The sequence below is a fragment of the Epinephelus lanceolatus genome, chromosome 6, assembly GCF_041903045.1.
Source record: "Epinephelus lanceolatus isolate andai-2023 chromosome 6, ASM4190304v1, whole genome shotgun sequence".
Lineage (NCBI taxonomy): Eukaryota > Metazoa > Chordata > Actinopteri > Perciformes > Serranidae > Epinephelus > Epinephelus lanceolatus.
Window position 1 is genome coordinate 38197472 of NC_135739.1, and position 144179 is coordinate 38341650.

General features: G+C 41.2%; 5 protein-coding genes across 7 annotated transcripts; 4 read left to right on the plus strand and 1 right to left on the minus strand.

Moving 5' to 3' along the window:
* Window positions 1-204: 204 nt before the first annotated feature.
* On the plus strand, window positions 205-14740 carry naprt (nicotinate phosphoribosyltransferase). Its single transcript, XM_033620962.2, has 13 exons — window positions 205-614; window positions 3592-3719; window positions 3807-3889; window positions 4945-5075; window positions 5582-5697; window positions 6339-6535; window positions 8762-8902; window positions 9013-9097; window positions 9182-9262; window positions 9353-9455; window positions 13122-13279; window positions 14014-14121; window positions 14240-14740. Exons 1-13 carry the CDS (start codon window positions 368-370, stop codon window positions 14324-14326), a joined length of 1665 nt encoding a protein of 554 aa, XP_033476853.2. The 5' UTR covers window positions 205-367; the 3' UTR covers window positions 14327-14740.
* A 1423-nt stretch (window positions 14741-16163) lies between these two features.
* Window positions 16164-59054, plus strand: LOC117253479 (1-phosphatidylinositol 4,5-bisphosphate phosphodiesterase gamma-1-like). 2 transcript variants are annotated; one of them, XM_033620961.2, is made up of 32 exons: window positions 16164-18111; window positions 32641-32790; window positions 34850-34943; window positions 38157-38204; window positions 41650-41734; window positions 41896-41976; window positions 42900-42934; window positions 43343-43415; window positions 43498-43593; window positions 43683-43801; window positions 45024-45109; window positions 45213-45333; window positions 45722-45890; window positions 46231-46350; window positions 46433-46540; window positions 46655-46839; window positions 47372-47572; window positions 47684-47803; window positions 47938-48121; window positions 48740-48817; window positions 50030-50133; window positions 50230-50326; window positions 50414-50480; window positions 50572-50738; window positions 51031-51127; window positions 51213-51437; window positions 52742-52887; window positions 53033-53147; window positions 53268-53429; window positions 53661-53749; window positions 54283-54467; window positions 55988-59054. In XM_033620961.2, the coding sequence occupies exons 3-32, from the start codon at window positions 34873-34875 to the stop codon at window positions 56046-56048; spliced, it is 3495 nt and encodes a 1164-aa protein (XP_033476852.1). In that variant the 5' UTR covers window positions 16164-18111; window positions 32641-32790; window positions 34850-34872; the 3' UTR covers window positions 56049-59054. The 2 variants fall into 2 exon arrangements, with proteins under 2 accessions (XP_033476852.1, XP_033476851.1); XM_033620960.2 differs by lacking the exon at window positions 16164-18111 and adding an exon at window positions 20219-21525.
* Window positions 59055-74151: 15097 nt separating this feature from the next.
* On the minus strand, window positions 74152-89236 carry LOC117253721 (alanine aminotransferase 2-like). 2 transcript variants are annotated; one of them, XM_078169043.1, is made up of 11 exons: window positions 88954-89236; window positions 88471-88560; window positions 87934-88042; window positions 87685-87818; window positions 84648-84891; window positions 84479-84558; window positions 84236-84372; window positions 78481-78655; window positions 78159-78314; window positions 76814-76868; window positions 74152-76668 (listed from the first exon to the last, which is right to left on the minus strand). In XM_078169043.1, exons 1-11 carry the CDS (start codon window positions 89056-89058, stop codon window positions 76592-76594), a joined length of 1362 nt encoding a protein of 453 aa, XP_078025169.1. In that variant the 5' UTR covers window positions 89059-89236; the 3' UTR covers window positions 74152-76591. The 2 variants fall into 2 exon arrangements, with proteins under 2 accessions (XP_078025169.1, XP_033477253.2); XM_033621362.2 differs by having other exon boundaries at window positions 76756-76868.
* A 10499-nt stretch (window positions 89237-99735) lies between these two features.
* Window positions 99736-111753, plus strand: LOC117253565 (alanine aminotransferase 2-like). Its single transcript, XM_033621094.2, has 12 exons — window positions 99736-101241; window positions 103086-103175; window positions 103255-103363; window positions 103478-103614; window positions 104324-104567; window positions 104643-104710; window positions 104813-104949; window positions 106952-107117; window positions 108769-108924; window positions 109336-109448; window positions 109741-109901; window positions 111694-111753. The coding sequence occupies exons 1-11, from the start codon at window positions 101143-101145 to the stop codon at window positions 109829-109831; spliced, it is 1410 nt and encodes a 469-aa protein (XP_033476985.2). The 5' UTR covers window positions 99736-101142; the 3' UTR covers window positions 109832-109901; window positions 111694-111753.
* Window positions 111700-118250, plus strand: LOC117253566 (chymotrypsin-like elastase family member 3B). Its single transcript, XM_033621096.2, has 8 exons — window positions 111700-111753; window positions 112260-112348; window positions 114603-114700; window positions 114813-114938; window positions 115173-115309; window positions 115898-116040; window positions 116128-116280; window positions 118189-118250. The coding sequence occupies exons 1-8, from the start codon at window positions 111714-111716 to the stop codon at window positions 118204-118206; spliced, it is 804 nt and encodes a 267-aa protein (XP_033476987.1). The 5' UTR covers window positions 111700-111713; the 3' UTR covers window positions 118207-118250.
* Window positions 118251-144179: the final 25929 nt, after the last annotated feature.

Sequence of the window (144179 nt, forward strand, 5' to 3'; positions counted from 1 at the left end):
GAACAACCGTACCTGGAAAAGGTATTTATCATAAAGTTAATCTAAATTATAAATCTAAATTGAGTCACACCAATCTGTTCTGTAAAGGCACACGACCTAAACGGGATTCTTTTTTGTTTGTTTTGCTTCCTTTGAACACGTGATGGTCATAAAACGCTCAGTCAAAAAAGACATTGAATTATAAACAGCAAACCATCTAAAACTGGAACTGTAGCATAGGTTTCCATCAAACCTCTCCCTGCCTTCAGGATAACTACCTCTGTGCTCTGTTCCTGCCTCAGCAAGTGAAGTAGTCAGTGGGGCTTTGGAGAACTCCATGTCCCAGAGATCCCAGCATTAGTGACCCGGGAACCAGGACTTGAATAACATGGCAGCGCCGTCCAGCAACACATGCGGGGTTATGGAGCAGTCTATCCGGGAGCGGGTTCCCCCGCTGCTCACGGACCTGTACCAGTTCACCATGGCGTACGCGTACTGGCGGGCCGGGCGGCACCAGGAGCCCGCCGTGTTCGAGCTCTTCTTCAGGGACAATCCGTTCGGCGGCGGCTTCTCGCTGTTCGCCGGGCTGCACGACTGTCTGCTGTTCATGCGCAGCTTTCGTTTCACAGACGAAGGTGAGCAAGTCAATCTTGACTTTACTACCTAAGTATTACGATTTAAAAAACAGCAATTTAAGCTGTCAAAGCTAACAAAGTGACAGAGTTATTCCCCCCATCAGATAAGCAAGTCATTGGTTTCCTGCAAACTTATTTTACGCAAACCGCTGTGGTTGCGCAATACTCCGCTGTGCGACCCCGAGGGTGTCAGTGATAGCCTAGTTGGTGAATGCCGGTGGAGTGTTTCACTGAACTTTGACGTTTAGCTCTGAACTTCAGCACACAACCTGTAATCTCTTCGTGCTGAAAGGATCAGCGCATGAAGCAACACACTGCATACCAAGAAAGTTTACTGAAACACTGCTTGTTCTCTTGTTACTGCAGGATATTATTTGCTTTTGGCTCAAGCTTATCCAGATGCAATCTAAAGCCAGAAGGGGTGTAAAGTCATTGAAACTAGTTCCACATAAATTAACTCAACTCAACTCAACTTTATTTATTTATAAAGCGCTTTAAAACAACCACAGCTGAAACAAAGTGTTCTACATAGGTCATAAAAACAACAAAACAGCGAGATAATAAAAAAGCAGTTAAAACAAAAAACAATAAGTTTAAGTTTATTTACTTTATTAATCCCCCTGAGGAGAAATTCAATGTTTTCATTCTTGCTTGTCAATTACACACAGGTCCGAAAGACACACACAAAAACAGCAACAAATAAATACAAACAGAACGAGGTCTCATGCTGGGTTAAAAGCCAGTGAGTAAAAGTGGGTTTTAAGGTTGGTTTTAAAAACAGACAGTGAGGAGGCCTGTCTGATGTGCAAGGGTAGATTATTCCACATTTTTGGAGCAACAACGGAGAATGCACGGTCTCCTCTAAGCGTTAGCTTGGACCCCGGTGCCTCAAGGAGCAGCTGATCAGCTGACCTGAGGCAGAGAGGCAGGGCGGGGCGAGGCCATTTAAAGATTTAAAAACAAATAAAAGGATTTTAAAATGAACTCTAAAGTGCACAGGCAGCCAGTGGAGGGAGGCCAGGATGGGTGTAATGTGCTCTCTCATTTGTACTCCAGTTAGCAGACGAACGGCAGCGTTCTGGACTAACTGGAGACGTGCAAGGGAGGACTGGCTAACTCCAAAATAAAGTGCATTGCAGTAATCCAGCCAAGACATGATGAAGGCATGGATTACTGTTTTAAAGTGCTGATGTGCAAGAAGGCTTTACCTTTGCAAGCTGCCTGAGGTGAAAGAAACTCGACTTTACTACTGCACTAATTTGGCAGTCCAATTTAAAATCACTGTCCATCTTAAAACCCAAGTTAGTAACAGTAGACTTCGCATAAACTGCCAAAGGACCCAGATCAACAGGGGAGCAAACACAGGAGCCGCTGGGGCCAAACACCATCACCTGTTTTTTTTCCATTAAAATGTAAAAAGTTTTAAAATGCTACTTACACACTGATGCGTCAGTATTCAGTGGTAGAATGTAACCAAGCACATTTACTCAACTACTGTACTAACCGGTAAGTACATACGTTTATGCTACTTTATACTTCTAGACCAGGGGTGTCAAACTCATTTTAGTTCAGGGGCCACTTACAGCCCAATTTGATCTCAAGTGGGCCAGACCACGCAAATCACCACGTAATAACCTATAAGTATCAACCCCTTCAGATTTATCTTTCATTTTGAAAATGTTAATCCATTAACCAAACAAAAAAATATAATTATAATTATGTGCTGTATTCTGGTCAGAGTAGCAAAGTTTCTAAGGCAGTATTTCACATGAAGTCTGCTCACTGTCTAAATTGCTTCTGAAACCCCTCAGCCTTCACATGTGCATCAACATGGCAGCAAAGTCATCTGGAGGGCCAGCTTGTTCCCTTTGGCAGGCTGGTTCTGGCCCCAGTCCATATGTTGACACCCCTGTTCTTGACAGATTAGACAGTCTACTTCTAGACTTCTAGATTTATAATTTAAAAATATAGATTTGAATGTGTACGTGGTTGTGAGACTGATGTGATGAGCTTATGTGTCTGTGTGTGTTGGTGCATGTGTACACATTTATATGCTGCCAACCAGACTGCTCCAACAAAGTTTCGTTGTATAACACAATAACAAAAAGTATCTGTCTGTCTGTCTGTCCGTCTATCTATATATGTGTCTATCTTCTACTCCATTATATCTCAGAAGGAACTATTGTACTTTTTACTCCACTGCATTTACTTGACACTTACAGTTACTACTAGTTACTTTTTGAATTAAAAAAAATGATATGCTTATATGATATGATGCAGTACTACACAATTAATCCACCCAGAAGTACACACAGAAGTATCTAACACTGTACATAACTTCTGATACTTTAAAGTACATTCTGCTGATACTACTTTTGCAGTTTCACCTAAGTAACATTTTGAATTCAGGACTTTTACTTGTAATAGAGTATTTTTAGACTGTGATATTTATATGCTTACTTCTTCTGCAAAATTATTACTTTTGTTGCGATACTTTAAGTGCTTTTACTTAATTATGTTTTTGAACTTACACTTGTAATGGAGTATTTTTACATAACTGTATTGCTACTTTTCTTTAATATTTCTGGTGGCGTGTAGTAAAAAGTAAAATACTCAGGTAAATGAAAGTACCTAAATTGTACTTGTCTTAAAGTAATACAAGGTCAGGCCACACTTGTAATAACCACACTTACCCACGTTCAGTCTAAACTTCCTCTAAGTCACACCACTGAAGTCTGCTGGTAGCTGCAGGATTAGATTATCTTTACAGTAAGTTATTAGATTTAGCTCTATTATTGTAATTGTGTGTGTGTGTGTGTGTGTGTGTGTGTGTGTGTGTGGTGGTAAGAACATGTGAGGGCACATGGAGGGCACACATACTTGTATAAGAGCACATGTGTCGTAGGATGAAGTATGCCCTGTGTTGTAACTGACAGAGTTCCAGCTGTTGTGGTAACGTTGTGCTTTCTGGATCCAGATGTGGAGTTCCTGCGCTCTGTCCTGCCCCCAACCACCGACCCCGCCTTCTTCCAGTTCCTTCGAGGCCTGGACTGCTCCGGTGTCACGCTCCGCTCTGTCCCAGAGGGCACTGTGGTGTTTGCCAGGGTGAGCTGCAGGGTGGAAATGAAGGTCAAAGGTCAAACGTAGGGGTCAGAGGGAGTAACTTGTGATACATGTCTAACACATCTGCAGGTGCCTCTGATGGAGGTGGCAGGTCCGCTGGCTGTGGTTCAACTGCTGGAGACCAGTTTACTGTGTCTGGTCAACTATGCCAGGTAAGAACCAAAACAAAATCAAACACACTGTGGGGGTGGAAAAGGTCACAGAGGACAAGATGCACATATACACTCATGTCATTATTGAAGTCCCACATATGTGTACTGTGTGCATGTGTGTGTAATTATACAATTCAGCCATGCAGATGCACATGCTGCTCATGAGTTACTAGCAGCAAATAGGCGACTGCAAGTGCATGTGTGACTGAAACCGGCCAGCAATCTCATCAGACATTACTGTCTTTCAGAGGCCGTGGCATGCTCATTTTTTAAGCAAGCATGAAGGTAGTGGTTATTATGTGAAACAAGCCATACATCCTCTGAATGCACAGGCTCTCTAGTTTGTGGTTGTCAAGTTTTATAAAGCTGTGATTATCGTAGACATCACAGTTATTATACAGTCAGGTCAAGTAAAAAAAACTGGTCTCACTACAATGAAATAGCTTCTATTGGGGCTAACATCATCACACATCAATACAACTGGGCCCACTGAATCCACAAGAGTCTCAGCTTCCCAGTCATACCCAATTTAATCAACCCCAAGACTGTTTAAAGAATCCCACTATGCAGAGATATTCAAATACACCATTTTGTAATAGGTGAAAATAACACATTTATACTGCATGATTCATGGTTTTTGCCAAAAAAAAAGTGGGCGTGTCTTTAAAGGGGAGTCTGTACAGGGATCGTACAGTTCAAGGGACCCCCTCTGAAAATGACCATGCCAGTTTTTCCCTTGCCAAAATTTTGCCTAACTGTGGAGCGTTATTTAGCCCCCCTTTTGTTTGTCTGAATTGTCTAGTTTGTGACAAGTGATCAAAATGAGCCAGCACAGCCTCTTAAAGACAGTGTTGTTGAGAAAGCCGAGTTTGTCGGGAGATCATGCATATGTAGGATTTTTAGTATATAATTACATAAGTGTATGTATGTGCATCTTACACACACACACACATACCATACACACACACACACACACACACACACATACCATACACTGAGCTCCACCATGAGACATAAAGCAGTCTATTTCTGTTCTGTCTCCTGTCTGTGGTCAGTCTGGTGTGCAGTAATGCTGCCCGTTTCCGCCTGGCGGCCGGCCCCAGGAGAAAGCTGCTGGAGATGGGCCTCAGGAGGGCTCAGGGACCAGATGGAGGGCTCACCGCCTCACGATACACACACATTGGAGGTGAATGTTGTGTGGTCTATCAAACATTCATGTTGTGACACACAGTGTACAGCTCTTATCCACATTTGTGGTTGTATTAGCTACAAGTATCTTATCTTAACACAAATAGCCTGAGAGCCAACACAGGTGATTGGAACAGAGATGATATGTAGCAAATTATTTTTCAAAATTAACTTTATTCAGGTGTGTTGCCTCGGGCCTGAATGTGCTCTGAATTTGCCACTTGATAATTTTGGCACACACACGCTAATGAAACATTAGTAAATTACCGTGTCAATTTCAAATGTCTATCGCATTTTGTGTCTAATTATGTTCCATGTACACACATGTGAAAAGAAATGGTCACTGGGCATTAACCAAAACAGGTGAAGTCTAACCATCCTCTCCTCGCCTGTACTTCTCTCTCTCTCACTGCTGTATGTAGGGGCGTGCTCAGTGTGGGCACACTGATTGCACATGTACAGAGGCGTGGCCTTTGTTACACCCAGACTGAATCTGTCTTTCAGGTTTTGACCTCACCAGTAATGTTCAGGCTGGTTTCCTGTTTGGGGTCCCCGTCGCAGGGACCATGGCGCACTCATATGTCACTTCCTTTACCTCCCTGGAGGAGGTCAGGCCACAAGTGAGTATGTTGTTTCTGTTCCATTCATCCTTACAGGATCGCACAAAGACCATCATTATCCGAAGCACACGATAAGTTTGTGAATGGATCTCATTCATCACAGTGAAAATTTGACAATTTTTATGTCTTTATCTGTTATGTTGTTACGTAATTGTTGGAGAATGGGACAAACCAGTGCAGAGAGCTAGGTTCAGGCCCCAGCAGCAAGACTTCCTGTACAGCTGTGTGGTCCAATAAACCTAATTTACTGGCGGGAAGCCATTGAGGGATTACTTCATTGTGACTCCTAAAACTGATTGGTTAAATACAGTGCAAGTTGTGTAATATGCATACATCATTCAGTTTCATTTCAGTGATCATGTGGAAAAGAAGGGACTGCAGGCAGCATCAGTACTGCAGAATGCATATTGCTGACAGTGGAGTTAACAGTGACAAGGAATACAGTGCTGAGAAACTGCCTGATTCAGATTGGGGGGAAAAAGTGGGAACATGCTTATGTTAAGTACTGCACTTTCAGTTGGACTGTTTTTAAAACTGCACTGATGCATTCACAGACACTCTGACACCAGAGATTTTACTGCACAGATGGACACAATTCTTTCATATGTAATAATACAACCCTGTTTCAAATTTCCACTCAGACTCTTGCTGCAGTAAACGGGGACCCCAATCCAGTTGACTTAATTTCGTTGACGAAGGGCTGGTTGAGTCGTGTGTGTGAGCTTCTGGGAGCCGAGCCTGGGAAGATCCGCGAGGGCGAGCTGGCTTCTTTTTTGTCCTACGCCATCGCCTACCCCCAGAACTTCCTCCCTGTGATCGACAGCTACAGTGTTGGCTGGTAACTAGCGGTGTTACGTTTGATCAGGGCTTTTGTCGTGTGAATGATGACCAACAGTATCTCATTTTCTGTAGAATCACGATAATGTAAAAGACTCCAGTCATATAAACGCTTACATGATCCAACCGAACCCTACTTTTATGCTGTTCAGTCTTCCTGCCATTTCCCTGAAAATAGGCATATTATTTATTCACTTTCAAACTTCTTCAGTTATGTATACTGTACAGTATACTGTGTGTAAAATTACTAAGCGCATGTGCTTAATTATTGTACTTAAATACATTTTTGAGGCACTTTTTGTGACCTTTTACAGAGACAGAAGTGTGTAGTTGGGGCCGTTGTCATTTTGCGCATTTCAGAGTTTCACCATAGTGATTTTTTTCCCTCTAAATTTCTCATATGGTTTCTTTTCAAATAACTGTCCAAGGCCAAAAGAGGTCAAAGTATTCAATATTTTACCAAATAAGCAAAGATTAGAGAAAAGTCTAAAAATGTATAATAAATTATTATTATACATTATAATTATATTATTATCAGAACTTTTTCCCCTGCCATTAATCATCTCATCACCACTCAGATTTATTGGGAACCACTGGACTAAACTTTCTAACAGTGAAAAGCTGCTTTACATATTGATGCATCTGTATCAATCAGCGTTAATTTAATAATGTCATAAATTTAGATGATATTACACAAGTACTTTGATTTAAAGATCCAGTGTGTAGGATTTAGCAGGAGGTATTGGCAGAAATTGAGCATAGCGTTAGTTCAGGCAGGAAACGATGTCAAGCTCAGCTAATTGGTGGAAGGGAGTCAGCTGATAGATCACATGATTCCTCTCTATTCAGCCAATTGGCAAATCTCATTCAGGGCACCCTATTTAAACTGCTCTGGCCTGCCTACTGTTGCTGCTTCCAGTCCACTTTGCAACCTGACTCCACCCCAGCTCCTCCTTTTCATGCTGTGTCTGACTTATCAATGTCATTTCTGTCTTTCACTTCAGTTTGGTGCTTGCTCTGTTCTGTTCCTGGGGGGTCTTTGCTGCTGCTCTCCCTGCTTCAGGCTTTCCTTGAATGCACGTGGGCAGAGAGGTGTGCTCTTTCTGCCTTAGGCTTTCACTGTTTGTACATGGAAGGGCAGAAAGGTGTGCTCTCCCTATCTTCGGCTTTCCATGTAGGCACGTTAAAGGGCAGAGAGGTGTGCTCTCCCTGCCTTCTGCTCTCCACGTAGGCAGGTGAAAGGGCGGAGAGGTATGCTCTCTCCTCCTTAGGCTTTTTGCATAGGCTTAGGAAAGGCAGAGAGGCCGCAGAACAGAGCCATACCACCAAATAGAATACTGCAAATGGAAATAAAGTTTTCTTTGACAAAAATGGTCCTGACTGAAGTGGAATACAGTATTTACAGTTATGTTTCTTATAGTGTAAAATCACCTGATCGTTGTGTTTTCAGTAGCTTGGAATGATCTGTTTATATCCGCAAACCAAACACTGGTTCTGAAGAGGGCCCTTTCAGGTTTTTATGTTACCTTGAAGGCCACCATATGTTCTCTACACACTTGGAAAGGAAAGCTGTATTCAGTTGCTTGAAATCTGCAACCTCTTTGCTAGATGCCACTACATCCTACACACTGGTCCTTTAAGTAAAATTCCAAATGCAGAACTTTCAGTGACAGTGGTGTATCTTTTACAATGTGGTAGTGGTTCCTCTACTAAAGTGAACAATCAAAGTACTTCTTCCACCCCTGATGTTGCATCATTTATTTGAAAAGAAGATAATTATAACAACAGACCATGCTTAGTAATGATAATTAGTTAATAAATTTATAGATATCACATCAGTCCTCATTAGAAACAGTAGAAGTACAATGTGCTATTTTTACCAGCAGGTGTCACTAATGTGCACTGAGGTAATCGGGTTTGGAGTAATCAATCTGTCAGTGATATTATTTGGTGAAAAGCCTCAGTGCTATACTGGTAACTGCAACGATGCTCCCTGTGTTTTGTTATGTTACAGTGACAGACTGTCCTTCATCCAGGGCTGCAGCCTGCACCTAATGGATACCTTTATTACTGATTAATCTGTTGATCATGTTTCTTTTAATACAGAGCAGGAAATGTTTAAACAATGACTCGTACAGTATAATAATAGAAAATCATAATTTCTCAGAAACCAGTGTGACCTGTGTTTCATGCTCATATGATGATGTGTGTGCATGTGTGATTTCAGTAGTGGTCTGTTGAACTTCTGCGCTGTGGCCTTAGCACTGTGTGAACTGGGCTACAGGCCTGTAGGAATTCGTCTGGACAGCGGGGACCTCTGCAGGCAGTCAGTTGAAGTCCGCCGCGTCTTCAGACTCTGCAGCGAGCAGTGAGTGAGGTGCCATGCTGCATGTCTTTAAAGCCTACAGTGAGAATATATGTTGCTCCACCACAGGTCTGATTGTCTGTTGTTCTTTTTTGTGTGTTTCATCTCTACAGTTTCTCCGTCTCTGCCTTCGACTCACTGATCATTGTTGGGACCAACAACATCACAGAGCAAAGCATGGCTGAGCTCAACAAGAAGGTAGATTGTGTCTGAACATGTGAATTGTTGATGATGAACTTTTTAAAAAACTGTTCCCTGATGTTCTGTGCATTTATGTTTCAGGAGAATGAGATTGATGCAGTGGGTGTTGGAACACATCTGGTCACCTGCACACAACAACCCTCGCTGGGCTGTGTGTATAAGGTAATGTGTTAAACAAAAGGGCACCTAGCTGTCTCTCCAAATACCCTGAACTTACTTCTCCTATCATGTTTACTTTTGTATGTGTGTTAGCTGGTGGAGGTGAGGGGCAGCCCTAGGATGAAGATCAGTGAAGACCCACAGAAGAGTACTGTTCCAGGGAGGAAAGCTGTCTACAGGCTACTTGATGCTGAGGGTGAGAATCCATCTTCACTACCTCCTTTACCCCAGTTCAGACACACTTATTTCTCTCAATATATTCACCGTCTTACTGTACATTTGGCTCCTTTTTTTAAGCTGCACACATTGTCATCCCAATAGATCCTATGTCTGTAATGGGACTCATGCTCACAGGTTGTGGGTGATATGATGATATTCTATGAGATGATTGTGATAGCCATCCCTTTAATGTCTCTTGGTGTATTAGGCCATATTTTGCATTCTTGCAATTCAGTGAAGGGGACTGCTTTATGGCAGTATTCAATTTTTAATATGATCTTTGCATAGATGAGATACAGCACCTATATTTTTTCAGAAATTTATTTGTTAAAAATCATATATATCATATAATATATATCAGCGCTTGTGAAAAAAATAATGGAAACACAATAACAAAAAGCTCACTGGCTCAATGAAAAGGGTTTTTTACTGAATGGTGTCTTTTTTAGGACTTCTTAATTTGTAAATTTCAGCTCCACATTATCAGAGATGGCTCAACTTTCATCAGACTAACCCGTACTTAGGCTTAGCTTAAATGCTAACATTAGCATCATGTGCTGACAATAATTTTCTCACAATATAAGAAATGATCTAGAACTAGAATTACCAGCTCACAGTTGTATGCCTCCACACACCAGTCAAGTTGCAGTTACAGTTTACATTCATGTCTGTCCAGACTCATATGTAGCCATGACACAGACAATGCTTCAAATATGGCTTTTGCTGCAAAGAAGCTACAAATTCTAAAACATGGATGCTTCCCACACATCTTTATTCTGGCAGCACAGAAGATCTACACAATCAGCACAGTTTCAAGAACGACGCACAAGATTAGCGTCATCAATTTAGTATCTCACCAAATGTCTCCCCTTCTGTTCCTGAGTTATGACATTGAATGATGGCCAGGAAAGTGTTTTTACAGAACATTATGACATAACAGTGAAGCTGACCTTTGACCTTTTGGATTTAAAATGTCATCACTTCATCATTTTATTCTATTAGACATTTGTATGAAATTTTGTCATAATTGGTTATGGCCAAAATCATTTCTTGTGAGGTCACAGTGACACTGACCTTTGACTATCAATTCTAATTAGTTCATACTTTAGTCCAAGTGGACGGTTGTGCCAAATTTGAGGAAGTATCCTCAAAGCCTCCATGAGATATTGCATTGATGAGTCGGACACACGGTCAAGTTGATCTTGACCTTTAACCATTAAAGTTCTATCATTTTCATCATTGAAGTGGACGTTTGTGCCAAATCAAAAGAAATTCCATCAAGCCCCATTTACAATGAGACGGATGCAAGGTCACAGTGACCTTGATTTTGGCGGCCAAATTCTAATCATTGGATCTTTTAGTCCAATTGGACATTTGTGCCAAAACTGAAGAATTTCCTTCAAGGTGTTCATGAGATATCACGTTCACGATGGACAACTTGAAAACAAAATGTCTCAAGCCATGGCTATCACCATGAGGCAATGTAAAAACAACTGTTAATATCTATGGGTAAAATCAGCAGATGAGCTGTCTCACGTATATATATATATATATATATATATATATATATACAGTACAGGCCAAAAGTTTGGACACACCTTCTCATTCAATGCGTTTTCTTTATTTTCATGACTATTTACATTGTAGATTCTCACTGAAGGCATCAAAACTATGAATGAACACATGTGGAGTTATGTACTTAACAAAAAAAGGTGAAATAACTGAAAACATGTTTTATATTCTGGTTTCTTCAAAATAGCCACCCTTTGCTCTGATTACTGCTTTGCACACTCTTGGCATTCTCTCGATGAGCTTCAAAAGGTAGTCACCTGAAATGGTTTTCCAACAGTCTTGAAGGAGTTCCCAGAGGTGTTTAGCACTTGTTGGCCCCTTTGCCTTCACTCTGCGGTCCAGCTCACCCCAAACCATCTCGATTGGGTTCAGGTCCGGTGACTGTGGAGGCCAGGTCATCTGCCGCAGCACACCATCATTCTCCTTCTTGGTCAAATAGCCCTTACACAGCCTGGAGGTGTGTTTGGGGTCATTGTCCTGTTGAAAAATAAATGATCGTCCAACTAAACGCAAACCGGATGGGATGGCATGTCGCTACAGGATGCTGTGGTAGCCATGCTGGTTCAGTGTGCCTTCAGTTTTGAATAAATCCCCAACAGTGTCACCAGCAAAACACCCCCACACCATCACACCTCCATCTCCATGCTTCACAGTGGGAACCAGGCATGTGGAATCCATCCGTTCACCTTTTCTTCGTCTCACAAAGACACGGCGGTTGGAACCAAAGATCTCAAATTTGGACTCATCAGACCAAAGCACAGATTTCCACTGGTCTAATGTCCATTCCTTGTGTTTCTTGGCCCAAACAAATCTCTTCTGCTTGTTGCCTCTCCTTAGCAGTGGTTTCCTAGCAGCTATTTGACCATGAAGGCCTGATTGGCGCAGTCTCCTCTTAACAGTTGTTCTAGAGATGGGTCTGCTGCTAGAACTCTGTGTGGCATTCATCTGGTCTCTGATCTGAGCTGCTGTTAACTTGCCATTTCTGAGGCTGGTGACTCGGATGAACTTATCCTCAGAAGCAGAGGTGACTCTTGGTCTTCCTTTCCTGGGTCAGTCCTCATGTGTGCCAGTTTCGTTGTAGCACTTGATGGTTTTTGCGACTCCACTTGGGGACACATTTAAAGTTTTTGCAATTTTCCGGACTGACTGACCTTCATTTCTTAAAGTAATGATGGCCACTCGTTTTTCTTTAGTTAGCTGATTGGTTCTTGCCATAATATGAATTTTAACAGTTGTCCAATAGGGCTGTCGGCTGTGTATTAACCTGACTTCTGCACAACACAACTGATGGTCCCAACCCCATTGATAAAGCAAGAAATTCCACTAATTAACCCTGATAAGGCACACCTGTGAAATGGAAACCATTTCAGGTGACTACCTCTTGAAGCTCATCGAGAGAATGCTAAGAGTGTGCAAAGCAGTAATCAGAGCAAAGGGTGGCTATTTTGAAGAAACTAGAATATAAAACATGTTTTCAGTTATTTCACCTTTTTTTGTTAAGTACATAACTCCACATGTGTTCATTCATAGTTTTGATGCCTTCAGTGAGAATCTACAATGTAAATAGTTATGAAAATAAAGAAAACGCATTGAATGAGAAGGTGTGTCCAAACTTTTGGCCTGTACTGTATGTGTGGGTGTATATATATATATATATATATATGTATGTATGTGTATATATATATATATATATATATATATATATATATATATATATATATATATATATATATCCATATATATCCAAAGTGGATGCAATGTCTTGATTTACATTATATGAAAGCATTTTTAAAAACATTTTTAAAAACATATATATAAACATATATATATAATGTGGAGCTGAAATTTACAAGTTGAGAAGTCCTAAAAAAGACACCATTCAGTAAAAACCCCTTTTCATTGAGCCAGTGAGCTTTTTGTTATTGTGTTTCCATTATTTTTTTCACAAGCGCTGAGGCTGTAAGAATAGAAACGTTTGGTTTCCTGCTGTCTAATGAGCATTACAGCCTCACGAAGCTGCTTGTGTGGTTGTACACTTTTTCACAGCTTCCTGCTCTTCTCTCCCTTGCAGGCCATCCTTTTCTTGACCTGGTGTGTCTCTCTGTGGAGCCTCCTCCAGAGGCAGGAGCATCTCTGAGCTGTCACCCTCTGGGGTGTGATAACTCTTGTGTGTCAGTCGTTCCAGCTCAGGTCACCTGTCTACGTCTGGAAGTGTTTACCAAAGGACAGGTAAGGATGTATCGTGATTGCTCAAAGTTTCAGTAGACTTGTCACTGTTTGCTGTCGGGGTCGTTTCCTTTCCAACATTATCATATTTTTGGGTAATCATCTGAACAAAGTCTGGTGAATTCTACACCAGAAGTGGACTGGAAGTCTGTATAAAGTGTGCATTATCTCCCTTGTGGACTTGATATATTGGACAGCAGTAGACACTCTGGACTTCATAGAGAGGACACACCCATAAAGTCTGCAATTTGGATTCAGCCCCCATCTCTCCCTCCCTCTACACTTATACCATGAACCACATCTGAAAGCAGCTTGTTTCAAGATGTTGTATGGTGTTTTCAGAAAAGTATAGTGGGAAGTGCAGGAAAAATGCACATACACAGTGCTGTGTTTGGTAAAAAACAATCAAGGTGAAAGCACAAAAAGATAAATCTCCTCTGTGTGGTCCTTAAAGTACAAGAAATCACTCAGCATGCATGTTTTGTATGACATTTAGAGCAAACTGTATAAAGATTTTAATAACAAACAACATCTAAAATAACAATAAATCACAGATATTACAATAATAGCACTGACATCTATTGTACTGCTGTACAAACTATGAGGAATCATACTTAATGAAAACACAGATGTGTTCCTTCAGAAAGCACTGAAGACAATGATGAAACATGACAATATTGCAGGACTCCACTGTGTAGGAGTGAAGTCTTTATGAATGTGTCTCCCACTTTTTCTAGGTCACACACCCTCTGTGCAGCGCTGCAGAAACTAGAGCAAAGGTCCAGAGCTCCCTCCAGACTCTGCACCCTCGACACAAGAGGCTGCAGGAGCCAGACTCTTACACAGTGAGCTACACACACAATCAAATCTGCACAAGATACATAAATACAGAAAAAGTTCTCAGACACAGAAGCCAAATCTCAAGAACTACACTGTCTTTTCTTTGTCGTTCTCTCCCACCAGGTGGCGCTATCAGAGAAACTTCATAATCTGGTCACAGAGATTGGAAAAGGAAGCTCTAATAACAGCAACTTTCTTTTAGCCAACTAAATATGATCCTGGAAAACTGTTCTATTTTTATGTGTTTGTATTGACACTCTTTTCCAAAGTGCCTCACAGTGAAAGAAGTGCGTATGTTTGTAGAGCCTTTTACTAATGAAGCCTTACAGTGCTAATGCCATACTCTCCAAATACAGGAATACACTAAGGGGTTGTGTCTGGTGCCATTCAAAGCTGATGTCCATAAAACAGGGTTAAAATGAACAGAACTTGACTTTGTACTTTGAAAAGCACAGCGGGGACAGAGGGAAGCAAATGAAAAGGCAGCATCTGTCTAACTTGATGGACCTTTTTTTGCTGGAAATTGGTGGATAATGTAACAGTCAAACACAGTCAGTCACACTTTCCATGTTGAAAGATCCATGTGGACTTGGAAATAAGCTATTAAACGGCTCTTTGACCTTTCCTCCCTCTCTTTTCTTGGTTTAGATTACTTCTCTTAGATTGGACAATAGGTGATTTGATACAAAATGTAACACTAGACATAGTTAAAACTGGGTCTGTAATGTTTTCAATAGCTGTAAAAGGTTTATTTACATTAGTAATGAGTAGAAATGTCTTGACCTCAGAAACAGTAGTGTACAAAATAAAATGAAATCTTAACTCTAGATCCACTTAATAGCTTTTTCATTAATTTTACCACAGGAAAAAAGGTAGCAAGTAGACCTTGAGTCAAGATGTGTTGCCATACATCAGTATTGTCTGAATCTTGGGTTATGGTTAGGGTTACTAAAGAAACTACAGATTGACTCTTTGGTTTATATGTTAACATGAAGTAATAATTAACGGACACAGTATGCATCCCAAATGTGCAGTATTTGTCTTCTGTCTTTAATTTTCCAGACTCATCTTAATTTTTTTTATTTTCGCTGTCATGTCAAAATGTCTTAAAGCTGAATCAATCAGCAAAATAAGCTCTGATGAACTTACGGCGCACTCCTTGACCAGCAGCAAACGGCAGACAGACACAGTTAGAGACTGAGTAGTCTCTATATACAGACACATTCAGTGAATGTAGAGTCTGAAGGCAAACCCTGGAGATCTTGCCTCCGGAAGAAGAGCCCTGGTTTCCGGTTGTAGGCTGTTTGTAGTCCGCGTGATATTGACCGATCACGTTTGAGCCAGCTGCAGTTGTTGCCAGGTTAAACGGTCCGTGCAGTGAACTAACGAGGCGGAACATAATTGGCGTCACTGCAAACTCTGAATCCATCACAATGTTTCAGCATATTTACTTATATATAAACGGAAGTCGGAAATGGAAATTCGCCTCCTCCGCCCAAATCAAACCGGAATGCCAAAAAATCGGGGGTCTGCCCCCAGATGCTGTATTGCCGTCTGCCGGAAGTCAGACGCTGAATACAGCCGATGGGTTCCGAGAATGGAGACTGACTAACATAGTGGAGCACTTAGCAGCTAAAGAGTCAGATATTTTTCTCAGGAGCTGGTGGAGACCAAACTAAGAGCTAAAAGAGAGTCAATATTGGACCTGTATTCTTCAGGTTGACACAAAGACAGCTCTGATGGGATGTTAATATGGATCTGTGTTTGTCAGGGCATGTAAATAGTAAGTTGTATGCTAACACAAGAGACAGAACAACAGAATAGGTCAACACACATGTATGTGTTTTTCAGCTTGTTTGGGGTTTTTTGCCTCCTAGCAGGGGTGTGGTGCTGCTGCCACTCTGACACGTTTTTGCGTTAAGTGAGAAAATGGAATACTTCTGCATTTGACAGTTGAAACTCATCGTAATTTTTTAAGTGCTTGAAAATATATAATCATCACCAAAGTACGGAGTCCCTACAGTTTTATCTTGTGCCCACAGGTTAATTATCTGGTTTGAACAAGGTAATTATCTTGTGAGTACAAGTTACCATCTATAAAAAAGTAGCAAGTAGACCTCGTTATCTTGTAAGCTGTTATCTTGTTTGCACAGGATAAGTGGAGAAATTGAATGGTCAGAGTTATGTTGACATTTAAGATGTGTTGATTGATTTACAATATTAACTCGTGCATTTAGTGACATGCAAGAAAACATTCCATTTTAAAAGTTGCAGGTAGCTGCTGGCAGCACAGTGAATTATGCTTTTTTTCTATAGCTAGCTAACTATTAAACAAGTCAGCAAAACATCCTTTAATTTTATAGTTACAACGTACTAATGTAGGTACCTGCTACTGTGGGATCAGTGGTTAAATTACCTTTGAAATGAGCCACAAGTTAAAGGAACAGTGTGTAAGATTTAGGAGGATTTAGTGACATCTAGTGTTGAGAATTGCAGATTGCAACCAGCTAAAATATCTCCCTTTCAGAATTCCTTCAGTGTTCTTTGTTCAGGAGGCTTTTACCAAGAGCCAACTTATCAGCAGAGGTCTCTTCCTCTCCAAAACAAACTGACCAGCTAATTAAAACTGGTAGAAAATACTGAAAAGAGCAGTTTCACATTACAAATCAGTGTTTCTCCGACGCTGTTTGGCATGTCTAAAATGGGCGGCTTAGCCACCACATGCTATATGTGCGTACTTTTTTTTCTGATCCAGACATTCAGGAGGTTTTACATGTTTACATGTAGGTGAATTCCACAGAGGTCTCTTCTTCTCCAAAGCAAATGGTCCTGGTGATCAAATCCGGCAAAAATACTGAATAAAGCAGTTTCACATTACAAATTAGTGTTTTTCCAACACTGCTCATTGCAGATGGGCTTTTAACAACAGCAGCCGATGTGAAAACACGAATGGCCCCATCTGGAGCCAGTGTTTAGTGTGTCCATTGTGGGCTACTATAGAGACATGGCAGTGAACATGGAGTTCTTCATAAACGAGGACCCACTCCCTATGTAGATATAGACGGCTCATTCTAATCTAATATAACAAAAACAAAATGATTCTTATTTTCAGGTGATTATACACTAAAAAATATATACTTATTATGTTGTGTTCCATTCCTGCTAATATATGCACCAAAATCCTACACACTGGACCTTTAACAATGCACACGCATCCTTGGTGCATTGCAATACTTAAACAAATAGCACTGCACCCTGGCCCTGCCTCCAGTTGGTCAATATGTTTTTTTGTTTTGTTTGTTTTTCAGGTGTAGTTTACAGCTGGTGCTCGTATAAAATTGAAATTGTAATATATTGCGGGGATAAAAATCTAACTCACTGCAGCAGACAGATTATTATGCAGGCTGCCCAAAAGCAATCATTTTCACCAGGATTGCTCTACTTTTCTTCAAACGACAAAAAAAATCGGCCTTAAAAACAGCATAACTTCTACAGATGGTGTATTTGAATAAGTACCATGCTATCAACTTATTGCTCACGTCACAACCTGTTCCAAGAGCATTTCTTTGTCATTTAAAACTTGTTTGCAGTTAATTTGCAGGGTATATTTTGATTTTTAGGCAACTGCAGTAGACAAAACATCCTGATCGTGTGCAATTGTCCTGTGTGTGATATTTACTTTAGTCCTGTTTGTGTTTGACTTAGTTTGAACTCTGGCTCAGTGGTGTTCAATGATTGACTGAAAAGTTACTCCTCTTCATTCTCTCTCCACTCTCTGTCATGAAAACTCTTTTCTACAAATCTCTCCACCCTCTCTTCCTTCCAGCTCCGGGACATATGAGAAGTGTTTCCTTGAATTCTGATTGGCTGCCTGCTGTCCGGTGGAAGTAGTCATGTAGATACACCCAGCACACATATGGAGCTGATTAGACATGGAGAAGCTGTGATGTCATCCACGACTGCCTCATCTCACTGAGGTGGACAACACACTGAGGGTGAATCTCACACAGTTCACACTCAGAGGCATCAGATGATGTTTTCTGCTCAGGCACATCAATAAAGTTTCATTTATTAGGAGACACACTGTAACTGATATTCATCATCTGTGTTGGACGGAGTACTCCAAAGTTTTACTTGAGTGAAAGTAGCAGTAACAACAGGTAAACATATTCAGTCACAAGAAAATGTCTTGCTTTCCGGTATTTTACTTAAAAGTACAATTATAGATGTATTATTGGCAGAATTTATTTATCAAAAAGTACAAAAATACTTATTATGGCCCCTTATAAAGAGTTGTCTTACAGTGGCAGACTCAGGCTGGTATGTCTGAGGGGCAGGGCGATAAATAATAAAACAGCTCCAGTCTCCTGCAGTGGGGCACCAACATGGAGATAGTTTTCCAGCATGTAGAGAAGGCTATCACTGTGTCAGGCCCACCGGTGGTTCACAGTTAACATGTAAGCAGCATTTTGATGCTGTAGCTGGTGGAGGTGAAGCTAAGCATAACAACAGAAGGTAATTTATCAATTTTATTCACATCTGCAAAGTGACCTAGCTGTCAAAATAAATGTAGTGGAGTAAAAGGGACATTATTTATGATAAAAATAAAAGGGGCAAATAATAATTGATTATCATCTATCACAACAGATAGTGTGTAGACTAAACTGTCTGAAAATCATAACGAAGGACGCCCATGACAATTTCCCAAAGCACAAAACATATCAAATTCACAATGATACTAAAGTGATCAACTCTATTTTAACAATATCTTTTAATGGACTTTTTGCTGGATAATGACAAAAATGATTATCAGTTAAATTTTTCATCCATTAACTAATTAAGTAACGGTTTTGGTACCACAATATTTCCCTCTTACAGTTAGTGGTGTAGAAGTATAAAGTAGTTTCCAGGTTTAGTGAGAATTTAATGGCATGTAGCAGTGAGGTTGCAGAACTGAAACTTCACTCATGTGCTAAGTGTGTGGGAGAACTACCGCGGCCGATGCAAAAATGAGAAATATCCTTATGTACAGTCAGTGTCTGAGATGTCCATTCTGGGCTACGGTAGAAACAACGTGGCAGACTCAGTGGGAGAGGACTTGCTCCCTATGTAGAAATAAACAGCTCATTCTGAGACAACAAAAACATAATTCTTATTTCAAGGTGACTGTAAACTAATAAAAATGAATGATGAATATTTTTATACCTATTCTGCCAATAGTTCACCTTAAATCCTACACTCTGGACCTTTAAAATGCAAATATGCAAGTAAAGTACAACATAAAATTTCTACTTAAGCACAATCCTTGATTATACATGGCTAGTTACCTACTGTATCTCACCAGTCAAGACTTAAATTATTTTTAAATGATTATGTGGCAATATTCATGGAGACATTTCCTTCTCAGTGAAGTTAATAATTGAAAACTGTCTTCCTTAAGATTAATCTGTTACATTTGTAAGAGATTCACAAATTTGATAACAGATTTATGTAGGCTATTTATTAGTGTATTCTGGAATTATTGATACATTTGAAAAATATGTCATTTTTAAAAATATATTTCTTTTTCAGCTTCACTTTTTATTTTTTAGGACAAGTCATTGAGCTTTCTATTGTTTTTGTCAGTTTTTATTCAGTAGTTAACATTGTTTTATTATCTTTAATGTAAAAATATATCAAAAAATACGTTTGTTCGTGACTTTGTACACAGCAGTTTCACAAAAATGTCACTGTTGAGTTTAGTGTTTTTTAAAACGTATAATAATAATAATAATAATAATAATAATAATAATAATAATAGAATTATCTATTTATGTCTAACCTAACACAAAAAGGAAATCATGGTAGAAAAATCTGCCAACACTTAAACACTAAAGTGTGTTTGAAGTGTAAATGATTTGTTGCTGCAGCTGATTACTGTCTGACATGTTGTGACCTTTGTCGTTTGAACCCCACTTGACCTCTTGACCCCTCTCATCAGCCGCACAGTAGGCGTTTCCTCTCCTTCCAGCGTAGCTGCAGATCTCCTGGAGACCCGCGGAGGTCGCTCTGCTCTCTGCCTCCTCGCCTTCTCTGGCTCTCCGCTACCACTCTCCTTCCACTCCCCTCCCCTCATCCTCCCTCAGATATACTACAGCACAGAGGGAAAAAAATCTGATCAAGCTTTTCCGGTCTGCTAGCCCTAATTTCCTCTCAAGACCTCTGGCGTTGGCAGAGCCGAGCAGAGAGGGAGAGATCCTAGTCGAGGAACAGCGAGGAGAAACCGGGACAATTAGCGCGTCGCACCACAACCCCGCACGCCTCTGTACGGTTACTCCTGCGTAGGATAATGCACCATGTCCTCGGTGTAATGTGCCCGGGAAGGAGGAGTGTGTGAGGGGAGAGCAGAATGGTTCGGCGGATGGGAGCACGGCCGCTCCGTGCTCTCCCATCCGCGCGTCTCTCCGTCTCCGTGAAGCCGCCACATCGCGTCCGCCGATGCCCGTCCTCCTCTCCGCCGCCCAGCTGCACTCACTATTTGTCCGTCTCGTCATTACATAACTCGGCGTCTTTGTCGCTCGCACTGAATTAATTTTCCTAAAAGCCAGGAGTGGGATAGACACATCGTGTTTGCCGCCCCAGCAGCAGGAGCAGCAAGCGGCAGCAGCAGGCGGCGACGCGGCGGCGGCTCCCCGAGCTGGATTTAAAGCCGGACTGTGCTGCCTTTACTGTCGTAGACTGAAGGACCAGCAGGAGGACACATAAAGGGTGGAAACCTGAGTACAGCGGTGATGCGAGCTCACTCCGAGAGGATTTCACTGGTGTTCTGCCAGAAGCATCTGGAAAGGATAACACAGGGATACACTCCCCCTCCAGAGGACCAGAGGGTAATTCACATCTCAGACATTTCAGTGTTTCAGCTCTGAGTGTCTTTCAGCTAAAACCCTAATGTGAAGTTGGTTTAATCACACTGACACTTAAAACCTCTGCCTGCTCCGAGCAGCACAATTTAGGTTCATAAGATTCCCTCTTGGCACCAGTGGTTTGGACATGTTGGACAACTGGTGCACCCAGTAAGGGATTAAAGGACAAGCATCCTCACCAGACACCAGTACAGATTAGTAATCCTACAAGGTTCCCTCGTAGCTATGCAGTGAAGATGTGTGCAGCCAGGTTCAGTGGCTGCCTCAATGGCTGTGCCGATGAGGCCGCTGGTGGAGCCGCGGGGGCTGCTGGTCCGGTCACGGCCTCCAGGATGCTGGACTGGACAGAGGCCGGTCCCCGCATCCTCCACAGCCTGGAGATGGGGACGGTGATGACCATCTTCTACCAGAAGAAGTCCCAGAGGCCCGAGAGGAGAACCTTCCAGATAAGGCAGGACACACGGCAGATAGTGTGGAGCAGAAACCCTGACAAAATTGAAGGAGAGGGTGAGTGTTGATACAAAAGCATGGATGGATTACTGAGTGGGCCCACTGGGCACATCATCTGTCATGTTATTAACTACAGTACATACATGACATCCCTGATGTGTCTCGGTCACGTGCAGTGTATACACTTGTTTTTCCCTCTTCACATCACGTACATTGTGAGCCAGTCACAGATTCTGTATCAGAAGATGCTGGAATGTCAGCTGAGGCAGAAGCATCTTAGAACATGCTGACAAATACAGAACAGAACACCAGGGACAGTTTCTTCTTCTGCGTGTACAGCTTTTAAAGCGGTGGTTCCCAACCTTTTGTCTCAACGCAGTCCTGACTGGTCATTATGGGTTGGTGTAACCACATTCTTTCATTTGAATGATTTTTTTTTTAGGCCTGGAGATCTATAAGTATTTTTCAGTGTTTCACAAGGGAAAAAAGCAAATATCAGAGAAAACTCTCAGAGGTATCTGGTGACTTCAGGTTGGGAACCACTGTATTTAAGTGTCAGATAACCTAAGTTAACCTAACAGACACGTTTTCTCACTACGCCAAAGGTTTCAGTTTCACGTGCTGAGATTTTAAGTTTTAAAAGTTCTAAAATGTTAGCGATGTTAAGATATTCATCCTTAAACCTTCCCAGAAAAATAGAGGTAAATGGAATTTTGTTTGCGGTGTTGACAGGATTAATAAATTACATCAAGAAAAAGTAAACAGCACTATCTCTTAGTAGAAGCAGTCTTCTGGTGCCTTAAGATATCCACTGACCTTAATAATAACAACAGTTTTTCATTGGGACTATGTCTTCATTAGAAAATAGTTCCAATAAATGTGGAAGCAGACATTTCAGAGGTTTCGAACTCAAAATATCAATGCGTAAAATTAAAGTCATCTGCATTGCTAAACAGCATTAGGAGTCAGAGAGAAAATAATGTATTTTTGTCCTTTTGCTGAACTGATCCTTTAAAACATGCACACATGGGCTGAATATTGAACCTTTCACTACCGGGCCCCGAGTATCAAAACTGTGAAGTATCAAAAGTTGGCAGTGAAAATCTTGTCAGAGTTGTAATCTTGTCCCAGATCTTTGCTGCAAGAGTTTTAGACAACACTTAAAGGGGTAGTTTGCTAATTTTCAACCAGCTTTGTATCACAACAATGTGACAAGTATGTGTAAATGAACCAGTGCCTAGATCTTCCTGCTCATCTCTCAGCGAAACTCCGCTGGAGTTTTGCTGGCTCTCGGACTGTTGTTCAAACTACAGGCTGTACCTTGCGTTTTCATACTGCCCTTCACCCATGTATGCCCCCACAGACACAGAGTGTAGAAGTGGATCAAGAGACAGACCCGCCCCTCTTTCTTTTTCTCTCTCTCTCTCTCTCTCTCTCTCTCTCTCTCTCTCTCTCTCTCTCTCAAACTCAGACTAAACTCTGATCAAGCGATAAAACTAAGCAGTGCTGATCAAATATAAACCATGACTCTGTTACTGCACTGCCTATTTCATGCCTGAGACACATATTTTAGTGCCCTGTTTAGCTGTAATAGCGAGAGTTTGTGAACAGGTAGTGAGCGCCATACTGCTGAAAAAACTGACATCAAACAGTAAAACTAAGCAGCGCTGATCAAATATGAACCAAGACTCTGTTACTGTGTTGCCTATTTCTCACCTCAAATGTTTTTAGAAACATGTTTTAGCTTACCGTTTAACTGTAATACAGGATTGTTTGTTACCAGCTGGGTGCCATAATGTTAAACGGGCAAGTTTGCGTTACTACACCAACCAGTGGGAGTGTTTATTGGTCTGGTGCGGCGCTGTGCATTCTGGTAGTTGTAGGTTTACTACTTCTTGGGCAAACGCAAATGCCACATTCCCTTTTCCTTGTTTTCTCTGGTCATATAGCACCAATGTCAAAAGTATTTGTCTTTCTTCTGCATAGACAGCCCAGTTTTATGAACAGACTATCTGTCCAATTATGAAGTACTTCTGTAACAATTGAGAACTTCAGTTATTAAATGAAAGACAAAAACATTTTCTGGAAAAACCTGGTTGAATTTTTCAAAGTTGGAAAAAGTAAAGGAATCTGAGACTATGACATGTGGCTGAAAGCTGCAGAAAAGAGTTATTAAGTGGACCTTGATTCAAGGCTGTTTTGTCAAAATGCTGTTTCCAAGGTCAAGAATTAACTTGACTTAAAAAGATATAATTTTGGGGCTGAAACTCGGGTATCATCAGCATTAGTTTTGAAAAAATGTACGTGACCGATTAGAGAAGGAAAAAACCTCAGTGCCTAAAACCAAAACTTAGTGTTTTTATAGTTTTGCGCAACTAACCAACTTGCAGCTGAGGAGCTGTCATGGCCGCCTCAGTGGACAGAAGCATCACGACCCTGTGACCTCTGCTTCCTCCATATCGGCCTGCCAGTAACTCTCCAGACAGAGTAGCATGCTGCTGCCACATGGATCCTGAGTCCAGCCCCGAGCTTCCTGTCTGTCTGCCTGACACGCCACACGCCGCCTGACTGACTGACTGTATGACTGACTGACTGGCGGTGGGCTGAGGTGGCAGTGGCAGCCTGCTGGAGTGGAGTCAAGTGGCAGTGGTATACTTAAAGCGGCAGGCTGTTGTGCAGTTGAATTGGCCTGTTGGAGCACTGTTCTGCCTGTCTGGGTGTGGAGGCTATTGTCTGCGCCCTGGATTTTGTGGCCTGGGGGAGGATTTGTTACAGTGTCTGTTAGCACCGAGAAAACTTATGGCATTCACAATTGGCATGATAGAGTTTCCTTCTGTCTGCCATGTGTTATTGTAACGCTCAGACTTTATTCTAGCACCCTGTAAAAAGAAAAGAAAGAAGACTCTTCCCCTATGAGATAGGAATAGGTTACTGCTGTTTTGACATCATCTTGCTGAGGATGATCTTTTGCTGTAACTTAAGAAAATATAAAAATAGAAGAAACCATCTTCACCAATTGGGCAACATCTACATCAAAAACAAACAAAACACAAACAAATACAGCAGCACTGCAAGTCGAATGAAACAACTGAGTTGAAAGACAAAGAAGTTTCCTGGGGACACTAAAAACTGAAGAGCACGCCTGAACTCATGAGTTGGTGCCAGTTTTAAGATGAACTACATCGCCTTTATCTAATGCAAAGTCATTAACTGTGCATAATTCATTAGTTTATTTTAAATGGATGCTAAGAATCAGTAAAAGTCAAACATGTGTATAAAAAATATCTGCAGTAATATCTGCAGTACATCAAACAACCCAAATTTTTAAATTAAAATAAACATAACCTTTAACCCATATACCAACAAAATGGACACAAAGTCAACTTCAGTAACGCCATGAGCCACAAATCATGGCAACAACAATGTGCGGCACGCTTTTATATTTGCAGCATTTTCATTTATTTGCAGTGCATTTTTGTATGCTAAGGCATGTTTATGTTTTAGCAGCATGTCTTTGTATTTGTGGATCGTTTATTTATTTGCAACACGTTTCGTATTTGAAGCACGTTTTTATATTTGCAGTGTTTTTTTGTATTCTTAACATTTTTTTGCATTTGAAGCATGTTTTTGGATTTGTGGTGCATTTTTGTATATGAGTGTGTTTTTTGTATTTGCAGCGTGATTTTGTATTTGAGAGCATTTTTGTATTTACAGAGCAAATTTGTTTTTCTTTGCGCCGTGCTGCTTTATTTGCAGCATGTGTCTTCATCAGCAGCGCATTTCTGTTGTAGTGCGTTTTTGTATTTGCAGTGTAATTTTGTATTTGAAAGGGTTCTTGTATTTGCAGCAAATACCTGAATTTGCAGCATGTTTTTGTATTTGCAGTGCGTTTTTGTATTGTATTGTTTCTGAATGTGATGTCCAATTAAGGAAGATGTTTTCTTCATTTGCTAGTATTTTATCTACTTGCATGTGTTACAGTGTGCTGCGCTCTCAGGGCTTCCGCAGTTTTCTTTTCCATCTCCAGTAACCCCATCCCCCCCTCGTCATTCTACGAAAGCTCAGAGATTAATGGCAGCTGCACACATGTAGGTGTTGTTTCTGCTCGGGGAGCCTTGCCAATTATTTATCTATAATCATAAACCACATAAACAGCGCCTTCACTAATCCAAGGGACACCAACTACCAGTCTGAGCTTGCATGAAACCACGATGAACATCTCCACCGCTCAATCAGGCCAAATCTCCTGATCCCAGCATGGTGAAAGCACTGCTTTCATACGAACAAATACACATTTTCATAACCCACAAACGGCCCTTTACGAACGACCTCCCTCTGGACAAACCACCAGTACATTCCAGGAACTCAGTAGGTCTCTCCTTCACTTTATCTCCCACAGCTCTATCTCTCAGCTACCCACTTTTCTTCCCTCCTCCTTTCTCTATTTTCCTCCTCCAGCTGTCCTCTCCCAGTTTCCTTCCCCCACACTCCCACCTAAACACCCTTCTCATTTTCAAGATTTTCTCTGACCTCCCATTTCACTTTCTCGCTCTAGTTTCTTTCACTTTCATTCTAAATGTTAAGGTCATTCATTTTGTTCTCAGACATCTCACTCATATTTATCTGTCCCCTCACTCTGTCTCCTCTCACCTCCCCCTTCTGTCCTGCTTTTCCTTCCTTTGTTTTTGTTGCCTCGTACTTTTTTTTTCTACTGTTTGCTTTAAAATAAAGTTTCTCCCTCAGCTTTGCTGTTTTTCTTTGAGATGAGCGCTTTGGCAAACAGTGGAGGTATTAAATCCTGAGGCACAGGAAGTGCAGGGTTATCAGGGAGTGTCTCGCTTCCCGACTGGCTGGCTGCAGGAAAACAAAAGGTCCAGCATCTTCTGCAGGAAGCTGAGACATGGACCACAAACGAGGCGTTGGTTTGGTGATTTGCACCAATAGGAAATGATCTAAAGCGTGATTAGGACTGTATCAGTGTGTTTGCAACTTTAAGCAAATGCACTGATGCGGTCCTGTAAAGAATCACGCAAAAACTTCTTTTGGATGCAGATTCCTTTTGCCAAAATTTGCAGCCACCTTTGAGTTGACACTAATCCAATTAAGATTGTTACTTATTCAGAAAGTTTGAATTTAGTAAGTTTATTGAAAGGTTAATGACTTTAACTTTTCTGTTGTGCCTATAGGCTGTAAATTCAGAGTTCAGAGCAGGTCATTACAGATTGAATATTCAATCTTTTTTCCATGTTCAAACTTGGAATAAAAAGTGACAGCCCTTACCCAGGTTTAGGGTCAGTTCTTGTACTTGAAGCCCTCCATCGGCCTCTTTACTAACCCCTCTCCATTTATCTGCCTCTTTATTTGACCACTTTTCAATCAGCTTCCCATCTATCCATTCGCTCATCCATTTTATAACCCGCCCTGTAACTTATTTTTCATTCTCCCATCATTTGCTTCACTGCCATTTATAATCTCCAAGTAGACTTCTGCCATCTGGTAGGGAGTGATGTCACCAGCTGTACCAGGAACAGTTTGTTTCACTGGAAGTGCACTGCAATTATCCTCGGCTGGTGGTTTCAGGTCAGCAGTGCACACAACTTGTGGTGCGTTCAGGGACCTTTTATTCAGTACTAGCACTGAGAACTGACTGAAAAAAGAGACAGTAACTGTCCCACACCGGAGTGATTACAGTATGTTTTATTTCTAGGAGACTCTTCATAATGTCTTCTACTCTGATGTGTCTCCAGTTGGCTCACTGTGTCGATTCCCCTCAACTCTCCCTCCTGTTACGTTCATCAAACCTGATATCAAACCAGTTCCTTGCAGGAGTTTTTGTGTGTGTGTGTGTGTGTGTGTGTGTGTGTGTGTGTGTGTGTGTGTGTGTGTGTGTGTGTGTGTGTCTCTTTATCACAACCATGTTTATAGCCTGGACCAGGATTAAAGGCCACAGTGGGAGGAATCATGCCGTGTGTGTGTGTGTGTGTGTGTGTGTACTCTCCTTACCTATCGGTCTCTCTGTTGTGGAATGAGACATGCAGGGTGTGTGTCCAATGTCCAGACTAAATGGCAGGAAGTAATAATGGGAAAGACCAGAGAAAAACAAATAGCAGTTTTTGGGGTATTGTTGATGTCAGTTTTGGAGGAAAATGAGTCGACATCGAATGTAAAGCACTTTGTACTCAGATAACTTGTGATACCTGATTTTCAATACCAGTACTAGAACTTTATCAGGAAAATGTGTTCTACAAAGCCCAAGTTTTCTATTTAACACAACCTCTTGTATGCCTCAGAGTTCAACACAAATCTTTCATTAAAGAACCAAAGTTTAACACTACAGAAATGATCAAGCTCAGCTGACTTATCTCTGACAACACATCGGCCGCTGTGATTGTTAGTTAGTTGGATGGAGTTTGATGGAGTTAGATGCTGTGCCGCCTTTTTTCCCCAAAAGGGTCGTGGTCATATCGTCCACTAGAGGGATCTTTCTGATGCATTAAAGAATAAGGCTGGGGTTTTTATATTTTTTATTGTGAACAAATCCCATCTAAAGAACAGCAGCAACTATGTGCATGTCCATCCCTGAATACTTTCTGACTTCCTGTATGTGGCTCTCAGCCTCGAGCCCTTTGGTTCCTATTTAACACGTAAATCTTTAAAGGTATACTTCCACCGTTTAGGAACACAGCATTCAAATTTGTCTCTCCTTCCTACACTGCAACCCACTATTGTGGGAACACTTGAGCAAGCTAGGCCAATTCTGCATCACTCTTCATGCTCTCCTTCAGTGCTCACCTGTGACAGTGAACGCTAACCCCAGATTCAGTCTCGTTTTGGAACGGGCTTTGTCCATTTGTTGTTTTGCCTTGCTATGTAAGTTGTGTCAGCAGTTTTCATAGCTTCCTCTTGGATGCATGCTGGTATTAGCTGGTTGCTACCTTTTCATATATTCCTGACCCCCCCCCCTGCACTGTTAATGGCTGGGGGCTACACGCCATCGCACAAAGGTTGTAGTCTGTACGTGTCACAAACATAGCAAAACAAGAAGGAAAGTAGGAAAATCCCACTCAGTATACTTTCAACAACAGCTCACAAATAGCCTACGTTGTGTCATTTATGAAAGAAAGGCTCAGAAATCGTGTAAAACAGCTGCTCACTGTAGTGTCTCTCAAACAAACAGGAAATAGCCCATTTGTTAGGACTATGTCCAACAGCGGATTAATCTGCATTTGATGCTCTAGTGAGTATTTGTGGCAGTAGGATGGAGTATGTGGGATTCATCAAAAAAAAACGACTGTGCTTGTGGTCATTGTAATAAAGGAATATGTCACCCAGTGCAACATTGTGGCTCAGCGATGTATTTTTAATAGTTTTTAGGTTTTAAAAACAATATTTGTGGGTAGTAACTCATTGTTGGTTGTGTTTTTTAAACTGGGAATTTGTTTGTTGCAGAATTTCCTTTAAAAGTTTAAAACGGCACAGGACACCTGTGAGTAAGAGCTCAGATTCAAATATGCGTTCTTCTGCTGTGTCTAGCTCTGGGCCCTCCTTCCACTAAGTAATGGACACATTTCCATCTGAGGATAAAGGACTTCTCTCTTTATCTCATGCCAAACGTGCTCCTTGTCATCTCCACACGCAGGAGGCTCAGATAGGAACCAGATTTTCTCCTCTGGGCTGTTTGATTCAGGATTGTATACAACCTGCTGAGGATGGCTCGCTTTAGCCCGATAAAGACCAGCAACAGGCTGTGATTGTTCTGTCCTCTGTGTCCCCTGTTGTCTCCTTGTTGGGAGATCACTTTGTCCTAGTGGGAAGTTTTGATATCAAAAATCTCTATTCTCCTTTCTTTACTTTACTGTGTTTTATTTGGCTGAAGGAAAATAGCACCCAGGCTTACAGGAGTGACATTCACTTCAATTGTGTGTGTGTTTGCTGTAGTAGGTCTGTGTTTGGTGTGTGAATGCCAGAGCATCTATGAGCGTACGTTTATGTGTGTTTGCACAAGACATCTGCTAAGTCAATAAGCCGGGGTTTTCTTTGTGGGTGTGGCGACTGCTGCAAGTGTCAAAGTAGAGTCCAGAGTTTACATCAGACTCTGTGGTTGGTCGCCTGACTCGGCCACTCTGTTAACCCTTAGCTCTCAGTAACTGTTCATTTATGTTTTCATTACTTATTTAATGGAAAAATAAGTTGACAGACCCTGACACAAGGGTGGACTATAACCTTTTAAATGTTTTTACATTAAGTGGATCACCAAAAGAACATACTACATAATATATACAGTACAGGCCAAAAGTTTGGACACACCTTCTCATTCAATGCGTTTTCTTTATTTTCATGACTATTTACATTGTAGATTCTCACTGAAGGCATCAAAACTATGAATGAACACGTGTGGAGTTATGTACTTAACAAAAAAAGGTGAAATAACTGAAAACATGTTTTATATTCTAGTTTCTTCAAAATAGCCACCCTTTGCTCTGATTACTGCTTTGCACACTCTTGGCATTCTCTCGATGAGCTTCAAGAGGTAGTCACCTGAAATGGTTTTCCAACAGTCTTGAAGGAGTTCCCAGAGGTGTTTAGCACTTGTTGGCCCCTTTGCCTTCACTCTGCGGTCCAGCTCACCCCAAACCATCTCGATTGGGTTCAGGTCCGGTGACTGTGGAGGCCAGGTCATCTTCCGCAGCAGTCCATCACTCTCCTTCTTGGTCAAATAGCCCTTACACAGCCTGGAGGTGTGTTTGGGGTCATTGTCCTGTTGAAAAATAAATGATCGTCCAACTAAACGCAAACCGGATGGGATGGCATGTCGCTGCAGGATGCTGTGGTAGCCATGCTGGTTCAGTGTGCCTTCAATTTTGAATAAATCCCCAACAGTGTCACCAGCAAAACACCCCCACACCATCACACCTCCTCCTCCATGCTTCACAGTGGGAACCAGGCATGTGGAATCCATCCGTTCACCTTTTCTGCGTCTCACAAAGACACGGCGGTTGGAACCAAAGATCTCAAATTTGGACTCATCAGACCAAAGCACAGATTTCCACTGGTCTAATGTCCGTTCCTTGTGTTTCTTGGCCCAAACAAATCTCTTCTGATTGTTGCCTCTCCTTAGCAGTGGTTTCCTAGCTATTTGACCATGAAGGCCTGATTGGCGCAGTCTCCTCTTAACAGTTGTTCTAGAGATGGGTCTGCTGCTAGAACTCTGTGTGGCATTCATCTGGTCTCTGATCTGAGCTGCTGTTAACTTGCCATTTCTGAGGCTGGTGACTCGGATGAACTTATCCTCAGAAGCAGAGGTGACTCTTGGTCTTCCTTTCCTGGGTCGGTCCTCATGTGTGCCAGTTTCGTTGTAGCGCTTGATGGTTTTTGCGACTCCACTTGGGGACACATTTAAAGTTTTTGCAATTTTCCGGACTGACTGACCTTCATTTCTTAAAGTAATGATGGCCACTCGTTTTTCTTTAGTTAGCTGATTGGTTCTTGCCATAATATGAATTTTAACAGTTGTCCAATAGGGCTGTCGGCTGTGTATTAACCTGACTTCTGCACAACACAACTGATGGTCCCAACCCCATTGATAAAGCAAGAAATTCCACTAATTAACCCTGATAAGGCACACCTGTGAAGTGGAAACCATTTCAGGTGACTACCTCTTGAAGCTCATGGAGAGAATGCCAAGAGTGTGCAAGGCAGTAATCAGAGCAAAGGGTGGCTATTTTGAAGAAACTAGAATATAAAACATGTTTTCAGTTATTTCACCTTTTTTTGTTAAGTACATAACTCCACATGTGTTCATTCATAGTTTTGATGCCTTCAGTGAGAATCTACAATGTAAATAGTCATGAAAATAAAGAAAACGCATTGAATGAGAAGGTGTGTCCAAACTTTTGGCCTGTACTGTATATATGTACAAATACATTTTGTTGCTCTGCAGTTGTAGGTGATGGTGAATGGAAACATACCCAGCATATATAGACTACTAACATCACCCAGATGTGCTGATCACTGGTACAAGGAAAAAAACAACTGAGCATTATACCGCACAGTACAACATGACCCAAATGTGCCGATCACCTGCACCCTTCTAAAATGTAGCCTGTAATGACATGACATGACAAGACACAATAACCTTCAGATAATTTTTCTGATGGCGCACTGGCAGAAAGGGAACACTGTGGATAAATGAAAAATGAAAAACGTTTATTTCAGATGTTAACACATTACGAGACTTTGTAAATATAATAATATTACCCAAAATCCTGTTGGTAGTGCGTTTTTTTTACTTTGTTCCTGCTAAAACATAATATATTGCTGTACTGTGCCCCCAACACTGTATACGAGTCACAGAGCTAAGCCTTTGTTTTTATGAAAAATAAATATCCAGTGATCCTTCTGAACACTGATCCTTGAAAGCTGTATCCACACACCCTACTATATAGTTTGCAACATTGACTGTCCCCCATTATATTTAAACGTCTTTCTGCTAACAATCCTACTATGCAATGTGCTGCATTTTATAGTCGTGAAAATTACTTTTGAGCTCCTCTTAAAATGATAATTAGACCTACTATGTGTCCAAAATCTCAGTTACTTAATTTACTATGCAGATATGACTGTATAGTCTGTGAGGATTCTGGAAATACATCTAAAACTGTGGTCAGTGTTATTGAATCAACTAGGTAATTTTAAGATTGTTGTGTATTTATTTTTCAGAGAAACAAGCTTGAATGTAATGGTAATAAAACATGGAAGACACACACTGGGGCGAGGGGAAAGCAAGCACAATAATCATATGTTTTTTCAACTAAGTCATCACAACCCTTGTTCTTTAATGTAAGAGCAGACTGAAGCAACATTTTAAAGGCTTCACTTTGCTCTTTTGCTCTCACATATGTGAAGGAAAAGTTACAAAAAGTGTCTATTTGTTTGGCTGCTGCTGCTTAAAACCTCTGCAGACTTTTGGAGCATTCTGCCACCAACAGCTGAAATGTTTGTGTGTCTGTTTTTTGGCTCTGTGGACACACACACAGAGTACATTTGTTGAGCTCTCCGACAGCAGATTCTGTGTGTTTGGCAGGCAAATGAACAACGTGCCAAACTGTGATTTATGGTGTGCATATTTGTGTTCATGCAACACTATCCTTCCTTCCTTCCTCCCTCCTTCAGTTGACATACGAGAGATCCGGGAGCTGCGGTTGGGGAAGGGCTCCCGTGATTTTGAGCGCTACCCGGAGGAGGCCCGTAAACTGGACTCCGCCCACTGCTTCATCGTACTCTATGGCCTGGAGTTTCGCCTCCGGACGCTCAGTGTTGCTGGTCAGTGTGTATATATACTATATGTGTCTACCTGGAACACCCAATGTGCTTTCACAGTTACTGTCTGTCACATTGACAGGCATGTCTGACCAATATCTGCTACTCTGATGACTTAAAATCTGTTGAACCTTTTCTCTACTATTACTCTCAGATTATGCTTCCACTAACAGAAGAGTTTATGTTATTATAGCATCTTTCACATCACAACGTTACATTTTAGTCATTTTACAACACTTTGCTGTGCTTTGAAATGTAGGTCATGCCAGGAGTTGTTCATGCTACACACACATAGAACATGCATTCAAATATTTAAGTAAGAATAGAATAAAATGAAATAAAATAAAAAATATACATACAGTTGTGAACAAATAAATCCTTACAAACGTAGTATACATCTAGAGAGACATTTTGTTTATGGTGGGAGTATGGGTAGTACAAAAGGTAATGGTATAGTGATGTGCAAAACCGGAATAACAGGAAGTTCCATGTCATTTATATTTGCTTTTGTATGTAGAAAAACTGTGAGTATAATTTCAGTTGCTTTATTCGCTCACTCTTAAAAAAATAAACAGTAATAATTACAATGTAATCCAGTTTCTTTCTGAGATCTTGGAACAGAGTAACATCTCTGACATGCGTCAGGAAAAGTGAGCAGTTAAAAATTGTATGTTGTATGATACTGTAGTCAAGACCACCTTAACAGAGAGCAGGGATGTGCTGGTACCCCAAAGGTACCCCTGATCCATAGTGGGGCCTCCTTGGATCAGATTGGTTCTGACCTGCTGAGGCATAGACACAGGACCTCTGGGGGTATCCTGTGGTATCTTAGTCTGCAACAGTATTTGGGTGTGTGGAGTGCATCAAGTGACATCCTCATGAATGCCAGGACCAAAGGTTTCCCAGCAGAACATTGCATTGTAACGAAATTATCAGTGTTACTCACTTCACTCGCCAAGTGGTTGTATATTTCGCCTGATCGGTCTATATGTGTGTATGTACAAGTGTACCATGAGAAATGTCTTTATAATAATAATATCTTTATAATAATAATCAAAATGCTTTGCAGAGGTGAATTTTATGTGTGGGCATTTTTTCTTTGTTTTCTATGAGTAAACAGAGCTGAAATCAACCCAGACAAGACTTAGTAAAAATGTGATCCTGTCCAAGACGAGACTGAGACCTTCAAAAAGTGGTCTCGAGACCCAGATCGATCTGTAGAATGACAACGCTGATGTTGTAAACATCCATCACAGTTTATAGACTGACATTTTGGTTCAACTTTGACCTGCTCCTGAGAAATAAGGGATAATTACCATAATTTCAGGTGCACTCACTGTTTGTTTTACCTCTGATTAAACTGATTTAGGTAATCTGGCTAAACTTCAGTCTAATTTCCCACTATTCAGATTGCCTGACTTTTAGTGACATCTTAATGTTTCCACATCTTATGTATCACTTAAAAAAAAGTAATGGACAAGACTACAAAATAAGACCTGACTTTCAATGAATTTGAATCTGCATTTAATTGACACATGCCCTCAGTGACGCCAGAGATAAAGCCAATCAGAGTCTGCAGCATGTTCCAGGACACCACAGCTGACGTCACAGATGACAACAATGATTTCACTGAGTCTGTGGTGGATTTAATTTGTAAAACAACAGAAGCAACTGTACCCAAAACAACAATTAAATCATTCCACAACCAGAAACATGGATTACCAGAACCATCCAGAATGATATAAACACTCTTAGTACAGCCTATCTGGATATACAGACAGCTACAAAGCAGCAGCCTACAATGTAAGAGGCAAAAAAAGGACTACATTGCACCATACAAGTTGAAGGAGCTGACAAGATCACATTTCACTGGAGTGTTACTGTGTGCGACTTCATGTTACAAATAATTGATTGAGTGATTGATTAAAGAAGCTTTTAAATAAACATTTATTTTAGCTGCTTGTTTCCTGAATTTGCAATCTGACATTTTTAGAATTAGGACTCGTCAAAGTCAGACACTGTTACACTTTTCTTTCTCTTCTCTGTCTTTGTGTCTTTGCAGCCTTCAGCGAGGAGGAGGTCAACATGTGGATCACTGGTCTCAACTGGCTGATGATTGACACTCAGAGAGCGCCTGCCCCACAACAGATAGACAGGTGTGTGTCGGTGTGTATGACTGTTGTATGTAGTCATGATTTAAAGGAATATATCACTGAATATTTTATCTGTTGAGTGTCAGACACCCACCCCAGGCTTTAAAGTAGTTTGCAGCGTGCTCCCAGTACTGAAACTATTATTAAATTATTTGAGTAATTGATCCACAGAAAATTAATTGGCAACAGCTTTGGTAAAAGTAATTCCTTTAAGCATTGCTTAACTATTTATTTGTGTATTAATAAATCCTTCAACTTGTCCTACATGTCCTGTATGTGTAATAAAGTGATATCTAGTTGCATCAAGAGAAGGAGCGACCTGGAGGTGCTGGTTGGAGGAGAGGACAAATATTTGTGTTGGGATGAAAATATTTACTCCAGATGAATGTGCGGAGGCAGTTTTGGCTTCTGTGGTGCGAGCAGGAGAACAGAGGGAGGTTGTGGACATAATGTGAGCGGTATATGTTTGGAGGCGGTCAGAGGAAATGAAATAGCTAATTTTGTCTGTGTGTGACAGTTGTGTAAACTGTAGATTCATCAGCTTTCACTGGGTCTGACAAGTACAGACTCTTCTGTATCGACCCACAACTTGTTGCTTAAAGTTAGACATTCTCCTCACTTTTTGTGTCAGGAAATATCAACTATTTATCCATTTTGTTTTTCCATGGTTATTCTCATCCTGAAAGACTCTTTTTAATATAAAATGTGGAAACAGACCATTAGAAAATATACAAAGTCTGTAAGCTCAATATTTAAGTTTTTCCAGTCTTACTTCAAATGACTTTTTTAGCGATATAACTGTCTCAGACAAATTTCCAATGTCGCAATAAAATCATGAGAGTCTTACCTCAGTTGATGCACCTACCGCACGCTACCGTAATCTTGATCGTTTGGTGTGAAATGGTCATCAAGCTCGGGCAAAGTTGTCTTATGTCGGTCTTTTTCTCATCTTGCCATTCTGACAAAGTCAGATTTGTTTAATATTATGATTAGTTTTTGGTATTGGTTCATGCAAATACTGAAGTTTAGCTGCACTCTCTTCAGCACCAAACAGGGAGCAGCAAAGTGGGTAGACAGTAAACATGGAGGGGCACAAGAACGTGAACATGTCTCAGTTCTCTTGGACTGTAGAATAAAAGGAGAAACTGGTAGAGCTGTGGAGTGAACAAGAGTTGGTGTTGGGTGTGTATCTGATTGATGAACCACCACTTATTTTAGTGAGAAATCTTAATTTTTGAAATGGTTCACCTCTCATTCCCACAGTGTCTTCCCACTAAACTATAGCAGCTAACCAGTGTAGGCTGGTGGTGAGCTAAAATGAATACTAATTACATACGACACCTCTTACCTTGTGTTTCTAGAGTATGTGTCTTTGTAAACAATTGGAATTGTTTTATCATATCTCTTAAAGGGAGTCTGGTGTAATATTTTCCATCAGGAGCAGGATGGGAAATATTCACAAAAGGAAAGTAGTTGTAGTCTTGTAAATAGTGATCCTGCAAGATCCCCCGTCTTTGCAAAATCTTATAGTGTGTGACTAAAACTAAGTTTGTCTATAGATGTTAGTGGGTGTCAGATTTTCGTCATTTCAACATCTTCTAGTGAATGGTAGGCATGAGGCTGAAATACCAGTGATATTGTAATGTTCATCATTACAGAAATAACATTGTACGGTGTATGGTAATACACTGCAGTTGTATTGTCAAAAATATTGATTAATCAATACATATTGATTTTAAATATTTGAAATGGTTTCAGTAATCCTTTTCTACGATACTCTACACTGGTACCAGCTGTCCAGCTATCTCTCTCTCTCTCTCTCTCTCTTATTGTTAATATTTATTACAGTTATTCTTCTATTTTGTGCTACTAATCAAGAAAAGAATAGCCTTGATATATTTATCTTTAAATTGAAAATTCAAATTTTATGCTCCCATTGTTAATATTTTTTCCCCGTGGTATCGAAAAAGAGTTAAATATCTATATTTTTAAAAAATTGTGTTGGAGCTAGAAATTCCAGTATTGTGACAACACTACACAGCAGTAAAAAAACAATGCTGTTTCTTTATTTACATGTCTCCTACAGCTGGTGAGGATGCTGACTCTTTGCTTGGGATCTGTTAGTGTTAGCCTCAGTCTTTATATAGCATTGTCATGTATATAATGGTGGGCAAACTATTGATTATGCTCAATGCATCACAGCTTGTTTCATGTGGGATGTATAAAATGTTTCTGCAGGGCTCCAGGCCTCGACCATATAGTCACATTTTGCAACCATAGAGCACCACTGTGACTTGCAAATATTATTAATGTATGAACTGAGGAGCTATTTGTTTGTTTCCTGTTTATAGTGAATAAATCTGCACGTTTAACACCACTGTGACTGTTTAACTTTTTGCTAACTGCCAACATCTACCTGTTGAGCGAAAGCTTCAGGTTCACAGCATAACATCAGCACTTCTGCTGCAGTTGAGCCAGATGCTTCAAAATACTTATTTACTTTATTTAACTTTATTAAAACTCTACTTTATTTAGCTTTATTATCACATTAAGTTATCTAATTTGATTGTAACAGTAGTTTATTTAGTAGTAAGCATTATAGCAGTTTACAGTAGTTCAGAGAAGATTTTAATATATTGACATATATATTGTGTATCGCGATACAGCCAAAAAATATTGTGATATTATTTATAGGCCATATTACCTAGCCCTACATGTATGTAGCTAGCAAGTGCATATTTGCGACCCATTGTCAACCTATTCATGGAGCCAGCCTGGGATCAATATCTGATTAAGTCATCTTGGGACAGTCAAATTCGCGGTTGGCAGCTAGAATTAGAATTAGAATTTCATGGGGTTAATCTGCCACCATTATGGTAAACTGCGTATGTTGTGCTGAAACCCAAAAATTGACACCCACTTGAGAATGTTAATGTAGGGGGCGCTAGCACTGTTGAAAAATGAATAATGCTCAGCATTCTTCTGTTTGGTAAATACATATTTGACCAAATACGTACACAAGTCAGAACAAACAGTGTATTTTAATTTCAGTTTCCAGCAGATTAATGAATTTCAGCTTTCAGTGATCACACGTTTTTTTGTTGTTGTTTTTTAAATGTGTGTGACTTCTATTTTTAATTTCAGTCAGACCATTTGGTTTTTGTCATAATTGTTCTTTCACTCTCATATTTTCTCTCTCCATCCCTCCCTCTGTAGGTGGCTGAGGAAACAGTTTGAGGTCATGGACAGGAACCACGAGGGCAGGTGGGTGACTCGCCACAAACATGTCAACACCCATTCAGAGCTTTCACAGCAGCCTGTGATGGATGCATATTGGCCAGTCTGTCGCAGCAGGTGGAATGTGGAGGTGAAACGAGATCCAGATGTCATCAAAGAGCATGTTGCACCCGTGTCAGGAGTGTGTGCCGACCTTTATCTCCACACACATCCACACCCCGAGGCTCCATACATTACACACACTTTCTCTGTCCGTTTCGCTCTTGTGCTCACATTAATAAGTCCAGGCTTCTGTTTGGGTGGAAGCCGCTCCAGGACAAACAGCCTGCCATCGCCTGATAAGGAAGCAGGAAGTGATGCGATGGGCTGGGAGAGGGCAACTTCCTGTCTCCTGTGAAAATAGTAACAGTAACAGTAGCTAGACAGAGGGAAGCGGGTGGAGAGATGAATCAGACCTGGCAGTGATGGCGGTCATTGACCCCAAAGATTCTCTGAGTGTATTGACTTGGATTCTTTTTCTATCTGCTTTTCTCGCATCCTTCCTCACTCTGTTACTAATGGCTGAAAGTTGCATGTGTTTTGCTAATCAGTGAAAGTGATAATCCATCTGCTGTTTGTCCTAGAAAAAAAAAGGCGATGTCCAGGTAGAGACATCAGCAACCTCACAGAAGCAGCTGCAACAACTCCTGTGCAAATATACACTTTTATTGATAAAAACCAAAACAATCTCACCACAAGCTCCATGTCATTGTTACAGCAGATGGACTTTACCCAGCTGTTGTGGAGTTGTAAATGTTAAATTCCATATTTTTTTCTACTTTTACTTTAACTTTTTTGAGTAGGGATGACAAGATCAAGCAGCTGCCAATTGTTATCAGCCGATATTCAGTAAAAATAAGTGATTGGTAGATCAGGACTAATGCCTCCTAGTGGCCGATCGTGATGGGGGGGCGGATTAGTGCTAATACCTTACTTCAAATGAACTCCCGCTGCAGTGAGTGGTGTCCTCATGCCTGCCCCATGCCACACACACACTGACTGAGACAGATTACATTGTGTATTTCAGAGGTCACTCTACACTTACTGTAGGGTACTTGTTGCATTGCTCTTTGGGAGTTCTTTGTTCTGCTGTGTTGATTGAACAGACTCAGTAAAGGCATGTTGTTGACAGAATAAGAAACCAACTAGATTGAGTTTTTGTGGTTCTTTACTTGATATGGTATAGCCACACAGCATTCATAGCTTAGGTTACTCTGCCCCATGGTAAAATACCCAATACAGTCAAACTCACCTGCAATACTGCTACACTAGGTACTATGACAACCGTATTTGCCAATTTAGCTCATAGATGATCAGCAATTGGTATTTGCGCCAAAAATTAAAAGTTCGGGGCGTCCTGGATTGAAGGACTCAGTGTTGGCTTAAAAGTCAAGCTTAAAAGTTTGTTTCTTTTACCTTAGAAACAGCTACACTTTTAAGCCATCAAATTTGAGCATCTACTATTCCAACAGCTGCAGAAACAACATCTGCTGAAGAGAAGTGTATGACATGATCAAAAGCTCCAGGACAGCTACTAAATGGGGTTAATGATGAGATTACAGTATTAACCCACTGAGACCCACATAAACCCATTTTTGTCTTTTTTGTCATTTTTCGAAGGGAACAGGGGATCTTTTACAGGGGAGATAGCAGGTCAACAATATATGTCACATAGAAGTGGTACATGTCACCCGAAAGCTGGGAATGTGAAAATGAAATTAGGATGCAGCTCAGCACTGTGTGTCAAGTTTTCTAGTCATAATTCTGCAATAAACATTTTGTTTTAGTTAGGCGCCTATTCAATTTTTAAAGGTTTTGAGTGTATCGAGCCAGGACAGGATGGTCTGCCGGGATCGCTGACAACCCAGCAGGTCTCAGAGGGTTAACATGGTCTGACATGATGTCTGGAAAAACTGGTGTTTGGTTTTTAATGAAACGGTATTTTTAAACATAACTTATTGTAGTTGAGTTTGGGGGGGACTTGGGGGGGATTTTTTCGGACCTAATTGTATTGCGTATCTTTGCTCTCAAACCAAAAAAAAATGTGATGGCACAACAGTCTCCTTCAGTACATTATTCTATGCTTTCTTTTGATTTTCACATTGGCTAGTCATTCAGTTTAATTTGTCTTCTGATTAAATCGGAACCGTTGAAACAAGTTCTAGAAAGCCTCTGCAAGTAATTGGTTGCTGGCAGACACTCTGTGCTGCATTAAAATGGTTAATCAGCAGTGCCGTACACGTAGAGCCGATGCGCTGCTGGTTCTGCCGGCCTGAGTAGAATATAATGTCTATAGTCTTACTGTTGTGTACAGCCTTTATAGACTGAGCGGAGTAGTGATGCGCGGGTCGACCCGTAACCCACGGGACCCACAAATGGACCTGCGGGTCGGGCAGCAGTGATCGTCTGTTAAATCGGTCTGTAAATGATATTTTGACATTATTGGCTATTACTGTCATGGCATCTGAAGGTACTGATGCGTTGAGCAGGTGACAGTCCGCGGTCGTTTTCAAAACACACGTGTGTCACGCACTCCAAAAGAAACTTGTTTAAACTTTAAACAATAATTTATTGTACAAAACTGGGGAAACAAACGTTGACAAAAATGGTTCCATAATTCATATTAAATTCAAAAGATAACGAAAAAACAGCTACAAGTTAGAGGGAATAGTGATAAAGTGGTAAAACTTGGCATTGATCCACAGCCTCAGACGGATGCACTCAAGCGTGCCGTGGCACAAACTCAGTTGGTAGGTTATACTATATTTTCACATTTTTAACAATGCAATGTAAAAGTTTTGATTTTTATTGATAACCTACATTTACCAACAACAAAAAGACTACATTTAGCACCAAAAAAAATGTAAAAAAAAAAAAAAAAAAATTAAAAAAAAAAAAAAAGTAAATAAAAAAACGAATATCGAATACCAAATTTTCATAACGAATACCTACCCGTAGAAACGAATATTCGCATATCTGAATATTTGGGTACAGCCCTGCCTGTTGCATGTTTACGTTTCGTTCTATGCATTGTCCTAGGAGCGTTGTCAATAAACCAACTCACCAACAGTTTTAAAGGCAGGTGCAGAGGTGCTTTTGATGTAAAGAAACAAAATGGCACAAGGGGCTCCAGCTGTTCCACTTTTCTAAATTTTGAGGTGATAATGACACGTTAGGGCACATTTATCATAGTATGCACGGCTGCATGTAAACAGGATTATTAGTGGGATATTCATTCTCATCAGCCATGTAAACAGCTTAGTAGGAATATTGTTTTGGGGGAAAAAAAGAATATTTTGTACATGTAATATAGTTTTCTTTTTCAGCCTGAAAATGTAAAATCCAAACAGTGACATTAGTTCTTCAAACCATACAGCGCCATCTCCTGGCCCTTTAATGTTGATGTCTTCTCTCTCTCTTGTTTCTTTTCCAGCATCACAGTGAAGGATGTAAAAGCTCTGCTGCCTCAGGTCAACTACAGAGTCCCCAACATGCGCTTTCTTAAAGACAAGCTGCAGGTCAGAGCAGAATATAAGTCTGATGAGTCTGATCACTTTGTAATTTTAATGTCTCTTACCTGCAGCTCCTCTGCCTCTTTGAATGTCCTATCCTGGATGTTCAGTCTTCACAGCTTTGTCTGCTGTCTGCTATCTAACCCTCATCCTTCCTGTTTACACAGGAGGTGGAGGCCAGGAGCGACCTGTCCTACCCCAATTTCTCACAGCTCTACAAAACACTGATGTTTGACGCACAGAAGAGCGTGAGTATCGGTTTTGGGTTTTGCACACAATCATACAAACTCTCACAGTCATGGAAGAAGTACTTAAATCTTTTACTGAAATAAAAGCAGCTGTATCACCATGAAAGAATACTCCATTACAATATCACAGTAAAAATGCTTATTTGGAAGATTATTCCAGGCAGAGTTTAAGCATCATTTACCAGTGTTGCTGCAAGTTTTATTTTGCTTGGCATTTTTTAAATACATGCTTTGTAAGTTTTGATTTCCAAATGTATCTCCCAACCATTCTAGGCAGCCATTGCTTTCCATCTATGTTTCATAGGAAATGAAAATCAAAAGACCGACTCAATTAAATACCTAAAAGTTGTCTGACCCCGCACAGTGAACATCAACAACAATTTCTGTTGAGCTTGCATTTGCTTTGCAGAGCAGACTCAACAGTGCAACACAATCTGCAGTTAAACTGCATCACAGAGCTATAATAATGTAAGTTTGTCAAAAAAGGATGCAGACTTGGTGTTCACTGCAGGATTTACGCAACTCAAGCAAGTCTCAAGAGTCTGCTGATATTATTATTATAGATGCTAAGATCTATCAGATATAAAAATTCTGTAAAACTCTATATTCTATTGTGGCATCGAGTTGCAACAACATGCCTTTTTTCAAAATTTATTTTGGAGATACACAATACACCAGCAATATTTCAGCATCTTGTCTAATGTTTATTGTACAGTCTGAACCTGCAGCACAGCCAGTAACATCGGCCATCAGATAGAAATATAAACAAAAAAAAAAAGTAAAGGTTGTGCTCATCAGAATCACTTCAGTACTGTATTTGAGTACTTCTGCACTCGCACCACACCACGCTCACTTTACTGTTTATGCTTCACCTGGCTCCTTCCCACCTGTCTGTCACCTGGCTCCTCCCCTTTTGTTCCCAGATTATTGAGCAGCTGGAGCTCTCCTTCCCTTTGCGGTGAGTTCCTCCACCTCCGCCTTCACCTCCACCACCTCCTCTTCCTCAGTGTCTGCTCCCTTGTTCTCACGTCCCTCACTGTTGTCCCTCTACCTTTAAATAACACTTAACTTATCAGTGCCTTAAGGGAGGTTTGGCTCTCTGTTAAGTAAAACATTTCCATGTGTTTAAGCCATTTTAATGTTTTGTGTTTTTTTTCCTTGGCTGAATGTGAACATTTTCTAAACGTTATGGAACATTAACCTTAAAAGTGGTGTAATTAGACCTGGCCTAGGTAGAGTAATGAGCTTAGCTGCCAGACAGGTTTTTTTATGTTTATGTATCATGTGTGCCCTCTCTTTCGGTTGAACTTTTCTTTAATTTTCAATCCTCTGTTGTCTGACATCTTGAAAAATGTTGTGCTTGTAGGAATGTTGACAGACCAGAGCTTTGTCAGATCTCCCTCTACGACTTCCAGAAGTTTTTACAGATGGACCAGAAGGTATTGAGCACATTTAGCGCCACACACAGAAAATGCTATCTTAAACAGCTCTGTGCTGACTTCTTTGTCTGGCTCATCTCAGGAGTCCTGGGCGTCAGATCTGAGTCGTGTCAGAGAGTTCCTTACAGGGTACATGAGGGGCGGACCGCAGTCTGAACCCATGCTACAACTTGATGAGGTGAAACGCAGACATAGCTGAAATAAACTGTGCAGTTTGTCCTTTTATTTCCTGCCTCACAGTGTGAATGTGTTACGTTATGTTTCTAGTTCCTGACATTCCTGTTCTCCAAAGAGAACTCTGTATGTGACCCTCGACTCTCGCCTGTTGTTGCTGATGACATGAAAAGGCCGCTGTCTCAGTACTGGATCTCCTCTTCACACAACACGTAGGTCTCAACATTTGTGTCTTAAATGTGCCTAAAGGTTCATATCTTGTCTCAGGGTTCCATATACTCAACAAGAAGATCTTATAGTTGTATTTAAAGGAGCTGTAGGGAGATACTAATGATTTAAACACACCACATTTTGGAAAATCTGCTCATTTGCCACCTTATTTGCCAACTACTTGCAACGCGCTGTTCTGCAACATTGTAACAACCTGCAGGTTCACACCAATGCAACTAGATGATACGGTGTATCATCTCTATGCAACAACTCTCTGAACTTCCATTCTGATTTCAAGCTTTTCAGGCTTATTTTGTGGCTGAATAGAATTCGTAGCTTCTTAAAATATGAATGAGGAAAGTGATAGTGAGATACTGGCTTCAGTTGCAGTTGTAGTAGTGATGAAACGGTGAAAAACAAAAACAGAACGAGCATCAGATGAACTGTATTTATGATGAATACGCCACAATAATGTAAACAACTAGCACCAATTAATCAGTCCGACACCAGCACACCGTGAGGACAGAAACAGAGCGTTTGGCAGGGACTGAGCATCTGCAGCAACAAGCTCAGCCTAGCTTAGTTTTAGTGTTCAGCCTAGTCTAGTTCAAGAACTAGCAGCTGAAATAGAAACTTTGTCTTAATTGCATGTTTTACATGTGCATTTAACATTATTAGAAATAGATATGACACATGGTTTGATGAGCAGTTAGCTTAAACATTGCAGCCAATAAAAGATAGCTGTATGTAGCAGCCTCATATACTTATTAGAGATACTGATACCACTTTTTCCTTCCTGATACCGACAAGTCTAGCATTTTCCCCTGTTTACCATCTTTAAACCAAACAACATCAGTTTTTATTGAAAGTACTGATGAATCAGTTTACTGATCAATAAGAAAAGAACAAACTGAATCAACTGATCATTTTAAACCATTTATTTAAAAAAAGCCAAATAATCTTTGAGTCTGCCTTTTCAGATGTGATGATTTGCTGGGTTTTTTTTTGTTCAGTTTTATTTCATAATAAATTGCATGTTGCATTTCTTTTTAAAAACAAAACAAAAACATTTTATTGACTGAAATGATGAAATATAGTATGAAATGAGATGAAAACCTAACTCTCAGTTAGAATGCAAATAATCTTATTTCCTCTAATGGCATTTTTCATTTTTGTGATCACCACTGCTCTTGTGAACTTGTCTACATGTTCTTGTTCTCTCAGCTACCTGACAGGTGACCAGTTTTCCAGTGAATCATCTCTAGAAGCCTACGCCCGCTGCCTCAGGATGGGCTGCCGCTGCATTGAACGTAAGAGTCTCCAACTTTTGATTTGAACTCAGAAGAAAATTAAATGTTAGCTTTAAGTAGCAGTCCTCTGGGCTTCGACTAAATCTGTGGTTTCTGATCTCAGTGGACTGCTGGGACGGACCTGACGACCTGCCTATCATCTACCATGGTCACACGTTAACCTCCAAGATCAAATTCCTGGATGTGCTGCACACCATCAAAGAACACGCCTTCGTCACATCAGAGTGAGTGGATTAAGAGGCCATTTACTGCAGCAAACATCAGCCCTGCTGGTGGAAAGTTGAACTGTGTTTTGATTTTTTTATTGATATATCATCATAAGTCTATCTGTACAGTGTAGTGTAGCGAAACAGTTAAAATTATGTATTAGCCATGTTTGGAGAGGGTTTTTATAGTATAGCAAAGTGTTTACTGGGTTTGTGACCAATGCCGGCACATAACTATATCAGAGTTAACAATATATTGCCATTCATATTACCTGGTTGGTCGCACACATTTAACCAATAACACCAGAAGGTGAAAGAACACCAACTTGCAGATTTGTTACAGAAGAAAGGGTTATTTCTTTATTCCTTTTAGAGATTAACTCTTCCTGCTGTTGTGTCCATGCAGGTATCCTGTGATCTTGTCCATTGAGGACCACTGCAGTGTGGTCCAACAGAGGAACATGGCCACTCACTTTAAGAAGGTGTTTGGAGATCTGCTGCTCACCAAGCCAGTCGATAACAGCGCAGAGGAGCTTCCCTCACCGTACCAACTCCGCAGGAAGATCCTCATCAAGGTACAAAGACAAACACATACAGACCTCTGTAGATGATGGGAACCACAGGGCGGGAGCATGTGATTTGGGGAGCAGGTGCAGACTCAGTGTAGGTGTCAGGCAATCTTAAGGAGCCATTTTTTGAGGCTACGTCCTTAAAAAGGCTCTGGGCTCTGAATAAGGATACAGGTGATCTACAGCTAACCCACACTCTACTAACTCATGTTCAAGTTATTATGTCACTGAGCAAGATCTCTGACTTCCATAAAAACATGTTGGATGAGAGAAAGTTGGTCTGAAGTCACAACACGGTGTGTGCATGTAGTAATTCTCCCTTTCAATATTCATCACTGTGTCACAGCACAAGAAACTGGTGGAAGGCACGCTTTATGAGGAGGTGACATCAGCCAGCTACTCCGAGAATGACATCAGCAACTCCCTGAAGAACGGCATCCTTTACCTGGAGGATCCCATCGACCACGTGCGTGTGTCTAAATGCTCATGCATCACACATACAGGCAGTGTAGAGTGTTACTGAACTCTGTTTTTTGTGTTATTTACAGACGTGGACTCCACACTATTTTGTCCTGACCAGTAACAAGATTTACTACTCAGAGGAAACGTCTCACTACCAGACAGCTGATGAAGAGGAGGACGATGAAGGAAAAGACGTAGGGAGATGATTATAAATAAATAAGGAAAAAGGAAGTATAAATCACATAAAGATGATGCTATGTTGTTTTTTTTTTTTTTTTTTGTTCATCCCTCTTTTTTTAACTGGTCAGGAGTGTAACAACAACGATCAGCACTGTGCAGAGCGCTGGTTCCACGGGAAGTTGGGTGGAGGGCGTGACGGCAGACAGGTGGCTGAGAAGCTCCTACAGGAGTACTGCGAGGGCGGAGCCAAAGACGGCACCTTCCTGGTTCGGGAGAGTGAGACGTTTGTGGGAGACTACACCCTCTCCTTCTGGTTGGTAACACCACACAGCTACCTCCTCTGTCTTTGTTTTTCAGTAGAGAAGAGAAAACAGTAAAATAAAATAAAAAAAGAAATTAGAGATTTAAAACAATGTGATCATAGCTGCAAACAGCACAGCTCCAATCTTAAAGCCAAAAAGAGATTTAGAAGACATCGCATTTGTCCAAATTTTGTTGTCCAAAAATCTGAAGTGAACTGAATATGAAATTAACAGAAAAGAAGGATTAAGTGAAATGTGATCATTTGTCACAAAATCTGATTAAAAGAAACATACACTCAATACTTTTGAAAAACATAAAATAAAATAAACTTGATTTTTTTTAATTTATTGCATGGAAAAAAGTACATGTTTTTCTCTGAAAGCACTACAAGCAACGATTTAAAACTTGAGCAAATTATAGAAATATTAAAATTTTAAATCCGTTCTTGTCTCCATCCTGCCAGATTCTTCTTTTTCTTATTATTACTATGACAGATAAGTAGAGATCATCATACTAACTCCATCCTGTTCCTCCTCTTTCAGGCGCTCTGGTCGGGTCCAACACTGCAGGATCCATTCACGTCAGGAGTCCGGCTCCACCCGCTTCTACCTGACTGACAACCTGGTGTTTGACAGCCTCTACCGCCTCATCTGCCACTACAGAGACACGCCTCTGCGCTGCAACGAGTTTGAGATGAGGCTGGGCAACCCTGTGCCTCAGCCCAACGCACACGAGAGCAGAGAGTGAGTGACCGCTGTCTGCAAAGATGGCACACTTTTTTCTTTTGGTTTGTGTGAACGCAGAAGAGAAAACAGTTCATCAAGTACTGAATGAAATGGTGTTGTGTTCTCCAGGTGGTACCACTCTAGTCTGTCTCGTGTTCAGGCTGAACACATGCTGATGCGTGTCCCCAGAGATGGAGCGTTCCTGGTGCGAAAACGCAGTGAACACAACTCGTATGCCATCTCCTTCAGGTAGAGAACCAACACACTGAGGCTCTGTCACATGATACAACATTGACTCATCTGGTCTGAGAGTTTCTCTTAAAAACCACCAAAAGGAAAGTTGTTTTAATGCCTAGTTTCTTTCTCTCTCCATCTGTGTGCAGAGCGGAGGGGAAGATCAAACACTGTCGCATCCATCAAGAAGGCCGTCTCTTCATGTTGGGCAGTTCAGCAGAGTTTGAGAGCCTGGTGGACCTTGTGAGCCACTATGAGAAACATCCTCTGTACCGCAAGATGAGGCTCCGCTACCCCATCAACGAGGACACATTGGACCGCATGGGCACCACAGTGAGTCCCACACAGCTCCAGAATAACATAGTACAAGTTTGCATTACTGCTGTCAGGTTCATAAAGCTTGACATGAAATCTGGTTTTGGGGCTGCAACTTATAATTACTTTCAGTTCTGATTAATCTGTTCATGGAGTTTCTTTTTCAGTAAATCATCCAGTCTTAAAATGTCATCTTTGGTCCATAAAATACACAAATAATCAATTATTAAAGTTTTTGTAGATTAATTTTGTTGATTTTCCTAATCAGTCTACACCCTAAAATGAATTTCGATGCAATAATGTTAAGACATTAAAATAATGCATCGTTGTCACTGTAATGACTCACATAATTCAAGTTTCATGTCTCTGAATTTTTTTTTTTTTTCCGACATATTTATACAACTGAGGAATGAGGAGAATAGAAATGACTGGCTGACTGTAAAGAAGGAAATCTGAACAATACAGCAGATAATAAGTCTTTCTTGCACCACAGAAATATTCCGACTAGTTAGAAAGTTGCCATTGTATAACCTACATATATGTATTCTGAAACATTTCAACATTAAATTCAACAGTTATAGGTTTTACAGCATCAATAACTGTAGAGGTAACTATTTTATGACATGTATTTGTCAGGAGCTCGACTACGGTGCGCTGTATGAGGTCCGCACTCCTCACTTCTACGTGGAGGCCAATAAGATGCCCACAGCACGGGTAAGTGAGACTGATTTTACAGTGGACTTGCAGTTTAATCAGTGTATGATTATTCAATCATCATATAATTTAGTAAATGATTATCAGATTCAATAACCCATAAAGCTAATAAAGATAGACTTTTGTAATCATCAGCAGTAAAAAGAATGCAACCTGTGGCAGTACAACACATACAGTAAATATGTGCAGTACTTTAAACTTTAGTGGAATTGATAGTGCAATGTGCTCATTTAAAGGGTTGATAGTAAAATTACTGATACTGAAGAAAAGACTTAAGTTTCACCACTGGATGGAAATCTTGTATCTCCACTTTAAGAGACTTGATTGAGATTGACTGTGATTATGAAACTTAAGGTAAAATATGCGTATTTTGCTGCTCTCAGTCAAAACAGTAACAAAAAAACGGAGCAATGTCATCATTGCAGTCAGTTCCTCCAGGTTAGGATTGCTTCCTTGTTCATCATTCAGAAGGTTTTTACAAGGAGCTGAATTATCCACTGAGCTCTCTTCCTCTAAAACAAACTAACATGGTTATTTAAACCTGTAAAACACTGAATAAAGCAGTTTCACTTTAAAAATCAATGTTTCTCGGATGGCAGGCCCTGAAGCCATGTTGCCACTAATGTTTGCTTAGCTTGTTTTTCTGGTTACTTAAGCTCCAGACATCCAGTCACTAAAATTCTTCACCTGGTTAAAATATATAGTTCAAAATGACTAAGATCTGAAGAGTGTGTTTTAAAAATGTGGCTTAAAATTGGATAAAAAGTCCATTTTTGACAGCTTCCTGCAGACAACCAAAACCCTGACACATGCACAAAGGGGATATGACTCCCCTGCCGTCCATGACAGGTGACAGAGACCAAATAACACAGACTGAGTTCTTGATTAAAATTACAGATTTCTTTGAGTTTGAACATTGTTGGAAACGTTAGGGAGGATCTAAGTACACAACTTCACAAGATACATATGTCCTGTTGTTTTTAGACATTCTAATGTAGAAAAGTTCCATATTATACCTTTAAAGGCAGAAGGAAGAACAGAACTGAGGATGTAAATATTGAAGGAGGACAGGGATGTTTCTGAGTGTGGAAATAAAAACACTCAGAGCCTCTATGTATTAGATTTTATGCTCTCTGACTTTGCTGCCCCTAGTGGCCATATCCTAAACTACACTGTGGAAGACAGACTGTATCCTTTGCTGCTGTGTTTCAGTGTACGGTCAAAGCTCTGTATGACTATCGAGCTCAGAGGGAAGACGAGCTCTGTTTCCCAAAACAGGCGCTCATCCTCAATGTGGATAAGCAGGAGGGTGGCTGGTGAGTGAATCCCACCCAGTATTACAACTTGACTTCCTGTGTGTCTGTTAACCACATAGCAGGGCAGCTTGTCTTGAACCTGTGTTGTGTTTTTAGGTGGCGAGGTGACTACGGAGGAAAGAAGCAGCTGTGGTTTCCTGCAAACTACGTGGAGGAGGTTCCCAGTTCTCCCACCAGAGAGCTGGACGAAGCAGTGAGTTCAGACTCAAATGTCAGGCGTTCAATTTACTCTTCTAATCCTAATCAGTTTTTTTCTCTCATTTTATTTGTGTTGTCTCAGTCTACAGAGAACAGTCCACTGGGAACATTCCTCAAGGGCTTCATCGATGTACCCACCTGTCATGTCGGTGAGTCCCATAAAACAAACAGAGGTTTATTCAGACGAGTAGAGAGGGACTGATCAGGTTTTGTTAGGCTAATTATCATCTCTCTGTTTAGTGGTGCACAAGGATGGGAAGAATTCGCGGCCCTACGTGTTCACAATCCACTCCCAGCAGCTGACGTCTCACCCGGTTCAGACCCTGGATGTGGCAGCCGACAGTCTGGAGGATGTGACCAGCTGGGTCAGCAAGATCAGAGAGGCCACACAGAACGCTGACGCACGGGTCAGTATGACCAAAGTTATACAAACTGAATCTGGGGAATTCTTTTCCTGAAAGCAAAACTACAGCAGCAATGTGACATCTTAAACTTTCAAATATTAGTTTAAAAAAAGAACCTTAAAATTGCAACATTTATTTCAAATTGAATTCTAATAAAGTTTTGAACAAATGCTAAAACTTTAAAAATGTTTTCTCTTCTTTGTGACCACATTGCTGCTCACTCAAAAGGAACCACTACTTTTTACATTATCATTTCTGACTTAACAATATGGTTGGCTTATTTCCATGGTAACAGATGCAGGAGGAGAAGCAAATGGAGAGGAGGAAGAAGATCGCAGTGGAGCTGTCTGAGCTTGTGGTCTACTGCAGACCTGTCCCCTTCAACGAGGACAGTAAGCACCCAACTGCGCTCTCTTGTTCTCTTTCCTCACTGTTCAACAGTTTCTGTGTATAATTTTGATTTTCTGCCACTTCCAGAGATCGGGACAGAGAGGGCGTGTTACCGGGACATGTCGTCATTTCCAGAGACAAAGGCAGAGAAGTTTGCAACGCGCAGCAAAGGGAAACGCTTCCTGCAGTACAACCGTCGTCAGCTTTCCAGAGTTTATCCACGAGGACAGAGGCTGGACTCATCCAACTACGACCCGCTGCCCATGTGGCACTGTGGCTCCCAGCTGGTCGCACTCAATTTCCAGACTCCAGGTCAGTTCAATCAGTTGGCTTTTTACACATGTACGTAGTTTACTTTTCTCATCTCAGATACAAATTCATAAAACTGAATAAAATAAATATTAAATAAATAAAAGATACTATGAAGATATTTTCTTCCTTATCAAGTTTAACAAGAAATTTTTTCTTTGTATCTTAAAGTTGCAGTTACAGAATGTTGTTACTTACAACTGATGTTTTTCAAGATACTGAAATATAGTCTGATTAGCAAATTAAACTCACAGATCACAGATTACATTCAGTTTCAAATGCCTGGAATAAATTGGCCACCAAGGAGAGAGATCAATATACTGAAACCTCCTTATCAGTTTAACATGCAAAGTACATGCTGCATCCCAGTTCACTGATGAATCCAAGGCAATCTTGGAACTCAGAAGCTATTGTCTGACGATGATAACGCCTCCAGGATCAAGGGCCGGTATTGTGGGACATCAGGTGTAGCCAGAGGATAGCTGGGCCAAGACTTCCTCTTCCATGAGCTGGTCATTTTGGCTAATCTCTATAAATAGATGACTGCATGTGAAATTTAAAAAAATAAAATAACATAGAGCTAAATTTGTCAGACATATTAAATGGGTTCAGAGGTTGAATTTCGGTCAGTGTGTGCCTCTTTTGCTTTAAACTTTGACTACTCAGACTACAAACGTAAACCAGAGCACTTCTGATATCAGAATCTTGTCTGGTAGCTGACATATTCTGCGTACATATGCCTAGGAGACATTGGCTGTGTGGTGGCACAAACCACACGTGTCTCCAGCAGAAAGTGGACCAGCTCAGTGGATCACCAACTCCATTTCATATTTCCCCACCAGAGAAGCTCCCTGCTCCGGCTAGGAGCAAGGATAGGGAGCCTGGCACAGAGCCTGGTTGCTCCCTCCTTTCCTCAATCAATCAATCAATCAATCAATCAATCAATCAATATATAATACCCATTACATATGATGGATTTACATTTTAAATAGATGATAAAAAATTTAGGTGCAGAGTGCTCACTTTTTAATATTATTTATTTATTTATTTAAAAAACAAAAAAAAACACAGACTGAGCCCTACCTGACCCAGCCAATCAGCACACATTTTCATTGCAAACTCAGTCTGACCCGTCAGGCTTTTTGGGACCTGTCAGTCTCGGGTTTAGAAACTCTAATAACCAAGGTTCAGTCTCTAGTCCCCTGACTGACATACTTGTCAAATGTAATGGTCAAAGTCTCATAACACTGAGGATGTCAACAGCAAGGTGAAAAACTGTGTAACTGTGTGTGTGTGTGTGTGTGTAGATAAACCCATGCAGCTGAACCAGGCCTTGTTTATGCTCGGAGGTGGCAGTGGCTTCGTCCCCCAGCCTGATGTCATGAGGGATGACGCCTTTGACCCTTTCGACAAAGACACCCTACACGTGGAGCCAATCACCATCCAGTTACAGGTCAGGTCACGTCAACCATAGAAAGATAAAAAACAAAATCCTTAGCTTGGACTGAACTAGTCCTGAGATTAATTTTCATTAGACAGTCATGCTGTTGTTCATTGCTGTTCCTGCTTTGCACAAACTGCCACTGTTCCTGGATCAGGTGCTGGGAGCCCGTCATCTGCCCAAGAATGGCCGCAGCATCGTCTGTCCCTTTGTGGAGGTGGAGATCTGTGGAGCTGATTATGACAGCTACAAGTGCAAAACAGATGTTGTAGGTAAGACAGCTGCTGTCTCGTGCTCACAGTGGTGTGAAATCTTGATTTACATTCATGTCTTAAAATGTTCACTGGCTGTGTACTAACTGTCTCCTCCTCCTGACCTCCTCACCCTCCCAGCTGATAACGGTCTGAATCCTGTGTGGGTGCAGAAGCAGTTTGTGTTTGACATCCACAACCCTACCTTCTCATTTTTACGCTTCACTGTCTACGAGGAGGACATGTTCAGTGATCCTAACTTCCTGGCGCAGGCGACCTTCCCTGTCCGTCTGCTACGAACAGGTGAGTGTGGAATAACTCTTACTGATAGTGGACGAGTCTGCAAAACCCTGGTTTACATTTAATGCCATGGTTAAGTGTCAAAAAAAACCCAAAAACAATTATTGGTCTGAGAGAGGAGGCTAGCACTAAAGCTAAGCTAAATTCTTCTTGTTATTTTTTTGGCAAAAACAAAATGAATACAGATAAATATTTGACAGTGTGTTGATTTAGTTGTGTCTTGTGTGTTGTCAGGCTACAGGAGTGTCACTCTGAGGAACAGCTACAGTGAAGAGCTGGAGCTGGCATCACTTCTGGTCCATATAGAGATTGTCAATGCAAAGGTAGACACTGTTTTCATATTTATTTATTAGTATTTATGCACAAGTAGGGATAGAGAGAGAGAGAAAAAAAAAAGAGATGTAGAGGGGTAGAGAGAGAGAGGAATGTCTGAAGGAATTACCCACAATTCATAGCATTGTGAAGTTAAACATGGGGTTACCAGGGGAGGCCCAGAAGCGGTAAAAAACAAATAAGCAATAAATGAACAAATAAATGGTGAATAGACATATAAGGAGCAACCACAATTAATTAATGATGCTGTTCTGACAAACACAAGTAAACCAGGCATGTCCAAAGTCTGTCCCAAGGGCCAGTCGTGGCCTGTGGACCAGTGTTAAACGGCCGCTGGCTTATTTCTCAAAATATACTGTACGTGAGCTGTCACACAATATTGGTTAATCGAGCAAGTTTACTTTGCATTTTTTCTGTATCTCACGATGACAGTACTATCACACAGTTGGTAGACATGCACCAGAGAGAAGTTAAATGATAACTTATACGTCTTGGTGTTTTCCGTGTCTCACTATGGCTGCAGGAGGAAGACGATGAAAACCTATACATGTCCATCCAGCGGCTGCGGGATCGAACCAGCGAGCTGTCCAGCCAGGTTTCCCTCCTGGAGAGGTCGGGCTCGGGGGATCTCAGCTACCAGCAGAGTCTGGAGGAACTCAGAGCGGCTCAGGACCAGCTGAGTGAGCTGGTGGAGGCGCGAAACCGCAGGTGACTGATCACACACACACAAACACACACTGAAGAAAAAGGTTTAGACGTTGAAGCCATAATTTAAATGTCAAATGTTTTTAGTTTATCTTATTATTTATTTGTAGTGCTGAAACGAGAAGTCAATCCAACAGAAAATACTGATTAACAATTAAGATCAATTATTGTTTGGTTCCAATTTCTCAATTGTGATTTGCTGCTTTATATCATTGTAAATTCAGTGTCTTTGTGTTTTGGATTGTTAGTTGGACAAAAAAAGCTTGTTTAATATGTTTGTTGGGCTGCAACTATTCTTCTTTCTTGATTAATCATTTGATCTTAATAGTGTTAGCTAATGTGGAAAAAATGCCCATCACAAGTTCCCAGAATCCAAGGTGACATCTTTAAACATCTTGTTTTGGCTGTCAGTCTAACCAGTCTAAAACCCCAAAGATATTCAATTTACTATCATAAAGGACAAAAAAATCAGAAAATATTCATATTTAGGAAGCTGGAATGAATGAATTTGTCATTTTTCTGGGTAAAGCTCCAGTAGGCAACATTGTTTTGGTATAACTGAGTAAAAATTTTATAATATCTTTTAAGCATAATGTAAATCAAGTGGTCTGAGACAAACAATAGGTTTCTGCACCTCACCATGGCTCTGTGTTCAGCCTCTAAAGAATCGGTATCGTGCCAATGTGCATCAACCGATTAAAGGTCAGCTCAGACCACTGCGTTCCTATTGGCTGTTCTGCTGCATATGCGCGTTCCCGTGCTGCCGGCAGAAGGGGAGAGCAATCGAAATGGCGAACAGTGCACCAGGTAAAATAGCTATTCCAGCATTGGCTACAACTGCCTACACGGCTAAAAAACCCAAAAAAAAGGAAGACAGAACTCAGTTCCCCAGAGCCCGGAGGGAGGGAAAGTGTGAGGTGGGGCCAGGCCCGGCCGGAGGGCGCGAGGGTCGGCTGTGGGAGCAGAGCCTAGGGCTCTCCGCAGAGAGGGAGACCAAGCCTTGGGGGTATATGTGCAGGGCCATGAGGGAGCTCTCCCTCACCGCGCAGCAGCCTGCGCGGTGAGGGAGAGCCGAGGCTCCCAGAGAGGGAGAAATAGAACCAAGTAGGATACTTGCGTGCTCATCTGGTAGGAGGGGCTCAGGGCGGCGACAAACGAACTCAGATGAGACTCAAAAATCAACTGTTTTCAGGCTTTCTACCTACTGCAGCTTTAATTTTGTGTGAAATGTGTGATTAACTTTTTGTTCCAGTTGTTTTTATTCTATATAATACATACAATAATATATTTTATATGGCAGAATATAAGTGGACCTTTTGGAAATTTGGTCACATTTATTTTACATATGCTTTTCCATCTTGCCCTTTGCAGAGTTTCCATCTTAAAATAAGAATTTCCTCATCCTAAGACTAACAAAAATGTCCACAAACACAGGCATGGAATGACACTGTATGGAAGCAGACACCCATACATACAGCAGCAGCTTTCACACACACAGTAATAATTTTCTTCCACTTCCCCAGGCTGATGGAGAAGAAGAGGAGGGAGAAGCTGAGGCAGCAGGTGGCAGCGAAGCGCAGCTAATCCTCCCGTCCATCAGAGAGCACTACACTCACACAAACGGTGCCTGACACTCGCTGCCACCAGAGCTGTGCAGCATCAGCCTGAGGAGACAACAGGCTCTCTGCGGTGGCAACATGCAATCTGTTTATAACTGGAAATAGAAACATGTTCTGTCAAGATAAACATGTGAGACGTTGAAGCACCGAGCTGAATAGCAGAGCAAAAAGTGACGAACAGAAGCATCTCATGGACTAAAAGTAAAACCTCACAAAACTAAGCTATAAAAACAATCATGGACTCATGACTGAAACACATTAAGAGTAAACTGGAGATGAGTTCCTTCTGATGATTTCAGGAAAACAATGTAGACAGAGAGGGGAAGAGTCAAGGGACAGATTTCTAAATGTTGTCACTATGACAACTAAAGCTCAAACAATTAGTTGATTAATCGATCAGCAGAATATTAATATGCAACAATTTTGATAATGGATTAATTATGTAAGTCATTTTTAAGCTGCTTTTTCTCTGTTATGTGATCATAAACTCATAATTTTTGTGTTTTGGACTGTTGGCCAGACAGAACAAGCTATTTGAAGATGCCACCTTGATCTTCAGGAAATATTAACGCTCCAGTGTCTACGATTTAGGAGGATATACAGGTATAAATGGAATATAAAATAGTAATTATATTTTCTCTGGTGTATAATCACCTGAAACTAAGAATTATTGTGTTTTTGTTATCTTAGAATGAGCTGTTTATATTTACATAGGGAGCAGATCCTCATGTGCGGAGTCCGTCATGTTGCACCACCATATTTCTACAATAGCGCAGAACAGACAAACCAAACGCTGGCTCTAGAGAGGGCCATAAGTGTTTTAGCATCAGCCACCGCACTTAGCAGCCCCACCGCGATGAGTCAGACTGTTGGAGAAACACCAATTTTTAATGTAAAATGTCTTTATTCCGTGTTTATACTGGTTTAAATGACCTTTTCCATTTGTTTTGGAGAGGAAGACCCTCTGCGGATCATTTCAGCTACCGTTGAAAACCTCCTAAACATCCGGTTTATCAGAGAAAGTTATCAGAGAAAAAAAGGTGCGCATAGATTAGCAGTTGCTGGGCTAGCAGCTCATCTGCAACATGCTGAAAACTTATTTGTAGCGTGAAACTGCTTTATTCAGTGTTTTTACAGGCTTTAATCATCATCATCATTTGTTACGGAGAGGGAGAGACCTCGGCGGGTGATTTGGCTCCCAGTAAAAAGCTCTTGAACAATGAACACTGACGAATCCTGATTGGGAGTTCACGCTTGGCACATGGGAGAAGTTTCAGCCGGTTGCAATCTGCAGACTCCTCACAGCTAGATGCCAGTAAATCCTACACACTGCTCCTTCAGCAGACCTTTTTGACTACTTTATGACATTTTATCGACCAAACAATCTGTCAGTTAATCGAGAGAATAATCATAAGTTGCAGATCTGATCGTGATGAGTAGGTGTGGTTAAGTTTTAGGCATGTCATATAGTGAATGTCAGCTGATTATCATAAGTGTGTGGTGGGCCAACTGCAACAAAAGTCAACAATAAAGCTTAAACGTGACACTTTAAGCACATTCTGTACAACAGAAGATTGAAGGTGTCCAACAGAATGATGATTACAAGAAAAAAAAAACTGCTTAGAAAAAAAAAATCAATGACTTTGTCCTGTGATCAGGTCTGATTTAACCTTAGTGTAAATGGCATTACAGTGCACCTTAAAAACTGAAGTTTGAAGCTCATCATGTTCACTCTTACTGTGTTTTGGTCTTTAGTAAGAAAAGCAGGATATAAGGGAGAAGAAAACTCAGGTTACACAAATGGATGGAATTAAACTATCTGGATGGAAAAGAAGGGAGCAGTGGGCACATGTAGCAAAAAAGTTAATATCATGTATGTGCCTTTGATGTGTTGCGCTTTGTAGAGTATAATTACTCAAAGAAAAAGAAAACTTTATCTACAACTGGAATAGTGGCCCTTTAAGGGAAAACTACTAACAAACTGGAGGAGGAATCGTTTGGCTCGGACCACTACTCATGAAATGGGTTGAAAGGGATTCAAAGACTGAAGTCTGTTCTGCCTAATCAAGACCAAGTCCTTTTATTTGGGTGACCACATGAACTCTGACCCCAGGTGGCAATGGGCTCCTGACACATAATGTTCCCGTTCTAACTGGGAGAGCACAAACTGGACGAACAAATCCTCACCAAACCACACAGAGAAGATCTTTTAATACTTCTTCAAAGGGCTCTAAATATATCTGTACTACCTTCAAAGAGGCACAAGAACAGCGAGCGGGGGAGAGAGGAAGACCACAATCCTCACAGTGCCCCCTGGAGGTCACCTGCACAGGGGCTCAGGTGTGTTTGTGACAGCGGGACACACACACACACACACGACAAACAAGGGCTATCAAAGGAAACAAGCAAAGTACTCTTATGTCTTGCCTCACATCTGAACCACACGACCAGGATCAGTTCCCATCATCTGGCTCTAATCAACAGATGTGGCTCAGCTGGTTCTGGATCTGCCAAAAAGCAGCTTCAATCCGATCCACTGCATGGCTTCATATCTAATAACGCCCCCTCCCCACCTCTGTAGCTACCCCACCTTTCCATCATCCTCCTGTCTAATTTCTCGTTGTATATAACTTTTATTTATCCAGCAGGTATAGATCCTGTTTCAATAGATGGAAAAACATACTAGAAGAATGATAATGGACTTCAGATTGAAGATAATTTTATGTAGAAATTATTTGTGTCCCTTTAAATGTCTCCATAGACATAAACCCCTCTCTTTCCCCCTACGCTGCAGTTGCACTGGGTGGGGACTTCTATGCAAAGGTCATCATCTTGGCCTACAGCCATCATGTGTATTAGGCAATTTGACTCAAGTTGTGTTTTCTCTCCGTATCTATGCTAACTGTCCAGTATTATTACTCTGCATTACAAATCCTGTGCAAGTTTCCATTTAATAAAGCTCTTTTGTGTATTCCTTTCTGCATTTGTCTTTTTTAAACACGTGACGTAAGCCAGCAGAAGCAGTGGCCTCAGCATAGTGAGGAGAGTGATCAAAAGATGACACTTAAACAGACAGATGAACAGCAGTTTTGAAGATTTTATGTCTGACGGGTTTAAAGGGTAACTTCAGAATTCTTCAACCTGGACATTATTTTCCTGTGTTTCTGTGGTGGGAACATGGGAACAACATTTTTTTTTTTTTTTATATCAGTCCAGTATTGAGAGAGAGAGAGAGAGAGGGCTGCAGCTGGTAGCCCAGAAAAGGGGTGCAATGCATTTAGCACTGGCAATTTACATCCACCAAGAATGCTTGACAGGCTCAGATTATGACTTAAAGTGTCTGACAACATTATGGAAAGGATCCCTACAGAGATAAAGAGTAAGATCCTTCTTGTTTAACCAGTCAGCCCCAAAATCCCATTGGCCAAAGCCACCAGACCCTATTTAAATTAACAGTAATTTTATCATCATAAAATGCACATCATTCAAAGTCAGTAGAAACAAACTGAAACTCAAAACTAAAACTGCCACCTGGTGGTTGTATACCTCTGTGAATCTGTCACTTCTCAGTTACAGTTGACATCCATGCCTGTCCAGACTGATATGCAGTCACGGCAGCTGACAATGCTTCATATGTTGCTTCAAAGAAGTTAGAAATTTTGAAATGTGGATGCTTCTGACACATCTTCAACCTGGCAGCAAAGAAGATCTACGCAATCAGCACATTTTTAAGGTGATCACTCAAGACTACTGTCACCAATTCAGTATCTGATCAAATGTCTCCCCTTCTGTTCCTGACTTATGGTGTTGAATAATGACCAGAAAAGTGTTTTTACAGAACTACATTTAAACCCATTGTACACAGGTATTACAGAGGCTCATGAAACATAGACAGATGTGGCAGAGCCTTCTACTTTGCAGAGAGGTGTGATGGAGGCTCCTCCCAGACAGACAGTCCTGATACGCCTCCTATCACACAGGCTCCAGTAACCATGGGTTTGTGTAACAAGTGTCACCTGTCACAGCTGTACGGGCGCTACTGGCTGAACTCTGCAACAACAACCTCCACAGCAATGGGCCATTGGACAAGTCACAGCAACAGAACAAGTCACAGCAACAGGACAATTCACAGCAACAGGACAAGTCACAGCCACTGAACAAGTCACAGCAACAGGACAAGTCACAGCAACAGGACAAGTCACAGCCATTGAACAAGTCACAGCAAGAGGACAAGTCACAGCCATTTAACAAGTCACACAGCAACAGGACAAGTCACAGCCATTGAACAAGTCACAGCAACAGGACAAGTCACAGCCATTGAACAAGTCACAGCAACCAGACAATCACAGCCATTGAACAAGTCACAGCCATTGAACAAGTCACAGCAACAGGACCAGTCACAGACATTGAACAAGTCACAGCCACAGGACAAGTCACAGCCATTGAACAAGACACAGCCACAGGACAAGTCACAGCAACAGGACAAGTCACAGCAACAGGACAAGTCACAGCCATTTAACAAGTCACACAGCAACAGGACAAGTCACAGTGATTGAACAAGTCACAGTAACAGGACCAGTCACAGAAACAGGACAATTGACAGCAACAGCACAAGTCACAGTAACAGGACAAGTCACAGCCATTGAACAAGTCACAGCAAGAGGACAAGTCACAGCCATTGAACAAGTCACAGCAACAGGACAAGTCACAGCCATTGAACAAGTCACAGCCACAGGATAAGTCACAGCAACAGGACAAGTCACAGCCACAGGACAAGTCACAGCCATTGAACAAGTCACAGCAACAGGACCAGTCACAGCCATTGAACAAGTCACAGCCATTGAACAAGTCACAGCCACAGGACAAGTCACAGCCATTGAACAAGACACAGCCACAGGACAAGTCACAGCCACAGGACAAGTCACAGCCATTGAACAAGTCACACCCATTGAACGAGTCACAGCCATTGAACAATGGGCCATTGGACAAGTCACAGCAACAGAACAAGTCACAGCAACAGGACAATTCACAGCAACAGGACAAGTCACAGCCACTGAACAAGTCACAGCAACAGGACAAGTCACAGCAACAGGACAAGTCACACAGCAACAGGACAAGTCACAGCCATTGAACAAGTCACAGCAACAGGACAAGTCACACAGCAACAGGACAAGTCACAGCCATTGAACAAGTCACAGCAAGAGGACAAGTCACAGCCATTTAACAAGTCACACAGCAACAGGACAAGTCACAGCCATTGAACAAGTCACAGCAACAGGACAAGTCACAGCCATTGAACAAGTCACAGCAACCAGACAATCACAGCCATTGAACAAGTCACAGCCATTGAACAAGTCACAGCAACAGGACCAGTCACAGACATTGAACAAGTCACAGCCACAGGACAAGTCACAGCCATTGAACAAGACACAGCCACAGGACAAGTCACAGCAACAGGACAAGTCACAGCCATTTAACAAGTCACACAGCAACAGGACAAGTCACAGTGATTGAACAAGTCACAGTAACAGGACCAGTCACAGAAACAGGACAATTGACAGCAACAGCATAAGTCACAGTAACAGGACAAGTCACAGCCATTGAACAAGTCACAGCAAGAGGACAAGTCACAGCCATTGAACAAGTCACAGCAACAGGACAAGTCACAGCCATTGAACAAGTCACAGCCACAGGATAAGTCACAGCAACAGGACAAGTCACAGCCACAGGACAAGTCACAGCCATTGAACAAGTCACAGCAACAGGACCAGTCACAGCCATTGAACAAGTCACAGCCATTGAACAAGTCACAGCCACAGGACAAGTCACAGCCATTGAACAAGACACAGCCACAGGACAAGTCACAGCCACAGGACCAGTCACAGCCATTGAACAAGTCACAGCCATTGAACAAGTCACAGCCACAGGACAAGTTACAGCCATTGAACAAGACACAGCCACAGGACAAGTCACAGCCACAGGACAAGTCACAGCCATTGAACAAGTCACACCCATTGAACGAGTCACAGCCATTGAACAAGTCACAGCCATTGAACGAGTCACAGCCACAGGACAAGTCACAGCCATTGAACAAGTCACAGCAACAGGACAAGTCACAGCCAGAGGACAAGTCACAGCAACAGGACAAGTCACAGCCATTTAACAAGTCACACAGCAACAGGACAAGTCACAGCCATTTAACAAGTCACAGCAACAGGACAAGTCACAGCCATTGAACAAGTCACAGCAACCAGACAATCACAGCCATTGAACAAGTCACAGCCATTGAACAAGTCACAGCCACAGGACAATTCACAGCCATTGAACAAGTCACAGCAACAGGACAAGTCACAGTGATTGAACAAGTCACAGTAACAGGACAAGTCACAGAAACAGGACAAGTCACAGCCATTGAACAAGTCACAGAAAAAGGACAAGTCACAGCCATTGAACAAGTCACAGCAACAGGACAATTCACAGCCATTGAACAAGTCACAGCAACAGGACAATTCACAGCCATTGAACAAGTCACACAGCAACAGGACAAGTCACAGCCATTGAACAAGTCACAGCAACAGGACCAGTCACAGAAACAGGACAATTCACAGCAACAGGACAAGTCACAGTAACAGGACAAGTCACAGCCATTGAACAAGTCACAGCAAGAGGACAAGTCACAGCCATTGAACAAGCCACAGCAACAGGACAAGTCACAGCCATTGAACAAGTCACAGCCACAGGATAAGTCACAGCCACAGGACAAGTCACAGCAACAGGACAAGTCACAGCCACTGAACAAGTCACAGCCACAGGACAAGTCACAGCCATTGAACAAGTCACAGCAACAGGACCAGTCACAGCCATTGAACAAGTCACAGCCATTGAACAAGTCACAGCCACAGGACAAGTCACAGCCATTGAACAAGACACAGCCACAGGACAAGTCACAGCAACAGGACAAGTCACAACCATTGAACAAGTCACAGCCACAGGACAAGTCACAGCCACAGAACAAGTCACAACCACAGGACCGGTTACAGCCACAGGACCGGTCACAGCCATTGAACAAGTCACAGCCATTGAACAAGTCACAGCCACAGGATAAGTCACAGCCACAGGACAAGTCACAGCAACAGGACAAGTCACAGCCACTGAACAAGTCACAGCCACAGAACAAGTCACAGCAACAGGACCAGTCACAGCCATTGAACAAGTCACAGCCATTGAACAAGTCACAGCCACAGGACAAGTCACAGCCATTGAACAAGACACAGCCACAGGACAAGTCACAGCCACAGGACAAGTCACAGCCATTGAACAAGTCACACCCATTGAACGAGTCACAGCCATTGAACAAGTCACAGCCATTGAACGAGTCACAGCCACAGGACAAGTCACAGCCATTGAACAAGTCACAGCAACAGGACAAGTCACAGCCAGAGGACAAGTCACAGCAACAGGACAAGTCACAGCCATTTAACAAGTCACACAGCAACAGGACAAGTCACAGCCATTTAACAAGTCACAGCAACAGGACAAGTCACAGCCATTGAACAAGTCACAGCAACCAGACAATCACAGCCATTGAACAAGTCACAGCCATTGAACAAGTCACAGCCACAGGACAATTCACAGCCATTGAACAAGTCACAGCAACAGGACAAGTCACAGTGATTGAACAAGTCACAGTAACAGGACAAGTCACAGCCATTGAACAAGTCACAGAAAAAGGACAAGTCACAGCCATTGAACAAGTCACAGCAACAGGACAATTCACAGCCATTGAACAAGTCACACAGCAACAGGACAAGTCACAGCCATTGAACAAGTCACAGCAACAGGACCAGTCACAGAAACAGGACAATTCACAGCAACAGCACAAGTCACAGTAACAGGACAAGTCACAGCCATTGAACAAGTCACAGCAAGAGGACAAGTCACAGCCATTGAACAAGCCACAGCAACAGGACAAGTCACAGCCATTGAACAAGTCACAGCCACAGGATAAGTCACAGCCACAGGACAAGTCACAGCAACAGGACAAGTCACAGCCACTGAACAAGTCACAGCCACAGGACAAGTCACAGCCATTGAACAAGTCACAGCAACAGGACCAGTCACAGCCATTGAACAAGTCACAGCCATTGAACAAGTCACAGCCACAGGACAAGTCACAGCCATTGAACAAGACACAGCCACAGGACAAGTCACAGCAACAGGACAAGTCACAACCATTGAACAAGTCACAGCCACAGGACAAGTCACAGCCACAGAACAAGTCACAACCACAGGACCGGTCACAGCCACAGGACCGGTCACAGCCATTGAACAAGTCACAGCCATTGAACAAGTCACAGCCACAGGACAAGTCACAGGAACAGGACAAGTCACAGCTATTGAACAGGTCACAGCAACAGGACAAGTCACAGGAACAGGACAAGTCACAGCCATTGAACAAGTCACAGCCATTGAACAAGTCACAGCCACAGGACAAGTCACAGCAACAGGACAAGTCACAGCCATTGAACAAGTCACAGCCACAGGACAAGTCACAGCCATTGAACAAGTCACAGCAACAGGACCAGTCACAGCCATTGAACAAGTCACACCCATTGAACGAGTCACAGCCAAAGGACAAGTCACAGCCATTGAACAAGACACAGCCACAGGACAAGTCACAGCAACAGGACAAGTCACAGCCATTGAACAAGTCACAGCCACAGGACAAGTCACAGCCATTGAACAAGACACAGCCACAGGACAAGTCACAGCCACAGGACAAGTCACAGCCACAGGACCGGTCACAGCCATTGAACAAGTCACAGCCGTTGAACAAGTCACAGCCACAGGACAAGTCACAGCTATTGAACAGGTCACAGCAACAGGAGAAGTCACAGGAACAGGACAAGTCACAACCATTGAATAAGTCACAGCCATTGAACAAGTCACAGCAACAGGACAAGTCACAGCCATTGAACAAGTCACGGTCATTGAACAAGTCACAGCAATAGGACAAGTCACAGCCATTGAACAAGTCACAGCAACAGGACAAGTCACAGCCATTGAACAAGTCACAGCAACAGCACAGGTCACAGCCATTGAACCAGTCACTGCAACAGGACAAGTCTCAGCCATTGAACAAGTCACAGCAACAGGACAAGTCACAGCCATTGAACAAGTCACACAGCAACAAGAGAAGTCACAGCCATTGAACAAGCCACAGCAACAGGACAAGTCACAGCCACTGAACAAGTCACAGCAACAGGACAAGTCACAGCCATTGAACAAGTCACAGCAACAGGACAAGCCACAGCCCTTGAACAAATCACAGCAATAGGACAAGTCACAGCCATTGGACAAGTCACAGCCACAGGACAAGTCACAGCCATTGAACAAGTCACAGCAACAGGACAAGTCACAGCCACAGGACAAGTCACAGCAACAGGACAAGTCACAGCCATTGAACAAGTCACTCAGCAACAGGACAAGTCACAGCCATTGAACAAGTCAGAGCCACAGGACAAGTCACAGCCATTGAACAAGTCACAGCCACAGGACAAGTCACAGCCATTGAACAAGTCACAACAACAGGATAAGTCACAGCCATTGAACAAGTCACAGCCACAGGACAAGTCACAGCCATTGAACAAGTCACAACAACAGGATAAGTCACAGCCATTGAACAAGTCACAGCCACAGGACAAGTCACAGCCATTGAACAAGTCACAGCCACAGGACAAGTCACAGCCATTGAACAAGTCACAACAACAGGATAAGTCACAGCCTTTGAACAAGTCAGAGCCACAGGACAAGTCACAGCCATTGAACAAGTCACAGCCACAGGACAAGTCAAAGCAACTATTTTCTTCCAGGTGAGTTGTAAGCGCTCTAAACACAAGGTACATATGTGCACCTGATGTATCATTACTCTGCAAAAACCAGTTGCTCCAAATCATACATGCTAAATTACAAAGCACACTCATCTGTGATGACACTATTGGTTGATAAACTCACGTGAAGAGATGGCTGGGATGTTGGCTTTGTGCAGTTTGGTTCACATCCAGTCTTGGGAGCCCCTGGACACAAGAGGAGTCCTGCCCTAAAACAACAAACACATTCATTAGTACTCATGTATTAAGAGAAAATAATACAGTGTCTGCTGTCAGCATTGATGTTACTCAAAATTCTGTTGGACTAATGGACTGTAAAGTGTCGGCCTGCGGACTGAATCATCTCTGTTTTAACATTATTAATCTGTCACAGGTTATTTTAGTGCAGAAAACATTCACAGGTGTCATCTATCACACTGATTATGATGAAATATATTTCCACAAGTTAGCTATAAGAAATACATAATCCCACAGACTGAGAGTAGGTCAGATAATCTATGATTCATTAAGTAAGAGATAAAATAAAGATAAACAGGTGCACATGTGGCTAGTTTACACAATAATATACAATACTTTAAATCAGAAGCTACTCACCCTTTAGTCCACAGTGAACAGCAGCAGCTCAGGTGGTGGAGAAAGAGAGATAATGGTTAGTAAAACAAATAATATCTTATTTATTGAATAAATCACATTACATGGGGAACCAGGCTTAAAAAATAATAAGTCAGAAGCTTGTACTCACCTTTTTTTAGTCCACGGTGAACAACAGCAGGTCAGGTGGGGGAGTGAGATAAGAGGAAAGTCAAAAATGGTTCGTAAGAAAAGAAACATTAGCAAAATAAACATATCAAAGAAAAAATGGTTGATAAATAAGCTCACACTTACCTTTTTGTCCATGGTGAACAGCAGTTCAGCTGGTAGAGTGAAAACAGATATAAAAGATTAGGGAGACAAGTACTCTTTAAATAATTGGGTATTATGAATATAATGTATTTCATATTTCATATATGTTACTTTACCTTTTTTGCCATATGAAGGCATTTTTGGTTTCTGGAAGATTATGTTAAGGGATCAAATTGTTAGGAATATAGGCTAAATGTTAGGCAGACCTTAAACTAATTTTGGGGAGCTTTGTTGGTCACGTTTCTTTGGTCACATTTCCAGTGACTAGTGTCCACGATTGTTCGTATGGGATGTTCTGTTTTTTTAGGTGTACAGATCATTCTCAGTCATTTGGTGGTCTCAGATTGAAGTGCCTTGTGTTTTTTCCTTCTCTTTTCCTTGTGGCTTAATGCACGGGGTGTCAACAGCCCTGCCAGACGCGAGGGCTACCTGGGGCATCGCTGGCCTCGCCAGATGCAAAGGCCGGCCCTCAGGATGAAAGAAAGAAAGGTTGATCCATCCACCGTGCAAAGTATGAGGAGATACTCTAAATAAGTCCCAGTGCAAGACGCTATCTGGGGTGCTGACAACCCTGCCAGACGCAAAGGCTGCCTGGGGCTTTGCTTGCCCAGCCAGACGCAAAGGCAAGCCCCCTGGGTTAAAAAAGTTAATCCGGTGGTCCCAGTGCAAGACGCTATCTGGGGTGTTAGCAGCCCTGCCAGACGCAAGGGCTACTTTGTCTTCCTCAGCCCCGCCAGACGCAAAGGCTACATGCACGGGATGTCGACAGCCCTGCCAGACGCGAGGGCTACCTGGGGTATCGCCGGCCTCGCCACACACAAAGGCCGGCCCTCAGGATGAAAGAAAGAAAAGTCGATCGTTCCACTGTGCAAATAATGAGGACATAAACTAATAAAAACCCAGTGCAAGATGCTACATGGGTGTTGACAGCCATGCCAGACGCAAAGGCTGCCTGGGGCTTTCCTTGTCCAGCCAGACGCAAAGGCAGCCCCCTGTGTTAAAAAGTGTCAATCCGGTGGTCCCAGAGCAAGACGCTATCTGGGGTGTTAGCAGCCCTGCAAGATGCAAGGGCTGCCATAGGAATCACTGTTCCTGCTGTAATGAGGAGGTGATGAAGAGCTGATGTGTGATTGCTCCGATGACTCAAGCAGAATATTCAGCCCATCCATCGTTGAGTCAATCCGAGTCACTCTCTTCAGCCCATCTCTGCCTCTTCGCAGCAGCCTCCTCCCCGTCGCTGTCCTCCCTGGTCCTCTTCATGGAGGAGGCACTGCCACAAGATTGAGGGACCACAGCATCTTCAAGCTCCTCGGAACATTCTTCTTGGGAGATGGACCCGAAGTCTTCAGCATCTAACGGAGGGATCTCGTCACCATGGCTGTACTCAGAGTCCCAGTCCACGTCCCACAAGCCCACGTCCGAGTCCTCTTCCGGTTCCTCGTACATGTTCCTGAAAAGCAGATCTTCAGCAGCAGTGTTATTGGGAACATCACGAGGGTCAGCATTAGGATGGGGAGCAGCATAAGGGTCAGCATGAGGATGGGGAGCAGCATAAGCATCAGCATGAGGATGGGGAGCAGCATAAGGATCAGCATGAGGATGGGGAGCAGCATAAGGATCAGCATGAGGATGGGGAGCAGCATAGGGGTCAGCGTAAGGATGAGGAGCAGCATAAGGATGAGCATAAGGAGCAGCATAAGGAGCAGTATAAGGATGAGCATAAGGAGCAGCATAAGGGCGAGGAGCAGCATAAGGATAAGGAGCAGCATAAGGGCAAGGAGCAGCATAAGGGTAAGGAGCAGCATAAGGGTAAGCAGGGAAATCATAAGGAGCATTGCAATCAGCATCAGGCACAGGATGAGGAACAGCAATGGGAGCAAGGTGGTAAGCAGGAAAGGGAGCAGGTGGTGGAAGCTGCTGCTCATCCTCTACATTACCAGCCTGAAGCACTTCCACGTCCTCCACCCCGACAAAGCCAACCTCTTCCTCCTCCTCCTCCTCCTCCTCCTCCTCTTCCTCGTAGTCAGGCAGGACTGGGTCATCAGGGGGGCTCTCAGCGGCAGGGGGTGCAGTGCTGAGTGGCCAAAAGGAGCCTCCTGAGGAAGAATAAAATTGAAACAGAATTAAACACAAGGCTTAAAGGCCTAATCAGTCATTTTTGACCTGATGCATTACATGTACTTTGTAGAAAAACCACCAACAAACAGAGTGCCACTGCCACCTCTAAAACTCATATCAATATTGTGCAGTTCTGCTACTTTTATTTGGAACATTAGGACGGAATGAGGGTAATATGATAATACTTTTATGCTGGATAAATCCTGACTGGACACAGGCAGCTAATCAGCAGCTACGTATGTGCTCTCATGACATCATGTTACATCTTAAAGTTTTGCTTTGCGAGTTGTTGTTCCATATTTGGCTGCCAAAGGCTAAAAGAGATTTACACCATTCTGACCATAAACAGATTCTGACTATTATACTAGTCTGACTTTAACTGTGGTTATGTGAAACATGATATGCTTTCAGAGGCAAAACCAGGAATGTGAACAGTGTTATTATGTAGAATTGTAGGTAAGACTTTATTTGGACAGCCCACCTACAGATACTTAATATATAAATATATATGTATATATATATATTTGTGTGTGTGTGTGTGTGTGTGTGCGTGCGTGTGCGTGCGTGCATGTGTATGTTAACATTTCAACAGCTTATTAGTTGAGATTCAGCAGTTCGACTGTTTCTCTTTGTCTGTAGATATGTGACAGATTAATAGGGTAAGGTAAACGTCCCTATTAAGCCCACATACCATATAAGCCCACTTGTGACTTCTGAATTTAAAAAATAAATTACATCACTATTTTTTCTGTGTCATGGTCCTTCCAATGAAGCTGCTTGTTACATAAATTATACTTTTTATTGTAAGCCAATCAGATTTGTCGATATTGAGTTATCGCAGCAGATGTGTGACATGTGCCTGCTGCTCCCAGAAGAAGTTGCAAAAACACTTCGGTGAATTTGGTGCCCTCAGAAAACAGCTTTTTTTTCCATATTTCTACTCCTGCTTTTGGTAATCACTCATTTGTTATCAAAATTTAAGAGGTTAGTGCTTTGAATAAAACATATGTCAGAATATTACTCAAATTAGAAATATTTTTTCTTTTGAAGTCAAAATATGCGTTTTAGCATGCTAGCAAACAGCCCACATGCTGCATCAATACAGTCGCTGCATAGCATTGTTCATTGCAATGACATAAAGCATGATAAGCATGTGTAGTTTACATTTTTGTATGCAGAATATATTATTATACTGTTAAATAGTAATAAATGTGTATATTTATCTTAATTTATTTTTTAATTAACAGAGTGGATGTAAATGAGTATAGCTGATTACTTCTGTGCATGATCAATTGATACTTTTCATGTTATATTAGTGCAGCATATATAGATTCATTTCATGTAGTTGTTTTTTTTATGTCATGTGTGTAGAATAAAATATTCTGACTTTTAACCAGAAATTCACTTACGTTCCCTTTAAGCCCACTTGACTGTTTCAATGGAGATTTTTCCTTTTTGACTTTTGGACCATTTTGCCTAACTTTGATCTCACCTAATCAATCGGCTCCATAATTCAGATAATTAAATATCATTATATCATCATTTATTATCCTTAAAATATTAGTAGTAAACCTGGAAACTGTTTTTCTTTTAGTCATTAGGTCTTCAGAAATCTTGATAAAAACAGCACTTTCAACCAGCTGGCTGGACCAGAAATTTTGGCCAGTTCTAAATGCCAACAGTACAATGTATGATAGAGATACAGACAAAATGATAACACATATTGAAAGATGAAGTATTGAAGAGTAATTTCCATTATAATTTTGATTTTGTTCATGAATAGTTTTTTGGCTACATTCCGAAGAGGACATGTTTAGCTTTTTCTGCGTTGACAACACAGCAAAAAGGCTGATCACGCCTATTTCAAAAGCCATTTACAGGCCAGAGGATAGGAGTGAAAAGAAAATGAAAATAGCTATTGAGAGCTAAGAGATTACAGATTTTAATAGAACAAGTTTGGATTGTTAAATTTTTTAAATATATATATTTATTTATCAACAAATCATGAAGTGGGCTTATTTTGAACACCCATGGGCTTAAAGGGTACATTAAGTACCCTTTAAGCCCATGCCAGACTTTTGACATATTTTGACAAATTAAACAATAAAAACACTCACTTAAATTAGGGCGATATATATCAAAAATGTCTGAAAAGCAGATTTGGTGGGCTTAATAGGGACATTTACCCCATATGTGATAATTCATAAACATATCTACATATTCACAGAATAATTTATTTGAACTTGAACTGTTCACTCAACCTATGCAGCATGGGTTAAGTGAGTAGTTCAAGTTCAACAAAATTATTCTGAGAATATATTCTGATTTGTCACTTATACTGAACATATAATAAACATCTGCAGACAAAGCAACACATTTGAATTATTGTTGAATCTCAACAAATAAACTGTTGAAATGTTACAAATACTCCTAACCTATCTGTAGGTGGACAATCAAAATGAGGTGTAACCCATAATTCTACATAATAACACTGTTAACATTCCTGGTTTTGCCTCTGGAAACACATCATGTTTCTTATAACCACAATACAAACCAGATAGCCTATAACAGTAATCAGAACAATAAGACACAATTCTGTCATGTTGCATCATATATATAGTCCAGTGACAGAGAGAATAGAGATGATGTGACACTGTGGAAACTGTGTGTTTCTAAGTGGATTCGTTGCCTCCAAGTTAAGCTGTGTAGAACACTCGGATGCAGCGAAAACCTTTGAGCGCACAGAACTGTGCGCGCAATTACGCATGACAAAATGCGGGTTATACTTCAAAAAATCATCAACAATAATGAACAGGGATTCTCCAAAAAATGTTAACACCAACATCTGTGCTTCTCATTGTCAATATTTACTTAACGCCACTCTCAGTTTATCAGTTTCTCATCATGCCGCATGGAGGAGACGGTGGCACTTTGGACGCAGGACGCGCACAGTTACTGCATGACAAACTAGTCTCATCTCTTCCCTTCATAAGAAAATACCACATGAACGAGCGAAGTATATTTCAGTGCTCTGACAACACTAACATGTCCGTTATAAGCGCTGAGCGATGACTGAACGGCTTTGTCCAATAACTGTCAAACACTTCAGTTCACTTCATCTCTTTCATTCAGGCTCAGAGCAACACTTTTTAAAGAAATCCAGAAAATTATTTCATTAATGTGATTAATTTTAATTTAAAAGGACCCGACAACATCTCCAGATACATTTTAAGCAGCAACCTCAGCACACAGAGCAACGGGCCCCGGTTTGTTTACACCTGCGCGTGCTGACGTCCTGACGTTTGCTCTTATACGTTCCATCGTCTCCATGGTGCACAAGAAAAGCATCATTGGCATCCTCATTGGCATCGTTCAAAAATGGCCTAGTCGCCATCTTTTCCCCATAATCGATAATGAATTTACCAAATTCAGTCCCCTCAAACAAAAATAACAGTGTCACTACACAGTTATTAACACCTTCCACACCTGTCCCGACAAATTCACTATATTCTTATAATAATAAATCATTTTACACCAAGCAAACCTCCAATATCACCAAAATCTCTTTTCCTAACAGATCGATGAACATTTTGTGAACTGACTCTTTACATTCAACATTTCACCATAATTAAATGCATTTTTTGTGCTGAAATTAGTATATAGGCCTATATGTCATTATATTTGAGCAACATTAATAATAGGCTAAATTTATCATGACATTAAAATATATCTTACCGAAAAAGGAGGTGATCCAACGCCTGACTCTGGACAGCATGGGCTCCACGGCGGGGGGTCCGGACGCCATTTTCCAACAGGTAGCAGATGTAGTTTTCCTGGTAGATAGATAGATAGATAGATAGATAGATAGATAGATAGATAGATACTTTAATTTGTGGCCGTGTAGATAGATACTTTAATTTGTGGACGTGTAGAAATATACTTTAATTTGTGGCTGTATAGAAAGATACTTTAAATTGTGGCTATGTAGTAAGATACTTTAATTTGTGGCTGTGTAGAAAGATACTTTAAATTGTGGCTGTGGGGAAATCAGTTTGCAACAAGTCACAAAGGCATTTTGAAACTCAGCAGGGCAGCCACAGAGCAGCGCCCCGGAAGGAGCAATAAGATTCTCACCTGTGAGGTTTTGAGTTTCTCAGATCAGGTATCCAACAGTTTGTTCAGTAGAAATTGTCTCCAATATTTCAGCTTTTCAGCAGAAGGTTTTGCAGGTAAACTTGAGTCAAGTCCGAGTGCAAATGTGACATTCAGAAAGGCCTTGCAGCTTTTATAGGGCCTTGGTAACTCCAGCGTTCTGTTTCCATGACTCTTACTGACGCACGTGCGTGCGTGTGCGTGAGCGAGAGAGATTATATACAGTAAATGGATGATTTAAATTTTTGGATTCATGTGTGTGCACAGAGTAGGGATGTCTCTATAGACAGAGAGAGAGAGAGAGCATATTTTGCTTTCACAGATTTGTTCCAGCAGTGGTTATCTTCCTTTGAAGCTCCAAAATGTCAATTTGATTTAGAGGTTACAAAAAATATTTCCACTGAATCAGTCAAATACCTCCATTGGATGGAATACATAATAATAACAATAATAATAAATTTTGATAATAGAATGCTTTCACTTAAAGACACTTTACATACTTTCCATAAAATGATCATAAAAACACACTTTAAATACATAACACGCACAATCACATATTAAAAGCAGAAAAGGTGAGTTTTGATGAGTGAATTCAACAGGGGCAGACTGGTGCAGTCTGGAATGTAATTGCGGAGAAATAAACATGGCATTAGTCTTTTTTTATCTTTATATTGTTGTGAAGTAGTGTGAAGTAGAGTTTGCAGGAAAAACAGTGCTCACATCCTTGGAGTATTTATCCCATTCATTTGTAATAATAGAATGTTTACTTTGTGTGTGTGTGTGTGTGTGTGTGCGTGTGTCACCCTTCCAGCAGGTGACTGATGTCAGTTCAGGGGATCCCCACAGGGCAGGGATGGCACCTACTTCATTTGTTCGCCAGGTTGGTGCTTTATAATTCATCTGTGTGTGTGTGTGTGTGTGTGTGTGTGTGTGTGTCATCTTTCCTGCATGATGACATTTTTAAGGCATCAAAAAAGGAAAAGATGATCCGCACACCGATAGAGCTCCCATAATCCATTTATTTTCTGTCAAGTGACGTTTCAAGCAACGCAGGCTCTTCCTCATACTTGTAATAAGATACAACCAGAAACGCCATCTTTAAATACCCACCGTGATCAGTGAGATGAATCACAGCTGTGTGTAAACCAGACATATAAAAAATGAAAAAATACAGACAAAGATGTATTAATATAAATACAGTAGTCCAGCATAAACATGAAGAGTGACCTTGAGTACACACATATCTAGAGTACACATATGTAAAAAAACGTCACCCTACATAAATATGAAAGTTCACATCATATAGTACAAAACCAGCGAATACATAATAGCCCAAAAAAGTCCATACTTGCATAAAAAATATAGAGACATATTATCCAAAATATATATATATACAAGTTACATATTTTGGGTCAGCTGGGAAAGGCTTGAGGCGAAGCAGGCTCACGGCTTATGTGTTTGTCACTTTCTTTTTCATTTTAACCCACACCATCATCTTTTCCTGACCCTAACCAAGTGGATTTTGTGCCTAAACCTAACCAGACCATATCCACAGGGCATCATGATGATTTCGGAACAACGGGACTTCGGAACAATGGGTTTAATATGGTCGGACCAATGGGCAGTTCCTGCCACGGCAGCCGCCTGTGGGCAAACAAATCACCCCCAATTTCCACCAGATGCGTGTTGGTTGCGTCTGCGCTCCGATAGGATTCAGTTCTAGTCAATGTGTGTGTTTCCACCGGCTGCAGCTGTACTGCATTCCGGCTCCGTCTCAGCTGCGGCACTCCAGAGCCCTCCGCAACAGATACGCAGGACTTCTATTTTTGCTGGACGCCGAAGCACAGAGCAGCAACCTCGAATCTGTAGAGGGGGGTGGGGGTGGGGCGGACACGACTCGTGGCAGTAACCGTTTTGGCCACATTCTTATATACAGCACCTTTAAATGTCATAGTTACTTGAGGTGGAGTTTATTTTAACTGCTTTGTTTTTGTCTAGTTTCACCTAACACACTGGGTTATGTTAGCATAAATGTTTAAATGTTAAAAAAAAATTCTACTGATGTAATCTACTGAAGTGTAGCAGATGCAACATACCTTTTTTTTCTTTTTATTTTTTTAATCCACCACTCTCTCTCCATCATCCTCATAATTCACTTGAAACCAAAGTGTCTCCAAACGCCAGACCTCTAGGTCATCTGGGGATCTTCTATTTCTGGTCTGTTAATGGATTTACTTACCATCTTGCAATGAGCCTCATGCCTCATACATACATATTATGCCACACCATATTGTACACACTCATTGGCCACTTAATTATGAACACCTTGCTAGTACCAGGTTGGACCCCCTTTTGCCTTCAGAACTGCCTTAATTCTTTGTGGCACAAATTCAACAAGACCCGACAACATCTCTAGATACTTTTTAACACAGTCAAAAAGTCCAAGTAGGGAGGTGGGAGGGGCGGTGGATGAGTCCAACAAGTTTTACCTGGGAAGTCGGAATGTAAAACCAAACCCTGTTCTTTTTTTTTTTTTAACCCTGTTTAACCCCATGCTTTTGTTGCCCAAACCTAACCACATGCAGGTGTTGGCTAAACATAACGTGTTTGTTGCTGAAGGAAAAAAAAAAGTAAATTTACATTGTTGTACTGATGTAGTTTCTTTATTTTGAGAGAGACTGCGCGCAAATTGTACATTTCCTGTGAAAGTGTATTTTGAAAAAAGACAATGCAGAATATTAACAGACGCACCCAGGCTACCTTGCAAAATCATATGTCGACTTAGAAAGTCCATGACCAAGCAGCTATATGTGACGAGGTCAGAATGGTAATGTGTTGCCCAGTTTGTTTACACCTGCATGTTCTAAGGTTTAGATGGATTTTCATGAGCTTTGTCAGGACAATGTGATTGTGTTATTTCGACATCCATCTTTGTACATTTGCTACCAAGTAAGTACAGTAGTTGATGTAGATAAGAGTCTGTTTAGATTAACAGAATATTATTTTATGTGCATTCTATAGACAAAGAATATACTGTTTTTGCAATATTTTTCTAAACAGGGATAAGTCTTTCACAGAGGGAAATATTGTGTATGAAACTATAAGCAAAGAAGCAAAGTATAGTATGATCTGCAGGCTGAATACAATAAATCTCTCAGTTTAATTTAATTTACTCAAACAGAAAACTTGCCACGGTGGCAACTATTTCCTCCCACCTGCTAGCCTAGTTAAAAATCAGCATGTCAAAAGGAACTGTAGTTTAAGAATTTCAGTTTCCCCTTGAACAAAAATGCTTTGAGCCTTTAACGCTCCCTACGTGTCTCCGTCTTATGATCGACACTTTAACTGAGGATCTGCTCCTCTCCACAGAGGGCTTCATGTTGGGTCACAAAATTTCTCCCCATGTCTCTGTCCTTATCACCTCTGTCAGGGTGAGGAAGTGGGTTCATGAGGCGAAGCTGAAAGGAGCCGAGATGAGCCAGGACCTCCTGCAGGGTGTCAGGAGGGACAAGGATACAAAACCTGAGAGACAGAGAGAGAACACAATACAGTTGCTGTGAGAGAAAATGAAACATACCTGACTCACGTGTAAATGGTCACATCTTTCACCTCAGATAGTAGTTGCCAGTTGTTTCACCATGCTGACATCCTGCTCCTAATAACACACCTTCTTCCTCCAGTGACATCTGACAGTACAGGACATCTGCCTCCAACCCCAGTATCTAAGAGCAGAAATGTGATGTTTTTAGCCCTTTCTATACTCACTGGAATGAAGAACAGGCTGTTGTAGTGACTTATCTTTAATTTTCTGATATAAAATAAAACTTTTTTTTTGCTAATTTGCTCACACAGTGTATAAATAAATCATATAATTTTGACAACAGTAAAAGCAGAGATCAAACTTACTATGATAGATGACAAGTAAAAAAATCTGTGCAAGTTAATTTTGTACCATATGGAGAGTTGAGTATGAGGAGTATGAATGTAATCCAGTTCAGTTCAGGTTCGGATGTGTGTGTGTTTGGGGGATTATGAATGTAATTCAGTTCAAATCAATTCAGGTGGAAGAGTGTGTGGGGAGTGTGAGTGTGAGTGAGGGGGGAGGGAAGGACCCAGGTTAACTTGAAGCTCGAGTTTGGAGAAGCCAGGAGATTGGTGGGGAAAAAAGGAACTTATCTGCTGGTAGTGAGTCATCCACCTCAGCTCAGCCACTGAATCCAAGCAGGAAAAGCACAGCAGACCCAATCTGTTACCTGTTTCCAGGTTGTTGTTTCCTTACCGTTCATTTCCAGCCAGTCCTTGTAACACTTTGTCACTAGGTTTAATTCACTGTTGTCTTTTCATTTAATCTAGTGCTGGGTTCACCCTTTTACTTATTTCCTCTTTTTTTCCCTTTCCATCCTCCTTCAAGTCTCCTTTGTTAGATTTTCCCTCTCTCTGTTCAGCTCACAGGTGTCCCTTAATTTATCACCTTCCCCTCCTCCTTCCTCTCCTGCTCAGGTGGACAAGGCTGTGATATCACTTCCTTTTTCCTTCCTGCTACAAGGGAATCACCACTTTTTTTCTCTCATTTACCAAGCCTGTAAATCTAACTGAATTACTGTATTCTTTGGGCTTATGCTTTCAGTAAAATCAACTGAATAATTGAATTGTGGAGAATCTAACTGAGCTAACAATGCACAGCATCTCCATATTGACAAAAGTTTATCTAACATTTATATTTGTATGCACTATCTAGGCAGCTGACTCTTAGCTCAAGTGGGTAGTGATAGAACTAAAATGAACTGCTTGGCAACCAACTAACTGAGACAATTGTTGATTCGTCAAAATGTGTAGTCACACCAGGTTAGTAAAAGGGATTGGGCGTTTAATTGGGACTTGACTTGTTTTACAGTACACACAGTTTTTGGTAAAATTGCTAAAACATGCAAAACATTTGGATATAGCCCTCTAAATACCATCTGTCACCACACTGCACTATATTTTGTTTGATGAACATAAAGGTTTCTCACCTCGGCCTGCTCTATAATCTCAGCTGGTAAATACAGACAGGGATAGAGGTAGATTCCCCCCATCACTGGCTGACAGCTCATCCCTGGTAGCTCATTCAGGAACTCCTGAGCCCGCTTAGCATTCTGGGACAGAGTGGCCTGAGTGATGACAATCTCCTTCATGAAAAACAAACAGATATTTAAGCAGTGATACAACATGGGACAGGGATGTATACTGCTGGGATACGTGCATCTTCATGACCAAGAAGGGCAGGAAAATGAGTCTTGAAAGAGGACTCTAATAATGCTTTGTAAGCTGAGAGAGGTGCTGCAGATGTGTTACCTGCATGTATGTGTCATAGGAGGGGTCTCCAAGCTTTGGGGGGTTGACCATGAGATCCAGTGCAAGTTGTCCTATGACTGGAGCACAGATATCAGTATCCAGCATAATGTTAACAACATGCCTCACCTCTGGGTCCATGTTGACCATCTCCATGTATCCTGCCCTCAGACCACACCTGGGACACAAATACAGAATTTATTTGGTTACTCATTGCTTGCCTCTGACTTCTGTGATGGAGGTTTGGTGTTCAGGGCTCATCCATGGTGCTGATCAAACAGCAACCTCTGGGCCTTAAAAAACAAACAAGTGCCAAAATCTGCAGATCCTTGAATGGCTATTTGAGGCTCGCTCCAAAAGCAAGTCAATCTTCATAGACCCCATGTTAAAACGCCCAACTTCATAGCAGAAATAAACATGTTTATAGTCTGCTTTTCATTTGATCAAGGCTTAAAGTTATGCATTAACTAGAGACCATCTCGCAATTGGATCACTCCAGCTGTGACACAACAATTCCAACTTAATGTGAATGTGCTTTCGAACTTGATCTGCATTTTGATGTCAACACACCTGTAATGTTCTGCATCGTGCACGGTTGTGTTGCTGTCCCATTGACAAAATTCATCGACAGACAGACAGACCTATAAACACCTGGCACACACACACACACACACAGAGTAAAAAAAAAACAGCCATTGTGATATTGTCGTGTCTTGTAAAAACGGCATGGCTGCTTTGTGTGATGGGCTGTCTGCCAGGCTTCACCTCAGCTAAGCTCAGTCACTCAATGACCCTTGTTTCTTCCTATGTCCTCATCACCTTTGCTCACCTCAGATCACCTCAGGTCACTTCTGACTCCAAAAATCTAATATGGCAAGGGCCAAAATACCAAACACAAGGCTTCAAAACCAAAAGGTGAAGTCATGGTGGCTACATCCATTGTTTTTATACTGTCTATGGTGCTGATGTGTGTTGGGCTATTTACACTTCCTGTGCTCTAAATATGAAACAAAGTGATCTGTAGGGTTTTTTTGTTTGTGTTTGGTGATGATTGCTTCAACAGCTGTACAACTTAACATTTTTGTCTAGTTTATCAGCATAGGAGCCTTCCGCTCCCATAAAATAAGCTGTCAAATCACAATAAGCATGGCCTCTGTGGTTTATATGAGGACAATGCCACATACATTATACATTACATTCAATACACTGATGAATATAATCCCTAACGAATACCTCATTTCCTCATGTTTGAGTCACGGTTGTAACAAACTACAGTAGCCAGCTGTTTTCAAATCAATGAGACTTTTTGTAAAAATGACATTATACAGCTGTTTTTTTGTTTGTTTTTTTAAGATTTACCTACTCATTAGTAACCAATACACTTGCAGCTGAGAGCATCAGGCATGGTAGGGAAGTCACAATGGACAAAATGAATCTATTAACAATGAGGAAAAAACAGAATAACACCAGCCTTGAAGGGATTACTTTATTTGTTTTGTTTGATTTGCTCTAACGCCGTGTCCTAACTGAATGCAATGGGATTGAGCATCAGTTTGATTGAATTGTTTTCCACTGCAATGGAGTGCTGTGGTTTTGAGCTGAAGTCATATTGGACATTCTGTTTCTATTTATTCCCAGCCCATTCTCATTCCTAAGTTGTCAAATATTGCCGCTTTGTCGCAGTATGATACTCCACAGGACAGCGTCAGTTTTAAACGCTGCCAGTAACGATGTTATATAAGCAGCTGGAAAGTCCCAATAGGATGGGTGGGAGCAGTGGTGGATGGGTCCAACAAACTCTAGACTTTCACCCGGAAGCCTGGTGTTCACTTCTTGTATGAATGTAGAGCCAAACCCTGATGTTTAAAGTGCAAACCTAACTATGTGCTTTTGTTGATGTCCAGGCATTGGTGGCAGTATCCTGGAACATCAGCAGCAGATGCAGAAGGATACCTAGCGGGTAACATGTAGGCAGGGGCGGACTGGGACTAAAAAACAGCCCTGGACTTTCACTCGGCCCAGCCCACAACAACCGGTGCGCAGAAACTCATCAGCCCCAGACACGGATGTCAAAATACTTAAATCTTAACACATGATACTATACCTTCCAAATTATAGCAATAGCACCGATGTTGACTAGATGTTGTGTTAAGAGCATAGTGTAGAATACTCACTGAGAAATAAACGACACAGTCCAGATGTCTCTCTGCTGAACAATACAATGCAGGTGACTGCCTGAAACAGGCCCAACATCTATGGGCCAGCTGGCATCCAATTTAACCCTATGGGCCCTAGGCGTTTTTGGGGTATTTTTACTGCCTTTACTTTTAAGCTCATAGCACAGTCATTATAAAGGCTACATACACATGCTATATCTTGTTTTTTTCAGGACAATGTGGGCAAAAATGTGTTATCTGAAAGAAACATGCAATATTTACATCTAAGATCATAGAAAAATAGTCAACCAAGTGCAATGATGTCCTCCAAGATAATATTTGCCACTTTGTTTGCAGTAAACAAAGTTTGCTGTTGTTTTTCAGTTTCAGTTATATATTGGGGCGCATTTTGGGCATTGGGGGGGACACATGTCCCCCTCAATGTGTATGGTGACTACGGCCCTGTCATGCATGCATAATTAGGCTACAGTTGTCTGGGTGCGCAAAGGTGAAGTGGCTGGTCTTGTCATACAAAGTTTGATGGAGTGTCTGGACAATATGGAGATATTTGCATCTTGAAAGCTGGACTACAAATGTGGACAGACAGGGAGAAACACACGCAAGCCTAAGACATGGTAAGATACGATATTCCTCACTATATGAAGTGACTGGTAACAAGATCTGTATAATGGATTGTAAAGAAATTCGTCAGGTTTTTATTTTGTAGACAATCAATCTGTATTTATAGCCTGATGGGATGACAGTACAATGATGTGTGTGGTATCACTGGAAAGCTCTGCTCCTGCGCTTTCATGTGATATGTGTGGCATTTCTGTGCGAGCCTGCATTCGCGAGCAATCCATCCAAGTGTAATGTCTGTGCAAAGCTGTATGAAAGCTCTGTTATACATCATTTTAGTGTAACTTTATCATTTTTTTCGCTGTGAAAACATTGGACTACTGACAAGTGCTTGGCCTTCTCGGAAAGCTACAGTTCCGCTGTTTCACCTGATATGCGTGGCTTCTCGCTATGATGCACGGTCGCGGAGAAAATCCACAGAGAAGAACGGGTGTGAATTTGGACGCACTATGCGTCGTTCAGGCCCATAGGGTTAACCAGGTGACTCTTTGCTATATGCTGATCTGACAAAACAGAGGAATCTTGGGAAAGATGGGGAAGAAGTGTGTGCTTCATGGTGAATAAGGACTGGTGTGACAGTGGGAATATGAAATGATGTCCCAGTCCTGTTTGCCTTATGCAGAGGGGGAATAACCACTCTGGACCACTGCTATGTGCTGTTTAGAGGTGGCTGCAGAGCGGAGTTGCTGCCTGTATTCGAGGAAAGCAATCACATGACAATGTTGTTTAGGTCAAGATATGTAAACAAACTACAATGCATGCCCCCTGTGAGGCTAGAGATGGAGCCAGTCAGAGTCTGGAGCACGTTCTAGGCCAAGTCTGTTGATGTCACAGATGATATTGATAAATTCACTGAGTCTGTCATGGATTTAGCAACTGTAGCTCAAACTGCACTCCACAACCAGAAACCATGAATTACCAGAATCATCCAGGATGCCATAAACACACTCACTACAGCCAGTCAGCAAACATGGACAGTTATAAAGCAGCAGCCCACAATACAAAGTCAAAAGAGCTGAATGGAGTACATTTCACTGGAGTTGTACCTTGTATGATTTCATGTAACAATTACATAATTGATTGAGTTTAGTGCAGCTAGAAAACAAATAGATAAAGATAAATTCTATTTATTCCTCTTTGTTGCATTGCAGTGATGCAACTAATCACAGCCCACACTAACACATAGCGGTGTGTTTCTTCTGAGTTATAACCCCTATTCAGTGACAGTTGAACACTTTGACCTGCTCTGTGTTTCAACCACTAATTCCTGCACAGGAGGTTAGAGAGGGAGCATCGGATAGCAGATTACAATACAGTTTGAGGTTTAGGGGACCTGTAAAGACTAAAGACTAAAGACAGGGAGAAACACACACAAGCCTAAGATGTGGTAAGATACGATATTCCTCACTATATGAAGTGACTGATAACAAGATCTGTATAATGGATTGTAAAGAAATTCGTCAGCTTTTTATTTTGTAGACAATTAATCTGGATTTATAGCCTGATGGGATGACAGCACAATGACGTGTGTATCACTGGAAAGCTCTGCTTGTGCACTTTCATGTGATATGTGTGGCATTTCTGTGCGAGCCTGCATTCGCGAGTAATCCATCTGAGCTGTATGAAAGCTCTGTTATACATAGTTTTAGTGTAACTTTATCATTCTTTTTTGCTGTGAAAACACTGGACTACCGACAAGTGCATGATGCACCTATGATGCACGGTTGCAGAGAAAATCAATAGTGAAGAACAGGTGTGAATTTGGATGCACTATGCGTCGTTCGGGCCCATGGGGTTAAAGGCTGCCACCTAGCGGACTGGACGTGGAACAGTAGATTATCAGGGAGAAAAAGGAAAAAAAAAAAAAAAAAAAAAAAAAAAAGTGATGACCGCGTGGCGGCCACCAGCCGTCCTGGAGTACCGGCTGTTCTGTGATTCTCCAGAACCTCCAGATGGCCAGTCCGCCCCTGCATGTAGGTGTGAAAGTCCACTGACAAAGCGGTGACATGTGACAACTTGGGATGTTGCTAGTCCCGTTGCTCACTTTAAAAGTGCTGCAATGGACAAGGACCAGCTGATTTAGGTTAAATGAGGAGTTATCTGCACAATACCTCCTCATTTAACAACAAAAACCTAAACAAGGTGGCAGCTGGCTGGAGGGAGATCACAAGGGAGGGAAAGTGCTGTTGGCTATCTCGTATGTTATTTCCAGTAAATATCACAAAATAAAATGAGTGTTTTCTGTTTAAAAAGTACAAATGTAGAAAGACTGTAAGTGCTCGCCCATCTTTGAGGTGATTACACCTCCAGTCGATGGCACAGTTGATAGGTAGTCTACATGTTTTGTTCACATGACATGACAGAAGTGCATATGCAATTGATTGATGCTTGCTTGATATTAGGACGCAGTGTAAAATTCATGATGATTTCCCATTAACATATTGAAAAAAAAAAAAGAAGTGCACCTGCCACACGAAAATGGCAGAAGATACAGCTAGAACAATGTTGTTTTTGGCATGGAATTTTTTTTTAATTTAATTTTATATACTTTATTAATCCCCGTGAGGGGAAATTCAATTTTTTCACTCTTTTGTCATTAACACACAGGTCCGAAAGACACACACATGCACAAACAGGACCTATACATGCACAAAATGGAGAGATGTCAGAGTGAGGGGGCTGCCTTGGTCAGGTGCCCGAGCGGTTGGGGGGTTCGGTGACTTGCTCAAGGGCACCTCGGCAGTGCCCAGGAGGTGAACTGGCACCCAACCCTATGGACTGAGCTACTGCTGCCCCTGTCTATAAATATAAGTATGTATTCAGAAATCTGTAGTGGAATATGTTTAAAAGTAACCCTCCCAACACTGTGTATAATGCTGCAGGCACACGTACAATACCAGAACACTGTCAACACTGAAATATGTACAAGCACACAAAATACAAATATAAGAGACAGAACTCACTCTCCCATGCAGGCACTGGATAAACAGTGGAAGGATACCAACTCTACTGTCTCTGAGTACTCTTTTCCCATCTCAAACAGGACTCTCTTATAGGAAATAAACTCTTTCTCCTGTCCATACACGCAGTCCTGGTACACCTGTGGTGCAGAGAAAAAGAATTCATAGATAATGAAAGACTATGTGAGCAAAAAGGCTGCCAGTAACTCTATTAAACCACAGTCTGAAGACACAGTTTATGATCACCTCATCAACTAACAGTAGGAGTCTCTCAGTTGCTGCAAACCGAATCACCTCCTCTATTGATTTCCAGTCCTGCATGTGACCTATGAGGACAAACAGCAGCATACACAAAGTGATGACAGCAAGGAAGTTTAAACAGGTGGCTTTAATGCAGCTAGTGTGTGTTGTTTACCAGTGGGGTTTCCTGGGTTGCTGATGTAAATTGCTCTGGGTTCACAGTGCATCCTAGCAGTCTTCACTGCTCTGTGCAGCTCGTCCAGGTCTACAGCCCAGCCTCTGTCCTCCATCAGCTGATACGGCACCATTGTCACCTCGGCCTCATCCAGCAGCATGGGCAGGGTGTGTGGGCATGGCGTTGGGGCCAACACACCTGTCTGAGTCGCCCCCCTCTCACTGGTCAGCAGCCTAAGGACCATCTCAATACCACAGATCAATATATTTAAACTTACTGTATATTGAGTCAGTCAGTGCTTAATCTTACTATATAATGAGGAAAACTCTGTCTGTGGGTGTGTCTGTCCGTGTGTCTGTTCAACGTTTTTCTCCTCACTGATTTGGTGAATCCATGTGAAGTTTGGCACAGTGGTAGAGGGTCATGGGAGGATGCGAATGAAGCAATATTACATCAATTGGCCAAAGGGGGGCGCTATAGCAACCGATTGAAATTGAAAACTTTGAATGGACATATCTCATGCCCCGTATGTCGTAGAGACATGAAACTTTGCACTGAGATGCCTCTCCTCATGAGGAACACATTTGCCTCAAGAACCCATAACTTCCAGTAATATAGATTTTCTGCCATTTTGAATTTTTTGAAAAACACTTCAAATTGATCTCTTTCTAGGAAGTTTGACCGATCTGCATGAAACTCGGTGAACATAATCTAGGGACCAATATCTAAAGTTCCGTCTTGGCAAAAGTTGGAAAACTTACTAAAACTGATCTTCTATAAGGCAATGAATACTGCGGAGGGCGTGGCTCATCACATAAAGGTGTATAACGTCTCAAGGGTTTCACCGATCACCACGCAACTTTGTAGGCATATGACCACACATAATCTGAGGGGACCCCTCCATTATTGACCCCATCAAACAAAATGGGGGCGCTCGAGAGCTAATTTCTTATCTAGGCCTAACCGCCATATTGATTTTTACTGAACTTGGTAGATATGTAGAACAGGACGCCTCAAGATGACTGGAGAAATTTAACACCAATTGGCAACTGGGTGGCGCTATAACAACAGAAAAATGCTTAAAAATGGTTAAAATGCGACCGATCGCTGTGGCTCCCCCTGTGGACCAATGTTTGTTTTTTTTTCTAATTTTTGGTATGACTAAGTCATGGTATGGTATGCTGTACATAATCACGGAAACTGTCAGGGTGTCATTCTGTCAGTCAGTCATTCTGTCTGTCCCATGTTTTTCTACTCACTGACGTGGTCAATCTATGTGAAACTGCACATAGGCATTGAGGATTGACATAGGTAGAAGGTGACAAAGCTACCAATGGGTATGGACTAGTTTAGTCATAATTTCACATTCTGGCCTTTAAAGGGTAATAACAGTAAATTACGTGTGCCTTACTTTGGGGAGTTTTGGCTAAATATTTCCATCAGTTATGACAATGATTGCTGAGATCTGGGAATTCAGTCCTATAACTGAAATGAAATCCTAAACACAAGCTTACAAGTTGTTGTAAATATCCATCACCACCACCAGGTGGGGTAATGCTGAAAACACACGAGGCAACAGAAAAGTGCGGCTCACATGTTTCAGGTGGGAAGAAATTCTCTGGTCAATATTTCACAAGAGTCACACGACTCTGTTAAGTGATTGGCTGCTGCTGTTCTCTGGCTGCAATTCACTACTAAAAGTTAACTATCCCAAAATTTCACTGCAGAATCAAACAGCCATAGCTCTCCATAGATGTTGCATGCCAGCTCGCCGCAGGCCACACTTTGCTGCTGCTTGGTATGTTTTCAGTGCAATGCTGAGTTCACACCACAGCAACACAGCAACAGGCTACAGTTAATTTTTGAATAGAAGCCAGTGACATGAAGCTACAAAGTGCTACCTGATACTACTGATGGTTGTGACACAGCACAAACAAAAGTTGAGTTGGTCTCAGGTGTCAAACAATCATATGTTTTTTTTTCCCTTACCTGTGGTGCTGTGTTATTTAGCTTAGTTAGCTACTGCTATGATAGTTTTTAGGTTGCACAGGGGATGCAATGGGGTGGCAAAATGTGATGTTAAAACTGGGCTCAGACACTGATCATAAGCATAGATATTTTCAAGATTAAATACAAACTCTAGATGATGATCAGTCAAGGTGCTTTTTTGCAAGTTGCAATCACACACAAGCCCATGACGACGTAAGTATGGTAATGAGAGCTTGAGCGACACTTCAATGGCGGCTCAGCAATAACGTAGGTGAGGGTTGGTATGTAGATAGATTCACCATGACAGTCCGTCACAGCGCCTGCATAGCTGCGCTTAACTGCCTATTCATCTCACACTCCATTTAACTGTCACTCATTAACAAGACCCCAAGATACTTTAACTCCTTGACTAATCACATAATGTCACAATTGTAAGGCAAACTAAAATCCTCAAGTGCATATAGGATTCACACTGGAGGGCAGTATGCTTAGGCTGAGGATCTAAGTCTACATCTCCATTAGTTTTTCTTCCCTCTCAAGTAATCAAACTAATCTAATCTTGCTAGCCTGAATCTTAGTAACCTTGCCAACACAAGATCACTTTAAAGGAACAGTGTGTAGGATTTATAGGCATCTAGGGATGAAGACTGCAAACTGCAACCGACTGAAACTTCTACCAAATGCAAAGCATTAACTTAGGATTCATTTAGCATTTACTGGTCAGGAGCTGGGAGCCGAATTATCCGCAGGTCTTTTCCTCTCTAGGAAAAAACAGATCCGGTGATGAAAACCAGAAAACACATTAAATAACTTGGTTATATGTCCCAAATCAGTGTTTCTTTGGTGCAGTTTGCTGCTAACTATGGTGGTTGGTGTGAAAATGCAAAAATGCAAATATCCCTATCTAGAGCCAGTGTGTGGTTTGTCAGTTCTGGGCTACGGTAGAAACGTGGTGCAACATGGTGGACCACATGCCTGTAATACTACCCCAGAATGTATCTGGACAATGAATAGTGATGATACAACAATAATGACAGTGTATTTATACCATCAGGGCCCTTTGAGAACCAGCAGTAATGATAATATCTTTGGCATATGAAGGCGCTCCAGCGTCTCGTCTCATGATGAACTCAGCGATGCTTTGCTTGACGTGGTTCAAGCCAGTGGAGGCTGTATAGGAACCTATGGATCAGTCATTGGATGTGTTATTTCTAGACATTTGATTAAAATGCCAGTCTGTCTGTCGAGTTTTTAAGTCAGACAGATTGTACAGGAAAAACCTTTTTGCTGTCCTCACCCACACTTCCTCCATCGCAGACCTCCAGGATCCTCTGAGCCCTCAGCCTGACATCCTGAGGAAGATTTTTGTCTTTCAGCAGCTGAGGGTGCAGACATACTGCCAAGACCTGCGAAAACAGGCAGATTTAGGACAATATAGACTAGAAGCTAGAGAAAATTTATAACTTTATATAACTTTATAAGTTTGTGTAAGCAGGAAAGTGCTTTTCTGAGAAAAAAAAACACAGTACTGGGGGATCCTAGTCCAGAAATCAGCCGCACAGACAGCATGGTTAGAAATTTTTTTTATGACATTGCTAAAACACAAAGAGAGTCTTCAAGGATCAACAAAGTGTGTGTGTCATCATAAAAAAATGTAAAATTGCATGGATGTAACACATTAAATGGATGAATAAAATCATAATACAAATAGCTCTGATGATCACAAACATAGTCTGAAGAAAATATTCTACAAACACTGACAGCCTCCAAATCATGGAGAAGAGTTTTAAAGGTGTGAAAAAAGAGAAAGAAAACCTGATATGATAACACTCACCTGGCGAACAAATGAGATGGGTTTTATTCCTGCTTTGTGTGGATCACCCGAGCTGACATCAATCACCTCTCTGAAGGGTCTCTGGACCCCCTGCAGGAGAACATATTAATTTAGGAAAGGATCAGATCCAGTCTGGATTAAAGTCTAAAAAACCACCTTAACTTTTAAAAAATCAAATGATTGGTTTTGAGAAATGATAAAGTGTTTTAAACTCTATGTAATTTAAAATGTCTTTCAGTTTTTGAATTTGTTGCTTCGGTGTGAATCAGTTGTTCATGATCAACGGGTATTTAATCGGTTTGGTCAAAGTTGCCTTGACACCTGCTTAACATCAATGACCACAGTGGAAGTAAATCTATTTTGCATTTGCAGATGCCAAAAAAATCCCTATTCAAATTATAGATATTCAGAAAACATAGAGCTATTTCTCCAGTACACACAGACCGAATGTAGAGCAAAAAAGTACAGATTACCAGCACTTACCTGTGCGATCTCTTGTGTAATGCGAGCAGCCAGACTTTGCAGTCCACTGTGTGGTGAGACTCTGATGCCCCTCACCTTGGGATTTACATGTTGCAGGGAACTCATTGTCTTTTACTGTAATATTTTATTTGATTTCAAACTATTTACTTTAAACTACTTTGTGTGATAAGACTGGTCAGAGAGACACCTGACAGGTAGGTGAATGCACCCTTCTGCAAAACTTCTTTCCTACATGCACTAGAGAATGGTGAATGTCTAACCAGTCTGTTACTGCCCTGTCTGAAAATGTTAGTTTCACCCAGTTCTCCTGTTTGATGAGTAATCCTTTCTACGCATGTTCTGCTCCACTTCAGTATAAAACCTAATCTTTAAGGTGGACTTTTACAGGTGAAACCTCTCCAGAAACACATTAAGCACAAATGGATTACTGAACTGTCTTATTGGGAACAAATGACCACAAAATGAAACAAAAAGACCACAAAGAGATGTAAAGGGACTGCAGAGACACAAATGAACTACAAAAAAGGTAAAAAAAAAATAAAAATCCACAAGTAGACACAAAGCAACTACAAGGAGACACAATATGACTACTAAGATACACAAAACAACCAAAAAAGACACAAAATTACCTCATAGGAACACAAAATTACCTTTATTAAACACAAAATTGCATCAAAGAGCCAAAAACAACCACAAAGAGACACAAAATGACCTCATAGAGACACAACAACCACAAGGACACAAAAAAAAGTATAATAAGAAGATAAAAACACCACAAAGTCTGTATATCTTGCTCTTACGTAGGAGAGCTGGTGGGGCCCTTTGCATATCTACACCCAAGGGGGTAGTTGTCTTAAAATTTGTCCATGTCAATGAGGGTGTCAAATGCTCCTCCACTGATGTTTTTTTTTTCCAGATGTGACATGATACAGCTTTGAGACTTTTTATCTTAATTTGGTTCATTCATCATTGTAGATTTTAAATACTTTGGGCATGTTGAAATAGATACAAATGACTTGCAATAAAGTATTACTGTAAAACAACAACAACAAAAAAACAACAAGATGATTATGAAATAATAAGCTGAGGTTTAAAAAGTGACCAGATTATTCCAGAAATTCATAGTTATAGTGGCCAATATATTTGGTCTGAATTTATTCATACAATTAGTTATTATCCACAAGTCATTTGTCATTGAGAGCAACAAACCAACATTTGTATTCTTGAACAACTAACACTGAAGGACATCTAATTGACTACAGGACCCATAAACCATCACAAACCACTAATAACTGACTCTTTGATTGGCTAGATCCCCAGAAAAGTAAGTGATGCACCTTCCTTAAACACATGCCCCCTCCTTAAACACATGCCCCCATTGGCTATCGAGGCCATAGCAACAGCACTGGAAGCTCCAATTGTCCCAAGTGAGGTGTCATTGAAAAGGCCAGGAGTTTGCCTCCATTTTAGCATCCTGCTGGTCAGTTTGTTTACATGCAAAATGGGAGAAGTTATGGATAATATGTAGAGAAATATGAATGTTTGACACAATGTGACGACATTTCATAGATATCTATAGTTGTAATAATGTGTTTGGACTAAATATCTTGCTGGATTTAGAGCGTCTGGACCTTTGGGAATGTATGAATATCATAATCATCAAATAAAACCTTAGGAGGGCCCACTGACAGGTTTTAATAGGAAGGCCAAGGAGTCAGTCATGATGTGATTATTCTTGTTGCAAATATTTGGCAGCTGAACGATAACCCTTACAAACAGTGCTTGTATAGGCCTAGTTTTCAGTGGTTGAAAGTAACTGAGTACATTTACTCAAATACTGTATTCAAGTACAGTTTTAGAGGTACTTGTTTTGTACTCTACTGTAGTATTTCCAGTTTCTCCTACTTTATATTTCTATTCTACTATGTTTTGGAGGTAAATATTGTACTTTTTACGCCACTACTTTTCTTTGATACCTTTAGTTACTTTGCATTTTTTAGTGTAATAATACAAATTGTAATAATAATAAAATAGTAAAAGTTGATGTATTTTTATAGGCTAAGGTAAGACTTTATTGATCCCTTTGTGAAATTTACAAACTAGCTGGCAGTAAGATTTATACTACAAACTAAGTCCCACTTTTACCAGCTGTAGTGTTTATGTGTTTATGTATGTGATTATTGTGCTTACAGTGTGGCACTTTGACATTAGCTATGGCAACTTCTACCTGTGGATCCATTGAAAATTAGAAATTCTCTAATCTATTATCCCATGACAATCGTACATCTGCTGCTTTAGGTTTGCTATAGCCATAGATCATTTTGGCTCAGATAAAGATATGCTAGTGTTACATCGAACCTGTCAAACCTGAAAGTCCCCCATTTGAGAGCGACTTTGCAAACACAGTGTGAAACAATGCACTGATCACGAAGAACATAGTGATGTTGCACATCAAATTAAACAGCAGAACCTGGGCTACAAGGCTGTAAAAAACATTTTTACATGCCCCAAACACAGCTCAGACAACAACTACATAAACAACAACAAATCCAACTCCATACAGCACAGCCGTGCTGCCTGCTCTCGCCGGTTTTACGCCAGGCTCAGCTCCTTTCAAAGACTCCTTGCGAAGCACTCCTCCGGGTTTTTTTCGGACCTAATTGTATTGCGGAGTTTTGCACAGCGGCGACCGGATCTTTGCTCTCAAACCACAAAAAATGTGATGGCACAACAGTCTCCTTCAGTACATTATTCTATGCTTTCTTTTGATTTTCACATTGACTAGTCATCCTGTTTAAGTTGTAGGAAGCCTCTGCAAGTAATTGGTTGCTGGCAGACACTCTGTGCTGCAATAAAATGGTTAATCAGCAGTGCCGTGCACTGTAGAGCCAATGTGCTGCTGGTTCTGCTGGCTTGAATAGAATATAATGTCTATAGCCTTACTGTTGTGTACAGCCTTATAGACTGAGCTGAGTAGTGATGCGCGGGTCAACCCGTAACCCGCGGGACTCGCAAATGGACCTGCGGGTCGGGCAGCAGTGATCGTCTGTTAAATCGGTCTGTAAATGATATTTTGACATTATTGGCTATTACTGTCATGGCATCTGAAGGTACTGATGCGTTGAGCAGGTGACAGTCCGCGGCCGTTTTCAAAACACACTTGTGTCACGCAGTCCAAAAGAAACTTGTTGAAACTTTAAACAATAATTTATTGTACAAAACGGGGGAAACAAACGTTGACAAAAATGGTTCCATAATTCATATTAAATTCAAAAGATAACGAAAAAACAGCTACAAGTTAGAGGGAATAGTGATAAAGTGGTAAAACTTGGCATTGATCCACAGCCTCAGACGGATGCGCTCAAGCGTGCCATGCACAAGCTCCGTTGGTAGGCGATACTATATTTTCACATTTTTAACAATGCAATGTAAAAGTTTTGATTTTTATTGATAACCTACATTTACCAACAACAAAAAGACTACATTTAGCACAAAAAAAATGTAAAAAAAAAATAAAATAAAAATAATTTAAAAAAAAAAGTAAATAAAAAAAACGAATATCGAATACCAAATTTTCATGACGAATACCTACCCATAGAAACGAATATTCGAATATCCGAATATTTGGGTACAGCCCTAGAAGGAATGTGCCCAACTCCTTATGACATTTCCAGCATTTACTGTCCTTTTTTTTTAAACAATTTCAGTGGTGTAAAATAATACCTATGTACGATCTTATAGTGGATGACCTTACTCCTTGCATCCCTTGTAGCCGAGCCTACATTTGAGATCATATCCTGCCATACATCTTCACTAATCTCACCACCGAGATCCTTTTGCCATATTAGTCTCAAGCTCTCACACACGAAGAGGCGGAGATGGGCTGAAGAGAGCGACTCGGATTGACTCAACGATGGATGGGCTGAATATTCTGCTTGAGTCATCGGAGCAATCACACATCTGCTCTTCATCACCTCCACATTACAGTGATTCCTTTGGCAGCCCTTGCGTCTTGCAGGGCTGCTAACACCCCAGATAGCGTCTTGCTCTGGGACCACCGGATTGACACTTTTTAACACAGGGGGCTGCCTTTGCATCTGGCTGGGCAAGCAAAGCCCCAGGCAGCCTTTGCGTCTGGCAGGGCTGTCAACACCCACGTAGCGTCTTGCACTGGGTTTTTATTAGTTTATCTCCTCATTATTTGCACAGTGGAACGATCGACTTTTCTTCCTTTCATCCTGAGGACGCCTTTGCGTGTGGCGAGGCCAGCGATGCCCCAGGTAGCCTTTGCGTCTGGCGGGGCTGAGGAAGCCAAAGTAGCCCTTGTGTCTTGCAGGGCTGCTAACACCCCAGATAGCGTCTTGCACTGGGACCACCAGATTGACACTTTTTAACACAGGGGGCTTGCCTTTGCATCTGGCTGGGCAAGCAAAGCCCCAGGCAGCCTTTGCGTCTGGCAGGGCTGTCAACACCCACGTAGTGTCTTGCACCGTGACTTATTTAGAGTATCTCCTCATACTTTGCACGGTGGATGGATCAACCTCTCTTTCTTTCATCCCGAGGGCCGGCCTTTGTGTCTGGTGAGGCCGGCGATGCCCCAGGTAGCCCTCGCGTCTGGCAGGGCTGTTGACACCCCGTGCATTAAGCCTTCGCGTCTGGCGGGGCTGAGGAAGACAAATTTGCCTTTGCGTCTGGCAGGGCAAAGAAACATTAGCTTGATTAGTGTTCAAATTAAAACTACATTCCTTCTCACAGCAACAGTTGCTCCTACAGCTCAGTCACCTTAAAAAACAGAACATCCAACATAAACAAACCTCATGGAAACACTGGACCAACAAAGCTCCCCAAAATTAGTTTAAAGTCTGCCTAACATTTAGCCTATATTCCTAACAATTTGCTCCCTTAACATAATCCTCCAGAAACCAAAAATGCCTTCATATGGCAAAAAAGGTAAAGTAACTATATGAAATACATTATATTCATAATATTCAATAATTTAAAGAGTACTTGTCTCCCTAATCTTGCATGTCTGTTCTCACTTCACCACCTGAGCTGCTGTTGTTCACCGTGGACAAAAAGGTAAGTGTGAGCTTATTTATCAACCATTTTTTCTTTGATATGTTTATTTTGCTAAGGTTTCTTTTCTTACTAACCATTTTTGACTTTCCTCTTATCTCACTCCCCCACCTGACCTGCTGTTGTTCACCATGGACGAACAAAGTAAGTATGAGCTTCTAACTCAGAGAAAAAGTGACCTAGGTAGAATTGAATATATATATAAAGTTTTATTTACTTTATTAATCCCTCTGAGGGGAAATTCAATGTTTTCACTCTTGCTTATCATCCACACACAGGTTTGAAAGACACACATGCACAAACAGGACCTATACATGCACAAAGTGGAGAGATGTCAGAGTGAGGAGGCTGCCCTTGGTCAGGCGCCCCGAGTGGTTGGGGGGTTCAATGCCTTGCTCAAGGGCACCTCGGCAGTGCCCAGGAGGTGAACTGGCACCTCTCCAGCCACCAGTCCACGCTCCATATTTGGTCCGGACGGGGACTCGAACAGGCGACCCTCCAGTTCCCAACCCAAGTCCCTATGGACTGAGCTACTGAGAAATTAAGTAATGTATTATATTGTGTGAACCAGCTACATACTGTATACAATTCCTATTTATTCATATTTCATGCGTTTAGTCATTCAAAAATAATTTTCAACCATTTCTTTATTTGACAAATTTGTTTTACTAAGTTTTCTAGTCTTACTAACCATTTTTGACTTTCCTCTTATCTCACTCCCCCACCTGAGCTGCTGCTGTTCACTGTGGACTAAAAAAAGGTGAGTACGAGCTTCTGACCTGTTATTTTGTAAGCCTGGTTCCCCATGTAATGTGATTTATTCAGTAAATAAAATATTATTTGATTTACTAACCATTATCTCTCTTTCTCCACCACCTGAGCTGCTGCTGTTCACTGTGGACTAAAGGGTGAGTAGCTTCTGATTTAAAGTATTGTATATTATTGTGTAAACTAGCCACATGTGCACCTGTTTATCCTTATGTTAACTCTTGCTTAATAAATAATAGATTATCTGTTTTACTCTTAACAGACATTCCCTGCATCTTTTAATTGGAGAGACTCAGTGTTCCTGCAGTGCACCCAGTGTTACCTCAACAAGACAGCTGGAGAGAAGTGGTCATCTGTGTTTCAGTCCACTAAGTAAGTATCTTAATTTTACAAAAATAGCAATACATCAACATATGCTGATGATATTTTTAATAGCTAACTTGTTTAAATATATTTCATCATAATCAGTGTGATAGATGAAGCCTGTGAATATTTTCTGCACTAAAATAACCTGTGACAGATTAATAATGTTAAAACAGAGATGATTCAGTCCGCAGGCCGACACTTTACAGTCCATTAGTCCAACATAATTTTGAGTAACATCAATGCTGACAGCAGACACTGTATTATTTTCTCTTATTACATGAGTACTAATGAATGTATTTGTTGTTTTAGGGCAGGACTCCTCTTGTGTCCAGGGGCCCCTGAGAGGGGATGTGAACCAAACTGCACAAAGCCAGCATCACAACCATCCACTGAACACACTCTGTCATGCTATTTGTCAACTTTACCAGTTAGCTGTTGCAATCAATAAAACACTCAGTCATCTAAAGTGACACTCTGTATTGTGAGATTGATTTTAACTTCAGTGATGTTGAGTTCATGTGAAGCTTTTTAAATAGTGAATCAGTTGCAGGTGTGTAGTGGCTAAAATGCTGCTGAAAAGGTAGAACATGAGTCTCTCCAAACAAGCAGCTACACTGAGTCATCTGGATTACTGTGTCATTTTAAAGCATTTCCATATATCCAGAAGTTCTGAGAAACCATCACAGATCAGGGAGGTAAGAAGATGAACACATTGGACAGGTTGTAAACACTTTAGAATGGGGAGAGGAAGTGTAGTGGGACCATCAGCCACTGCAAAAGACCAAAAACACACACACACACATGGAAACACCTCTTTTATATCAACACAAATCTATGAAGGTAACAGGACATTATACATTGAAATTACATGTACCTGTATACATTTTTAATGCATTTCAAAGGCCCATTCTGCTGCCACAATTGTCATATAAAACAGATGACAGTTTTATGTAACATCAGTATTTCATGACGTAATTAAGCATTACTTTGGGTTTGTAAGACAAACAAAAATGATGTTTTCTCCACAATAAGACTTGAAGTCTGTTTTCATGCTGTGAGGATGAAATGATCATTTCACACAAAAAAAACATCGGAGGGATGAAAAATGGAGAGCAACACTGCTTTGTTTGACCTCAGGGTGGCATCAGAGGAAAGGCCGCCATCATGGATCATGGTTTATCCTCTGTATGAGGCAACTAAGTTCAAGTGTTCAGCTCTCGACAGAATGCCCTCTTTATTCACCAAACTAGTCTCATCTCAGTTTGTCACAGTTTCAAATATAATATTTAGTATTTGTGCAACATGTTCTGTGTGTGTAAAAGGCCTTCAGTAGTGTTAAAGTGACAAAGTACAACACACAAGGTTAAAAAACAAGCAGGCAGAGTTTGAAACATCTTACATACACTTGTGCGTTCCAAAAACAGATGGGAGCCGTTGCAGTTTTTAAAGTATAGTCATGTCTGCACCACCTTACACATTCAACACACCAGTAGCCCACACATGTAATCCAGCAGAGGATTTAGTAGAAATTCAACCTGCCTCAGAAGCTGCTGATCCAGTTCTCCAATGAAATAATCCAGTCTGTTCTCTAGACATCCATCACTGTGTGCTTTGGATCAGCCAACCACCGAACAGGACAGGAACAGACGACAACAATCAGAAATTGTAAGTCTATAACAAGATCAGACCATACCTCAGCCCTGCTGTGTCAGACACATATCTACACATGCAATCATTCTCTCAACAATTTCCTACTGTCTCCCAATTTAGTCCCTCACAAATGACACCACTGGACTAATAGCAAGACTATACAACAGAGCTTACAAGACCCATGGAAACCTTCCCCCTTGGACTCACCACTGCATTCTCACATTCTAACGACTTGACTTTTCAAAACTACACTAATAATCTAGCCATTAAATTTTACCTTCAGATCCAAAACAATAAGGCAGAAACGCATCACTAGAGCAGTTTCACATCTACTTATTCCTATACTGCCTAACAAAAACAATTATGGTCAGAAATCATTTTTTCACATTAACCTCTATTACACATGTCAAACATGTATATAAACACTACTGATGGAAGGACATACCTGCAACCACTAATTCAAATCTCATATCCCATTTTGCTCACTCCACTTCAGTCCTCTACTCGGCAACGTCTATGTAGCTGCCTATGTTTTGTTTTTTGTTTTGTAGCCTATTATAATGTGGTTTGTGTTGCGTAACAGGGACCAGCTGAACAACAGTTTTTTAATTGAGTCAGGACCGTTTTAACTGTAACACACAATGTTACTTTTAGAGTTGGGTATAACGCGTTACAAAGTAATGAATGTACTCTAACGCTAGAGTACTTTGATTACTTTTTGCAGTAACGAGTAACCTAACGCGTTAGTTTACTGTTTGAGTAATCAAATACTTTACATTTTCAAACAAGACATCAGTTACTTCCGTTACTTTTAGAATGCTGGTCCTTCCGCTCCGAAACAGCAACGGCTGTCGTTTGGTTCTAATAACGGAGATAACGTTAAACCTATCAGTCTGAAAGAAGCCACGGAGCTTGTGGCTCGCTACATGGTCGGAGAAATGCTGCCGTTGTCTACGGTGGAGTCTAAATAGGTGGAGTAGGACTCACTGACAGACATATTTCAGACTCAGGACTTGCTTTATGCCTGGTACACGCTACACGCTGGTACTCACCAATTATCCCCGGTTGTCTTTCACGGCGTGTGTGATGTCATCGGGTTATTCTTGTCCTATTTTTAGCACTTTGACTATTATTTATGTCTGTCCATGTGCCAGCCGACATGTTGTTGTAGTCCCGTAAAAGAGTCAGCAGATGGCAGGAGCTACATTTGAAGTGCCATAAGTAAACTGTCAAGCTACTGTATCTTCCACAGGAAGTTCTGACAAATGTTTCAGAATAAAAGCCTATTTAGAAACTGGAGGGATTCTCTAGCCGAGGTTATAAGGGGCTTTTAATTTGAAACAAGTGTTTAGTTTGAAATGACGGTGCGATATGTTAACTTTATTAAGACAACAGAGCGGATAAAAAGTAAATATATAAACACACAGAGGGATTAATAAATAACAGACCGTCTATAATGTAGGTTGTTTCAAATGGAGCTGGGAGCCTCTGCAGTTGTGGTGAGTAAAAGCCCCGCCGCTATTTGTTAATGTTATTACTTTATGTCCGACTGTGAGGATGTACCATTGTTTGCTAGCTTGATGCTAATGACAGTAACGTTAACTCAGCGGGTTGACAAAGTGCCTCTGCTGTTTCATACCATCATTTCCCCCTTTTACTCTGTGTGGTAACATCCCTAGAGGAAATATTAAAAACGCTGGGGTGTTGTTGTCATACAGTTGTCTACGGCAGCAGATTGTTCTGTGTTTCTACTGGTCAAAGTGACGGCTGTGATGGGAGAACTGGATCTCAGTGAAGGGCAAGTGGTCCATAACTTTAATTTTGGAGACAAAAACATGTAGGCTTAGCGCCCTGTGGTCCATTGCCCAATAGGAAATGTAGAATACTCAAAAGTACTTTAAAAAGTGCTTGAGTTACTTTTCTCAGGGAGTAATGTTGGAAGTACTTTTAAAGTAATTGAGTTACTTTACTCAGGGAGTAACGCAGTAAAGTAACTGGTTACTTTTTTTTAGAAAGTAACACAGTAACGTACTTTGATTACTTTTAAAGTAACCCTTACCCAACACTGGTTACTTTTAATTCCTTTCCTGTATAAATAAAAGAAATGAAAGGGACAGTCAAGACTGCAGAAAATGTATTAGTGCCAGCCTGACTTCCATACAGGACTAACGCACAGTGGTGTAGTGGTAGGTGATGAGATGGATGTACTCCTAGGTAGATGGGTAGTTTACCAAGAAGGAAGTGGGTATACTCTTCTACCAATGGCTTTTTGGCTGATAGGTTGGTACACTGTAAACAGTCATAAAAAGAAGTGAGTATACCCCGTGTGTACCCTCCACTACACCTCATGAGTCAGGAAATGGGCAGATAACATCACTGCATACCATCACACCCTGGACACAACCTGTTCCACACCACCATGTCACTGGACCATTTTCTGCCTGCATGACGTCACTATGATTAATATTTAACACCAGTGACATAGTGTCAGGAACAATCCCTGAGAAATAACCCTATAAGCATCCACCTTACCAGTAAAATAAATATGTCATAATCTAAACACTCACTGCTCCTTATCATGTTAATATCATCCATCAATATATAAGCATTGCTGTATACACTATGTATGTTTATATGATATGTGTAACAGTTTGTATTGAACTGTTTGGTACATGGCTCTCAGTTCAGTATGCATTAGGCCTACAAATTTGCAATTTGTTGAACTAATGAAGTGAACTTTTATGACATTTGGAAAATATAATATAGATTGTGTGAAACTTTGGGCTCTAGTTTCGCAGACCGGGCGAGGCGGGGGCGCAGCACACCTGCGCTTCCCAACTGGGTGTGGCCAGGCGGATTTTGCAAGTTTGGCACACCGTGCGCGCTGGCACAGCTACTCCTCTTTCCCACCTCCGTCCCTCCTACCTGCGCAAGTTGGAAAGAGGGAGGAGAGAAGGCGTGGAGTGGGTTTTACACACATCACACCAATCAAATGAGCCCCTCTCCTCGCCCTTAAATGCGCTGCGCGAAGGCGTAATGAGAGTTTACTCAATTCGCCATGGCAGAAGAGAGCAGCAGCATCAGACGGCCAAACTTCTCCCAGGAGGAAACGGATGTTTTGGTCCGGGAGGTCCAAGCTGGCAGTGCCCGAATATACGGAACTGCGAGCAGACCTCCACGGGCTGATGATGCAAAGGTAGCCTGGGAGGAGGTCACCACAATTGTAAATCAATGTTGCGTTTCTCTCGTGCGCGCGCTGTCTCTTTCTCTCTCGCAGTCTCACTGTTTCTTTTCTTTTGACTTTTCTAAGATGACAGATGCTGAATATATACTCCCTATCTGATGATGTGGCTGTTTGTGGTTGGCTGAGAAGGATGTGAACTCGTTATTTTGCAGGCTGTGTTAATCAAATCAGGTTGGGTTTCCATTACGCGTACCAAACGTGCCAAACGGTGCCAATCCCCTTTGATCTGACATCAGATGTGACGGGACAGTCGATATAGAGATACATTTATGTGCTGATTGCAGATAGTTGCATTGTATAGTGGTTTTGTGGCTATTTATTGCATCGTTAATGAGCCTGACATTCTGGAAACCTGCCTGTGAGGTTTTGGTGACGTGTGCGCACTGTCCGCCGGTCAGCCAAACTTCGGCTTACGCCGGCTGCGCTCCGCCTGCGCTGACAGTAGACGTGGTTTCAGCTGGCGAGCTGTTAGCGCACCTTCGGCGAAGCCTTTTGGCACGAAGCTGTCACTTCGCCAAGCTGGATCTGTCGACACCTCCCCCTGCTGCGCCGCCACACCCATCTCAGCGCACCTCGGTCTGCCAAACTACCAAACTGAGCACACCTTGGGTTACGCTGCTCGAAACTAGCTCTGCTCGGGGTTCGCCACCCTGCGCCGCGCCGGGAAACTAGAGCCCATGATGTTCTTAGTGCCAGTCAGCAAGGCCCCTGTTAGGGTGCTGGGTCCCCCCCAACTATTTTCTAATACACAACAAAAATGAACTGATTCACAGTGGGAATAATTTTGGTACTGCTCATATACATAAGGTTCCAGAATGCATAAAAGAAGTATCAAAATGGAGCTTGTTTATTAACAAAGTGCTGGTGGAGGATCCCCTGGACCCCTGGACGGAGGTCCAAGACTCATCCCCTAATGTCCTCAAATCCTAGAAATGCCCCTGCCATGCACGGGGGTGCTGCTACTGGCCCCTGGCTTTCTGTCATTTTGCAGAAGTGCAAAGATCAAACAGGTTTTATTACGTCATCGAGCCGTCTTCAGGGCTCAGTGTTGAGCTTCTCACTGAGACGTCATCAGTCAGACAGAGATGAGTTCCGTGCAGCAGGTGAACCCCACGGTGCGGGGGATCAGAGCCCCAACGAGCCTGCAGAGTCTGGCTGCACATATCACAGAGGAGATCACACAGGTGAGTCACAGGTGTGATACACCTGAACCAATCTGAGCAACATGTTTTAGTTCACTGCTGTAAGAAGGAGAAGAGAGAACAATCTGACCGCAGATTTGAATTGGTAGTTTTTATAGTAGAAAGTGAACTTTCAGGACAAAAGTTCTATAAGCTGTGTGTCTGAAGCTTTGAGGGTTTTAAAGGTTTTTATTTATTTATTTATTTTTTTTAAGAAATGTATTTAACAATATGAGAAGATTACCGGCAACAATGTTACTTTAGTTAAAAGTAACAATTCTGCAACGTAAAATAAATAAATAAATAAATAAAAATAATAATAAAAACTCTGTTAGCCTATCAGTGTTATGTCATTACTGTATTATTGGACTTTTGTTACTTATGCATCAACATGCCTGCAGCATTTTTGATATTACAGCTTCTGGAGGTTGAGTGAGTGAGTAGTGGTCAAAGGTTTAACCTCTTTATGCTGGGTGGTTTAATTTGTAACAGTGCATCCCATTTTATAACCTGATCACATGTTTAGTATGAAATGTAACTTGTATATATAGTTACTGGGCAAATGTAATGGAGTAAAACAGTGCACAATTTTCCCCTTGCAGCTGTAGCAAGGTAAAATATAAAGTAGCAGAAAATAGAAATATTCAGGTAAAGCACAAATATGAAGGCCTGACTGAATAGCAGAAATAATAGTAGTAGAATTCCTGGCCTGGCCAGGTGATTGGTAGAAAATGTCAATATGTAGCCATGGTTCATAAAAACAAAATAAAGAGTTGGCCATGTTCCAACTATAGGGTAACTGCAAGGTGATACTTCTACTTTTTTACTAAACGCAAATAATGAATGGCAGCCTTTCTTCTTTCACTCAATTAAATATGATTAATGTCTAGGTTTCTGATAGTCAACATGCTGCAGCCTGTTATGTTAGGGAGCATTCTGTAGCCACCACAAGCTGCTGTCGTTACCATGAAAGTCTTGTCCTCAGCTTCCCCCTAACAATGCAACCACAAAATATATAAAAAGAAAAATGCACAAGTAAAATGGGAATGATAAGTATGCACTCAATGGCTACATACTTTACATATTTTCATGCTAAAAGACCTAAAAGAAAGCCAAACAGGTGCTGGGTAAAAAGTTCTCACCAGTTGATGACATGTAGAAGCCTAAAGATAAACTTTGTTCTTATTGCAGGGCAGCTAGTTAGCTAGACTAATATTGTGCAGTACAGAAAACAAGCAAGATGTTTTTTCTTCCTAACATGAACCTGTTAGATGTTTCTCATATACTTGGACAATCAAAAAAAGGTTAGATTTATGTTTAAATATTTGGATTTTCAGAGATGAGCATGGAAGTAAAGAAAAAAAGTACAGTACAAAAGTACTTATATATAAATGGAAGTCGGAAACGGAAATTCGCCTCCTTCGCCCAAATCAAACCTGAATGCCAAAAAATCGGGGGTCTGCCCCAGAGGCTGTATTGCCGTCTGCCGAAAGTCAGATGCCGAATTCAGCCGATGGGTTCCGAGAATGCCCCACAGCACATCCAACAAAGAATTACCAAAGCTGTCCACTAGGTGTGTTGTGTGGTGCCTCATTTCCGCAGTTTCTTAGTCCATGCTGTTAGCTACCTTGTGGCTCCACCTCTTAATCCAGCTGTGTGAAATGCACCTTCTTTGGTCAAAAGTAGGACAAAAATCCATCCTGTCATATCACCTGGTCCTGCACCGCAAAGAAAAGTCCCATGCATGGATGATCCACATCTGACTGAAGACCCTTGGATCCTGCAATGTCAGGGTTGACAAATACAACCAACCTGAGCTAATGTCTAATTCACACTGTTTGTTATAGGGAGTGAACAAACCCTTCCAGCAGGTGATTGATGTCAGTTCAGGGGATCCCCACAGGGCAAGGATGGCACCTACTTCATTTGTTCGCCAGGTTGGTGCTTTATAATTCATCTGTGTGTGTGTGTGTGTGTGTGTGTGCCAGCAACAAACCTACCTGTTTGTTTTTTTAGGTCATGGCAGTGTGTCTTTACCCTGAGCTCCTCAAAGACAACAGTCTTCCTCTGGATGTCAGGCAGAAGGCACACATGTTTCTAGGGGCCTGCTGTGGAGGGAGTGTTGGTGAGAATGATTAATATTCATTTGTACAGATTTGAAAACATTTGGCCCAAAATGGTTCACAGAATTTCTCTGACTCTGCTCTGATGGCTGATCAATTCAATTTATCAATGACAGGTTCGTACTCTGTAACCACCCTTGGTATTCCATGTGTCCAGAAAAGCATTGCTGAGTTCATCACGAGGCGCGATGGTGGAGTGATTTCAAACCCAGAAGATATCATTATCTCTTGTGGTTCTCAGACGTGTTTGTCGGTAAGATGAAAACAACTTTTTTTTTTTCCAAAAATGATCAGTAGATTTTTAGCTGTAAGAGTATTATTTAGGGACACAACATGCTTTTCTGCATGTCCATTATGAATAAACATCCATTAACCAGCGTAGGAACTAAGTCTAAAGTCACACCCATGTTAGCATGCCAACATGCTTACAATGAAAATGCAAACATGCTGATGTTTACAATGTTGACCATCATACTTAAGTGTGTGAGCGTGTTACAGTGTCATACTACATTACAGCAGTAGCTGCAATCCATACAGTCTGTTGTGATGTTGAGTGCGGTGTCATCCAACGATGTCATCAAACATTTGAAAGTATGACTATGCTACACCCCTGTGGCTTTTGGTGGCATTTCATTCAACTGAATGTTCCCATTCACTTGAGGGGTATTGACTGAAGCATAAATAAAAGGTATCGAATGACGAACTCAACTGGTTCAGCATCACTGTGCTGGTATTGGCACCGTCGCTGTAATTGTTAAACGATACCCAACCCGAGTTATCATACTCTGCTATTTAAGAATTGTATACAGGTTGACAGCGCCAGATCCATTTAAACAGCATGGACACAGCAAGGATAAATGAAAGATGCTGAACATTTTTCCTCAATGCCAATAGTACTTTAATGAGCAATAAAAACATACATTTGGCATGTTCTGAATTGTATGGCTCTTTATTGTGTTAAGATGATTTTGCACCTGATGGCCAGTGGCGAGGGGGACACTCAGACAGGTGTGTTGATCCCGATGCCTTGCCCACACACCCTACCATCCCTGCTGGATATGTCTGGAGTGACACTGGTGCCGTACCAGCTGATGGAGGACCAAGGATGGGCTGTAGATCTACATGAACTGCAACGAGCTTTAAGGAAGGCGAAGGGGCGCTGTGAACCCAGAGCCATTTACACCAGCAACCCAGGAAACCCCACAGGTAAACAACACACATGAGCTACTTTCAATAATGTCTGATACTCACTATTATTTGCCCTTCTACGTCATTTACAAGACAGGAAAACAATAGAGGAAGTGATTCGTTTTGCTGCAACCGAGGGCCTTATCCTGTTGGCTGAAGAGGTGATTACAAGCTCCACAAGGAAACTGAAATCTAAAAGTTGTCCTCATCAGTTTTCATTCTCACACAAGCTCCCTTTTTTCATGTCTTCTTGAACCTTCTAGGTGTACCAGGACTGCGTGTATGGACAGGGGCAAGAGTTTATTTCCTATAAGAGAGTCCTGTTTGAGATGGGAAAAGAGTACTCAGAGACAGTGGAGTTGGTCTCCTTCCACTGTTTATCCAGTGCCTGCATGGGAGAGTGAGTATTTTTGATGTTTCCTTTAGAACAAACCTTTCCTCAGCTAATTGTGTGACCCCTTGAAAGATGATATTTTCTTACTTTTTAATTTATCATAATGTCAGAAAATGATTAACACAGCATTGACATTGCTGTGTTCTTGTTTTATTAATGGTCAGTTACTAGATTTCTTCATCATGTTAGGAGCAACAAAATACCAAAGGCTTCATTGTATAAATATCAGGTTTGGTTATAACTCATGAGCTCTCTGAAACCACGTACAACAGTGGGTCATTCAAGTGGACTCCTTCACAAGACAAACATGACCCCACTTAAAGCCACCATGGTCCATTGTTAGGACAAAGTCGGAAGATTTTTAATGTATTTTACAGCAGCAGGTTTCATTTTCACAGGTGTGCTTGTGATCTTACAGATGTCTAGACATATCAAACAAAATGATTGTGCTTGACTATAGACATCTGTCCTTATATTTGTGACACTCTGGTGTGTCAGGGTCACTGATGGGTCAAATATCTGATATACTTTGCTCAAAAGTTGTCATTATCAAAGTGTTTTCAGACTGAATGGGAATTAAATATCAGAGGTGGCGTATTTGCATTCAAAGCTAATACAAACATGAGTGGGTATGAACAGACAGATTTGCTCGAGGTGAGTGAAGAACCAATCAAAAATTGGCAGGTTTACAAAGCTGTGTAACTCCAGTTTATGAGTGTGCAGAGTTGAGATGAAAAGGGAGAGAATAAGAACGAAAATCACAAACCTTGTCTCTAAAAATGACATTTATATACCTCAAATTTGCAACAGCAAATGTTGACAGATTATGATGCTCAGGAAAGAATTTAAATGAACATTTGTTTGTTTCCCATGTAGGGCTAATACATATTCTCTTGTGTCAGTTTAGGCACGGTTAATGATTATATGGTTATGTTTAGCCAGCTTTATGGGAAGAGAGAAGTCTGGGTTATATATTAATAAAGTCAACATGACCTTAGACAGTTTTTTCTTTTAAAATATTTAACCAAATGACAGTCTTGTCCTGTTATAAGATAAGATTAGATTTAGATGTACTTTCTCAGATGGATATTTGTTTTTACAACCATACCAAGCCTGGTCGAAGTCCCAACATCCACCCAAACCAACATGTCACTAGTGTATTATATAAACATATTGTGAGAAGACAAACTCTATCTTTTATCCAACAAGTCTTCCAATCATACAACCACGTAAGTGTTGTGTTTGTTCCTACCCTCTATATGACCCACAGTGTTATAGCTAAATGGCAGAATAGGTTTCACATGACTGTTAGTGGTTGCTGTTTTAAACAAGGGTTAACGCTGTGAAACAGTCACAGTTACACCAAAAATATTTTGTCACATTAAAGCAACAAGACTGCTTGGCTATAGGTTTAGAAAAAAGATCATAGTTTGGGTTAATATGTTTGTTTGTTACTAAGCAACGTGACGTATGAAACCTTTGTCTTGATTATAGCAGAAAATGATTTAATGGGGTTATGATCCAACGTCAAATAACCTTATGTTAGTGGAATAAATAAGATGAATCAATCAGTCAGTCAGCATTGTGCTGCATTCACATGGACTCAGGCAGACAGTAGACAGCAGACAGACAGCACCCTCTGGACAGCACAATAAAAAATGAGCATTACAGAAGGAGGGCAAAATGAAACATGTAGGATGAACAACAATAAGTTAATATAGCTGTGTGCTGGGTGCCCCCTACCTCACTTGGTACAGTGAGGTAGGGGGCATGTACAAAGGTTGTGCCCTTGCCACAGCAGCCGCGGGTTTGATTCCAACCCATGGCCCTTTGCTGCATGTCAAAGTAATTCAATTACTTTTGAGAGAGGTAACTAGTAATTGTAACTTATTACTAATTTTCAGTAACTTGCACAGCACTGGAACTATGTGGTGGTATTTTGTAGGACAGTCACGTTTCTCTCAGGTGACTGTAGACTCATTGTGCTGTGTGCTCACCTTGTCTTTAGGTGTGGTCTGAGAGGAGGATATATGGAGGTATTTAACATGGACCCAGCAGTCAATATGTATTTAAAAAAAGTGCCGGTCAGCCCTCCAGTTTTATCACAGCTTGCTTTGGAGGTCATGGTCAACCCGCCCACAGCTGAAGATCCTTCCTATAAAACATACTCACAGGTGAGGGTTTCATCCAAAATGATTTCTGGCGCAGTCTCCTAAAAAATACTGCTTAAAATTATAAACATACACATACATGTAAATGCACCATATTAATAACCATATTTCTACTATATTGTCAGCCAAGAAGGAAACATACTCACTCCTGTATGTCTGTTAATTAGTCAGCAGGACATTTAGAAAAATGAAAGTGGTAAATAGATTTTATTAATATACTATTATTTTGATCAATTCATTATTTAGATTGATTTATTTTTAGTTATATCATTTATGATAATTACTGTGTATTTTGATGAATTTCCAGATTAAAAGTAGCTTACCATTTTCTATTTTTAATGTTTTAAACTAATTGAGACAATAAATGCAGCCTTTGCAGATGTCTGTTCCACAAAGAAGTTGTAAAATATTTTTTATCCATTATGTTGTCATGTTCAGTAAATTTGTTCCTGCAGTTTTCTACACATGCTTATAAAAGACAATATATTCCACCATGGGCTGTGAAACAGTTTATAAACGCTATTTTACAAGCTCGGCAGTAACTGTGGCAAGAGGGATTTTACTTTTGGGTTGTCTGTCCATCCATCTGTCCCTGTGTCTAAACTTGGTAGATATGTAGAACAGGACGCCTCAAGGTGACTGGAGAAATTTAACTCTAATTGGCAACTGGGTGGCGCTACAACAACAGAAAAATGCTTAAAAATGGCTAAAATGCAGCCGATCGCTGTGGCTCCCCCTGTGGCCGAATGCTTTTTTTTTTTCTCATTTTTGGTATGACTAAGTCATGGTATGGTATGCTGTACATAATCACGGAAACTGTCAGTGTGTCATTCTGTCAGTCAGTCATTCTGTCTGTCCCACGTTTTTCTACTCACTGACGTGGTCAATCTATGTGAAACTGTACATAGGCATTGAGGATTGGCATAGGTAGAAGGTGACAAAGCTACCAATGGGTATGGACTAGTAACATAAGTAACTTTGTTATTTTTTAACCAATCATTGAAGCTGTCAGACATTAAAACTGCTTTCACTGATTTCTTTGCCCCTGTAGGGCGTTGTAAAAAGCAGTAAATACAATATCTGTCATATCATCTCTTTAAAGTTGATATCAGGAAAGTGATAGCAAACAGGTGCATATTGCTACATCCAGCATTTATATGGAGATGTATTCCTGCACACCCAACAAATCTAACCTCAATTTTCATTCAGCTTTTAGCTCTGTTTAGTTTGAACCAACTCCAGGGGAAAAAAATCTGGCTTTAGCTGCTAGATGCTCCAAAATGTTCACCAGTTAATCACTAACCATGTCTGCCAGCCATTTGGTTCTGAACAGGTAGTGTAGTGTTACAAATGAAAACAGAGTTGATGAAACTGTAAATTTGCAGGGCTAAAAACATAAACAATAAGCTGAAATGTGCTAAGACATTTTATACTGTAGCTCTGTGAGGAACTGCTGCGTCAGGTGATAATTCTCTGTTGCTCCATCACTATGAGTGACTCCTTTCACATTACACAGTCATTTTTCAGCTGTTAAAAATATTAATAAATGCAGCTTTAATTTACTGTCAGAGGAGTTTTAAGGGGCAGTCCAGGTCTTCAGCGTGTGTGCTTGCACAACTGTAAACTAGTTTTTGTCTTTTTTTCTCAATTATAGGAGATTCTTCACTCTCAGACAACTCTGTCCCAGAATGCTCAGCGTGCTTTTAAGTTCCTGAATGATCTACCAGGGATGAACTGCCAACCAGCGATGGGGGGAGTCTTTCTTTATCCCTGTCTGCATCTACCACCTCAGATGATAGAGGAGGCCGAGGTGAGAAACCATCTCCACTGGGCCTTAAGTATTCAAGTTTTACTACAGTTTGTGGCTGTAGTGCTTTTGATTTAAGTCATGACTTATTTCTGAAGCTGTAATCAATTTGTTTACATCAATAATGTAAAAACAGTTATTCAGATATGTACACCAACTCACAAAATATAAATGATTTGTGAATATATGCGTCATTTATAAGGTCAACAAAATACTGATTGTAATGTTTTCTGATACTAGAAAAGAAGTCAAACAGGCAGATCTCTTTCATTTTTATTTCTGAAGTCAAAGGTATCACTGCTGATAAGAAACATAATTCAATAATGATTCCCACTGTGCATAAAATCTCATACTCTGCATGGAAAAGCTATAATTCCAGCAGTAATTTAAATGGTGTGCTGTTATTAATTTCAGATGTTGGGAGTGGAGGCAGATGTGCTTTACTGTCAGAGGTTACTGGAGGAGGAAGGTGTGTGTTTTGGAGCCGGCTGTGAGAACGGACAAGAAGGTCAAAACTACCACATCAGGTAAGACAGACAGCTGCATGTTTTAGACCTTTGGAGTGAGGACATTTTTGGTAAGAGGACACTTTTAAATGAGAGGACACTCTTGGAAAGAGAGGACATTTCCAGAACGTGAGAGCATTATTGAAACAGGAGGACAACAGTTTGATAAATTCAAGACAAGCTCTTATAATACCTGTTGAGCACTAATCATTCCATCACAGAGTGAGCCAGGTCAGGTTATTCCTGCTTTAAGCACAGGTGTGTCCATATATGCAGACTGTTTCCTGTTTTTTGTGTTATTTTTCCCTCACAGGCTGTGTGTTCTGGCTCCTCCTGCCACCCTGGAGGAGGTCTTGGCACGACTTCGCTCTTTCCACCTGCACCTGCTGGACAGATTTCCCTGACAGAGGTGTCAAGGACACACTTTGGAGACAAATATCAAGCCATGGTTCATAGGATTTTCTCCCACCAAAAGTAATGCATTATTTTTCTTTTAACTGCATTTTTTTAATGAGCATTGTCAATAAAAGAAATAACTTATTTCCTGACCCTGCAAAGACTTAAATATACTACAGCCATCCTCACCTCAGTAAATAACAAAGCCAAACTACAGGCACAACGGATGCAGTTAATGAAGGTTCTTTGAATTATAAATGAGGTTTGATTTTATTTTATTCACTTCATGTCTTGCATCCTGAGACATATATTGTTTCACATAAATGGTAAATGGACTTGCACTTGCATAGTGCCTTTCTAGTCTTCGAACCAGTCAAAGCACTTTAACACTATACATCACATTCACCCATTCACACACACACTGCATACACTGGTGGCTGAGGCTGCCATGCAAGGTGCCACCTGCTACTCAGTTACAGTAAACATTCATATGCATTCACACACCGACAACACTGCCAGTAACTTGCCCAAGCATACTTCAACATGCGGAGGAAACAGGGATCGAACTGATGATCTTCCGATTACTGGATGACTGCTGTGTTCTATTTACCAAACAACAAAACAAATACTACAGACACATATTACACATCAGACATGGCTAGAGGTAGAAGAATTATTCAGTGCTAAAATCACAGTATGAAAATACTCTGAAAGTCCTGTATTCAAAGCCTTACTTTTGTAAAAGTAGTCACAGTGCAGTAAAATGTTCCCTGTCAGTATTTTACTATTATACGTGACGTTTCTGCATTAATTGCTACTTAATTACTGCTGCATTAACATGTACGTTGCATTTTATTGCTGTACATGTACACTCTGTGTGTTAGAGTGTAAATGTATTATTGTACCTCACTGCAGATATAATCTATATGTGCACCACAAGATAAAGCAGCAGCCACATGGATGTCTAAATATTCATTTTGGGCGACATGGTCAATTTGTTTGTTATGAACAGTAACGTGTGGAGGATACATGTTCACTGGAAAAATCAAAATGATTGATTTGATTGATAACAAGTGAATTCTTTCCACATCACAATCTATTCACACAGTACCAATGGATACTATATATGATTAGTATAAATATATTTGGAATATCATACACAACTCTATGCATCATTTACAGTTTAGATTTCTAAGTTGGTAAAAGATAAAGCACTTTATGATCTCAGTTAGCAACCGGTGGTCCTTAAGTATAGAAGGAAGTGTAAATGGAGGGCAGTAAAGTAAGAGAACATGAAAAAGCAAACCCATTTGGGGAGCAGTGTGAGAAAAAAAAAGATGAAGAGTAAAACACTTGATTTCACAGAGGGAGTCTGGTGCTGAAGAATATAACCAAAATCCGAACAGTACCTTGTCCACTTTTTGATAACTGGCCTCAGGTGTTTTTTGTGGAAACTTGTATGTAATTATAATAATAAAAAAGAAAATCACATATAATTTGAAGAGTGTCATGTTTGGGCAGTTCTGCACTGTGGATTCTTTTTTTCTTTGGGTCCAAGCACCAAATGCTCCATGATATTATAGCAATGTGTTAGTTTAGTGATCACTATGGGATATTTATTTTACACTCCCACCCCCTTGAAGTATCCTATAATATAAATTACCCCTACAAGTCTTTTGGACTCAAATTATTGTTATAATTCTGTACATCTGTGCTGGTTTGCTCTGGCTCTGCAGGGGTTATGTAAGGACAGGTGAAACAGATGCAGCAGGGACCACAGATTCCCAGGTCAAAGAGTGGACTCTGTGTTTGTGTCTGATTACTGTTCATTTCTGAGAGTATAAAAGCCGTATGCCATATATGCACTCAGACAATCGTCCCAGAGGAATCATGATGAAAGCGGCCCTTGTCCTGCTGTTTGCTGCCTATGGTGAGTCTGATCCACCTGCTGTAAAGAGGGGCACCTCTACCTACATCAGGGTTAGAGTTACAGGATTAGTCTGCAGTCATTTTGTATTTTTGTCATTATCAGCATATCCTTTGTATGTGTTTGTCCATCTCTCAGTATTTTCTGACTTCCCACACTCAGCCCAAAGCCCACTGTACTATTAGCAAATGTAACTCCAACAGGAGGAAATAGTGCATTTGTTGGGGAATGTTTTCAGCAGTGGATTCATCCAGTGAGTGTTTTAGGCAACAGTGTTTGTAGGATATAGTCAAAATAAGCCCCAATGTGTGAATTCACTCCACCACACATTACAGGAGGATATGGTCACAAAGAGTTCCCAATACAAACCAAGGGTGCAAAATCTAAGTGTTATTTTTTCACGCTTTATCTGGCAGTGAGTTGAATCTTTTGAAAGTTTGCATAGGAAAAGCAGGAAAGGAGCTGAACTGTGTCAGCCTTTGTAACCTCCAGTTCACTCTCTGGTCCAGCTCATGGGTGTGGCAACCCCACCTACCCACCCACTGTGAGTCGTGTTGTGAATGGGGAAGATGCTCGACCCTACAGCTGGCCCTGGCAGGTGAGTTAATTATGATCAGTGTTTGGCAATATAACAGATATGGCCTACAGACCTGCCAACTGCTACACATTTTACTGTATCACATCTCTTAAAGTGGCAACCTCTTAAAAAAATAAAAATATGTCTGCTTTAGGGCGGCACGGTGGTTTGGTGGTTAGCACTGTCACCTCACAGCAAGAGGGTTTCTGGTTCGATCCCAGGTGTGGGAGCCCTTCTGTGCGGAGTTTGCATATTCTCCCCGTGTCAGCGTGGGTTCTCTCCGGGCACTCCGGCTTCCTCCCACAGTCCAAAGACATGCAGATTGGGGACTAGGTTAATTCATAACTCTAAATTGTCCGTAGGTGTGAATGTGAGTGTGAATGGTTGTTTCTCTCTATGTGTCAGCCCTGCAATAGTCTGGTGACCTGTCCAGGGTGTACCCTGCCTCTCGCCCAATGTCAGCTGGGATAGGCTCCAGACCCCCGCGACCCTCAAGAGGATGAAGCCGTTAGAAGATGGATGTCTGCTTTATTTGTTGATTTGTTGCCAATGTTGCAGATAAGTGAGCTGGTCTGCTACATAGATGCTAATACAGTATTATTCTTCAGCAATGGATATTAACAGTTGCAAAGAAATAACAGATAAAATGAACACACCAAGTGACAACACACATAGACACACACATAAAGTACATACACATTCATATCTCTCACCTCTAATATTAGAAGACATTATTAAAACACTTGCTTATTTTGTAACCTGAATGCTCAATATAACTTGGTAATTTAGACATTTGATTTCAAACTCCAAAGACTGACCTCTCAGGGACACCAGGGTTGAGACTGTAATCAAAAGTGTTCAAGCCCAACTCTATTTATTAACTACAATGGTTTATTACATTGGTGGAATACATTTTCAGATCATTTACTTAAGTAAAAGTACCCATACTACAATGTAAAAATTCTCCATTACAAGTAAAAGTCCCTTATGCAAAATCTTACGTAACCCCCATTTTTGTCATTTCTCACAGGTGCTTTATTCTATCATTCAGAATTTTTAGGACTTCGTCAATAAATTTGTTCACAATGAATTCATATCATTGTTCCTGTTTTTGTTCCTGTTTTAATTACTGATTACTAATGTACCACTGTATTGGGGTCCTGGGGGACTCCAGTCAAAGCATCCAATTATGTCTATGCAGTTTTAATAGAGGAAACTATTTAATATGTTCATGTTTGCCATGGGAAAATTGTCTGAGACTCTATGGCACAGCCTGCAGGACAGAGAACACCTTTGTTTTAATGTGTAATGATACATCTGAATGACGTGGAGTTCCCCAAGGCTCCAGTATTGGGTTTCTTCTATTCAACTGTGATTAGATGTGCCAAAATTTCCGCCCGTTAAACAAATAGCCTATAAAAGTTTTACCATATAGATATAACACAACTCAGCTTAACTTAAAATTTCTGAAAACTAAAATATACTAGAATCAAAGAATCATAAATAACCTATTAAAGAAAAGTAAATGTTTCGGTTTTACACAGTATGCAAATTAACTAATTTACTAAAATAATAATTATGTTTAAGGGTTTTTTTCAGATGAAATTAATTACATAACTAATAATGTTTTAAGAAGAAATAATGACACAATAGTAACGCTATGGTGGTTGTTTCTTAAAGTAGTATGTTGGTAGGATGAGGGTCAAGCACAAAAACAAAACAAAAAAGACAACAGCCACAAGGGGGCCTTGACTGCAATGTTGTATACCACTGATCTAAACTGGCCAACTTTAAAGTAGTTAAGGCTCCACCCTGAGCAGTAATATGCTGCTTACTCACTGATGCATCAGTATTAAAATACATCAGTCACAGGGATGAGAGTGGTACTTACCTTTAGTTTGCTATAATACTTATTTTACGTAACCCTCATCCTACCAACATATTTAATATGCAAGGACTACCAACTGGGGTCCCTGGTGATCCAAAGAATAAACTACTCTAAGAGAAAATTACCATGGCAAAGTGTTAATTTTGATTAACTATTTTGATAAAGACATTTTTTATGTAAAATCCTAATTTGAAAATCTCCTTGTGACTGCTCTGTCAAATAAATGTAGTGTAACCAAAGGTACGTTACCCTCTGAGCTGTACTGGGATATAGTATAAGCATGAATTGTAAATACTCAAGTAAAGTATCTCCAAATTGGACTTAGTTACTTTCCAGCACTTGTTACTTATTATAGTGATGCATCACTCTATGCTGCTCTCTTCTCAGATCAGTTTGCAGTATCTCAGCGGCTCCACATACCGTCACACCTGTGGAGGCACTCTGCTCGCTGCCAACTGGGTCCTGACTGCTGGTCACTGCATCGGGTGGGTCACAGTTTACTGTCATTCTCTGTGTTGTTTTATCTCATGATATGAAATAAAGGTTTAATCTAAAGTGTGTATATATGTATATACTGTTTATGTATCTATGTGTTAGACCTCGTACCTACCGTGTGGTGCTGGCTGAGTACGACCTGACCAAAGAGGAGGGCTATGAGCAGTATAGAAGTGTGGAGAAGATCGTGGTTCACCCTCGCTGGGATCCAAGCTGCCTGTCTTGTGGGTAAGTGAATATAACGTCTTCACACAGCTGTTCTCAGATTATGTTTCAAATTGAAAAAAGAGCTGCTACTGAGCAGCTAATGTAAGTGATTCTTTTTTCCTCTTAAAAAGATAACCTTAGTTGTGTTTTGGTGGAAATGTTTTCAAGTTTCTGTTTATATTTATTATGACACATAAGAGTTTTCTGTCCATGAGATGTGTGTCTGTGTTTCAACATGATTTTCATGTTGTTCAGTAATGACATTGCGATGATCAAACTGGCCTCACCGGCGACTCTGAACGACAAAGTGCAGCCCTCCTGTGTGCCAGAGAGCGGAGAGACCACTCCTCACAACTACCCCTGCTACATCACCGGCTGGGGAAGAATCTACAGTGAGTGTTTGTAATGTGACAACACACTGATCCTAATCTATGATACTGTGTTTTACTATAATCTTATTCTGGATTTAATTAGAAATAAAATATGACAAATTTGGGACCACATTTAAGACCATGTCGACATATTATTTAGTTAAAAAAAACTTGCCACTTACAAGCAAACAACATACAGAAGAAATGAATTATTATTATCATTATTATTATTTCCCATAACTTCTTACATTCAAATAAAGCACACTTGTCTCCAAAGCAGTTCTCATTACAAAGGTTACAATTAATCATTTTATTGCCCAGGCTCCTTCCTGTTGGAGTATGGATCATATTTATTATATTATTCAGGAATCATATTGTGCGGTGTCGTAGGACACTTTAAAGGACTAGTTTGACATTATGGAAAATATGCTTATTTGAGTTAGATGTGAAAATCCAAAAGTAATAAATTACAGTCATAAGAACAATAAAAGGCTTGATGACATCTGGAGGATATTAAGTTGAAGGTTGGAAAAAAAGCAGTCCTATTCCAGGTTTTATCATGTGTGTCACCACCTGACAATGATCTGGGTTTTTTATTATTTCTTGCAGGTGGTGGTCCAATCGCCACTAAGCTCCAGCAGGCTCTCCTCCCTGTGGTGGGCCACGAGGTCTGCAGCAGCAGCGGCTGGTGGGGGAGCACCGTGAAACCCACCATGATCTGTGGTGGTGGTGACATCCGCTCTGGCTGCCATGTATACACCTCTCCCTCCATCACAATATGTTCATTGCTATAGTGTATCAGTGTGTTGCCTTCACTTGACTTCTGTCTGTCTGTGCAGGGGGATTCAGGAGGTCCTCTGAACTGCAAGGGTAGTGATGGCAGGTGGGATGTGCAGGGGGTGACCAGCTTCGTCTCCTCTCTAGGATGCAACACCCACATGAAACCCACAGTGTTCACTCGCACCTCCTCCTTCACCAAGTGGATCAGTGACGTGAGTTTCTTTCAGAGTAAAAGCATAGTTGCATGTTGCACAGTCACAACATCTTTACTTAATCAGCACTCAATCAGTGGTTTTAGTGCATAAACATAACCACAAATTAACCACAGCATGTAAAAGTCACATATCCATTCAGGTATTCATGAATGTTTGCAGCCTCTAAGTTTCTTGAACACCTGTCTCAGAAGAGACAAAGTAAGCAATGACAGCCTGTGGAAAAGAACAAAGCAGGATCCCACTGACTCACAAATTCTAAAGAGAATGAGGAGTTGGATAGGACACACCCTCAGTAAACCTGCCACAAACATCACCCAGCAAGCCCTGAAATGGAACCCACAAGGAACTAGGAAAAGAACAGCTAGAGAAGAGGTGTCCAGACAGATATGTCTAGGAGTGGGCTCAGCTAGGGAGATCTGTAGTGAACCGCCAACAACAGAGTGAAATGGAAGACATTTTCCAATGGCCTATGCCAGTGGTTCCCAACTGGTGGGTCACATTCCAAAAGTGGGTCGCAGATCCATTCTTAATGAACTGCAGGTGACTTGCAAACACGTATAGTTTGTAAAAAAAAAAAAAACAATCTTTATTTTTAAGTACTGTAAGTGAATTTCCGGCACAGAGCTGCATTTTTTTAAGTGTTGTTTCCTGCTGTAGAGTGAGTCACTAATTGATGGCTACTTGACAGGGACATCAATGTAGTTTGACAACATAGCCAAACGCAATGAATGTACTGAGGCTGGACTAGTTGGGAACGACTGGTCTAACAGACAGACAGACAGACAGACAGACAAGACAGACAGACAGACAGACAGACAGACAGACAAGACAGACAGAGTCATGGTTTGCTGAAATGTACAATGCCAACATTTATTCCAGCAACTGGGTCAGCACAACCCTCCAGAACAGCCTCAGTGCTCCTTGACACAAATGTTTCAAGTTACTGGAGCTCTACTGGAGAGATGAGCAATGCTCCGCTTTAATATATTCCCTCATTTTGATGATGCTGGTTGAGAGTGTTGTCTAATGTGTGAGTCAATGGTCTGTATCAAACTGCTAAAAGTAAGATTTTGGGCTAAGGTATACGATTAAAATAAAAATCCTTCACCTTTACTCACCTTACCACAAACTTCCAAAGAAATTCATTTTTAAAAATTTCTTATTAATTTAAAAAAAATTGTTAGCATTCGTGAGCTCCAGAGGTGTCTCAAATTGTAGATCCTAGATGACAAAACAGAGGTGAGCACACATCAGTATAGTGTTGTGCAAAACATCACTGCTAAGTTAACTGATGTATATGTAGTTATGTAGTATGTGTAGTTAGTATAGTTTTATCAATTAATCTTCTCAATTAATCAAATATAATTTATAAACCACATTTAAAAACTTGTAAAATGTTGATCAGAAAAAAGAATCAAATAAACTGCAATGATCAACAATAAAATGATGACAAAACAAAAGAGTAAAATAAAAAATAATGATAATAATAGAATGAGTGTTTATGATAAAATGACAGAATTATAAAACACCAGATTAAAGCCAGACTAAATAGATGGGCTTTTAGCCTACATATGAAAATTTCAATATCCTTTGCACTGAGTAGGAATTTTATCTACTGCCAAGGTGCATGGAGAGGGAAAAAGTCTGAAGAGGCAACATTTGTTCTTCAAAGTTGTTCTTTATACTGTTGCTGGAGTTTTGGGGGGACTTGGACTCCTGACCTAATGTTACCTCAAAGTGAAGCTATAATCTAATATTTGGCAAAAAGAATGTAAAGCTACAAACTGTGCAGTACCTCAGAGGGAAAGAGCAGTCTCCTCATGTGGCCTGCATCTGTTCATTTGCTCATGTTATGAGGCATGTCTGTATTTCTTACTTTCTTTTTTTTCCTCTTTCATCTTTCAGACGATGCTGCGGCACTGAGGACCTGGAGGCTTTTTAATGTCAATAAATCTATTTGACATCCAGTTGTCTCTGTTCTTTGAATCAAATTTGTACCACAATTCCATAGGCATAGATTAATTTTAAGCAGGTTTTGCATATGTGTGTTCACACTGGAAGTGGAAAATATAAAAGCATACCTGTAACAGTATTCAGACCAATAAATGCATGTTTTTTAAGCACACTGATGAGGGACAGTACTCTCCCAAAATGCAATGCACAGATTGAAAATACATTTTTTTCCTGCTGTGAACAGAAAAAAATAGAATATAATGAATCATGGATCAGCTCTGAGAAGTACCAAGAGAACAAAAAAACAATACCTATTCAAACATCCAAAGAAAGAAAAAATTGTGTCAATTTGTGAACTTAAATTGACAGCACTATTTTAAAGTCTAAATTTGTCTTTGGAGCATAAGTTTGTTGATTTCTTTTGTACACCATGACAAATTTAGCACTGCACTCTAACTTTGCCAGCCTTACAATGGACAGTTAAGGGAGGCTTCAAAATCAGTGCTTTTCTCCTTGTCAGGTTGGTTAGAGATTCAGGTGTGTTTTGCTAGTAGCAGCTAATGCCTGGAGTCTGCAGCAGAGATGAGCAGTGGGCTGCAGAGGTCTGTTTAGCTCACTTCTTTCAAACTCCACACCTCCAGATTTGGACATCATCAAACATCTTCAAACTTATAGTCTTTTAGACCCAACTGATGGTGACTCAAGTGACATCACTTAAGAACATGCATCAGGCTTCACAGAGATCTCTGGATACACTACAGCAGGGGTGGACAAACTACAACTACGCCCGCTGCTTGTTTTTAAAATCCTGCTGCGAATTTTTGAAAATAAACTAGAATATGGCTGGAGCATATTTCTAGTAAGTTGCACAGTGTGTACATTGCACAGCCTAGTTTAAACACAGTGTTGCTGTCATCTTAAAAAACTAGGCTACTGCCAAGTGCCAATCTCTGGGGCTACAAAATGAGGTCAACTCGTAAGTCCCAAAACTGCAGTTCTTTGAATATCCACTAGAGGCTGGCTCGAGAAGTGGGTCAATCCCCCTAGACCACCATATTAAAATGCTCAACTTTACAGCAGAAATAAACATTTTAACAGCCTAGTACAGAAAACAGTTTTGATCTCTATAGGCAATTTCCTCCTTCATCACAACTGTAACAGGGTCATTTTTTTTAATAACTCACCCATTAACATTTTAGTAAGGCTAAAAGATATGCATAATTAAGCGTGGGTCACTTTAGCAGGCTGTCTGCCGATAGCATCCTCAACCTCTTAGTCAGATCCACCCCTCGCTCCTCCACGGCACCAGCCTCTCGTCCAAATATGGTCATTTCTGGCTCAAAAAAACCAAGATGGCCACGGCCATAATGCCAAACTCAAAGCTTCAGAACGGGAGTCCACAAACCAATGGGTGACATCACTTTAGCTATAGCTATTATTTTTATAGTCTCTGGCCACTAGTAGCGAGCCCTGCAATTGCACTTCTTAATTGGAACACAAGATGTCGCTACTTCACCTACAATGATAGATTACTAATGGACAAAATCATTTAACTCAGTAAACATGGTGGTGGACCTAAAAAAACGGAAGATATAGAAATACTTTTGGTAATATGCCAACACACCAATAAACTACTGTAATGTCTAGAAACTGTAATGTCCATGGTCTAGAAACAATTTTCTTGCTGTGTAATTGGTTGAAAACAATGCATTTAGGCCTACTATTGTTGGGCCAGTACTCCTCATATTTTTCTCTATAAGGCCCACAATCAAAAATGTTTGTCTGCTCCCCTGCACTAAACACTTCATACTGCTTTTTTTATTTTATTTTTTTTTTTACTACACACAAACAGCAGGCCTTGTATGCTACAAGACCCAGAAACAGTCTTTGAAGTGTAAAATCAGTGAAACTCCCCTTTTACTCTAAATCACTATCCGAGCATTGTAGGAACTGATGGTGGTGTAGTTTCAGTGGGTGACCACAAGGTGTCAGTGTTAGCTTTTGCAGTTGATGAGCGGATTTGCTGATGAGAGAGAAGGAGGCAACATATAGATTTGTATGTGTCGTGAACATAAAGGAAAGATCATATCTCACTGGTCTTATCATTCATTCAAATCAAGCTGCACATGAAACTTAAACTGATCCTCCAGGACTGAAATTTAGGGCAACACTCGAAGAGGTGTATCCTGAAAATGTACACACACACACACACACACACACACACACACAATTTATCACCATAGAGCAAAGGAATAAAGTGAAAAATAGCAGCTGGCTTTGTCTCCATCTGGGGGGACTCCTCCAGTCTTTAGCCGCCTGGAGTTCAGCCCAGCGAGTGAATAAGTGAGCTTCAGATCACAGGCCATTGGCTGGCTGCTCATTACTGAACGATGCATTAAATCCTCGGCTGTAAATAATGTGATAACTGCTGTTCCGGGCTCTGCGTTACCCATAGGAACTGGCAGCCATCTTTCCTGCTCCATTTCTCTCTTTATCACTCACCCTCTCTATCCTTTCACAATGAGTAGAGTTCAGTTTTGCACATGCTATGTAATTATTCCACTCCAGTTGCTCCAGGGAGAGAGAGAGAGAGTGAGAGGGCTCATTCCTCAAAAGCAAAGCCCCACAATCTACTCCCTCCCCCATCCTCCCCTCGTCTCCATCCAGCCTCCACCACTCAGCTCAGGGTGCTCCACTGCAGGAGGCAGAGGGGATGCTACAGCATCATTTCCAAGGCTTCACAGAAAAGCACAATCAGCAGCTTTACAGGATAGAAAACCAAGGCAGGAAATAAGGGTCAACTCCACAGATACACGTGAGGAGGGACAGTAAACACTGGGGAGGTATAATGCAGGTATGTCTGCACACTGACGATTGTGATGTTGAAACGCCTGCTTTTAACATGCTGCTGAAAAGAGGCATCTGGACCATCTTTTACTGTGAGGGTCTTTCCTGTTAGACAGTGTTAGTTTTGCTCAGTGTGCCGAGCAAAGCAGCATCAATGAAACAGGCTGCATTAGTGAACCTTTTCCTTGATTTCTGGTGGAAAATGCAAATCTGTCTGTTGCACAGGATGGGACTTGTCAAATGCAATCGAATCCACAACAGCAAGTAGAAGAGCTTCTACACACTAAGGTCTCTACTTGTACTCTTTGACTGATTACATAAGAGCTTTCAGCCACAGACTTTCTTCACACATGGAGCAGAATCAGACTGGAGGAACAATTAGCTCCAGTAATTAGCTACAGCGCAGCACATCTGTGTATCCCTGACACAAGACCTTACACTCAAGGATGTTGTAATCTGATGAGATGTATGGACTACAAAACTGAAACATAAAGGGCAGATGAAAGAAAAAAAAAGAAAATAATTTTTAAATTGACAGAACAATAAACAGTGGTTCAGTTGAAACAACAACAACAACAACAACAACAATAACAAAAAGAAACACTAGGCATAAATGTTGGCATTGTACATCTCTGCAAACCACGGTTAGCTTATGATACCCAGTCATGGGGCATTATCATGCATGGAACATAGCAATATCCTGGTAAAAAAACAATGCTTTTTGTCGCACTATAAATGCGGCAATGTCTTGGTAAAAAGAAACGCTGTTCATTGCACTGTCCCTGGTGGAAAAAAAATGCTTGTAATGGGGAATAAAATGCATTTGGTGGCTCAAACCTGGAAACTGGATCGTGTTTTGGCTTAAAAAAACTGGCTTTGGGGCAAAATCTCACCTGGAAACGCAGCAATTTTTTTGCCATGGTAAACTACGATCACTTTTCACAACAGTATCCTAGTAAGTACAGCAATGTCTCAGTAAAAAAACAACTGCTTTTACTGGCACTACCCTGGCAGGAAATGCAGCGATCTCTAGGTATAAAACAACTGCTTTTTGTGGCACTATCCCAGGAAAAAAAACAGCAGGGGGTTACTGAAAAAAAACATTTTGTGGCTTAAATGCAGCTGAACCTGTGACAGGTCACTAAAACACAATTGATTTTGTTGTTTGTTGGTTTCGGAATGTGGTCTTAGCTTAGCAGATGCCTCAGCTAGGTTTTACTGCATCCACCATCCTCTCCACCTCCATCATATATTACAATGCTTTATAAATGTTGGTATGATTTGTATTTAACGTGCAAATGTAACATTTTTGTAGTTTGCAGAAATGTACAACGCCAATACTTTCTCCTGGCCACTGGGCTGCATATGTTTATAAGGCAGCAAAATAAAAAAAATAAAAAAAGGAGAGAGAGAGAAATGAGGTCATATGAGGACAAGACTGAAAAATGGTTTGAATATAATATTATAATTGCTTCTAAAATTTTCAGCTTTGAACTTGTAGTCAGGCTTCTAGTTCCTTACTAGTTCCTTTCATCCTTCAAGGATTAAAGTTCATCTAATGAATAGGTAATACTTCATAAAATGTCTTGGTGTTAAAGTGCATTTTTCATGAATGAATGTGTATTTTTGGCCTGAAGAACAGTTTCAGCCTTTAGGCTTCATGAGATTTTCTGAACATTTTGTTAAGAAACAATGATTTAAACTTGATTTTCCCAGTATATTTTAGAATCAGACATTTTCCTCTGCTTGGATGTGTATTATGAGGCTTAATCACTATAATAATCTCAAATAGGAATTTGTTGTAAACTTCTCGTTTGTGCCAATGTTGCTGTGCAACTGAGCCATCATTTGGATACCCCTTTTAATTTTTTCTTATGTGCTTTCCCTGGTTCCTCAAATGCAATTAGATCCTCATGTTAATCCAATCCCCAGCACTGATTGTCCGCTTGTTTGTTTGGCCATCTGCCTGCTGACCTGCCTGCCTGCCTGGATTTCCACTGACATGATGGCAGCTAACACACGTATAGTACAGCAGATCTGATGCACCTCACTGTAAACACGGTATACAAACAGGAGGTGACATACAAACACAGGAATAAGACATCAGTGGGGACAGAGTGTGCAGGAGCAAACTAAATGCTGTCAGAGAAGAGGCGCGCTCCTCCTCTAAGGAGTTACAGCGGGAGCTTGCAAGCTGTTGTGATGCTTACCATGGCGACCCGACAGGACAGGCTGCTTGTTTTCATTCTCCTCATCTCTCTATTTTTTCCTACACCTCTCTTTTGTCTGCTTTTTAATTGTATACATGTATATGTCTTTTCTTTCCTCTGTCACTATTTCAGAAATACTAAATGTCTTAACTCTTCGGCACCCTTCAGCTTCCCCAATAACCCCACAGTGTATAACACAGAGATAAGGGCATCGACCAGCAGAGCTCACACTATGTCAAATGAGAGAACTGAAAAATGAGCCACTCACAGTATTATCTAGTTACATATATTGACTTATTTGTTATCTTTTTTTTTGAGTTTTTTGTCAGTTTTGGTGCTCCATATGATTGCTGCACATCTATGAATAAAATGACATCATATTACTTTTTCACTTTATCTCAAGTATTTAAGTAGTGCAGTACCAAGAGAGATGGAGAGACTGTGTTGGAGGTGCATCACATTAGCCAGGCAAGCTAACAGTCAATAATGGGTGAAATAAAAAAGAAAGAAAAGATGTAGCCTCTGGGTCTTGGGTTGGGTTGTTTTTTTTTTTGTTTTTTTTTGTTTTACAAATTTTGCAGGTTCAGTCTAGTTTGGCCTTGAAAAAACAAAACTGCATTGTTCACATGGCATTTTTTTTCTCGGCATGTGAAGCTGGCAGGGCGCTAGGACACCAGTGTCTTTCTGAATGTTCAGAGATTTTCAACAAGAAACGCTCAGAGTGACCACACAAAAAAGTTGGAGTGCTCTGAAAAAAGATAATGGGTGCAGTGCTTTGTCTCTATAGCTACCACCTGCGGCTGCATACGCCCTCTCCTCTTGGGAACAGTTGAAAAAAGAAACTGGTGCTCAAAAGTAGGGAATTTAAGGAAGGGATGAGGAGGATGCTGGCTGGGCGTTAAGATAATGATAATAATTACTGCCATATACTTTTCCTTGATAGAGATAAAATAAATGTTTCATAAATCTTCAATATAATGTACAAAGGGTTTGACATGCTCCTGACCAGACTTAATATTTCCTTGACTATTTATTAGCAATTGACATTATTTTCATTACAACTTTTTGAATCTTCCTTAGATTTGTGAAATGCCCTGCTGCTTGACAAATGTTATGTTTTAAGAATAAATAATATTTCAGTTAGAAACACTTCAGTCAAAGAAAATTATTATTATTATTTCCATTTGCAGTATTTTATTTGGTGGTATGGTTCTGTTCTGGGGCCTCTCTGCCTTTCCTCAGGCCTGCGCAGAAAGCTTCTACCACATGCCTATGTGGGAAGTATAAGGTGGAGAGAGCACACCTCCGCCCTTCTGCGTGCCTACGTGAAAAGCCTAACGACCAATTTCCACCAGATGCGTGTTGGTTGCGTCTGCGCTCCGGCACGGCAGCGGAGCCGATAGGATTCCATTCTAGTCAATGTGTGTGTTTCCACCAGCTGCGGCTGTGCTGCGTTCCAGCTCCGTCTCAGCTTCGGCACTCCGGAGCCCTCCGCAACAGATACGCAGGACTTCTATTTTTGCCGGACGCCGGAGCACAACGCAGCAATTCAGCACAGAGCAGATCGTGCAGAGCAGGAAGTCGTGCACAGAAACACAATAAAACATCCGGTTAATTTTCAAAATAAAATACACAGTGTTCACGGCGGATCATATTTCCCTGCACTACACCTTAAAAACTACATAATGGGCAGAGGCAGGCCTGAAGTCAACAGGTCAGAGGTTTTCAGATGTCATTTCACCCCGTTGACACCATGGATGAGGAGATATTAATCATGGCAGTGCACTGAGATGTCTTCCAGCGGAGCTGCACCGCACCGCACAGCAAACGCAGCCATTGGGTATTGACGGATGGCGGAGCACGCAGCGGATAACCAGCGCTGCCGTTCCGCAACGGACACGCATCCAGTGGAAATCCGGTGTAAGACAGAGAGAGCACACCTCTCTGCCCTCCACGTGCAAAAAAATGAGGAAAGCCTGAGGCAGAGAGGCAAACCACCCTGCCCTTCCATGCGCCTACATGGAAAGCCTAAGGCAGGGAAAGCAGCAGCAAAGACCCCCCTCGGAACAGAACAGAGCCAGCATCAATGACAAACAGAAATGACATTGATAAGTCAGACACAACATGAAAAGGAGGAGCTGGAGTGGAGACGGGTTGCAAAGCGGCTTGCAGAGGAAGCAGCAACAGTAAGCAGGCCAGAGCAGTTTAAATAAGATAAGATAAGATAAGATGAGATACACCTTTATTGATCCCATAATTGAGAAATTCCAGTATTACAGCAGAGTCAGATTAAAGATTTCAAAATTTAAACTTCAAAACTTAAAACTTAAAAACACTAGGCATGCAAAATAAGTACAAAAATACAAGAAACGACAATAAATAACAATAATAATAATAATAATAATAATAATAATAATAATAATAATAATGAGCAGCAGTGAATGAAAATAAGTAGTGAATAAAGGGAGCACATCTAGTGAAAGTGATTGTATGTGCAAAACAGCAGACAGCTGTGGTGTCCATAAAGTGTCCATAGTGTCAGTAAAGTGTCCATAGTGCAGTTTACTGTGAGCAGTGCTGGTTATGTACCCTGACAGCAGCAGGCAGGAAGGACCTGCGATAGCGTTCCTTCACACACTTTGGGTGAATCAGTCTATCGCTGAAGGAGCTCTCCAGAGCTTTTATCTCCTCCTGCAGAGAATGGGAGTCATTAGTCCTCAGAGATGACAGCTTGGCTGTCATCCTCCTTTCTCCCACCACCTGCACAGAGTCCAGAGAGCATCCCACGACAGAGCTGGCCTTCTTGATCAGCTTGCCCAATCTCTTCCTATCTGCAGGCGAGACGCTGCTGCCCCAGCAGACCACTCCGTAAAAGATGGCTGATACCAGCACAGTGTCAAAGAAGGTCTTCAGGAGCGCCCCCTGCACTCCAAAAGACCTGAACCGCCTCAGCAGGTAGAGTCTGCTTTAGCCTTTCCTGTGTAGTGCTGTTATGTGATTAGTCTAGTCCAGTTTATTGTTAAGATGAACACCCAGGTACTTATAAGATGTCACCATCTCAATGTCCTTTCCCTGGATGTTCACCGGTGTTGGAGGGGAGGAGTCTGCGCCTGCGGAAATCCACCATCAGCTCTTTGGTTTTACCCGCGTTGATCTGAAGGTGGTTCCTTAGACACCAGTCCACAAAGTCCTGGTTGAGTTCTCTGTACTCCTGTCGTCCCCATCTGTGATGAGGCCAACGATGGCAGAGTCATCAGAGAACTTCTGCAGATGACAGGTGGGAGTGTTTTATGAAAAGTCTGCAGTGTAGAGGGTGAAGAGGAACGGTGCCAGCACTGTCCCCTGCGGGGCCCCCGTACTGCAGACAACCAAGTCCGATACACAATCCTGGTTTCTGACATACTGCGGCCGGTCCGTGAGGTAGTCCAGGATCCAGGATGTACGTACTCCAGTTGTCCCTCAGAAGTGCAGGCTGTATGGTGTTGAAAGCGCTGGAGAAATCAAAGAACATGATTCTCACAGAGCTTCCGGGCTTCTCCAGGTGGGAAAGAGCTCTATGCAGGAGGAAGATGACGGCGTCGTCCACCCCAATGCCAGGCTGGTAGGCAAATTGCAGTGGGTCCATTGAAGGGCCTACTGCGGGGCGGAGACGAGACAGGACCAGGCGCTCCAGAGTCTTCATGAGGTGTGATGTTAATGCCACCGGTCTGAAGCTGCTGAAGTCCTTGGGGTGCGGAGTCTTGGGCACCACTGCCACGCAGGATGTCTTCCACAGCTGTGGTTCCGTTAGTTTGTTTAAAAACATAGGCTAACATTTAAATGTGCCACGACTTTTTAGATCAGCCGATGCCCAGCCCTTCCTCCGCTATGGAGACTGAGGACACCACCCCATCCCACTTCCAACCACCAGCCTCGGAGCCCAGCCAAAGTTCGGATATGCTAGCCCCATCAATGCATGTTAATTCTGAGGAGATCGACCAACTCCTTTATATGGAACAACAAAAACAGACCACTGCCCAAGAAAAACACGCTTCCCAGCTGAAGGGTCTGACAGGTGAATTGAGGACCACACATCAACAGCTTCAGCCAATAGCCAGTAGCTCACGACAGTTGGTCAGCGCTCTGGCAGGTCTGAACAGAAACCTTGTGGGCTTGAGATCCGACAAGAGCGAGAAAGGGGAAAAATGTAAGCCCAGAGAGAGGAGGGAAGGGGATGTGATGATGTATTTATTTCTATCTTCAAAGGAAAAATAAAAAAGTCTGAGCCAAGCTGTCTTGTTTGTGATTCAATCAGTGTTGAAGTTCTAAAATAATTGTTATAGATTTTTCTGTTTTAAAATGAATAATCATAGACCCTATGAATGTTGAGTGAATAAGGGTTTCTAAATTGATTACTTTGATTATACTACCCACGATTAGAAGGCTTTATTGTTCAGTGAGATGACGAGTGGCTACTGTACACTCACGCTGTCATGCTGCTTGTTGGATGGGTTGCGGCTGTGGTTACTGCCAATTTTGACCACTTATTACTATTCCCTATTACTTTTTGCTATTTCTTTTTTCGTTCACGTTTGTTTCCTCCGTTTCGTAAAATAAATTATTGAAAGTTGCTTTTGAAGTGCATGACAGAAGTGCGTTTTGAGAACGACCGCAGACTGTCACCTGTTCAACGCATCAGTATCTTCGGATGCCATTAAAGTAATAATGATTATAATAATAATGTCAAAATATTATTGACAGACTGATTTAACAGATGATCACTGCTGCCACGATCACTGGAAAGTCTGGGCGAGAGGCCTCCACAGAGGAGCCCCCAGTTTGCACCAGCTTTCTAAAGACGTTATTTACTTCACTCAAACTGCGTGTGGCTATTAGCGCTAGTGTTAGTGAATTAGCCATTGTTTATCAATGAGGCTCATTTGCATAGAAAGGGGCAATTTTTGTGCCAAATATATACATATTACCTCATTTAAATACGAGCTTTTTCTGAGATCTGAATTTTAAAAATGGTCAAACGGTGTGCATGGGGTACATGCAACTCCGACACAAGGTATCCTGAGAGGCTGGGTGACAAGGTGTATTTTTTACCCTTTCCTAAACCACATCTCAACCGAGAAGTATCTCCTTTGTATAAAGTTGTGCGGTAGACCACAACATCAACTCAACGTAGGCCTGTTATGATAACAAATTTTGCTGGGTGATTAATTGCATCAGAAATTATTGCGATAAGTGATAATATTGCGTATTATTGTGCTTTTAAGACAATTTTTATAATTGTTGTAATTTTGCTGTTTTTAGACCATTTTTTAAACTTATATAATGATGATAAAGGCATAATGATGGAAGTAAACCCTTTTAAAAAGAAATAAACATTTATTTAACAAGAATATTTAGGAACGCAAAAAAAAAAATTGAAATATCCGAAATAACCCGTAAATATATCGAAACAAATAAATAAATACAAAAAAATAGACTTTCGGTCTCTCACTCAGGTGTGCAGAACTTAAGTTGGTCATATTCACTCTTTTTGTTGAGATGGTTTTAGAACAAACCCAGCACACCAACTCGTCCAAATTACTGGGCTCCCCTCTGTCATTTGGTTTAAATCCAAAATACTCCCACATAGGGCCGTGGCATTTGGTTTAGGAACAAGTTCCATGTCTTTCTCTTACTTTTTCTCCGCCTCGTCTCCCCCTCACGAAGATCGACGTGTGTGTGTGTGTGTGTTCATTACGCTAATGAACCAACTCACCTGGCTGCCAGACCATGGCATGCACGGCAGTGAACGCTCTTGTCATCCAATCTCTTTGGTGGAGAGAGACGAGGAAAACAAACACGCATGAATATGGCAATTAATCGCGGCCAGAAAAGTTACCGTCTCCCTTTTAACTTACTTGCAATTAACCAACTCATTGCGCATCGCGACAAGCCTAACTCAATGTGAATAAAATTAACAAGGATGTCTACATCTGTTCTAAGGTAAGTCAACATTGTGTTTGAGGCAGCATATTGTCACTTTGCTGGAAAGAAATATAAAGTTATCTTTAACATCTCTAGCTAACGTTAACTAAAGTTAGCCTAACGTTAGCTCCTAGCTGCGTTGTTTATCATGTCACCTTGTTTGCTGGGAGTTCATTAGCCTATGTTGATCTAGTTTTTGTACTTTGGTGATCGTACATCATTGGTAGCTGTTGTCCAAAGGGCTCTAGTTAAGCTAACGTTAACTTCTGGAGCTTAGCTTCATTAACTTATCTGTAATGGCAGAGATGACAAAGGTTGGCAAACGTTATGCTGAATGATTCAGTTTAAATACTGTAGCACCAAACTGAGAGACACTATTAGGGCTGTGCGATATGACGATATATATCGTGTGATGAGAGAAAAATGTCTATCATTTCATATTTTGCTCTATCGTTTATATCGTTGTGACGCAAATTACACTTTTTACGGCAATATTTTTCGTCATTTGGAGTCTGTCCATCTTTTGCACGGATCACATTGATAAATTACTCTTCTTGGCTTTTTAATACGCGAAGCTTTTACAACACTATGTTACACAGTAACATAAAGAGTTTATATAACTCCACCGCTGTCTGTCTCTGCTGCGCTGACTCAGCCCCGCAGCACTGAGAAAGAGCAGACAAGAAGCGAGACGGCGACAATATTCAGACCAAATCAGGTAGTGCGGAGTACAGCCTCAGTATTGAGTGGAGGTGTGTGGGGGTGTGGGCATGTTTGTATTGCTTTAGAACATAACCGCTGTGAAACCATCAGAAAATAACGTTTCAGTGATGTGATTCACCAGCTTTCTCGCTACCAGCGCTCCCTCTCTTTACTCAACTCTCTAGCTTGCTCGACCACAGCTGCTCACTCTCTGTCTCTCTTTTTCTCTGGTCTTCTTTACAATGAGTTGGTTGCCCGACTCATCGTAATGTTATCAAACGAGGAGAAATGTCCTGCCCTCACCCTAGTAACATATTTGTACTCCTTCATGGCAGAGTTTAAAGCTCTGATCAGTCTGATCTCTGTCATACCTCTGAATCTAGAAAACACCTGCATGCTACGTAGAAGCACACATTTATGCCGTTGGGGGCGTTTTATTCATTGGATTAAAATGTGCTATATCGGGATAGGTATTGTTTTTGGGATATGAAATGACCTATATTGTGATATGAGATTTTGGTCATATCGCCCAGCCCTAGACACTCTTGGTAAAGATGGTAAAATGGCCGTTATCCTTTTCTCATTCTGAGCCAAAAACCTTAACTTCTGTGGCACTTTGATGCACCAAAATTTGATCGCTTTGTCCCCAAAAATCATCAACTGCCTCCTGCAAAATGCCGTGTACTGTGACACTTGACATAGGTCAATTTTCTTTACATGCCAATATTCACAACTTGAACTAATTTTTTATGGAAAACCCTTGTGATAATTTTGCTCAGTGGACCCTTAAGTACAAAAGGAAAAATGGACATGGATATGGATTTTATCACCGCCTCAAAGGCAGGCCCCCAGGAACAGGGGCTTTGAAGCCAATTTTTTGTAGTAGCCAAACAGAGCAATTACACCATCACTTGATGCCCTGTGGCACAAAAAGACCTTTTTCCCAAAGACTGACATTGTGAAAAAGATGTCTGTAAATCAGTGGATACGTTTTTTTGTGTCACAGTCCGCCACGAAATGGGTGGTTACACTATCAGGATTTAATCCATTTCTGATAACATTTGGAAAGTCTAGAATAGCTGAACAGTTGAAACGTATTATCCCCATTCACGGTAACGGATCACTAAAACCGGAAGCAGTCGGTGCAGCAGGCGGAAGGTAGCTGCTTGGTCACGCTCAGTGGCGCTTTGCAGCTGTAAGTCTCTAGTGCACCTGCTCTATTGGCCAGACAGTGCGGAATCAGTGCTGATCATTTGGGAAATTTTATATACAGCAGCTGAACCATTTTAGCTTCATGCACCACTAAGCAGCTTTCACAGGAATGAACGAGGCATCACATTCAGTGCTGTATCCAGATCTCTTAATACATCCATGCTCAAAGGTAGGATGCCACAACTATTTTTCCATCTCTCTTGTATCCTATGGTGATAAATGTGAATGAATTATACTTCAGTGGTCATAGTTTCCATAAACTGAACTAAATGATTGAATTGTAGAGACCAAGCTTATCAAGTGTAGCATGTCCATATTGACAAAAGTTGTTGACTTAATATTTTGATGCCCATTGCTAAGCCGCACAGAACTAGCTCAAGTGGGTCACCAGCAGGGCAGGAATTTCATGAGGGCCACAAGGGCCATGGCTCTCGTGCCCTCCCAATCTGGCCCTGTGCCCTTGAAAAAAATATCTGCCCTAAGGCCACAGTGGCCTTGATACCCCGCCCGCACTGCCCCAGGTGATTTTGCGGTTTTCTCCTCTGCCTCTTTCCTGTCAACACAGCTTTGACACCTGCGTCTATTGAGAAAAAAATAATGTGATGACAGTCTGGATTCTTCGTGTTTCTGATAAATACTTTAATGTGCACAATAATAACCTTTCACATTGTAATCATATTTTTATTTGTTATCTTTTGCATATGTGTGGCTGCTCCGTGTGTGTTGGAGCAGAGTGCACGCGCGTTGTGCACCCGCCTAGAGACGCATATTACTAACTTGTTTAACAGCGAAAATACTGCGCCGTTGACTTTAGACCAGGTTTTTGTTAGTCACTGGCGCATTTGCTTTTTATGTCATCTAACTAGCAACGCACAATGACTGCGCCTGACCACTCCTCATTTTTAGACCAACACACCCAGAGAAGCGCAAGTTCATTTGCTAGTTAGACGACGACGGCGCAGGGAGTGAAAATGACAACTGCGCCTGCATCTAAATAGCAATGACACTTGCGACATGGATTATGCGCCCTCTGCCGTCCGCTTTAGACCATCTAAATAGGGCCCATTGTGTGTGTTGTTAAGATACTGTTAATGTTACTTATTATTCTTCTGTGCATTGATAGCTCTCTTTTAGTCTGTTTCTGCATCATGCTGAGGAGGACCATGCCTGTGTATATATAAATATATATACAGTACAGGCCAAAAGTTTAGACACACCTTCTCATTCAATGCGTTTTCTTTATTTTCATGACTATTTACATTGTAGATTCTCACTGAAGGCATCCAAACTATGAATGAACACATGTGGAGTTATGTACTTAACAAAAAAAGGTGAAATAACTGAAAACATGTTTTATATTCTAGTTTCTTCAAAATAGCCACCCTTTGCTCTGATTACTGCTTTGCACACTCTTGGCATTCTCTCGATGAGCTTCAAGAGGTAGTCACCTGAAATGGTTTCCACTTCACAGGTGTGCCTTATCAGGGTTAATTAGTGGAATTTCTTGCTTTATCAATGGGGTTAGGACCATCATTTGTGTTGTGCAGAAGTCAGGTTAATACACAGCCGACAGCCCCATTGGACAACTGTTAAAATTCATATTATGGCAAGAACCAATCAGCTAACTAAAGAAAAACGAGTGGCCATCATTACTTTAAGAAATGAAGGTCAGTCAGTCCGGAAAATTGCAAAAACTTTAAATGTGTCCCAAGTGGAGTCGCAAAAACCATCAAGCGCTACAACGAAACTGGCACACATGAGGACCGACCCAGGAAAGGAAGACCAAGAGTCACCTCTGCTTCTGAGTATAAGTTCATCCGAGTCACCAGCCTCAGAAATCGCAAGTTAACAGCAGCTCAGATCAGAGACCAGATGAATGCCACACAGAGTTCTAGCAGCAGACCCATCTCTAGAACAACTGTTAAGAGGAGACTGCGCGAATCAGGCCTTCATGGTCAAATAGCTGCTAGGAAACCACTGCTAAGGAGAGGCAACAAGCAGAAGAGATTTGTTTGGGCCAAGAAACACAAGGAATGGACATTAGACCAGTGGAAATCTGTGCTTTGGTCTGATGAGTCCAAATTTGAGATCTTTGGTTCCATCCGCCGTGTCTTTGTGAGACGCAGAAAAGGTGAACGGATGGATTCCACATGCCTGGTTCCCACTGTGAAGCATGGAGGAGGAGGTGTGATGGTGTGGGGGTGTTTTGCTGGTGACACTGTTGGGGATTTATTCAAAATTGAAGGCACACTGAACCAGCATGGCTACCACAGCATCCTGCAGCGACATGCCATCCCATCCGGTTTGCGTTTAGTTGGACGATCATTTATTTTTCAACAGGACAATGACCCCAAACACACCTCCAGGCTGTGTAAGGGCTATTTGACCAAGAAGGAGAGTGATGGACTGCTGCGGAAGATGACCTGGCCTCCACAGTCACCGGACCTGAACCCAATCGAGATGGTTTGGGGTGAGCTGGACCGCAGAGTGAAGGCAAAGGGGCCAACAAGTGCTAAACACCTCTGGGAACTCCTTCAAGACTGTTGGAAAACCATTTCAGGTGACTACCTCTTGAAGCTCATGGAGAGAATGCCAAGAGTGTGCAAAACAGTAATCAGAGCAAAGGGTGGCAATTTTGAAGAAACTAGAATATAAAACATGTTTTCAGTTATTTCACCTTTTTTTGTTAAGTACATAACTCCACATGTGTTCATTCATAGTTTTGATGCCTTCAGTGAGAATCTACAATGTAAATAGTCATGAAAATAAAGAAAACGCATTGAATGAGAAGGTGTGTCCAAACTTTTGGCCTGTACTGTATGTATGCAAAAAAAAGTGGATCGGTTGCTGGCTGCTAATAATGTGGCCCATCGACATGATCTGGTTTTGAAATGCTTCCCAGATGAAATAGTAATTGAATAGCCATGCTGTAGTTTGTTTGTTTGTTAGCTATCTAACAACACATCAAAAATAATTGTAAGCCAGTCTTGTTCAGTGAATCAGTTTATCATGTACACTCAAAAAATATTTAGGCCTAATATTTAAGATTGTTTGCTTATAAATACATGAACCTGGTTGTTCTATATTCAAAACACATTGGGTTTATTAGTGCTTATTAGTGTTTATTAAATAAATCACATTATTAATTATTATACTCATTATTACTTGAGCTTGTTTTATTTATTCATTTCACAGATAGTTATACATCCTTAGTCCTTAAATTAAATTCATTATGGACGTGGACTTAAAATCATTGCTTTATTGTATGGCCTTGCTGCCCTGACTTTTGGCCTTTGTGCCCTCAAAAAATTGACAACACGAAAGGCCAAGCGGCCTTGCCCCTAAAATGACGAAATTCCAGGCCTGGTCACCAGTGATGACCTGGCAGGTTTTCAGAGGTTTTAATATTTTGAAAGCTAAGACTTTGTTTCTTTGAAATCAGATGAAAACCCATTGTCCCAGCCCTGCCTTGTTACTATATTGCTAAGCCTTTCATTCAGTACTTCAGTAAGCCACAGAGAGAGGGAGGGGGAGTGGCACTGAGTGGGACCACAGTGCGGTTGACAAACGTTTGCTGCTAGCTCATCATCATGCCTTACAAGCTTCAAATTTGTATTCATCGACAGAATTTAGCAATGAGAGTTTCATAATCTGAAAGCTGACTTTGTTTATTCAAAATCAAACAAAAACAAAAAGGACCCAAAATCAAGATGTTGACATAAATTCATGTTAATCTAGAAACTGTCTGAAGAAAGAAACACCTAAAAATTTATGGATTGCCTACTGGTGCGGAAGCCCATTCACATTCCCAGCTCATCAAATACCATCACTTTGTCAGTGATCCCTCAGATGCCCACGCACAAAGGCACCTTTCACAGGGGAAAATATGCACCACAGGGTTCGACATAAGCAATGGCCCGATGGCCCGGGGCCAATCAAAAAGTACGTCGGGCAAGTTGACTGACAGGTCACGCTGTAAGGCTTTTTTTTGTCAGGGGAACTACTCCAGTGGATTTTTTTCCCACTTTTCTCGAGCCTTCAGTGGATTTATTGGGCTTTTTGGCCAAAGGTGCCTTTCACCTTTGCTCGTGCAGTGAAACGCCGGAGGACAGGGAAACGTGCCGGTGCGCTTGTGCGTCTCCGCCAATGCGGACACCGCACACCGCTGCCAGGTATATTTCTTTCCAACGTGTGTTCGCTGGCCAATAAACTGGATGAACTTCAGCTACTGATGGTGAAAAATGAAGACTTTCTACATCTGCAGTTTTGTGCTTAACGGAGACATGGCTGTGTGGATCGTTACCAGAATCTGCGCTGCAGCTGGCAGGCTTCTAACTCTTGAGAGCGGATCGTAACACGGAACTCTCCGGCAAAACTAAAGGTGGCGGTATCTGTTTTTATACTAACAGTGGCTGGTGTAATGACGTGACAGTGATCCAGTAGCACTGCTCTCCTGATCTGGAATCTTTTTTCATCAACTGCAAACCTTTTTACTCCCCCCCCCGTGAGTTTGCTTCATTCATTCTGGTCGGTGTTTACATCCCACCGCAGGCCAACGTGCAGGAGGCACAGCGCATGCTCGCCGACCAGATAGCTACTGTGTGTGGAGCGGTCTTACCCAGACTTCTTAGTTATTGTCCTTGGCAACTTTAACAAAGGTAACCTCACCCATGAACTCCCCAAATACAAACAGTTTATAAAATGTCCAACCAGAGAGAAGAACATCCTGGATCACAGTTAGGCCTACACAACTGTTAACAACGCCTATCACCCGGTCCCCCGCGCTGCACTGGGCCACTCTGACCACAACACCTTCCACCTGATTCCCTCATACAGGCAGAAGTTAAAGCTCTGTAAACCTGTTGTGAGGTCATCTAAGAAGTGGATGAGTACACAGAGGCTGTGACATCATACATCACCTTCTGTGAGGACTGCTGTATATACCATCACGCACTACGGTGAGGTATAATGGAGTTAAATGAAGTTAAATTAAATTAAGTTTTATAGACATTCTCTCTGTCTCTCTCTCTCTTTTTTTTTTTTTTTTACTTGGGCCAGGAGGAATATACAAGGGGCCAGTAAAACTCTGAACTACTGGCCCGGGGGGCCAGTGGGGAAAAAATGTTATGTTGAACACTGCACCATGCTGCAAAAGTTGTTGATGCAGTGGCCAACAACCAATTTCATCAAATACTGCCATTCTGACACCGACGCACAAAGGCACCTTTTGTGGCGTATTTCGCCTTTGTTGTAAGTTTATTTTGAAAAAGACTGTATGGATGTCATGAACAGAAACTGTACATATCCAGTGAGAATGGAAGTGTATTTTAAAATGACGCAATGCATGTAACAAGCATTGGCACGCCATCTTAGAATGTCCAAAACAAAAGCAGGAGGATACCTAGCGCATCATATTTGGACATTTAGGTCCACTGTATATATATATATACATATATATATATATATATATATATATATATATATATATATAGATAGATGATAGATAGATATAGATAGATAGATAGATATAGATATATATGTATACATACATACACATATATATATATATATATATATATATATATATATATATATATATATATGTATAAAATTAAAGATTTCTGATGGTGATTTAAGGGCAACTAGTTAACTCTATCATCTTTGTCTTTGGACAAAAAGTGTTTACATTCCTTGAACAATTTAATAAATGCCTCTTACATATATTCCATTTTACTTGGGCATACATCGCATTATAGAGGCTGAAAATTAATTGGTTTTGCTCTCAGTGTTTGGCTTGTACAGAACTCTAATTGGGGATGTCCTGACCCAAAAGTTGAGAGTCACAGCTCGAGAGTGCTCTTAGTGATGTAACACTTCATTAAAACACAGCTGCCTCTTTACAAACTTTGCTTTAAAAGGCGCCTGATGATGTGAACAACATGAAGAATCAGACTGAGAAGTGGATTAAGCAACATTTCAACCCTCCTTTTGCTTCTTTTCCCAGACTCTGTGACTCAGTTGTTGCAGTAAGCTCATTAGAAAGGTGGTACGCTCCATGCCAAATTGTGTTGCCATGACTATTTTGGAGAAGCTCTGGCTCTGATTAACTCTCTTTGTGTAGCTTATGATAATACTACAAGTATAAACAGGCCATTACCAGTAAACAACACATGGGTAGCTTGCTGAAAATATGCTGCTAATTGCTTGTTGATTATTTTTTTAACCATCAACACAGGTCAGTCTGTGATCTGATTGGCTTGTTGTGGATGCATGTGAAGCTGATTGGCTGGGTCAGAAGGCCTGAAATGCCACCAGACTTGAGAAACCATCTTGTGTTGGAAGGATGCTCATGTCAAGCTGAGTGAAGCTAAGCAGCTTCTAATAAGTGATGCTTGACACAGAGTGTTGCCATGGATACCTTCTCTGAAGGCGTACTCCATCTCATCTTGCTTTAACATGTTATTGCCATGAAAAACATTTAGGACACACTTATTATGTGTACTTAAGGATAAATATATTGATTCTTGCAGTTTGGCATCAAAACGTTTGAGTCTAAGTAAGGCTGCACACACACACCAACACACAAACCCTCCTCCTTTCCCTTTCCCAGCTCCGTCTGCCCTAAATATCTTGGCTGTAGCTGCTGGATGCCAGCAGGTGGTGGAAGGTGTTGCTGGGGGGTGAGAGGTGCCGGCTGTCGGGCAGCAGGGGGGTTGATGGGGCTTTGGCAGGTACAGCTGCCCCCGTAGGCTCCATGGGGATGAATGACAGTGAAAAAGGAGCACCTTGGAAACCAGGGTCAGGGGTTAGACAGTTAGCATGTTGTTCACAAAGCCTGCGGGAATACATAATCTTATTACTGTCAGAGGAGGCAGGAAGATACAACCACAGATGGCTGTAGGGTTGAGCACTGAAGTTCTGTCTAAGGTCCAACAGTGTTTATTGTTTTATAGATTCTAGTGAAACAGTACATATTGCTTTTATATGTCCAGTTGATTAAATAAAAAGAGGATTTTAGTCTTTACAGGTCCTCTAAACCTCAAACTGTATTGTAATCTGCTATCCGATGCTCCCTCTCTAACCTCCTGTGCAGGAATTAGTGGTTGAAACACAGAGCAGGTCAAAGTGTTCAACTGTCACTGAATAGGGGTTATAACTCAGAAGAAACACATCGCTATGTGTTAGTGTGGGCTGTGATTAGTTGCATCACTGCAATGCAACAAAGAGGAATAAATAGAATTTATCTTTATCTATTTGTTTTCTAGCTGCACTAACCTCAATCAATTATGTAACTGTTACATGAAATCATACAAGGTACAACTCCAGTGAAATGTACTCCATTCAGCTCTTTTGACTTTGTATTATGGGCTGCTGCTTTATAACTGTCCATGTTTGCTGACTGGCTGTAGTGAGTGTGTTTATGGCATCCTGGATGATTCTGGTAATTCATGGTTTCTGGTTGTGGAGTGCAGTTTGAGCTACAGTTGCTAAATCCATCACAGATTCAGTGAATTTATCGATATCATCTGTGACATCAACAGACTTGGCCTAGAACGTGCTCCAGACTCTGACTGGCTCCATCTCTAGCCTCACAGGGGGCATGCATCGTAGTTTGTTTACATATCTTGACCTAAACAACATGGTCATGTGATTGCTTTCCTCGAATACAGGCAGCAACTCCGCTCTGCAGCCACCTCTAAACAGCACATAGCAGTGGTCCAGAGTGGTTATTCCCCCTCTGCATAAGGCAAGCAGGACTGGGACATCATTTCATATTCCCACTGTCACACCAGTCCTTATTCACCATGAAGCACACACTTCTTCCCCATCTTTCCCAAGATTCCTCTGTTTTGTCAGATCAGCATATAGCAAAGAGTCACCTGGTTAACCCTATGGGCCCGAACGACGCATAGTGCGTCCAAATTCACACCCGTTCTTCTCTGTGGATTTTCTCCACAACCCTGCATCATAGCGAGAAGCCACGCATATCAGGTGAAACAGCGGAACTGTAGCTTTCCGAGAAGGCCAAGCACTTGTCAGTAGTGCAATGTTTTCACAGCGAAAAAAATGATAAAGTTACACTAAAATGATGTATAACAGAGCTTTCATACAGCTTTGCACACACATTACTCTTGGATGGATTGCTCGCGAATGCAGGCTCGCACAGAAATGCCACGCATATCACATGAAAGCGCAGGAGCAGAGCTTTCCAGGGATACCACACACATCATTGTACTGTCATCCCATCAGGCTATAAATAGAGATTGATTGTCTACAAAATAAAAACCTGACGAATTTCTTTACAATCCATTATACAGATCTTGTTATCAGTCACTTCATATAGTGAGGAATATCATATCTTACCATGTCTTAGGCTTGCGTGTGTTTCTCCCTGTCTGTCCACATTTGTAGTCCGGCTTTCAAGATGCAAATATCTCCATATTGTCCAGTTGACACTCCATCAAACTTTGTATGACAAGACCAGCCACTTCACCTTTGCACACCCAGACAACTGTAGCCTAATTATGCATGCTGACAGGGCAGTAGTCACCATATGCATTGAGGGGGACACGTGTCCCCCCACCAATGCCCAAAATGTTCCCCCAGTATATAACTGAAACTGAAAAACAAATATTATCTTGGAGGACATCATTGCACTTGGTTGACTATTTTTCTGTTATCTTAGATGTAAATATTGCATGTTTCTTTCAGATAAAACACATTTTTGACTTGTGAATGAGTCAATGGAATTTCTTGCAATAATGAAAAAATACTGGCAATCATGTCCGCCTGGCACAAACCACATGTTTTGGACAACTGTGAAGTGACAGAATGTCCCACCATCATGGTTCTTATATTGCCAGATTCCAGAGAGTCTCCCCTCTTCATATATGGCAGAATATGTCAACTTCCAACTTGCTATGGTGAGATACATGTAAAAATGTAAGAATTTAGTCACACGGATTTGTTTTTTTTCATTGATATAAAAATTAATATAAAATACAGGCACATAGAAGGACATGTAATGGCAAATCTGGTTAGCCCAGATTGTCCTGAAAAAAAACCCAAGATATAGCATGTGTACGTATGTAGCCTTTATAAGGACTGTGATATGAGCTTAAAAGTAAAGGCAGTAAAAATACCCCAAAAAGGCCTAGGGCCCAAAGGATTAAAAACCATTGCCAGGAAAACAAATGATTTTACAGTTCTTGATATCCTGTTAAAAACTAAAGTGGCACCAAGGTCATCCAGTTTGTATAGGTCCAGTTTGTGCATGTGTGTGTTCGGACCTGTGTGTAATAGCCAATGCCTGTGCAATGGTTAGCAGAGTGCTAGTTTGGGTGGTGCCATCTTCTCCATCTTTTCCTCAGTGTTTACTGCTTTTTTTTTCATTTGAAAACCTCAATCTGGCCAACTAGCAAAATCAGCAGGAGGAGAGTTTCCAGACTGCTGAAACCATCCAACACCAAACACAAATAGCACCACCAATACTTACAAAATAGACAACAAAATTTAGAACACCTTTAGTGGAGCTGACAGAGGGGTGAATAGAAATGTCCACACCTACTTCAATTATTACGTTCTTATAGAGCTTATTTGCAATGGCAGATAAGTTTTATAAGAACTTTCACAAACAGACAGTCCAGCAACACAGAGACTGGATTGGTGTGTGTAGGTATGAAAGTAAGCAGGATCTGAACTTGTCTCTAATGCTATCTGTTGTTCTTCCAAGAATTACTTCTGCGTACCGCATGTCACTTTCTATGTGGACTACTGATGGCAACACCATAAATGCCTTCAAGGTGAGACTGCCTGAAAATGCTCGCCATTGTCCCCATTAGTATGATTCATCTTCTCTAGAAGACAAAGAAATACAAAAAGACACAAGAGTTAATGGAGAAAGGCTGATGGAGAGAGGTTGTGTAGGCAGTAGGATGCAGGCTGGAGCCGATCACAGCTGACGTTTGCCCAGACTATATGAGGGCTGACAGACACACAAGTTGCTTTCTTATATGAACTCAGGACAGTGTCCAGAGAATCAGGTCTGGATGTTGTCTGGAGTTTCCCTTTAAAACATGTAGCACACAACAGGCGATTGTCCATGTCAGATGCGTTCTCACTGGAAATACTCTGGTCAGTTTAGGCGTGGGGATGCACCTCGGCAGAGCATGCAGGAGGCAGAACATGAGGCCAATTACACCACAGTCATAGCCAGTTTGTAATTTGGTCCCCAACAACAGAGTCTCTTGTCATTCCTTGAATTTGTCTGACGATTACAGCGCCTGCCTTTACTGACACAAGTTCCATAATCTTGTTGTCCCTCCAGTTAGACATTTGTGTTGCAGGGATTAGAACTTTTTGTTTTTGTTTATCACTTTGTTCATATATATCACAATAAACCATTTCTATTTTATTGCCTTTTTAATGATTACTAGTTCATACCCATTGAGTACAGCATACCATACCATGACTTAGTCAAACCAAAAATTAGAAAAAAAACATTCAGCCACAGGGGGAGCCACAGCGATCGGTCACATTTTAGCCATTTTTAAGCATTTTTCTGTTGTTATAGCGCCACCCAGTTGCCAATTAGAGTTACATTTCTCCAGTCACCTTGAGGCGTCCTGTTCTACATATCTACCAAGTTCAGTAAAAATCGATATGGCGGTTAGGCCTAGATGAGAAATTAGCTCTCTAGCGCCCCATTTCGTTTGATGGGGTCAATAATGGAGGGGTCCCCTCAGATTATGTGTAGTCATATGCCTACAAAGTTGCGTGGTGATCGGTGAAACCCTTGAGACGTTATACACCTTTATGTGATGAGCCACGCCCTCCGCAATATTCATTGCCTTATAGAAGCTCAGTTTCAGTAAGTTTTCCAACTTTTGCCAAGAGGGAACTTTAGATACTGGTCCCTAGATTATGTTCACCGAGTTTCATACAGATCGGTCAAACTTCCTAGGTAGAGATTGATTTTAAGTGTTTTTCAAAAAATTCAAAATGGCGGAAAATCTATATAACTGGAAGTTATGGGTCTTTGAAGCAAATTTGTTCCTCATGAGGAGAGGCATCTCTGTGCAAAGTTTCATGTCTCTACGACATACGGGGCATGAGATATGCCCATTCAAAGTTTGCAATTTCAGTCAGTGGCTATAGAGCCCCCCTTTGGCCAATTGATGTAATATTGCTTCATTCGCATCCTCCCATGACCCTCTACCACTGTGCCAAATTTCACATGGATTGACAAAGTCAGTGAGGAGAAAAACATGGAACAGACACACCCACAGACACACAGACAGAGTTTTTCATCATTATATAGTAAGATCATAAAAGGTTTTTGTCCTTCTTCTTCACCCACAGATGTTTGTTTTCTTACATTTTTTTGCTAGCCGCATGATAAAAATGGCAGCAATGCACCCACTCGCTCGTGGTGAATTCTCCGGACAATTACCAGCTCTATTCACACATGGTCTCGGTCCATGTAAAGTCTGATTCTGACATTTGCATTTTCCCATACAGCTCCTCCAGGTAATGTCTATATAATTTCCGTATTGCAGTGCATGTGTGCAAGGGGCATTAGAGACAGACAACCATTTAGCGCACATTCACACCTACGGACAATTTAGAGTCAATTTAGAGTCAGCCATTGACCTTTAACCTTTAACCATTAACCTTTATCATGCATGTCTTTGGAGTGTGGTAGGAAGCCAGCAAACTCAGAGTAAACCCACGTTGACACAGATAGAACATGCAAACTCTACACGGAAGAGCTTGATCCGGGTTTGAATCTAGAACCCTCTTGCACCACTGTCACAAAAGCAGTGAGCACATCATTTTTTTCCTTTCCATATAATTCCATTTTGTGATTTTTGTGATGCATGTCAGCCTTAAAGTTACAATGTGTAATTTACATGGTTGTTTATTAGCAAATATCAACTATTGCTTTCATTAATATATATTTACTAAAGTGTAATGCAATTCACATACAAATGGAAGCTTTCTCGTAGGCTTAGAATGATTTCTCTATATATACACAGGCAGGGTGCGGTCTGCTGGAGGCTGCCCTCTTGTGTCGCCATATTTAAATACAGTGGCCGAAAGGGATATACGCGCTTCGCCTTTCACGTTTACCTAGAACTTACTGTCACTGGAGAAGGTGAAGCTCAATCCGGAGCGCTTCTGCGTGAACCTGCTTTGTACTTTTATGATTCTGTCGCACTTTAAATGGAAGACCACACATATGTTTTGCCCCATAAGAGGGAAACCACGCCACCAAATAAAAGAAAAAGATCAGATAAGCGAGGACGGGACAAAATGCAAGTATCGGCGTTGCTTATTCCAGGTGGAAAGAACTCCTGTGGAAGAACACTCTGGAAACGCATATATTATAATCGTACCAACGTATATTTGCCGCACTGTGCCGTGACTATCACATAAACGTGTTATTTTAGCATTACTGTGCTAATGTTTGCTCGTGTTACCAAAACAATTAGAGATAAAACACTCCTAACATAACGTTATATCTCACAGATAACCTATATGTCACTGGTAAGCTATAACATATTGTAGCGTCCGCCAGGACGTGTGGAAAGGATGACGCAGTTATTCGGCAAACTACCGTTTATTACTGAACAGTACAGGTTAATGTTGGCTGTAACCATGCCAGAACAACCAACAAACAAGAACTTAGCTGTAACTCCAACTGTGCACTCCTGCTCTCTCCTCCAGCTCGCTCATACACAGACCAGCACGCGCACTCACACAGCCCTCATTCCCGTCACACTCGCACCCCGCCCCCCTACCTATACTCATTCAATCCCAAACATGCCATTAACTGACAGAACATTGATAATATAACAGAACATTTACTGCAGGGTCGCTACAATATTGTAACATGGTTTAGATTCCTAAATAAATATTCACCTCATCGCTAGATAGACCTACTCCTGAAAAACTCGTGGATGATGCCATCTCTGTCTGCGCAAGGCTTTTTGTCCTACGAGGCCACCG

Bases quoted from the DNA above. Each gene is read 5' to 3' on its own strand.
- naprt (XM_033620962.2), top strand. From the start codon at position 368: ATGGCAGCGCCGTCCAGCAACACATGCGGGGTTATGGAGCAGTCTATC. The intron at 3,720-3,806 runs GTGAGCTGCAGG...ACACATCTGCAG, and splicing joins GCACTGTGGTGTTTGCCAGG to GTGCCTCTGATGGAGGTGGC. The intron at 5,698-6,338 runs GTGAGTATGTTG...ATTTCCACTCAG, and splicing joins TGGAGGAGGTCAGGCCACAA to ACTCTTGCTGCAGTAAACGG.
- LOC117253479 (XM_033620960.2), top strand. From the start codon at position 21,255: ATGTGTGCAGCCAGGTTCAGTGGCTGCCTCAATGGCTGTGCCGATGAG. The intron at 48,818-50,029 runs GTAAGTGAGACT...GCTGTGTTTCAG, and splicing joins ATAAGATGCCCACAGCACGG to TGTACGGTCAAAGCTCTGTA. The intron at 50,739-51,030 runs GTCAGTATGACC...CCATGGTAACAG, and splicing joins CACAGAACGCTGACGCACGG to ATGCAGGAGGAGAAGCAAAT.
- LOC117253721 (XM_033621362.2), bottom strand. From the start codon at position 89,058: ATGAGTTCCCTGCAACATGTAAATCCCAAGGTGAGGGGCATCAGAGTC. The intron at 88,561-88,953 runs GTAAGTGCTGGT...GTTCTCCTGCAG, and splicing joins TTACACAAGAGATCGCACAG to GGGGTCCAGAGACCCTTCAG. The intron at 78,315-78,480 runs GTAACACATCTG...TTTTTCATGAAG, and splicing joins CCTATGACACATACATGCAG to GAGATTGTCATCACTCAGGC.
- LOC117253565 (XM_033621094.2), top strand. From the start codon at position 101,143: ATGAGTTCCGTGCAGCAGGTGAACCCCACGGTGCGGGGGATCAGAGCC. The intron at 103,615-104,323 runs GTAAGATGAAAA...TATTGTGTTAAG, and splicing joins GTTCTCAGACGTGTTTGTCG to ATGATTTTGCACCTGATGGC. The intron at 108,925-109,335 runs GTGAGAAACCAT...TATTAATTTCAG, and splicing joins AGATGATAGAGGAGGCCGAG to ATGTTGGGAGTGGAGGCAGA.
- LOC117253566 (XM_033621096.2), top strand. From the start codon at position 111,714: ATGATGAAAGCGGCCCTTGTCCTGCTGTTTGCTGCCTATG. The intron at 112,349-114,602 runs GTGAGTTAATTA...CTCTCTTCTCAG, and splicing joins CCTACAGCTGGCCCTGGCAG to ATCAGTTTGCAGTATCTCAG. The intron at 115,310-115,897 runs GTGAGTGTTTGT...TATTTCTTGCAG, and splicing joins CGGCTGGGGAAGAATCTACA to GTGGTGGTCCAATCGCCACT.